General features: G+C 35.7%; 10 protein-coding genes and 1 long non-coding RNA gene across 23 annotated transcripts in view; 7 read left to right on the top strand and 4 right to left on the bottom strand.

Annotated features, from left to right (window-relative positions):
- LOC113054736 (cell division cycle and apoptosis regulator protein 1-like) overlaps window positions 1-117 on the top strand; it is a 10,071-nt gene extending 9,954 nt beyond the window's left edge. The window contains exon 14 of the mRNA XM_026220503.1: window positions 1-117. This exon is cut by the window's left edge and continues 337 nt beyond it. The gene's annotated coding sequence lies outside the window, so the exon portion shown is untranslated.
- Window positions 118-2,619: 2,502 nt separating this feature from the next.
- On the top strand, window positions 2,620-10,957 carry LOC113054872 (caspase-3-like). Its single transcript, XM_026220650.1, has 4 exons — window positions 2,620-2,837; window positions 3,329-3,492; window positions 10,263-10,395; window positions 10,493-10,957. The coding sequence occupies exons 1-4, from the start codon at window positions 2,657-2,659 to the stop codon at window positions 10,735-10,737; spliced, it is 723 nt and encodes a 240-aa protein (XP_026076435.1). The 5' UTR covers window positions 2,620-2,656; the 3' UTR covers window positions 10,738-10,957.
- Window positions 10,958-15,769: 4,812 nt separating this feature from the next.
- Window positions 15,770-23,419, bottom strand: LOC113054735 (occludin-like). The gene is made up of 9 exons (XM_026220502.1): window positions 23,336-23,419; window positions 22,968-23,038; window positions 21,478-22,093; window positions 21,221-21,388; window positions 19,336-19,463; window positions 17,853-18,023; window positions 17,597-17,768; window positions 16,499-16,540; window positions 15,770-16,413 (listed from the first exon to the last, which is right to left on the bottom strand). The coding sequence occupies exons 2-9, from the start codon at window positions 23,024-23,026 to the stop codon at window positions 16,315-16,317; spliced, it is 1,455 nt and encodes a 484-aa protein (XP_026076287.1). The 5' UTR covers window positions 23,027-23,038; window positions 23,336-23,419; the 3' UTR covers window positions 15,770-16,314.
- A 728-nt stretch (window positions 23,420-24,147) lies between these two features.
- On the bottom strand, window positions 24,148-31,186 carry LOC113054734 (MARVEL domain-containing protein 2-like). Of its 4 annotated transcripts, XM_026220497.1 has the most exons (10): window positions 31,138-31,186; window positions 30,703-30,826; window positions 30,024-30,072; window positions 29,813-29,929; window positions 27,236-28,368; window positions 27,073-27,108; window positions 25,919-26,064; window positions 25,642-25,813; window positions 25,079-25,129; window positions 24,148-24,839 (listed from the first exon to the last, which is right to left on the bottom strand). In XM_026220497.1, exons 5-10 carry the CDS (start codon window positions 28,319-28,321, stop codon window positions 24,720-24,722), a joined length of 1,611 nt encoding a protein of 536 aa, XP_026076282.1. In that variant the 5' UTR covers window positions 28,322-28,368; window positions 29,813-29,929; window positions 30,024-30,072; window positions 30,703-30,826; window positions 31,138-31,186; the 3' UTR covers window positions 24,148-24,719. The 4 variants fall into 4 exon arrangements, with proteins under 4 accessions (XP_026076282.1, XP_026076284.1, XP_026076286.1 ...); XM_026220499.1 differs by lacking the exon at window positions 29,813-29,929 and having other exon boundaries at window positions 29,993-30,072; XM_026220501.1 differs by lacking the exon at window positions 27,073-27,108.
- Window positions 31,187-39,160: 7,974 nt separating this feature from the next.
- LOC113054871 (uncharacterized) lies at window positions 39,161-40,904 on the top strand. Of its 2 annotated transcripts, none has more exons than XR_003277455.1 (3): window positions 39,161-39,482; window positions 39,983-40,135; window positions 40,751-40,904. It is a non-coding gene; the product is annotated as an uncharacterized LOC113054871 (long non-coding RNA). The 2 variants fall into 2 exon arrangements; XR_003277454.1 differs by having other exon boundaries at window positions 40,692-40,904.
- A 1,794-nt stretch (window positions 40,905-42,698) lies between these two features.
- LOC113054731 (zinc finger FYVE domain-containing protein 16-like) lies at window positions 42,699-72,877 on the top strand. Of its 4 annotated transcripts, XM_026220493.1 has the most exons (19): window positions 42,699-42,872; window positions 43,047-43,101; window positions 43,673-43,789; window positions 44,896-46,847; window positions 48,889-48,985; window positions 56,051-56,227; window positions 58,845-58,984; window positions 59,069-59,282; window positions 60,419-60,541; window positions 60,619-60,774; window positions 65,354-65,578; window positions 65,699-65,781; window positions 66,852-66,956; window positions 67,045-67,195; window positions 68,103-68,183; window positions 68,275-68,437; window positions 69,239-69,344; window positions 69,426-69,602; window positions 70,881-72,877. In XM_026220493.1, exons 3-19 carry the CDS (start codon window positions 43,720-43,722, stop codon window positions 71,037-71,039), a joined length of 4,179 nt encoding a protein of 1,392 aa, XP_026076278.1. In that variant the 5' UTR covers window positions 42,699-42,872; window positions 43,047-43,101; window positions 43,673-43,719; the 3' UTR covers window positions 71,040-72,877. The 4 variants fall into 4 exon arrangements, with proteins under 4 accessions (XP_026076278.1, XP_026076277.1, XP_026076280.1 ...); XM_026220492.1 differs by lacking the exon at window positions 43,047-43,101; XM_026220494.1 differs by lacking the exon at window positions 43,047-43,101 and having other exon boundaries at window positions 42,700-42,872; window positions 56,051-56,218.
- Window positions 72,228-77,516, bottom strand: ankrd34ba (ankyrin repeat domain 34Ba). Its single transcript, XM_026220496.1, has 2 exons — window positions 77,155-77,516; window positions 72,228-75,322 (listed from the first exon to the last, which is right to left on the bottom strand). Exon 2 carries the CDS (start codon window positions 75,259-75,261, stop codon window positions 73,618-73,620), a length of 1,644 nt encoding a protein of 547 aa, XP_026076281.1. The 5' UTR covers window positions 75,262-75,322; window positions 77,155-77,516; the 3' UTR covers window positions 72,228-73,617.
- Window positions 77,517-82,494: 4,978 nt separating this feature from the next.
- Window positions 82,495-114,143, top strand: rasgrf2a (Ras protein-specific guanine nucleotide-releasing factor 2a). 3 transcript variants are annotated; one of them, XM_026220489.1, is made up of 28 exons: window positions 82,495-83,151; window positions 89,231-89,337; window positions 90,802-90,949; window positions 91,826-91,915; window positions 92,041-92,294; window positions 92,940-93,019; window positions 93,263-93,456; window positions 93,568-93,677; window positions 94,523-94,641; window positions 95,840-96,000; window positions 96,980-97,046; window positions 97,158-97,294; window positions 97,946-98,028; window positions 98,959-99,207; window positions 100,151-100,243; window positions 100,855-101,258; window positions 102,095-102,220; window positions 103,145-103,234; window positions 103,375-103,481; window positions 106,431-106,543; window positions 107,470-107,530; window positions 107,618-107,721; window positions 107,825-107,909; window positions 109,233-109,430; window positions 111,227-111,306; window positions 111,392-111,509; window positions 111,612-111,680; window positions 112,631-114,143. In XM_026220489.1, exons 1-28 carry the CDS (start codon window positions 82,873-82,875, stop codon window positions 112,727-112,729), a joined length of 3,825 nt encoding a protein of 1,274 aa, XP_026076274.1. In that variant the 5' UTR covers window positions 82,495-82,872; the 3' UTR covers window positions 112,730-114,143. The 3 variants fall into 3 exon arrangements, with proteins under 3 accessions (XP_026076274.1, XP_026076276.1, XP_026076275.1); XM_026220491.1 differs by lacking the exon at window positions 100,151-100,243; XM_026220490.1 differs by lacking the exon at window positions 103,145-103,234.
- Window positions 114,144-114,758: 615 nt separating this feature from the next.
- On the top strand, window positions 114,759-119,816 carry LOC113054729 (creatine kinase U-type, mitochondrial). 2 transcript variants are annotated; one of them, XM_026220487.1, is made up of 10 exons: window positions 114,759-114,865; window positions 115,969-116,159; window positions 117,127-117,325; window positions 117,718-117,813; window positions 117,905-118,126; window positions 118,568-118,653; window positions 118,926-119,049; window positions 119,139-119,273; window positions 119,367-119,492; window positions 119,578-119,816. In XM_026220487.1, exons 2-10 carry the CDS (start codon window positions 116,011-116,013, stop codon window positions 119,692-119,694), a joined length of 1,254 nt encoding a protein of 417 aa, XP_026076272.1. In that variant the 5' UTR covers window positions 114,759-114,865; window positions 115,969-116,010; the 3' UTR covers window positions 119,695-119,816. The 2 variants fall into 2 exon arrangements, with proteins under 2 accessions (XP_026076272.1, XP_026076273.1); XM_026220488.1 differs by lacking the exon at window positions 118,568-118,653 and adding an exon at window positions 118,282-118,367.
- Window positions 119,817-121,465: 1,649 nt separating this feature from the next.
- Window positions 121,466-124,224, bottom strand: LOC113054728 (ubiquitin-conjugating enzyme E2 L3-like). Its single transcript, XM_026220485.1, has 4 exons — window positions 124,160-124,224; window positions 123,318-123,413; window positions 122,347-122,533; window positions 121,466-122,263 (listed from the first exon to the last, which is right to left on the bottom strand). The coding sequence occupies exons 1-4, from the start codon at window positions 124,184-124,186 to the stop codon at window positions 122,109-122,111; spliced, it is 465 nt and encodes a 154-aa protein (XP_026076270.1). The 5' UTR covers window positions 124,187-124,224; the 3' UTR covers window positions 121,466-122,108.
- Window positions 124,225-126,340: 2,116 nt separating this feature from the next.
- Window positions 126,341-136,732, top strand: LOC113054726 (hypermethylated in cancer 2 protein-like). 3 transcript variants are annotated; one of them, XM_026220482.1, is made up of 2 exons: window positions 126,341-126,496; window positions 131,969-136,732. In XM_026220482.1, exon 2 carries the CDS (start codon window positions 131,999-132,001, stop codon window positions 133,679-133,681), a length of 1,683 nt encoding a protein of 560 aa, XP_026076267.1. In that variant the 5' UTR covers window positions 126,341-126,496; window positions 131,969-131,998; the 3' UTR covers window positions 133,682-136,732. The 3 variants fall into 3 exon arrangements, with proteins under 3 accessions (XP_026076267.1, XP_026076268.1, XP_026076269.1); XM_026220483.1 differs by lacking the exon at window positions 126,341-126,496 and adding an exon at window positions 127,174-127,772; XM_026220484.1 differs by lacking the exon at window positions 126,341-126,496 and adding an exon at window positions 129,217-131,378.
- The last annotated feature ends 7,447 nt before the right edge of the window (window positions 136,733-144,179 follow it).

Raw genomic sequence — 144,179 nt, 5'->3', positions numbered from 1 at the left:
TTGGTTATTCAATTCTGGCAGCTAGAAAAAGTGATCCTTCCACACAACTGACAATTTCATAAACAGAGATGCAGATCTGCAAACCTGTTCATAGCCCGGTATAATGAAACTCTAATTCTTTTTTAATGTGAATTTGAAACAGAGTGTTTTAATTAAAAGACAGGTGTCTGGTCAGGTTTCAAAGGTTGGAAGTAAGCATGAAACCGGTTTTGTTTTTCTCTTTTTGACGAATTGGATTTGATTGAATTTCTGTTTTGCTCTTGTGTACTAAAGCATTTCCTTACTGTTAGCAACCGTCCACCGCCATAAATACTCTTACGTGTTGGTACGAGGATAGTCTAGTGTTTAGTCTAGACTAAAGTATAGTGAACGTTCAGTTATTTTGGAAATACTGGCTGAATTCTCCCTTTCAATTGCAAACAGTAAGATAACGACTTCTCAAAAATGTTTTTGTCTTTTTCTCAGGGACCATTAATATTTTCTAATAGCCTGTTTCTGAACCGTTGCATGTTTAACCGTCTTCCAAAAGAATTAAGTGACTGAGTAAAGTAGAAAACATTTCTCATGCAATATAGTTTTTCTTTTCTTTTGGTCAGTTTTTTTTTTTTTGAATCCACAAAACTACATTTTGTTCAGAGGTTTGGCCAGTGAATCTCCAATCATGTATGAAAATGTATTTGGCATTCGTTTTCTGAGGAGCAGTCCCAACAGAAATAAAACAGCTCAAAAAATATTCATAGTTCACTTTTTTTGTACATTAAAATGTGTAATTGTGTGTTTTGACGAATTTTCTCTTCATAAACAACAAATTGCAGATGTGTGTACGAATGTAAGTAAGATATTAATTTCAGAGTAAATTGCTTCAGTGATTTTAATGGGAGTTACATGACATATGACACCCATATCTGTAAAGAGGGTAATTTTGCATAGTTGATAGATTAAACTATTATGCTACTGCTACCCATCGCCCATTATAGATCAACTAACAATCTATAAAAGGTGCAAACTGCATTTACTTGTACATATTTGAGAATCAAGATTTTTTATGATATAGTTAACACGTCTGGGAATATTTTGAGTAAAAAGTGAAGAAGAAAAAAATAAAACATAAGGCTATTCCTGTTATACAGTGCTATTGTGGCTGCTGTGTGTCACATGACAAGCATTGACACAATACAAAATTATTTGTCAGTTAAACGAAACATGATGCAACATTCATTTGAGTTTAAATAGTTATATCTTACTTCTAGAGATTGCAGTGATAAATGATATGGTGAAAAATGACTGCATGAATAATACTGAAAGCAGGGCTGTAGTGCCGGACTCTCGGACTTGGTCATTAGAAATTGGATTTCTACCTGTTAGATAGTGTTTTATTAACGTCTGCATCTACATAGCAATAAAGAAATACTAATTAATGTTGTACAGTGTGACAAATTAGGCTGTTTTTATGTGTGCATGCCCAGTAGCGCCAAACAACCGCATGCATGCATCATATCCTGAGGTTTGCATGTGTGTGTGTGTGTGTGTGTGTGTGTGTGTGTGCAACCCGTTTTCTCCCACAGTTATTAAAAATGTATTGAATGTCTTCTCACCAAATAAATACAATCATGAATTTAAATTTGTACGGAGCCCCTAAAGGGTCTTAGTGGTGGAAAAAAATCTGAGTTGTCTTACTAAATTCAAAAATCAATCCGTGTGAAATCAGTGATGCAACAACATTTTAACTGAAACACCATTTCTGGGAAACACTTATGATAAACCAGTTCCTGTGCTGACCGAATGTGAAGCTAGTTACTGTGATGTATTCATTCTTTGCCCGTACTGTACTTGTTACTGTAAGCGCTCTGTACTTCTGCAAGTGCTCATATGATGTGAGTTGACAGCTAGTCCCGACATGCAGGATTTCAACATGGCCTGTTGGTCACAAACACTAATGCCTGGTTTCATTTAACTGTGAAGACTATTATTTCTGCTTATGAGATGTTTGGCATGTAACTACGTGGCTTAAATTAGTGTTTAGATTCTTTATACATTTATAATGACTGCAAAAGGAGTTTGAACATTTTGGCTCCCAATGATGAGACGTTTGAAGTCGTTTGAAAATATTACAGTAACCTGAACTGGTGAAAATAAGAATGCATAAAATAAAGTAGCATTGTAGTTATTAAAAATTGTAGTTATAACAAAGTTATTAAAGAGACCATAAAGTCATCTTCCACTCGGAGGCGCATGTGAGAAGTGAAGTTCTGGGAAATTTAATTTCTCTGCTTTTTGTCTTTTTTCAAATTTAAAAACTGAAAAGACGTGGTTGCTTACAAACAAGCGGAAAATCCACACTTTATAGAAATATTTCAAATTGCCAAATCCAGTCTAACACATATGTGACAACAACACCATGTTCTTCTTCAGGAGTGGTCTGAACAACAGTTTACACGTTAAAAACTAGCACTTAGAAACTAAAAAAGCTATTGATACAAAGTAAAGCGCACAAAATAAGAAAAGCATATAAGACATGTGATGAGGCTCATAAAAGCTGGACTCACCTGTTATATGACGCTCAGACAGACTCATAAAGTAAGCTCTCCTCATTCACACACAGATCATACTGCATTAGACCAGAGAGAGGTACATCTCCTTTCACAGCAACACGAGAATGAACAACAGAGCGTTGATCGTGTCCATGGAGAACTTCTACTCCGATGCGGATCTGAACAAGAGGAACGGGGTGAAGAGAGACACTAGAAGACTTCACAAAATCCTCACCAAGCTCGGCTTCTCGGTGCACATCAGAACGGACATCGACACAAATGAGATCTATGAAACATTTAAAGCAGGTAACAATGTTTAGTCTAATGATTATATACAAAAAATCTATTTCTTTCCAAGCAGAATGCTTTTTCTCTCTCTCTGGTTTCTTAGAAACACTTTACATGAGGTCATTAATCAGTGCCAAAGTCCTGCTTGTTAATAATGCTGTCATCATTCATTAGCAGCAAGCACAGATTAAACAGTTTACCTCTGGAAAAACACTTGAAAAACTATCTGATTTTAATATGCAAAGAAATTCATGTTGGGTTTTGAGAGGTTGATTTAGCTATCAATCAGAAAAAAAACGAATGAATCAAATAAGTGATTCATATGAGCAATAAAACTTCTTGTCAGTGACTAAAAGTCAGACAAACTGAACATATGATACTCAAAATGAATGGAAGAGATTGTGATCTCATGAACAATAGGAACAAATGAGCTCAAAGTGCAGAATCTGTCCATTATATTTAATTACACACCACCACTAACTTTTATTATTTGTGTGTTTCATCCTCAGAGAGTAAGAAGACGGTCAAAGAGTGTTTTGTGGGCGTCATATCCAGTCACGGTGAGGAGGGTGTTGTGTTTGGCGCTGACGGACGACCAGTGAAACTGGCCACGATCTACAGTTACTTCGGAAGCCCGTCAATGGCAGACAAGAGCAAACTCTTCCTCATCCAGGTGCATTTAGTGAAAACTTTCTCACAGACAAAATCCCTTTATCTTTTTACTTCTTGCACACACTCTCAGAAAAAAAAGGTACAAAAGCTGTGACTGGGGCAGTACTGTTCAAAGATACACTTATGTACGTTTTAGGTTCTAATATGTATCTTTAAGGTACCAATAATGTCTTTTTAGGTACTAAAGTGTACCTTTTAAAAAAGGGACCCTCCCCAGTGACAACTTTTGTACCTTTGTTCTGAGAGTGCACTCTTAGAAATAAGAGTTAAATGGGGATCTTTATAGAACCATAGGGTTCTTTACAACTCCAAAGAACCTTTTATGCTAAAAAGGTTCTATAATGACAAGAAAGAACCCTTTTGGCACAAAGGTTCTTTAGGCTACTATTCATTCATATATTACATTATTCTGCAACATTTTGTATTTGTAATTAATTTATTGTTTGTAGTAATAAATAGTTTTAATCATGCTGATTTTTTGAGAAAAACTGAAATGGCACTCTTCATGTTGATAAACTACATAAAATTATTTTCTAACCCCCATATCTTGAATTTTGTGATATTCACATGCATTCATAAATGCATTTGAATACACCGAATAATGCAGTGAAAGAACGCACTGAAAATGCATATGCGACATGAGCACTAGTATGACTTCATCATGTAACTTTACATTAGCCTAGATGCCTGCTCTTTTTAGGCATGATCTGTTTAGTTTTTGAATATACTTGATACTGTTAAAAGCCACACAAAGTTCACATATCACACATAAACACGCAAAACGTAATTAGATCTACTAAATTATTAATGCCATATACAGCTATGATTCCTGAACCCCGAACTGACTCAAATGATTCTCGATCCCCAAACTGACTCAAATGATTCGCAATCCCGCTCCGAACTCCCGACCTGGTTCAAATGATTCGCGATCCCTACACTGACTCAAATGATTCGCGAACCCGCTTTGAACTCCCAAACTGACGCAAATGATTCGCGATCTCGCTCCGATCACCCGAACTGACTCAAATGATTCGCGATCCCCAAACTGACTCGAATGATTCGCGATCCTGCATTGAACTCCCGAACTGATTCAAATGATTCGCGATCCCCAAACTGACTCAAATGATTCGCGATCCCGCTTTGAACTCCCGAACTGATCAAATGATTCGCGAACCCGCTACGAACTCCCAAACTGACTCAAATGATTCGCGAACCCGCTTTGAACTCCCGAACTGACGCAAATCATTCGCGACCCCGCTCCGAACTCCCGAACTGACTCAAATGATTCTCGATCCCCAAACTGACTCAAATGATTCGCAATCCCGCTCCGAACTCCTGACCTGGTTCAAATGATTCGCGATCCCTACACTGACTCAAATGATTCGCGAACCCGCTTTGAACTCCCAAACTGACGCAAATGATTCGCGATCTCGCTCCGATCACCCGAACTGACTCAAATGATTCGCGATCCCCAAACTGACTCGAATGATTCGCGATCCTGCATTGAACTCCCGAACTGATTCAAATGATTCGCGATCCCCAAACTGACTCAAATGATTCGCGATCCCCAAACTGACTCAAATGATTCGCGATCCCGCTTTGAACTCCCGAACTGATCAAATGATTTGCGAACCCGCTTTGAACTCCCAAACTGACTCAAATGATTCGCGATCCCCAAACTGACTCGAATGATTCGCGATCCTGCATTGAACTCCCAAACTGACTCAAATGATTCGCGAACCCGCTTTGAACTCCCAAACTGACTCAAATGATTCGCGATCCCCAAACTGACTCGAATGATTCGCGATCCTGCATTGAACTCCCGAACTGATTCAAATGATTCGCGATCCCCAAACTGACTCAAATGATTCGCGATCCCCAAACTGACTCAAATGATTCGCGATCCCGCTTTGAACTCCCGAACTGATCAAATGATTTGCGAACCCGCTACGAACTCCCAAACTGATTCAAATGATTCGCGATCCCGCTCCGAACTCCCGAACTGACTCAAATGATTCGCGAACCCGCTTTGAACTCCCGAACTGACGCAAATGATTTGCGATCCCGCTCCGAACTCCCGAACTGACTCAAATGATTCGCGATCCCCGAACTGACTCCCCGCTACGAACATAACCAGATGAGCAGATCACTCTCTCACTATTTGATTGCTCTAGTTTTTATCCACTCATCATCATCATCCACCAATCAGAACACACAGGAACTCTTTGACCACAGCTGCTGTGCTCCAAAAGCTCTTGCAGCAGCTCAACAGGTGGTCAGATCTCTGAGGTGGTCAGATCACATCAGATTGTGGTTAATCTTGCAGATCTTGACTTATATCTACTCTTCTTCTCCCTGCAGTTTGGTAATATAAAGATTCCTCCTTTGAACTCCCACCTCACCTGTGGGTTTTATTGTTCTGGGTCTGAATTTGTGCTCCTGGGGTCTCAAAAAAGAGACAATTTGAATCTCCAAGGTGAACGTTATGACAACACACTATTAGAAAAAAGGGTTAATTTTGGTTCTATATAGAACCATAGGGTTCTTTACTCAACTCCAAAAACTTTTTTTGCTAAAAAGGTTTTATAATGACAAGAAAGATTCCTTTTGGCACAAAGGTTCAGGCTATTTTTCATTCATATATTACATTATTCTGCAACATTTTGTATTTGTAATTAAATTATAGTTTGTAGTACCGCTAACTTAATATCACATTTTATGATTTTTGGAGAAAAAATTAAATGGCACTCTTCATGTGATATTGATTAACTGCATAAAATGATATAAATATAGATCAGACGCAAGCTAATGAAGTAATGCTGTACAGAAGCTATTTCTAAGGGTATTTTTTCAAAATCCTTTTGCACATTTTATTTATGTTCAGTTAGCTCTTTCTAGCTCAAGCAAATCCACAAACTAATAAAAGGATCTATTATTTTTTATAAGGTCGTCTGTTGACTACTGTACATAAAACCCCTTCAATATAGTTTTTGTTACCTCAGGGGATGAGGGGAGTCATCAAAAAATAAAATAAAAATAAAAAATAAACAATTTGTTTGCATTTGCGCGAGCATGTTCACGCAGCGTTGTCTCGCGAGTGCAGTGCACGTTTTTGAATTTCGACGGTCGAGAAGAGATTGATCCCCGTCTGCTGATTTAAATTGATGTTCTGACGGAAATATTGTTGTGGTAAGTCAGAGAAATAATTTTTTTAAAGTAATTTACTTTTTATAAGTTTTAAACCCATTAGTAATTAAGTTGTCAATGTTTCTACAGCGGATTTATACTGAAACGTGAAACATTGAATTGGCCTTTACCACTGTGGTAAAAAATGGTCAGTCACATCCCTAATTGTTTGGAATAAAGTATGCAAGATTCTAAGTTATTTCACAAACAATATGTTTTCCAACTTGCAGGAATCAGTAAAGCCAACTCTGGCTATAGTTTTTCATGAAGCTTCAAACCCCCTCCATGCAAAAAGAGCCAGCATCAATATGGAAGGTGTAAACATCATGAGTGCAGAAATGGATGTGATGGAGGCAATGGAGTGCCTCTGCTAGTTATTTCATGTTCAGTGTGGAATACCCCAAGCACATCACTAACATGATGAATTTTGTTGAGCAATACCTGTTTAAACTCTCCAGAAGCAAAAAAAAGAAAGAAAAGATAATTACAATTACAAGTAATTAAAATTCTTTATGAGTTATATTAATATGAATTTGTAGTTTTGAGGTACTTGATGTTGTTCTAACCCTGATGGGAATTTAGTTGAATCTGTATATTTGCATGATTTATTAGTGATAGATTAATGTAATTTTATAATGGACTTATTTTGTAATATGTAGATGTAGGTGAAACTCTATTTTCATTATTTATGAGATTTTTTAAATGGTTGCTGTTTTAATGCTGATTTGTGCATTTAAAGCCTTGAATATTATAATAAATGACTAGTTCTATGCACTTTGGCTGTGCTTTTTTCAGTATTCATGGGTGACTTTTATATGTGAATTTCATTTTTACATTTTAGGGTCTTGATGTTTGTCAATTATATGAAATATTTAATACAGAAAGGACAAAATAAATAATGAATGAACCCCTAAAAGGTTCCATATAGAACCTTTTTCCTGGTTTTTGAACCTAAAGGGTTCTTTTGATTGAACCCTTAAAAAGGGGTTTTATATAGAAGCTTTTAGGGGTTCCAAATACGTAGCGCCTGATGGAACCCTTTAAGGTTCTATATAGAACCTTTTCTTCGAAGAATATTGATGGCTGTGATTGATATTACATTCCACTTTAGAATTCATTTGAATCTCTTATTATTTTCATCAGAATGGTATGAAACTTGTTCACATTTGTGTTATGTGAACACCAGAGTTGGGTATAACGCGTTACAAAGTAAATAAAATTACGTTACTTGCGTTACAAATGTATTGGTAAGAAAAAATATTAAAGTAAATAAATTAAAATGCATTTCTAATCACGTTTTGGGGCGGCTGCGTCAGTTATTGAGCATGCGCTTTAATGAATTACCGGAGAACTCGTGCTGTTAAAATGGACGGAGATTTTTGTTCAAGATCGGGAGGGAAGGTAACTTCTGGACAGGTGAAGAGAGCTGTAGCAGCGTGTGTGGTGGAGGAAATGCTGCGCTTGTCGACTGTGGAATCGCAGTCATTTAGAGACTTGCTTACGATGATAGTGACTGACAGCTCTGTACCCTTGCAGGACCGAAAGACATTTGCAAGGTATCTAGATAAATGCTATGCGGATGGAGGGCTGTCACCTTTGTGTAAAAAGCTTTTTCGATTTTTAAGACATAAGTGTTCACTGAATTGATTGTAAAATCGATTTTCCATGTCTAAAAAAAAGACGTTTCCTTTTTTTTCAACGCCACATAGAGCGCTTGGAAACGCACAAGTCAGCAATATTTCTTATTTATTGGCATTAGAGCTTTAATCTGGCCTTAAAAGTTAGGCCCGACAGGACCCGAGCTCGACAGGTTTCGGCCCGAGCCCGAGAAGTACATTTTGATTGACAGCTTTTTAATAGCCCGAACCCGTGTGCAGCGCAGCCCGACATTCAGATGTGCGCATACACACAAAGCTCTTTTGCCTTTTGTCAACAATGAGTCATTTATACATGTTTTAACATAATTTATTCATAACTAACGTAGACTAGGCCACTTGGAAGTTGGAATAAAGAAATAAAATAAGTCCTCTGTGACATCGTAACATCTCAGCATTCAAGACATAGGCTCATTTAACCTATAAATAAAAAAAAACGCACCAATAAAAACGAGTCTTTTTTAACAGATTAAATTAAGATACATTTTTAATTAAGATGGGTATTTGGCAATAACGAAATTAAGATAAAGGCTCCGCCGGGTTTGCTTCTCCACATATCAGCTGACATTTAATAATAGAATAATGCCAACATTAGCGTAAATACTTAGTCCACATTATGCATTTAAGCCTTAATGAATATATAGTTATCATTTGAAAAACCTTTACTCACAGAGATTAGGCTAGGTCTACATGTTTTTGTGGAGGAAAATGAATGAATCCACTGTAGATGTCTTCAGCATGTTCCTGCGCTCACTGATGGTGTGTCATTTTTCACTCATTCTCATTATAAACATGGTCAAAACTTTTCCACACCTCAGAACTTTGCTTTAGTTTGCTGGTGCAACCAAAACGTATTTTCGCCAGAGGCAAGCCTCCGTTGCATCTACTCAGCATCCATTTCACATCTTTCTCGCGCTAATCGAAACACATCACATGACCGCTCGTTTACCTCGCAAACCGGAGCGGAAGCCCGAGCCAGCGTAACATGATATAAAAGTAAGCCATAACACAAGTTTTTTACATCTATATTTTTGTAATTGTTTAATTATTTTTAAATAAATAGATAATTATTTCAAAATCGATTCCCTATTTTCATTTTCGAAACTTTTTTTGGTTGGTCCGATCGATTGTGCAATCGATTTTCGAACGAAAAGTGACAGCCCTATGCGGATATGGAGTATGTTCTTTAAAAAAAACATTCGATCGTTTGGAATATGTCTCCACAACCGCAGACATCTGGACTTGTAATAATAGAAGCTTCCTTGGAATGACACCCATGTAGTTAAGACATAGGCCTACTGTAGATACATTTAAAAAGACTACAGTTTTCATTGTTAGGCAAGTTTATGTTAAGAATGTTAAGTTATAGAAATGCATTGCATTTTTTATTCAAGTTGCTGTTTTCATATTTCTCTAATATTTTTCAGTCAATATTAAATTACGGAAAGAACTGAGTTTCACTTTGTTTGTAGTTTTTTTCCTTTTATGCTTAATAGGTTTTCAAAGTAACTTGAAAGTAAAGTAATTAGTAATCTGATTACTTTTTACATGCAGTAATCAGTAATGTAATCAAATTACAATTTTAGAGCAGTAATTAGTAATTTGTAGTGGATTACTTTTTTTGAGTAACTTACCCAACACTGGTGAACACACAAAACAATTGTGCACATGACTTGTAAAGGCTAAAAATATATCACACTTTACACATGACTCCTATAGGAAATGAAAGCTATGAAAAATGAAAAATATACAGCTTTTTTTTTTTGGTTTCTCTCCACTTATTGCAAGGCGACTCGCCAAATAAATACATGCATGGATGCTAAACGTTGATATTATTTCATAATTTTACCTGTATATTGTTCTTAAAGCTTGAAACTCGTTGCAGATCATATCTGAATGTTTCTGATTAACACAAGTTTCTGGTGTTCAGGCTTGTCGAGGGCACGTGTTGGATGCAGGAGCGGAGGTGGAGACAGATTCTTCATTCTCAGAGGAAGAGGACGGCATGTCTGAGCTCTTCTCTATTCCTAGTGACACAGCAGTCATGTACGCCACATCTCCAGGTGTGACTTATTAACTGCAAAATACAGTTTGCATGGTTTGTGAAGTCACAGACACTTCAGTTCCTCACTCACGTATGTTCGTTCGCTGGTTTTCTAGGTTACGGTGCATTCATGCATCCTCTGGGCTCGGTGTTGATTCAGACCCTCTGTGATTTGCTAGAAGAGGAAGGAGGTCCAGATCTGGAGATCACTAGACTTCTGACTCGACTGAACTACCAGGTGGCCTACAACTTCGAATCCAGGGGGAAACTGTTGGGCGGCAAAAAGCAGATGCCGTGTTTTGTGAGCCGCTTTACCAGAGAGGTTTTCCCATTCATGAACATCCAGCAGCAGATGACCTGAGCTTGACCTCTGCAGCAGAACCCAAGAGCTCCGGCAGAACAGAGACTGACTGTGAAGAATACGTAGACAAACTGATTTATCTTAACTCTTCTATGACATCTCTCAAAGTATCTCACAGGAGACTGATAATGAATCACGTAAAGTTTGATGTCCAGCAGGAAGTGAGCAGCTGGGAAAGTTGCAGGATGTGATGTGCTCTTTTAGCATTCCACTGATGTTTTTTTTTGGCTAGAGGTACATTATTATGTATATATTCTACTTATGCTTTATATGCACTATTGTTCAAAAGTTTTAGGTCATTAAAATGTTTTATTGCTTTTGAAAGAAGTCTCTTTTGCTCACCAAGGCTGCATTTATTTGATCAAAAATACAATAAAACAGTAATAATATTATTAAACATAATTGCTATTTAAATAACTGATTTCAATCAAATGATTTTATTATATTATTATAACCATTCTAATAAACTGATTTGATGCTCAAAAGATATTCTTATTACTATCAATGTTGAAAACAGTTGTGCTGCTTAATAATTAATTAATTAATTAATTAATTTTTGGTGGTGTTGGTATAACATGATAATTTTTTCAGGATTCTTTTGATGAATAGAAAATTCAAAATAATTTTTAAAAATCTTTTGTAACATAATAAATGTCTTTGTCAATTCAATGTATCCTTGTTAAAAAAAGTATTAGTTTATTTTTAAACAATTTAAGTTTTTATTACAAAAGTTAGACATAAGGTTTTGATAGTCAAACATTCTTAGAATTCTTGAAAGAAGGTTAAAACAAAGTGCAATGACTCGCTGGACAACTGAAAGAGAGAAAGAAATCCAGCAACTGTTTAATGTCAAAAAGATCACATTTACCTGAGGTCTGATGCAACTGCAATTTTATTGATGATTCCAGAGAGAACTAATGTTATTAAAAAAAAAGATCACATGCTGTTTGAGTTTAAAATAAAAGTAAAAGAAAGGCTCAGCTGTCCATGACTCAGATAATCATACTTTGCCTCTGTATGTTTACTGTAATTGAAGGTGTTACTGTGTACACATGAGTGAGTGAATTAATGAATGAATGAATGTGAAGTGTCAGCAGATCAAGTCATGCAGGATTTCATCAGTGCACACAGCCTGATCAAGAGCTTGATCAAGGGTTTTTGCTCGGTTGAATAAACACAGATGACCAGTTTCTATGCTTCATAAGTTAATTGTGTTTTTAGTTATGATAATTGCAATATGATAATTGTATTCTGTCTTAAACTTCTCAGCAGAAATGGACACATACGGACCGCTGTAAAAGTCAAAATGTGTTCAGGTAATATTTTATATTAATATAAAATATAATTTTATATAATTTTATATTTCTTCTGGGGCGGAAACGGTGAAAACGTACTTGTACTTTTGTATTTGTCTATACAGAAACAAAAATTCACAGAACAAACAACTAGCCCCAGTTTCCTCGTTAATGAGAACAAGTGCGTTACAAAGGGATCTTAAGACAACATCGCCCCCTACTGGCAGAAAGCCTCTACCGCTACTGACCGACACTAGTGTGATATTCAATTCAGCCACTAGAGGGCGGTGTCGTACTACACCAATATTACTCACGATTTAAAAAGATCACTTTGTACATGTAATGTTTTTTTTTCTTGTTTTCCCGTAAAAGGAGTAGTTTACTTCCACAACAAAAAGTGACAGATAATATAGAAGAAGTGCATGGATATTAATTTTAATTTCGCACACGGTGTTCAAAGCTTCAGTTATAACTTAGGCTATATATTTCATAGTTTGATGATATTCTGGATATTCTTTAATTCATATTTTTACAGTTATTTTCGTTCATATCTGACACATTGCATTCTTATACCAGGTAACATAATTGTTACATTATATACATAATCCTGATCTTATATATTCTTATACGAAATAAATTACTAAAAGTCATTATAACACTTATTTTTCATTATGGTATGACCCAAGAACACATTAATATGCAAATTAGATGCCATGTATAGATGTAAATGGAAATTTCAATTTATAGACACATATTCCATAAAGTACAGTAGTATATAAAATAATTATGTTATATATTCTTATATTAAATTAATGATTTATACAACTGTATTTAATAACAACTTTTTTAAACATTATTTTTCAACATTAATAGGCCTATATTCTCATGTATATTTATTTGTAATATGTGAGAACTCTTAATATATAAGCACCATCAATCATTCATTCATTATGTGTACCTTGGGCATGTTGGATATGGAAATGTGTCTTGATTCTCTGCACACACAGATGGGACACAGTCTATGGTTTGATTAAGAAAAACTCCCCTCGCTGCCAAAAACAAAAGAAATCCAGCAAAACAAAACACAAGGACAAGCTGAGAGTGCATCTGCCGTTCTTTTATTCAGATAAATGCACGAATGCATAAATGTAAATGTAGTTGAGAATCTAACATTAAAATAATTTAAACAAATCTGTTCAAATTCTGTGCTGATGCCTTTAACAATGAAATAAGGAGATCATTTTCTACGCACTTTCCACAACACATCAGAGTATCAGAATTTTAAATGCATGTTTATTATCCTAAATGAGAAGTCACAAAATATGCATAAAAAACGCCTTGGTAACCAAACAAACATTCATATCAGTCATTACACCATCTGCAATTGGTATTTTCTCTGTATATATTCCTATACACAAGTGTAACCTAATGCTAGGTTATTTCTTCCAATAGCTGAGAACTGTAGAACTGGCTGACAGGCTTTATATCATATATTATATCATAAAACTGTAGTTAGTAGGTTACTCATTTTATTTAATCTAATTTGCCTACTTTTTAGATTACTTTAATCAAACTTGTTTTAAACTAAACAAACCATATTCATTTGAAAAAAAAAAGCATATACATATTACATTTTTTATATCAACATCATAAAATGCATTAAGCATTACATTACACCAGGGTTTGCCAAACTGGGTTTAATGTAAGAACTGCACTAGGAGTTGATAAAAAGCTAATAATTAACTAAATCTCAAAAAGTACAATACAAATAATAACAGTGTGACCATTAAACGACGTCAGCCTGACATTTAACACGTATGAAATATTAACTTCCTCAGAGATATTTCAGGTATATGTTTTCTTTTAAGGGGTTTGGGATGACATTAAACACCCAGAGTCTTTCTGGGTTGAAATGGTTTTGTCCAGACTCCCATTATGAATAATTTACTGCCATTGTATGAATAATATCTAATCATGTAATCCATAAAAAGTTACTGTTCTTGGATTATGAGCATGTGCTGTGTAGTAACTGATTGCATAATCACACACACACACACACACACATATATATAAATACATATGAACTTGAACTGTTTGCACATGCATCTTCTTTTTCTTGCTTTACGGCAGATCGCAGACTTGTAAGTGCATTACTGTCTCTCAAGTGGATCATTGACACTCCTAATTAAGATTGCACATAGACTGACAATGGTCCATTTGAGAGATAGGTGGTGTTAATGCACTTTTAAGTAAGTAAGAAAAAGAAAAAGATGCCTCAAGTGTTGGCTGACCGATTGTTTTGTGTCTTTACACATCAGTGTATCATCACGAGCCGCAGGGTTTAATATGGTTTTATTTGTGTATGTTTCATGATTCTCAAAGCCGTGATTGCCATCTACTTACATTATATGACTGAGAGACTGTAACGGTTTGAGTTAAAACCCCTATTTATTTGCATCAGATCAAGAGTTTTTAAACAGCAAAGAGTCAGGTAAAAACAAAAAGACTAAAATATAAAATACATGATAACTTATGCCATTCAAGAGTCAAAAAATTGAAAATGGTCTTCTGAATAATCCAGAGAGAATTTGCTGTTTCTTAATCTAGGTGTTTCTTAGTAAAAAAAAAAAAAAAAAAAAAGATCGTGATGTTTTTTGGTTGTTACTGTAGCTCTTTTGGATGTCATTTGCTGCTCTTTTGCATCACATATTTTTCTTTCCTTCAGCATTGAAAGAAAAATTAAAAATAACATTTTTCAATTGATTTTTCAATTTTTCCATTGATCAAGTCAAACCAATTGATTAGACATCCTTTTTATTATAAAAATTAATGAAACCATTAAAACAGAAATACAATTGGTGAAACATTTAATGCACTTTGGGAAAAAATATAATATATAGTGCTCTCAAATGATTAATTGCTATTAATCGCATCCAAAATAAAAGTTTGTGTTTACATAATATATGTGTAATGTGTATATTTATTATGTGTGTGTGTGTGTATATATATATATATATATATATATATATATATATATATATATATATTAATATATATATATATATATGCATGCATGCATGCATGCATGTAAATATGTCACAAATATTTGTATATATATTCATATAATTAAATAGAAATATTATAAATATTAATTAAATATAAATATATTTACAATATATACATGACTTACAGTATTTTTCTTAAATATATACATGCATGTCTGTGTATTTATATACACACAATAAATATACAAAGTACGCGTACATATATTATGTAAACATGACATTTTCATAGTTCACCCAAACCTGACATCGATGATGACGCATGAAACATTAAGGAAGGTCAAACTGTTTGGTATATTAATCAGCAAAGTCATTAAAAAGCAAAAGCATGATTCATTTCTCACCTTTTCAATCCTGCGTATCAGTAATAACTGCTCTATGATGCGTTTTGTTTCTCGTTCTGTCTAGGCTTTTGGAAAGAAGCATCGAAGGAGAGATAATAAAAACACATTATATGATCAGATACAGTCACTTTCTTACTTCATGGTGCTTGTGACAAATTAAAAGCATGTTAGATTGCTGAAATTCAGTGAATCACTAAAAGAAACCGAAACCTTTGTGACACCAGTCAATGTCTAAAATTAAAGAAACTGGTTTAATAGATTTTTCGTGGATTTTCTTGACATCCTTTCAGAAACCACAAACGCTTAATGCACTAATAAATGTATGGTCACATTTAGGCCTTAAAAATGATTTTATTAATAGTTGTAAAAAAACTAAAAAGAAAACACATGGTTTAAATTACACATTTACATAACAGCATGTAAAAAGTTTTTAAAATTGCATAAATACAGCTTAAAAACGATTGCATTTTTAGGCTATATATATATAACCTGTAACTGATCACAGCTTGATTTACACACACATGCAAGTTATCAAGAGTTCAAACCACCCACCTGCTCACAATTATCATAGAAATATTATAAAAACAAACAACATTATAAAACAAACACACTGTGCTGAAACACCAACAAGTTCATGTTAAATCTGTAACAGCTTACTGGACATCTGCAACAAAAAAAACAACGACAACTATAGATGCATCAGTAAAATCTTAAGGATTCTGGGAAAATACTGCACTGAGCAATACAAATGCTTTGAGTATTTACATGCATTATCTATCAAATGTCTAGAAAGCAACACAGCCCTGCTCTTGAATGGAAATGACATCAACACATGTGTGCGGTCACAACACTGCTTCCTCTCGAATGTGATGATCTTCAGGTCCTCCGGTCGTAATCGCTGACCATTCGTTTGATGTGACTGAGTTTGGCCTTCAGGTGCTTGCAGCGCTTCTTCTTCACCAGGTAATCACCGCTCTGCAGAGACGGAGGGAAATACATCAGATAACATCCTCCACTGTTGTTCTTTCTGTGAGAAATCTGGGATTCAGCTCATTCTTACCCTCTTTTTGTCTTTCAGCGCGTTGTACTTGTCCATGGCGTCCTGTTACGAGAGAATGACTGAAGTCAGCAACACGCAAAGTGACTAAAACGTTTTTCCCATGCTAACATTAATTATTCACAAGTAATTGCTTTCCATCGTCAGGCAAACAAGTCATGCACCAATGGGTGAATCTTACAAAACGCAAGTCATGTTTCAATGCAAAATTAAAAGAGAGAAAAAAAAGGGAAATAAATAATTGATTTGAATTCACATTTATATTTTTAATAATCAGTATAATAATTACAATTGGCATAATAAAACAAATAATATTAATGATAATTTAAATAAGTAATGATAAGTAAATAAGTTACGATTAAATTAATTTAATAGAAATAATAATAATAATCCAGTAGTTAATGAGGATTAATGATAATTATAATTGATTCTAGAAGACTTTTCATGCCAGAAATGGGATTTAATTTTAATCTTTTTTATTTTTATTTACACATCATAATATTTTTTTTGCACGGTTTTCTCATTTAATATTTATACTCATAATAATAATAATAATAACAACAACAATAATAATAATAATAAAAATAATACATATTTAATGTTATATAAATGAATAATAATAATAATAATAATAAATACTAATTTGATAATAATAAATAATTTAAATAAGTTATTTAAATAATAATTTTAAAAACTATTTAATAGTACCAATTATAATATAAAAATTGTATTTCAGTCTTTACTAATTCTCAGTAATAGAAATTTTAATATTTTTCTAATTATTCATCAATGCTATTTCTTGTACTAATGCTAATTTGAATAATAATAATAATAATAATAATAATAATAATAATAATAATAATTAGTAGTAGCCATATTTTTTGCTGTTAAATTTTAATTTATGTTTACACTTCATAATCATATTTCTTGAACTGTCTTTATGGTAATTTAATAATAATAATAATAATAATAATAATAATAATAATAATAATAATAATAATAATAATAATAATAATAATAATAATAATAATAAATAATGAGAATATTCCAGTACGTAATTCTCAGTGATGAGAATTCTCGAGAGTCTAAATCTTTTCATACCAGGAACTGAGGACTGCCCTCCTGCAGGTCATCCAGCTCCCGGTCCACTTCAGCCAGATGCTTGTTGATCTGGTCCATCTCTGCCTGGAGCTTCTTGTACTCCTGGTGGTCTTCGTCAAACAGCCGTTTGTAATGTTCTCTCTCTTCATTATCAATGATGGGAGGGAATTCACTGGAGAAACAAAACCAGATGCATCTCATCTCGAATGCCAGAGTGCCTTATAACCCCAGAGCTTGAACTCAGCAGGTAACTCACCTGGAGAAGTCGTCGTCGTCGTCCAGCTCATCTCCGGAGGAGGCGTAGTCGGTTTCAGCGGTTCGTGGGCGTCCAGCGCGCCGTTTCTTGGGCCGTCCTGCAGAGCTGCTCATCTCTGACCCACTGCTCATCGGGACTGAACTACGGACCTGCACACTGCGCTCAATCTCCCTAAACAACACAAACATGAGCAGACATTTGACCCAGAAATCATGCAAACTTTAAATGCACATAAAGACAAGCCATTTGCTCTTTCATAACCACAAAGCAGGGCAGATAACATCACGAGAGCTCGTTTTCATTCCTCCACAGTGTCGTCATTGTTTCTACGGTGTGCTGCACTACATGAGTCTACATATCTGAGGAACTGGTCACGCTGTCTGAACTGACACAATGTTCACGCTGAGTCTCCAGAAGGAATAGCATTTTCAGGAATTATTCAGATCCGAGAGGAACACCGAAACGAGGAAGCGAAAGAATGAGAAAACTCCCTTCGTCTCACATGACATCTGATGAGTCGTTATTCAGCGCTTCTGCACGACTGGTTCTGTGACTCTGTCCACTTTAATTTCCCTTTATGCAAATGACAGCATAATCAACTATCAAACAGTGATGAAGCACAGAGATCGAACTTGAAGTGTACTAAACTTAGAATCACATCAATCTTTTTTTCTGTTTTTTTTTTTTTTTACAGTGATGACAACTAATGTTTTTAGAAATATTTGGAAAAAAAAACACTTCAAAATAATTATAATTCAAACTTGTTTTTGAAATTTCATATTAACATCTTAACATATCATATTAACATTAACATAATTTCTTATACTGTCTTTATGCTAATTTTAATAAGCTGTAGAACAATACAGTGCAACAAATGTATGTAGATAGCTTTGGGAAAAAAAAAAGTTTTGTAAACAACATTTTATTACAAATGTTTTAATTTTATTATTATTATTATTTATTTTTTTATTTTTTTGAATAATTTATATATTTAAAAAACTAAATAAATAAATAATAATAATAATAATAATAATAATAATAATAATAATAATAATAATAATAATAAAAAAATGTACCACAATACAGAAGAATAAATTAATGCAAATAGATTTGAAAAAATATATATTTTTTAATAAATTTCTAACTTACTAAGTTTCTAAATAAAATCGTATAACTTTATATTTTTTTATTTTATTTTAATTTTTTTTATTTAAGTGTACACATCATAATCATATTTCTTCTACTGTCATTATCGTATTTTCTAGTAATAATAATAATAATAATAATAATAATAGTATTCCAGTATGTAGATACACAGAGTATACCGTCTGAATACACAGACCTGATTTCAACACTTTCAAAACATCAGTATCAGTCCCAAAATCAGATTTTTAAAAACGGATCAGAATCAGGAGCGTTGTGTTCAAAGCCGGACTCAGTCTCATGCAGAAAAACGCAGCGATGAGATGAGGGCCATACTCACACAGGACTTTCACTGTAAGGAGGTTTGTCATAATTGGTGCTGTTGTCATCTAGATCATTTCTAGACCCTCCAAACTTCACCGGATAGTCAGCCAACAGCGGTTCAGGGACTCCATTCACATCATTCACCTGTGAGAAAATTAGAGATTAAAAGTGTCATATTATTTATTTATGCATAATTTAAACTCAGTACAGCAAATACTGCCATGACAGGTGTACGTGCAACTGCATATTACAAATTGCATTGTTTTGTCCCCATTACAGCAATAAGAACAAGACATAATTAATATAATCAGAGGGACTGCTAAAGAATTAAGAAGCGTCACGTGAAGTTAACATTTCTGGACGGTTTCACTCAAATGGTGCTGTCAGTTTCCAGTGCTTTGGGTGGATTCTTTGGGGAAAACATGTTTCAACATGTCTATCCTGACTGAGGGAGTCAACAGATACTATAGAAAAGCTTTAAAGGAGCTTTCCACATCTTTTCTAGCTGTGTGTTTTATAGAAGCGCAGTCTGATTGAACACAAACAGCAGTAACAAAAACATGTTCCCTTTTCCTGCACATAGATTCGAGTTTCTGGTTGAACCAGTTTGCCTTGAGCATTAAACGAATTATCTATGTTTGCATGGAAACCCAAATATCTTGATGTTCTATTCAGATCCGGTATTAATCTTTCAGATTTACAACATATATGCCCTTAAAAAACTGTTTATTTACATTGATCCACTGAATGGCTTTCTAAATGCCCCGAAAACCAACTCACATTAAGATTTTACAAAGAAAATGAGGTCTCTGTGAAGCACCATTAACATGTCTAGCACATATATGTGAGGGAAACGCTGTCAACAAACCACACCCAGAAACCAACGGCACGCTCTTCTCTTCCTCAACCACCATCACACACACACACACACACACACACAAGCAAACAGGTCTTTCCACATACAGCGCGTTAAAAGATATAGACAACGACACAGACAATTCCCCCGAGAGATAAACGGGTTTATGCTACGTGGAGACTGAAGGAAACCAAATAACTCTTTGTTTGGTGACAGAAATGAGCACAGGTGTACAATCTAAGCTGATCTTAACTTCGTCATGAGTAGAATAGACCTTCTGTATAGAAAACACCAAATTATAGTCCTTCAAGTCACGGTAGACCATTACAAGTTCCAGGACAAAGGCTCACAGCGGAGTGATCACTTAAAGTCATAAATGATCTTTAACATAGTAATTGGTATTTCTACACCATTAAATGGGCAGCAAAGGAGATCTCAGTTTCTCAGGAGTTCTGCACCTTTGGTGAAATTTGGTGTCAGATTTTATTGGAAACAATTGGATTTTCACTCAGTAACTGCTGAATTTCACATATAAGTAAATAAATAAAAAAATGTAAAGTAATACATTGAATTAAAAATGAAATTTTGAAGTAGTAGGACTGTAATGGTATTTTCTAATATAATGCACTTCATTTCTTTTTTTATAGTGCATTTGTTTCAGATAACTTTTGACATGTTTTTATGGAGATTCAACTCCAGTCGACTTACATTGCAATGATTTGTATTTTTTTTATTATATATAATCGGTTTACTGATTTATTTTAATTAAATTTCTACGACTTTTCCAGGGCTGGAGATCGACATATCCCAAAAAAAAAGATTATCAATGTATGTTTTAGAAGAAACTAAATTTCGGTCTTTCTACATCAAAATGTAAATGTTTGATACAATGTGTTGTCATTTCCTCCTAACTATTTCTACTCCTACTCGATGTTAACTAATGACTAGTTTGAGACATTTTCTCCCTAAAGGAATTGTAGGAGAATCATTTGAGAACAGATGAAACTTCAACTAACAATGCAAAGAACAATAATATCATGCTCACCCAATCCTCGACATCCCGTGGTGAGTTTTGATCGCCAGTTTCTTTCACACGGCGCCATAGTATGTTGTCCTTCCCGTGATAATTGATCCTTTGACGGGTTTTAATGGCAAAAACCATGATGATGATGAGGGCCGCGGTGACAATGAAGCCCAAAACCAGAGCGATTGCCTGGATGAGAAACAGAAAGAGGTCACTGTAAACCCTTCTAGAGCACAACTCTAATTGTGATTTACACGATTTATATGATTCGTGCTCACCTCCTGAGGATCCACCACGCAGTAGTGATACAGATACTGGTTCATGAGTGCACCCATCATCTGAGGCTGCTGGTAAGGGGCGCACAAGGCATAAACCTGATTGAACTGCATCGTTCCGGACGACTGGGCCATTGGATAAACCGTCACCAGATAGACTATGGTGGCAACTAACATGAGGAAAGCCATGATGGCGCTGATGATGATGACGGCTAGGTAGAACTTCCTTCCCTGAGCGACTTTCTGGTGTGAGATGATCATGATGAAGATGACGAGCAGAATGATGAAGGTGATGATGGCCATAGCGATCATGAAACCCTTGCCCTGTCTGGGGTCGTTCTGAGAGCCGAGGATCCCATAGCCGTATCCTCCACCCATTGAGCCTCCGTATGAGCCACTATAAGAACCTCCATAAGAGCCTCCATATGTGTTGAATCCAGCCGCTCCTGCATTCGTGTCCCAGGCCAGAGTCGAGGCCACGCACACAAAGATGCCCACGCAGAAGATGATCGACATGACGCCCATGATCTTTATGATGCCCGGTGGAGATGTCCAGCGGTAGAAATGCTGGAACTCATCATCAGGATAATACGAGTATGCAGGCTGCGAGGGAGCATTACTAGAGAGAAAATGGGGAAAACTGTTTAAGGACACAATACATTCGGACTAACAAATCAAACTAAAGCCTAAATCTTTGAATGAGGGATGCAAGACATTAGTGAATATATCAGTGCCATATTCATTTTTTTTTTTTTTTTTGCTTTTAAGAGATAAATTGTTTAAGACAGCTATATATTCTGACTTGGTGATATTCACACAAATGCAAGATATCAGTATTGTTCTGTATTCTTTTTCTACATTTATGCATTCAGCAGACGCTTTTATCCAAAGCGACTTACGGTGCATTCAGGCTAACATTTTTTTACCTAACATGTGCTCTCTGGGAATCGAACCCACAACCTTGCGCCGCTAACACAATGCTCTAGAAAAGATTTAGCTACAGGAACACTTTTCTTTCAAACAATGTAATTTTTCCTACACCAAGCATGTTCAATATTCTATTGTATAATTTCATTTGGAGTGTTAAAGTGTGCTAGTGTGAGTTTTATATTGTTAGGCAAAACATATAATAGTTGATAGTATATTTATCAAATAAAAAGTTTTCAGCCACAACATATAATAGCCTAATCACTGATCAGTATCAGTGAATTGCCAGTTCTCCTGAAACTTGTAACAGGGACATAAAATAAAATAAGAAAAAATCTTAATTTTATGAAATTACAAATATCGGTCGCTACCGATATTGGTCACATAAATATGGAAACACGCACCACCCAATAGACATTCATATCCCTATATTTATTTAATTTGTACAGTTCATTCTGGCTGTGCTGTTCAATTAATCTCTATAAAAAACAAAGGCAAAAGAGGTAAAAAAAAACAAAAAACATAACACATTCCAGAGAAAGACTGAGGTGAAACTCAACACTTACTATCCATCCTCTGTGTGATAATCATAGGGTGGAGGACTCTCGTGAGGCCTCGAAGACATTCTGAAAATAAACTAAAACATGAAGATCATTAAATACACGGAGTATAAAATTAGCATCATACGCACTTTAGCCTACCTAATTTCAATATGATCAACATCATTACGACTGAACAGAAATCAAGCAAGAAGACAATTAGTGGGTAAAACTCCGCGAACACGGTGTACAAATGTAACATTTTAATAGTTGTTTCTGAAATAAATCTCAGTGATCGTCGGCATCAATTACGTTATAATTAAAGCAGATATAAAACCCTAATATACTAGAATTTTGGTTACATAATAAATTATATGTAGTAGTTTCAGCCTCACCTGTTTACGGAGTTGTTCTCGCGCAGTGATGTTCACTGTGCGTCACTGTTCAGGTGAAACAAACAACCTGCCCTTAAGATGATTAAACCACGCCCACAGAGAGAGAGAGAGGGAGCGCGCGCGAGAGAGAGAGGGAGAGAGAGAGAGAGAGAGAGGGAGCGAGAGAGAGAGAGAGAGAGAGAGGTTCAAACCCAAACGAGTTCCCTAACTAGACAGCTTCATGTGCTTCAAACTGATATGTTTACCATTCTCTACCTAATGCCTCAAAATATTGTTATAGATGCTTATGGTGTGTAAAAAATGCTGCCTAGATAGACAACATCCTAGATTTTGAAACATCCATAAAGCAATCATGTTTGTTTATGATACAGATATCTTCGAGATAAAAGAATCAAAAGAGTCTGCCATCAGAAACATGCACAGACGTGTGGTGAGATTTGTTACAGAGATTATCTTATTTTAAGATGTACTTAGAAAAAAAGAAAAAAAAATCTAAATATCTTAAAATCTAAAATCTTTAAACAGTTCCCCAGATGGTGAGAGCACGCCATAGGTTTGTGCAGAGAGATAAAGTGTAAAATGTCACAAGTTTTATAATTGCATTATTTTTATTTTTTTATTCCAATTTAATTGCACTTTTAAACGGCTTCTGCAGTTTGTGCCAGAAATGGGGAGTTGATAGAGATGGACAACTAAATGTTTTCTATAAAATAGAAGTAGTGAAAGTGTCTAGGGAATAAGGAAATTCTTAAGCTTTTTATGTCTATGCTGCAAATCAGCCATAGAGGGGAAAGAAAGATAATCATGCTCCGTTGTGTCTGAAGTGTTTCGGACTTTTTATTCAACGATTATTTCAGCTACAACAAATCTGCATGAAATGCTTCACCTTTTCACTCTTTACATTATTTGCATATAAATCACCTATTCAACACATCAAAATGCATGTACAACACTGAATATATAAGGACAAGGCTGTTGTTCAGATCAAATAGAACTTCAACACAGAAAAACTAATGAATGAACTGATTAAAAAAACAGCAGTTCTGTATTCATGCACAAACTGTGCACAGAGTATCTCTTTAAACATTCATGCACTTTTAGTCAGCATTGTGAAATACAATATGAAAAAGAAAATATTTTCTTAAACATTCATGCACTTTTAGTCAGCATTGTGAAATACAATATGAAAAAGAAAATATTTTCAGTCAAGAGCGTGCACATTAAGAGCATGCAAGTTATCGATCCCTCATTGGATTACTGTTAGTAACATAAATCCAGACTAGCATGGCTCTGCAGATACAGTGGTCACATGTTCAGTGTAATATGATGTCCCAGCTAAAAATTAAGGACCGTCACGGCATGACTGAATCTAGTGCTGCCTGTTTCAGCCGTAACCATCGTTCCAGCCCATGACTTTGTCGAACTCGTGAATCCTTTGTTTGATGTGCGCAAGTTTGTTCTTCAGGTACTCGCATCTTTCCTTCTTCTCCAGAAATGAAGGGTCCTAGGGACAAAACACCGTCATAGACATAAATAAGACCACGAAGAGTGAGAACTAAATCTCCTCTCAATGGCCACAAACATGGGTTATACTGCATTTTATAACCAAACAGAACAACTAGTTTTTAAAGGGATAGTTCATCCAAAAACGACTATTTCCTCATCTTTCCACTAATATTTAAAAAATGTCATAAGGATTTTTTAAAAATGATTAAATAAAGGCAGTGTATGCCAATAACTCACCATCTTCTTCCTCTGATATTCCTGCCGGATTTTGTTGATGTGATCACGCTCCTATGTTCAAAAATGAGAGATTTTTTTTTTAGTAGACTAGAATTCTTCTTCTGAAATTCATGATTCACATTTATGCATTTAGCAGACACTTTTATCCAAAGCAGCTTTAAAAGAGAAACAAAAGCATTGTTTAAAAGAGCCAACAATATTCATAATATGCAATGCCGGGTTTATTAGACAACTATATATCGGAATTAAATTTTTTTTATTACATAACAAAAATAAAGGGTAAAATCCTTTGCTTAAAAAAACGTAGTACAAAGTACAAATAAAACGGATCAAGACCTGTGGAATTGCAGTATCTTATAAAACAGCAAATTCATAATTTATAAAGCTGAAGCCTAAAAACATTTGTTAAATGTTGTTCTAACATCCAACAGGGAAAAAAATAATAAAATAAAAAATCAGATTTTCAAATAAAAACACACACATAGACTTCTTCTTGATTTGTGCTTGATATTTGTTTTATAGATGAGCATTCACATGCACATGTAAAGTAATTTTCAACTGACTGTGTGGCTGGTGGGGTTTTGTGGTAATTTCTGCATCATCACATCCATTTCATCAAACTTCTTCAGTATCGCTTGAACTTCTGCATGCAGCTCTTTATACTCAGAATACTGGTCATTAAACACGGCTTTATACTGATCCCGCTGCTCATCCGTTCGGATGGCTGGATATTTACTGCAGGGAAACACAAAACACAAGGAAGAGCTTAAATCACAGAGCAAAAGCATTTCAAGGTTATAAAACACTCTCTTGTGAGTTCTGTTTTAAGTGAATACTCACGCGATGTAGTCCGGCATGATCACAGGTTTTGGAGCGTGTCCAGCTGGAATATGGCCTTTCACAACTCTGGGCTTGGTGACGGCTGGGGTGGCAGTGTGCTGTACCAATGCTGAGACTGGCATCGGCTCCCTTGAACCATCAACAACCTATTACAGCAAAGAAGATGATGCAAAATTGCCAGGAATATCCTCTGACTTAATCACAGACTGACCCTTTGCTAAGCCCCGCCCACCTAGTTATGGTTATTAACAGAGTGCTGCACGGATAGTGAATTTTTACGGGCGGAAACCCATAAATTAGTTGCATTTTAGCACTTCTGGTTCCATCATCTTGAAGTCACTGGCTTTTTGGTTGAATGTCTGGATTTAAGTCTGCGGTTAACAACATATTTTCACATTTTATAAAAATAAAAAAAAACATCAGTAATACCCCTTGCGATTTGTTTTACTAGTCTTGAGAAAGGCGGTTGCTAACAAGTGTCTAAAAGGTGGTCTTGATATTAAACAGCTACAAGCTAAACAGGTAAACTCATCTACTCACTAGTTTGATTTTACAGATATAATTACACTTTTGCAAGCTATTGAAACTCAAACTTTCAGAGAAAATGTTTTTAAATAAAGACTAAAAGTCAATTTGATTGTGTTTGAATTTATTTTAAGCCCGTTTAGCTGTTTACTTCTGGCGATTGTATTTAGGCTTTAAAATTCTTGTTGTGTTCATTTGTGAGTCTCTGGGGTATATTTGTAGCAATTGCCAAAAATAATTAGTATATTAAGTAAAGATCATGTTCCATGAAGATATTTTGTAAATTTCCTACCATAAATATATCAAAACTTCATTTTTGATCTGTAATATGCATCGCTAAGGAATTAATTTGGACAAGTTTAAAAGGCGATTTTCACAATACAATACAATTTTTTTTTTGCACCCTCAAATAGTTGTATCTCGGGCAAATATTGTCCTATCCTAACAAACCATACATCAATGGAAAACTTATTTATTCAGATTTAATTGCATTAAATTAATTATATTTTGTTATATTAGCAAAATCGGTTTCCAGTATGCTGTGAAAGACTACATGCAACACATCATAAAGCAGATGGCAATGCATCCTGGGTAAACATGAGAACAGACAGAAAATAGTAAATTCTTGCCAAATGATTAGCAACAGGAGAATCTTTTGGCTGCATCTATAACACAAAAGTGGAGGTAAATCAATTATTGTTTTATTAATATAACAAAAAACTATTATAGCATACTGATACTAAAATAACACTGGTTTAGAATATAGTATGCAACAGAAATAGACAATCTCACCTCCTGTCCGTTTTGTTCTCGAAGTCGCCGAGCCACCTCGTGACGCCACAATTTCAGACACACAATGGCTCCGACCAAGTACACGATCATGATGAAGAACAGGAAAATGATAGCAGCGGTCTGCCCAGCATCAGTGCGACAGAAAGCACCATTGATGCCGTTATTGAAGGCCTGATAGGAGCAGAGTCCACCTCGAGTAGTGTCATTCACGTACACACAACCCGCTGCCAAAAACAGGACTGCAAGAGTCAGGTTTATGAAGAACTCCGTTAAAGGCCACCAACTTGAGTCTAGAAGGATAGTTCGATAGTACATGGTCATTCCCAGGACAAGAATGATTATGGTCACTATCCACGCCAATCCTGCCACCACTAGGATGAACGGCGTCTTGGGTCCGGTGTAGTTGGCATTACCGTAAGCGCCTCCTCCGTAAGAGCCGCTGTAACCTCCACTGTAAAACCCACCAGGCTGCGAGTATCCGAAAATGTTATACCACTCATTGTCTTTATGAATGTAAGCACAAACGCATGCAAAAATCGCTGCTCCAAGAAGCAGCTCGACGCAACCAAGAATACGTAAAAGTCCAGCCCAAGACTTCATGTAGGCGTAGCGCTGGTTGTATTCCTCAACTTTTTCACTGTATGTCAAAGCTGTGTGCACAGTATGCCCATCAATGGACTCCAACAGCATTGCCTCGCGTTCTTTACGGGAGTTATAACTGCCTCCGGATCCGCCGTACTGGTCGCGGTAGGAACCGGGAACAGATGGTGATGGCGGCGGAGAACAAGGAACGCCGTCAGTGGTCGTGTTCTTGCTGCTCGAGCCCAACATTGACTTCAGCTTGCTGCTTCCGCTGCTGGACCTGAAGAAGTTCTTCCATGTGTCTGGGAAGAAACGGTGGACGGGTTTGATGTCGAGGGCAGAGTCCCCGTTGTCCTTGCTTCCGATGGGGTCATTCTCTGGGTCTATCGGTGGTAGGTCCGGAAGGGCAGGTGGTTCGGAGCATAAAGAGTCAGATGTCCTGTGATCGGTCAATTCGTGAAGACTCGGAAGCGAGTCTGTGCGTACATCGTTGTAGTGGGGCATGTTTGGACACGAAGAATGGAGTCTCCTCTAGAATATATAAATTATCCCTAGAGGAACATGAAGTGAAAAGGCTTCAGAGAAGATCTTGAAAACTGGGTTTAGTTCTTGTAGATTAGTGGTTTTCAACTGGTGGTTCGTGACCCAAAATTCCAGATTCCCATAATAACTTTTGTTGTTGATGTCAAAGGAAGTGTAAACACAGTTTAATATTTAATACATTTTTGCTTACTTCTATACAAATGATGGTGCAGTTTTGGTTTAGTATTGGTCCTGAAGCAAAACCAGTTGAAAACTACTATTATAGACAATGACGAAGTGTTTACTCCAGAATATGCAATTATCGCTAAAGGAACATGAAGAAAAATGGCTTAGTAAACTGGCTTTAGTTCTTGTAGAGTAGTTCTCAACTGGTAGTTTGTGAAGCACAAATCGTTCATATGTCTGTTCTGAACAATGCAAATGACTATAAATAAGCATAGATTGCAGAGTGAGCAATGCACTTTACTTCTAAAGTTTGAGATTTGTTTTATTATCTGCATGTGTTTTTTGTCAAACCTCCTCAACAGTTATTTTAGTCTGTTTTGAAAAGTTAAGAAAACAAATAAGTAGTTTTATCAACTTTTAAATAGGAGAAGTTTTCTGATTCCCAAAACCTTTGTTGTTGACGTCAAAGGAAGTCAGTGCATCCTGTCAAGCATTGTTTGATATTAAATACATTTTTACGTACTTGTATATCAACTATTGCACAGTTTTGCACAGTTCATCAGTTAACATGCAATGTAGAATCTATGCCCTGAAGAAAACCAGTTGAGAACTGCTATTGTAGAGCAGATATTGTGTGCTAGAACACGTAGATATGATAGAAACTATAGCACAGTACGCAAAATTGTCTGCTAGTATATTATTTTTCACTAAAATAAATCTTGATGATTTCATCCACTTATGGAGCTGGAAACACCTGTATACAAGTGAAAAGAGTGCAAGAATAAGCTAAAGAATGAAGAAATTAAGCAAAAAACCCTTTTCCAAAGCAGACAAGAGGCTATCAACACAATCACCATTAAAGATACCAGGAAGAGGTACAAGAAACCAACCGCTTGGAAGCAACAGTGTCTTAAATGATGAATAAATGAACTTGCTAAATGGAATTATATATAGAGTATGTGTAAACAATATTTAAGTAATAAAGTAGATTCAGAAACTAGAAATAGAACTACTTTGTGGGACAATTTATTTAAAAATATATTCTACCACTTAATACTACGATTAAACAAGTATTATAAAGATGTGTGATACATGTCTATATTGATCTATGTAGAATATAAGTTCCTGGACACAGGTGCTTCTGAGGTCAAGCAGTTCAACTTTAACCGTACCCCGACATCCACTAGCAAGAGTGTTAACTCTAAACCCACAGCACATACGACTGCAACCCATACATTTACAAAGCAAGCAGGATCAAGACAACCACAGAGACAGAAATAAACATGCCTGTTCAAGAACTAGACGCCTGATTGGGTAATCACAGACTACTAACGCTGTGTCAACAGCATCAAATAAAGAAAAACAACATTCTCCATGTTACGTTCTTCCTTAAGCATGGTTTCCCTAATGAAACAACAAGAGAAAAGCATTACAAATGAGAAAGAACAAGACATTTTTAAGGAATACCTTTCACATGCAGACACTGTTCAAGACTTACATTGAGTTCAGTCTGTAAAACCTCGAATGATACATGTGAAAACAAAGGCCTGAAAGACAATAACAAAAATGTTAAAGTTATATATTAATAAAGGAATTCAACACATTCACGAAAAGCCAAAAATGTCTGTATCTATGAGTATCTACGTTTTAAAATGTGCTAAAAGGTACCAAAGTTATACCATGCTTCTTGACCATGGTATGAGATATAAATACCATAGTACATGCTAATGTTTTTTTTTTTTTGAGTGTTGCTGGCAGCAATTCAACAATGTAAGTAATTACCAGTAAAGAATAATATAAAACGTTCTCGTCATTTAAATCGATACATTCCATGCTAAACTGAAACAATGTTGCACCGCGTGAACGCGCGCTTAAGAAAAACACTGCGGAATCAACAGGTCAACGAAGTTTAAATGATTGACATTTATCCTAAATAGTGCGTAGATCTACATCCAAAACTAAGATATCTGCTTTATCTAAGGCTTGTTTAAAATATAAAACATAAGAACGCTTAGTAAACTGCAACTAAACGACATGACAACAACAGCACTGACAGACAGATGTCTTTCTAATAAAACAACAGCTATCACATCCTTGAAAATGCGGCTTGGTTTTACTATATAATGGTATTATACATACAAATTATATAATATACTTTAAGGATGATTTCGTCTTACCTTTTCCAGCTTTTTGTTTCTCCGCATTTAGTTTTTTTTCGGAAAACACACCGGTTTGGAAAGTTGTACCACGTGACGCAGCCTATCCCTGCGTGTGACGTCAGCAGAGACTTGAAGACTTTACCTGAAGAGGGAGATAAAACAATAATAATAAAAAAGAGGGAGATAAACAGGTTGTCAAACGTTGTTAAATCTGTGGTCATAATTCACGAGAAACTTCTTTCATCTTCTGGTGACGAATGTGCGCAGACTCCCAGGTGACATCATTTCCATGATCTTTATCATGGACAGGTATATTTTTAAGAATAATACATTGGTGTACATAATATAATAATATTAATACTTAAACACTGAAGTTATTCTTAAAGTAAAGTAATAATAATGCCAACTGGGAATAAGGACGATATTAAATAAGATATATTTGGAATAACTCACAGATGTGAATCACTTCAGGAAGAGTTTGTGGTTCCTCTCCATAATGAAGTTGTCATTTATAATCAAACCAGAGGGTGGATATGGGGAGTGTCATGTTGTGGGTGGTGTTCATCATGCCAGCTTCAATCTGCCATAAAGGTTTATATATAATATGGGAAAAATAAAAGGCTGTGTTTTCTGAGTAAACAAGAGTTTTCTCTTCATGTGCTGTCAGTGTTATTCATTTCCAAACATCTTTTGATAAAACTTGAAATTCAAAGAGACAATGAGTTTCAGTTGACTCACGGAAAGCAGTTTTTATTCAGAAAGTTGAGAAACTAATGTAGCATATAGCGGATGAATATGTTGTTTAAAACCAGGATGTAGTATTATTCAGGTGAAAACAAAACTATTTCCTGAGCTGAAATTGAAGAAGGTTAGTTTGAAAAGTATTAGTTACTTGTACTTCATATGATCAGTAATAATGTTACTACACCCTTCGTTTGCTGTGTCATTCTGTTAAGCACACACTTTTTTTTAAACACACTTTTATGGTCCGCCTCACCTTCTCATGGCAATAATTAACTATGAATAGAAACTCTTTCACTAACAGAATAATCTTAAGGTCTTAATCTAAAAAATTGTAATATTATCCCAGCTATATTTTTTGGCTAATTGTATGGATATTATGAGCAAATGTTTTTTCTAGGTAACATTAATAAAATGTTCGTATGAAGATTTAAATGTTTTTAATAATCTTCTCAAAATGTTAGCACAAAAACATTTATAAAAAGAGCATTTCTTTTTATAAAAAAAAAATATATATATATATATATATATATATACATATATTAATGTTACCTGTTTCAGGATGTATAGAGAACATTCAAAAGTAACACTCTTACAATGTTTGCAGAATGATGAAAAGAAATGTTGGCTTAATATTCACATAACAAAGAAACACAATGGCTTTAAAACAATTTAAAAACCAGATATTTCAGAAACCATCCAGAGTTAATGTTTTCCTAAAGGGAACATTATTAGCTGGAATTCCCTTTTAATATTTTTTGAACCATTCACAAAAACAATTTATGTTCTAACCATAAAATATATTTTTTCAGTTAAGTTATTATTACATGAAATAGCTTCAGTCATACAAATACAAACAAAAAAAGGATGTTTGGCATGGTACTTAGGGAAGCAGTTTTCTTTTTTATTAAAATGCACATTTCTTTTAGAAATTGATGGATTTATATACTCTGAATTCATGCAAACAGAAAATAAGTAGATCCCTATCATTTAACCTTCACTGAAGGCAAACTCATGCTCGCTCTCATCACATGGCAGAGCTAACTTTCTATTGGCCTTTCCATAAAATATTGCTGTTTTCATCTTCTGAAAAGAAGAAATAAACAGTGTTGGGGTAACACATGACAAGTAACTTGAGTTACATAATCAGATTACTTTTTTTCAAGTAACTAATAAAGTAACACATTACTTTTTAATTTACAAGAAAGTATCTGAGTTACTTTTTCAAATAAGTAACACCAGTGTTTCCCCATTTATTGATTGACAGCTCTTCTGTCCCCATGTTCAGGAGTTAGATGTCGCTGTAGTTCTTGAATAAAAGTGAACGTTAATCTCACTCAAAAAAAAAATAGTTCAACTATTCCTTAAAATGAATAAAAATAGCAAAATGTAACTCAGAATGTGATGCAGTTATTAAATGTTAAATAAAACAAATATCCTTTATGTATTCAATCCCACTTTATTAAAAACGTCTTTATCCCTTACGAAAATTAACCATGGTTTTACTACAAATAAAACAAAAAAACCATGGTTACTGTAGTTAAACCATGGTAACCACAAACTAACCATGGTTTTGCTATATTAACCATAGTTTAACCACGGTATTTGTAGTAAATCTGTGGTTTTACAAATGGCAGTCAATACGCCAAAAAACCATGGGTTACTACAGTTTTACTATAATAAAACCATGGTTATTTTTTTGTAAGGGTAGTGCTGACCTTAAATGATAAATTTCAACCATATTTATATAAGGAACAATTACTCTAGATAAACATTTGTGCTTCTTTTTTATTTGCTGAATTGTGTTGAACTTTTTCTTTTGTTTTATATATTGTGCAGATGTAAATTTACTTTGTCTTCAGTCTGAGACTTATTCATTTAGTTTTTAGTGTGAAAGGAATTTTATGTTTACCAAAAAATATTACTTTTTTATATAAAAAAAAACAAGCAAGCCCTGCCAAGATGAAAAAGTTATGCAAAAGTAACATAGCGCATTACTTTACATAAAAATTAACTTAGTTAAATAATCAGTTACTTCTTTATTGAGTAAAGCAATATTTTAACGAGTTTTGGACTGACATTCAAATGTCATGTGAATTAAAAACAGCACATCACTGTCTACCTTAAGGCCTTTTTTTATTCCCATAGTGAAATATATTACATTTTTTAAAGAATAATAAGCATATAAGTAGAAATTAACTCTGTACCATAAAGGGTTAAAAATTTGATGTTTTGAACGTTCTGTCAACACTCAGAATGCTTTTATAACTTAAGTTAATTTTTAACTTAAGACCTTTTTCCTCAGGTTAGACGCCACATTGAATTTAACGAGGATAAAGGAGGCTGTGAAGGAATGTTTTATGGTTTTTTACAATGGCACGCACTGTATAAAGCCCCTAGATCCTTTATATCTTCATTTGAGCTAAAACTCACAACTTTCAAAACTGGTTGTATGCAGTTTCTTGTCTTCTGAACGGTTTTTACTTCTTCCTCTCTGAAAAGACACATTTGTGAAACAACAATACAGTCCATTGAACACACTGTACATCAGTCACTCACAGACTCATTTTTATTATTTGTGTCAAAAATAGACATACATATAGGCTATATATAGACAGATAAATACATTGGCCACTCGACGGCACGTCAACGTCGCCGCCATATTGGAGCGGGCAACTCTCATAACTCTCACATCAGGACAGAAGAAAACGTACCTGACTCATCATCGACAAATTGGACACCTACAAACCGTCTCACGATAAAAAAAAAACAGATCTCGGGGTGTTATCTTTCACAGGTAAGACTCAGCTGTTCTTTATCGATGTTTTTTGGTCATTTTTAACATTATGTTGACAGCTTAATTAACCACCAGTGTCAGACTATTAATAAATAGCTAGCGATATCGCTTACGTAGTTAGCAGTGAAAGCTGAGACTTTATAAGAATAAATGAATTCTTATTACGTTTTTACTTATATTGCCATTTATATAATAAACTAAATGGTGTTATGAGCACAATATACAGAGTGAGCACGTTGACTGTCTAGATTAATGATGGAGCTCAAGCTTCTATCTTTAATTTCACTACCGTTACTTATTTACAAAGATTAAGTGGTTACACTTTAGAATACTAGTCCTTTAGTTAATATTAGTTAATTAATTAACGAACATGAACAAACTGTGAACTTATTCTATGTATTCTTTTTTCTTCCCTTTTAGCCATTTGCAAACAGGACAAGGACAGCCTTAAGGAAAGCTGAGGAAAGCTGTTCTCTGCATTTCCAAGAGACAAGACTATACCTCCCTATAGACTAATGTTGTGTTTGTACTAAACCCAGAGCAGCCCTGAATGAATCGACAGAATGACCCAGCTCATATTCTAAAGCGATTAATCGTTTGAAAGCATTATTTATACCAGAAAACAAGACAGAAATACTAAGGAAGAAAATCTCTGCATTAATCATTTAATCGTTTGATTCTGATTCATTCAGACATTTCTAATAATGTTGATACAAATGCTAATACTGCACTCATGTTTATAATAAAAGATGACATAATCATTCATAAAAAAAACCCAGCAAAGAAATAATGGATGTTGCATTAAGTAATTTATTTTCTCATTACATACAGTCAAGTATATTACAGATCTCTTCATACTTGATATAAAATTAGATTCATTGGAGTATATTTTCAGATTTGAGAGGTTAAGGGCAGAGAGCATGATCACTATACAGCGGATTCCTCACTGCTTCACATCAGCAATAATCTGGGGAAGAAAAAATTATTACACTCTGTATTCCAGTGCTAATATATGAACATCGTGAAACCAAGACATTTGCAGGAGATGCATAATGACCTCAGATATTAATTATTATTATCTACTCAATATATTCATTTTTAGATTTTTATTGGTTAATTCTTAAAACGGGGAAAAAAAATACTGCCAAAGGTGAAAACTATTGTTTTTCTTAGCCGCTGACAGATATTTGTTCTTGTTTTAAATATTAACTCATTTATATTTCAGTAAATGCTTCTCGATTTAAGGATGTTCAGATATTTGAGCTGGAAAACAAGAGCAAGAGCATCATTCTCTGCGGTGAAGAAGAACACCATGACGCCACCGTTCGACTCGGACACAAATTAAAATCTCTCGTGTTTGTGTCTGAGTCTAGCGTTGGTGGGTAAAAGAAAAGAGTAAAAAATAAACCCTGGACAATCTTCCTAAAACATACGTCTTCAGGAGCCTCGATGATTATACATATGCTTTATCTTTATCACAGTATTATTTCATCAAGCCTTGTGTTCAACTCCATATTTATACTGAAAATAAAAGTAGCTGTGATCTTATTGTAGTTAGCGGCTCTGAAATCGAGTGACAGCTGATTGGTTGATTCACAAATGTCTTCACACACAAAAAGTGCTTCATATTCAAACACAGTTTAGATTAACACTCATATAACTGTATTGTCTGTGTGAGAGGAATCAAACAATCAAATCCTGCGATCGTTTACTCTTCCTCAGCCTGAACAAGTGTGTTTTTTTCTGCTGAACACTAAAGAAGATGTTTTTTTGAGTGCGAACAGTTGACTGCACCCATTGACTTCTATAATAGAGGAAAAATACTATGGAAGTGAATGGGTACCATCAACAGTTTGGTGTTTAAAGCATAATCTTTTTAGCATTCAGCAGAAGACAGAAACTCGTACAAAAAATATATAATTTTTTACATTTTATTTAAAAAAATAAATATGTAAAATAAGCACAGTTAAACTTTTATTCCTAACTAGTAATTCCCAAAGCAACCAACTATGTGTCATTGTTGTTAACTAAGACTGAAACTACTAAAAACTGTAATTGAGTTTTCTGTAATTGAAATAAAGCTAAAGTAAAATGATATAGATAAATCGTGTAAGGTACTACTAAATATTGTAACTTAATCTTCTTTAAAGTTGCTTTGCAATGATTTGTAAAGTAAAAAGCACTATAAATTAAATTTAAACAGTACTAAAATTAAAGTAGTAACTTTTTACAAAAAAGTTGAAATGCTAAAATTATTAAAACTGACATAAACATAAAGGCTAAAAAAATAAATAATAATAAAACTAATTCCTGAACCTCAAACTGCAACCATGAGGCTAAAAGCTATGCTATGTGTCACTCTGAGTAAGTGCTGTAACAGTTTATAAAGACCTTGATGTTGTTTGGACGCCAGAACCGTGTGTGTGTGTGTGTGTGTGTGTGTGTGTGTGTGTCCACCTGGATGTTCCCGTGTTTGGCTCCTGGCATGATCTGAATCCTCTCAAAGTCCCTCCCCAGGATGATGATGTCACAGCCAGAGTAGTACGCCTGTCCCACGAGCCCCGGACAAAACAACACACACAGTCTGACACTGATAATCACTTCTACATATGTAGAGTTCTACATATGTAATGTAATGTTTTGTTACATTTTTATTTATTTTTTAAAATCGAGGAATCAAAGTTTTAAATGTTTTCATTTACGGTTAATAATCTCTGCTGATGCTGTTACACTCACAGTCACGAACAGTTTGAATCATCTGGACTTTTTGAGTCAAATATTTTGGCAACATTTTTTAGCATTTTTATTTTATATTATTTCTTAACATATCAGACAATATCTGCCTTCATTTTGCATGCATCTTGTTTATTTTCGCTTATAAACTTTTTGTTGCTCTTTTTGTTGTGTTGTTTTTTTATCCTCATTTGTAAGTCGCTTTGGATAAAAGCGTTTGCTAAATGAATAAATGTAAACGTATCAAATTATGGCTTCGTTTCCTTACATGAATATCGAAATATTCAACTCAAATAAACACTTGCATGATGCAGTATTAGAATTAGAATTTAATTGGGGGTCCTGAAATACCCTGAACACTGCACAGAGGTTAAGATGACCATTGCTACAAAAATAAAATAAAAATTTAAACTCATCCTATTTTGTATTAATTTTCCCGTACTAATACAGTTACTGATGCTTTGGACTGTGGGATTACTGACAGGCTATTAACAAATATCTGTCTCTAAACCTCTTTTCTCTTTATTAAAAGTTGATCTAGACAAGTACATGTTAGAAACCAAATCCGCTCCAAAGGCCTTGATCTCAAATGATTCGCGAAATGCGCTTCGGAGTCCCGATCTGAATCAAATGTTGGGGAACTCCGAAGCCCCATTCAAATGATTCGTGAAACGCGATTCGGAGTCCCGATCTGAATCAAATGTTGGGGAACTCCGAAGCCCCATTCAAATAATTCGTGAAACGCGATTCGGAGTCCCGATCTGAATCAAATGTTTTGGAAACTCCGAAGCCCCGATCAAATGATTCGCGAAACGCGATTCGGAGTCCCGATCTGAATCAAATGTTGGGGAACTCCGAAGCCCCAGTCAAATGATTCGCGAAACGCGCTTCGGAGTCCCGATCTGAATCAAATGTTGGGGAACTCCGAAGCCCCAGTCAAATGATTCGTGAAACGCGATTCGGAGTCCCGATCTGAATCAAATGTTTTGGAAACTCCGAAGCCCCGATCAAATGATTTGCGAAACGCGATTCGGAGTCCCGATCTGAATCAAATGTTTGGCGAACTCCGAAGCCCCGATCAAATGATTCGTGAAACGCGATTCGGAGTCCCGATCTGAATCAAATGTTTTGGAAACTCCGAAGCCCCGATCAAATGATTTGCGAAACGCGATTCGGAGTCCCGATCTGAATCAAATGTTTTGGAAACTCCGAAGCCCCGATCAAATGATTTGCGAAACGCGATTCGGAGTCCCGATCTGAATCAAATGTTTTGGAAACTCCGAAGCCCCGATCAAATGATTCGTGAAACGCGATTCGGAGTCCCGATCTGAATCAAATGTTTGGCGAACTCCGAAGCCCCGATCAAATGATTCGTGAAACGCGATTCGGAGTCCCGATCTGAATCAAATGTTTTGCAAACTCCGATGTCCCGATCAAATGTTTCGCGAAACGCGATTCGGAGTCCCGATCTGAATCAAATGTTTGGCGAACTCCGAAGCCCTGATCAAATGATTCGTGAAACGCGATTCGGAGTCCCGATCTGAATCAAACTTGGCGAACTCCGAGGCCCCAATCAAATGATTTGCGTAACGCGCTTCGGAGTCCTAATCTGAATCAAATGTTTGGAACTCCGAAGCCCCGATCAAATGATTCGCGAAACGCGCTAGGAGTCCCGATCTGAATCAAATGTTTTGTGCCTTCCAGGTTAGCGGAGACGTTAAATCATGCGTCAAAACGGGATGTTTGTGGTGCAGAGCAGTAAATGTCGAGATGGTGACTTAAATAAAAACAATAACTTATATTAAAAGCTTATCGGCAACTATAGACATTAATCAAATATAGTATGTTTTATTTGTATTGTTAGATGTATCAAATGTTATACATTAACGTAGCACATGGTAGCAGTTATGCTAACAGTCCATCAGGTTAGTGAAGCAGTGTTTTAACCATTTCTTTTAACTCCCTTTTATTCTGCTCTCTTTCTGGCTTAAGTAACACAAAATTAACAAAGACATTTAAACTCATCCTATTTTGTTTCTAAAATTTGTCTCTAAACCTCTTTTCTCTTTATTAAAACTTGATTTAGTAGCCTACATGATAGAATCAAATGCTTTGCAAATCCACTCGAAATACCTGATCTGAATCAAATGTTTTGCGCTCCGAATCCCAGAAGTTATTTTCCAGTGAAAGCGCTATAGCGTTCATTCGCTTGCCGAAAAATGGCGGAGACCAAAAGTATTCAGATGTGTATAGTGTGCCTTTGTGTTATAAAAAAAGCGTTGAAATTTGGCTAGAGGATGAGGCTACAATGACTGTGAGGAAAGGTAGTTTAGTGTGTGCTAAGCACTTCACGGAGGATGAGGTCCGTGTCCAACCGGAGTACAGTCGATCTCGCACCGTGGGCTCCAAGTTTGCGTGGAAAAGTTGTGGAGACGTTAAATCACGCGTCAAAACGGGATGTTTGTGGTGCAGAGCAATACATGTGGAGATGGTGCAGGAGCACGAATACACAGCCGCCCAGTCCCAGGTGAGTAATGTGTTAACTAAAACAATATTAAAAGCTTATCGGCAACTATAGTCACTAATATAGTATAATATATATATAATATGTTTTATTTGTATTGTTAGATGTAACGTTATACATTTAATGTAGCACATGGTAGCAGTTATGCTAACAGTCGAGCAGGTTAGTGAAGCGGTGTTTTTATACTTTTGCCATCTCCCTTTTATACTGCTCTCTTTCTGTCTTAAGTCACACAGAATTAAAAAAGACATTTAAAGTTATCAATAAAATCCACAACAATGTAGGAAATACGAGCAGCTGAACAAACATCTGTTGCACAAGCAGAATTCAAATTATTTTATAATGGTTTGTAGGTTATTTAACTTTGAATTGATGTTCTTAGTAACTGGTATATTATTGCATAAATGTGATAGTAACTTTCCAAATAATGAGTTGTTTTTATTAAAGTGTTATGTCTAACACAAAATAATACATGTATTGTTGTTTGCTTTATGTTAATTAAGTGCTCTTGCTGAGGCATGGGAAAAATAAAGGAGCTGGAAAAAACACCTGCTAGTGACATCAGCATCATCGACACACCTGCCAGTGACACCATGCTTTTCTTCACCTGCTAGTAACTTGTCTGCTTTGTGATAAGCAAATTTAGCTATCTTCCAGTAAGTTTAAGCTTTTGTTACCTTCTCAGCCAGGGTTTTAACCAACATTATACATATAATCTTTCACATACTTCTCAGTGTGCTTTTTTTTTGCTGAATTTAATGCTTCGGTTTTAGGGGGAAAATTTAAGTCAGAAATGTTTTATAAAAATGTAACTCTTTACTTTTACTTATGATCTGCAATACTTTCCAGTTTGGGGTAGGTATGTTGCAACAATATAACATAAATAACAATAAAATATAATTAATTGAAGCATGACTTATTGGGGTAACTGTTTCTTCTTGTAATAGAACACTATAGAACTACATTCACTATAGAACAGGAACATCATTTGTTGGTAAATTCTTCATGCCTATTTTCTTCCTAGCAAAAAATTAATGTATATTCCAAAGTAGAATTCAACAACTTTTGCCGTGATCTCTGTGATCAGCTCATCTCTCCATACCCTCTCCACATGGAAGTCACCTCTTGTACTTGTCACAAGATCACACCAGGTTAACTAAGCCAGTAACCATCAGCTGACCGTGGAATGCCAATTGTGTGTTTCTTTCTCAGTTTTGCATGGTCCCCAATAAACTCAACGTGGAATGCCTCTCCGATTTCTTTCACACCAGGGCACTTAACCTCTACCAGGCCACAGGGAGGTTCTTCATTTGGGTCCACCACTTTGCCATCTGCACCAAGGTGTGGAGCATCAGGGTGGATGATGAGACCAGATGGAAGAACGTTAACGTCAAAGGTCTCCTCATAGCGGTGAAGAACCTCTGGCTCAAGTTTTAATCCTCTACACATCGCTCTCTACAGACCCCGACAGATGTTTACACACACACTGTTTAATGCAAGATATAAATGCATTTAACCTGCAATTACAAATGCATAATGTTTTGATGTTTTAATCCCAAAATGTTGAATACTGATATTTGCAATGACAAAAGAAAGTGCTTTAAGAGGTGAAATTAAAAACACCAATATCTAGACAATCATGAATTGTAACCTCACTTCCTTTAATGTTTTTACTATACAATTAATATGGAATTTGTTTAAATGTTAAAATTGTAAAAAAAAAAAAGTATTACATGTTTATATTAAATGCTTATAGAAAACAAATATGTTGTTAAAACTTTATATCTACATCTCTTGCTTTCATACATGGTCATATGAAAAATTTGCCATACTTAAGTGGTAGATTTCTGCCATTTACTGGAAACCATTTAAAATTACAATTTTAAACAAAAGCATTATATGAACATTCTGAGTGATTTTATTACACTAATACAATCAGACGTACCAATTTCTGTTTTGGTAAAGTCATTAAGTGTCATGTCATTTAGATGAATTAGAATTTAATGTAGGGTCCTGAAATACCCTGAACACTGCACAGAGGTGAAGATGACCATTGCTACATAAATAAAATAAAAATTTAAACTTTTTTGTTTGAATTTTCCCTTACTAATACAGTTACTGATGCTATTGACTGTGGGATTACTAACAGGCTATCAACAAAAATTTGTCTCTAAACCTCTTCTCTTTATTAAAACTTGATCTAGTAGCCTACATGATAGAATCAAATGCTTTGCAAATCCGCTCCGAAGCCCCCGATCAAATGATTCGCGAATCGCGCTTCGGAGTCCCAATCTGAATCAAATGTTTTGTGAACTCCGAAGCCCCGATCAAATGATTCGCGATACGCGATTCAGAGTCGCGATCTGAATCAAATGTTTTGTGAACTCCGAAGCCCCGATCAAATGATTCGCGATACGCGATTCGAGTCGCGATCTGAATCAAATGTCTTGCGAACTCGCTCCGAAGCCCAGATCAAATGATTCGTGAAACGTGCTTCTGAGTCCCGATCTGAATCAAATGTTTTTTGAACTCCGAAGCCCCGATCAAATGATTCGCGATACGCGATTCGGAGTCGCGATCTGAATCAAATGTCTTGCGAACTCGCTCCGAAGTCCAGATCAAATGATTCGTGAAACGCGATTTGGAGTCCCAATCTGAATCAAATGTTTTGCGAACTCGCTCCGATGCCTCAGATTGTGGTTAATCTTGCAGATCATGACTTATATCTACTCTTCCTCTCCCTGCAGTTTGGTAATATAAAGATTCCTCTTTTGAACTCCTCTTCTGTGGGTTTTATTGTTCTGGGTCTGAATTTGGGCTCCTGGGGTCTCAAAAAAGAAACATTTTCAATCTCCAAGGTACATTTAAATTACATTACATGAATATGTTACAGTTATACAGATTTGTAAACCGAAAAAATCAACGAAATCAACAAGTCAGACAAATGTGAGCTTTCAATTAATAATTTTCCAAACCTAACTAAATAACTGGAGGCAAACATTTTTTTAACTGCACGTAGATCACAAACCTCTGAAATCGGTTGATAAATGTGAACGTTATAGTGTTTTTATTCAATAAAAACCGCAGCTCCCCCGTTTACCTTCATTTGTTTAAGACAGTCTTGCCCTCACTGACATGGCGGACGCGTTGACGTATCGCTGCAACGGCTCAAAGCGGCCAATGAGGCGTCTAGTTATTTATATGTCTATGGGTAAAGCAGTATAGTGCGCGTCCCCTTTAAACAGCGCCGGGTGGAAACGGTCGCTCGCGCACAAGACTGGAATTTACTAAGGAAAAACAAAACATCAGCTAACTGCTAACAGTGTAATACACTAACATTTCATCTGGATACCGCCAAGAAACGACGGCGACTAAACAATGAAACTTATTAAGGTAGATATTGAAGCGGAATGATATCATCAAATTTTATATTACACTTACATGACTTTGTATTTATGTTTTCGTGTTGTAGCTTAGAAGCTAACGTTAGTTAGCAAATCGCTCATGAAAACTAAATAGCTAATATAACTGAAAATAAAAGTTACTGTTTATTTTTTATATTTACAGGTTGATGTAAGAAAGCTTTTAGTTTGAATGGAGTGCTTTATTAGTTTATGAACAGGTAAATGACTTGAATATATTGCTAATGAAATTATAGACCAAAGAGCAAAATTATGGTGTTATTATTAATATAATGGAAAAATAAGATTAATAAACACTTAGTGTTTACTTAGATGAACAATTAACATCCCTTTCGAAACAAAAGTTGATATCATAGCTCAAAACAGAAATCATAGACAGGTACCATATGAGTGTATTAATTAATTATATATCTTTATAATATATTGTTGTTTACAATGACGTGTTCTTTTCAAATCTATGATTATGGACCTAGTGGAATCACACTTCCACTTTTCACTTCACAGTAAATCACCGCAAACTACACATATGAACAAGTTACTGTGAATTCAGATGTTGAAAATATTCAAGCTTGCAATTATACAAATATTAAATAATAGCCATACGTATTTGCATTATTTAAGCATTGAGAATAGCTTGTCTATTTGTTTCTTATTGTCTATCACTGTCAGTAACTACTAAGTCAGATTTCCTGCTTATATGCCTAAGAAAGATAAGTTTTAGTCCTATATTTGGAAAAAATGTCATTTTTAACTTTGTCCCATCTGCCCCAGTTTCTGTGCAGGGGTAAGTGAGGTGTATCGTACCCCGTCCTATTAGGATGGACAGTTATTTTAAGGCTGCTGTGTGCGACCTGGACAAGCTTTTGGATGACTTTGAGCTCAACGCAGGTTTGAGACTTTTTGCTTTACTGCTATTATAGTTACAAATATTAAATTTGCCACTTCTTAATTTAGGGTGAGTTGATGTAAATTTGGCTGATTTTGCCATTCAAATAATTGATCATACATTCTAATATGTATCCTATAGTTTATGTCACAGGATTTATGATTTATGATGGACCACAAAACCAGGCACAAGAGTAAATGTTTTTAAATCTGAAAGCTGATTAAATAAACTTTCCATTGATGTAGGATTGGACGATATTTGGACGAGATACTACTATTAGAAAATCTGGAATCTGAGTGTGCAAAAAAATCTAAATATTGAGAAATTGCCTTTAAAGTTGTCCAAATGAATTCCTTAGCAATGCATATCACTAGTCAAAAATTAAGCTTTAATATATTTATAGTGAGAAATTTACAAAATTCCTTCGTGGAACATTGTCTTTAGTTATAATTATTGAAAAAAAAATCAATAATTTTGACCCATATAATGCATACAAATATACCCCAGCAACTTAAGACTGCTTTTGTGCTCCAGGGTCACACATTTAGTGTGTGCACTATATACAACGTTTGTTTTTTTAACTTTTTTTTAATCTGAATATATATATATATATATATATATATATATATATATATATATATATATATATATATATATATATATATATATATATATATATATATATATAAAAAATGTATTGCATCATTGATCCAGTCTTGAATCACACATGATGGTTCAGAAATATGCTGATTTGCTGCAAAATTATTATTCGTTTTTATTGGTTCTCAAGTATTAATAATTGTTCTTATTATCAACAATGTTTAAAACTGTTTTCGCTACTTCATATTTTCTTGGAAACGCTGAGACATTTTTTTTATTCTTTGAATATATATATAACACATATATGACATAGGTTATATATAATATATTTTATATGTGCAACATTATATATCATATATATATATATATATATATATATATATATATATATACAGTATGTTGTCTGATTTTATACTTTGTCAGTTTTATGATATTCTATTTATTTTGCATGTCTTATGGTTGATGTCAATATTATACATGAATATGATGTTTCACTTTTTATTTTCAGAGGAGCTTGAGAACAAGCCTACCACTTTTACAAGCCCTCCTTCTCTGGACTCCACAATCGTTCCTGGTCACCATTTGGACCTTCAGAGCTGCACACCAGAGCAACACACAGTCACACAAACTCTCCCAGATGTCAATACCCTGCACTATGGACTTACATCACAAAGCATTACCTTAAACCAGATAGATTCTTATTCAAATGAACGGCCGCTCACAGGTGTGGACCTCCTGTCCTCCGTCGATAGCATAGGCATCAAAAGTTCAGCTCCCCCTTGTCCGGACCGCTCACTGAAGCCGGTGTGTGATCTGGTGAATGATACGGGTTCTGCAAACCTCCAGCAGGCTGACAGTCAGGAGGACTTTAAAGAGCTGGAACAAACTAATGAGGAGCTGCTAGTGGACTTCGAGAGCGCTGTGGTATCTAGACCAGAAGATGCTTCTAACCCCGGTCTATTACCAAAACTGGACTCTGAGGTTAACTATAACTCATTCAGCCTGCTGGATGTCATATTACCAGCCATTGGTGACCCTTGTGGTTCAAGTAGCATCACTCCTTTGGAGTGCAATCAGATTGAAAGTTCTTGTCCTGAAGACTCAAACTCCAGTGATCAGAACAATTCTCAATGCAAAGTCTCCGTGAACGAGGACGATGTTAGTAATTCAGATCCTCATGCTACAGATGAAGCTATTTCAGCAACCAAAGAAGAGCATGCTGTATCACTGCAGCCAGACTCAACAGATACCCAACTATCTGAAGATCTCAGTATTAAAACTCCAGAGGATCCAGCTGGAAGTCCCTCCTTGGAGAAGGAAACTTCTCTGTCTTGCTTGCCGATGGCCGTATCTATGTGTGGATCCCTTGTGGCATCTTTAGACCCACAGGCAGCAGTGATTGAAACCAAAGATGAGGCTGATCTGGAAAAAAATTCAGCGATTCAAGAGGCTGAAGAGTTAATTCTTCCGTTAGAAGAACCCTCAACACCGTTCTCCTCCAATAGACCTGATTCCTCACCTGAAGATGAACCTGAGCTTGTCCAAATCATGTCGAACACCGAAAGAGCGACTGCTGTCTCGGGCCATTACCCTGAAAGAAACTTTAAATGCAGCTTATCACCATCAGATAAAGAGGTTTGCGAAATCAACCCATCTCCAACCTATTCAGAAAGCCCTAATTATTCCTACGAGTTCAGTATCGCCAACGAATACCTTCCTGAAAGTGACGAGACCGTTATGATGGTTACAGACGAGGAGCTGGACGCCTTTCTGATGGGTCAGGATGTGAAAATGAACTCCGACGCAGGCGCAGAAAAATTCACAGATGACGGCTTTTCAGAATTTAATGGAAATGTGGAAGGCTTTTTAGACGAGGAGCTGCAGAGCTGTAAAGTCGGGACGTTTGCTTCTCCTGAAAGTGATGGTTCACTTCAATATCTGGAGGAGAGCGAAGGTTCGAATGTTTCTTCCTCATCTCAGGACAGCAGCCCGATGAGGACAGACTCCACACAAACGATTACCCAAGAAAATGCAACCAGCCCTGTTGAGATTCAGTCAGTTAGTGCCCCCAACCAAGAGTCAAATTATGGCGGAGCGAGACCAAAGCAGTTATCCAACCAAACCGCACGGCCTCCATCAGAAAGACAAAGGACTGGTCATGCCGAACCCAATGTAGCAAGCCTTTCTGAAGAGCATGGCTCGCAAATTTCTCCCAAACAAGAGGAAAATAACTGTGAACCCCCTTCTTATCAGCAATATGATGCCAGTTATGGCCATGATGAGCTTTCAGAGCCTCCACCGTATCCAGGAGAGAGTCCTGATCCACCAGGACACGAGGCCGAGGATCTGGGGTCAAAGCAGCCTCCTTGGGTCCCGGACTCTGAAGCTCCTAACTGCATGAACTGTGAGCAAAAGTTTACCTTTACCAAGAGGAGACACCATTGCAGAGCATGTGGGAAGGTGAGTTTGATGCCTCTCAGTGTCAGTACCCACAATTATTTGGAAAATATTAAAGCAAAAAGAGTTTGGCGTCAGTACGATTCATTTTTAAAGAAATTGATACTTTAATTCTGCAAGGATGCATTCATTCAGTTCAGATTTATTTGTATAGCACTTTTCACAATGCACATTGTTTCATAGAAAATGCATGTGTCTACAGTACAAAGCTGCAGTGAATGTGTACAAGTGATGTCTATTTCAAGAAAACAATTAGTTTAGCTGCTGTTCATAAAGTTTCAAGCAAAAACTTTTAACACATCAAACTGGGAACAAGTGTGAGATTGAGATTAACTATGTGAATGTTTGGCTGAAGAGATGTGTCTTTAATCTAGATTTAAAGAGAGCGAGTGTGTTAGGAGCCAGATGTGAAAATGATCTTTCTTCTTTAATGGACTTAGTTATTTTAGGTAAAACTAAAAGTCCAGAGTTTTGTGACCTTAAAGAGCGTGATGGCATTAAATTGATCAAAAGTGACCATAAAGTTACAAAAGTTTTGTTTCAAATACATGCTGTTTTTCTTCTATTCATCGAAGAATCTTGAAAAATAAAAAATTAAATGCACGTGTTTTCAACAATGATAATAAATATTTCTTTAGCAGCAAATCAGAATATTAGTATGATTTCTGAAGGATCATGTGACTTGGAAGACTGGAGTAATGATGCAGAAAATACAGCTTTGATAACAGCAATGAATTACAGTGAACAAATATTCAAATTTATTTTTGAAATTTGAAAAGGTATTTTAAATTGTAGTAATATTTCATAATATTACAGTTTTTACTGTATTTTATTTTGATCAGATAAATGCCGCCTTTATGAGCAGAAGAATCTTCTTTTAAAAACATAAAAAAAACTTTCTGACCTCTTCCAAAAAAAAATAATTATATATATATATATATATATATATATATATATATATATATATATATATATATATATATATATATATATATATATATATATATATATATATGATGTAATACATTAATAATAAAAGTAATTAACTTCAGTAGTACTATGATGTATTTTACTGCACAGTACGGCTGGTTTGATGTAAACATGGATGTATGTAAACATCCGGTAAGAAACAAAACAAAAAAAAGATTATTATTACTATACTGGCCATTTATATCTGTCTCAAATTCATCTAATTAGTCCATGTATATTTTGAACCAAACTTGTGGCCACAGAAGAATAAATATATTATGGATTAATTTATAGATCTCACTGACCCCAAACTTTTATCTGATTAGATTTTTAATTAAATTGTATAATTGACCATTGTCAGGCAATTTACTTAGTAGTTTAACCTCTGATCAATATTTCATGTCCATTTATTATTTATGAGTAAAGGATCCTCAAAAAAGCAAGGTATGAACAATCAGATGGTAATTATTTCAATATAAACCCATTTAGATTTGGATCCTGATCACCCTGTGATGCTGTATTTTGCATAAATGAACTTAGAGTCTTTCAAGTATTTGCTTCAGTTCTGAAAGCGACTTTGGAATAACTTTGTATTAGATGAGTGTGCCCTGACGTTTGGAGGTGAAAGGCAAATAACCGCAGTGTGAATCAATGAATTAACATGCAGTCAGCTGCGTTGATTTCGAGCAAAGGTCTGTAACACAATCCTGCCATTGTGTTCTCATTTATTTATAACCACAGGAAATCCTTAAACCTGTAGTCCACTGCCTTAGACAGAAAATGTTCTCATTTTATCTATGAGTGCGACGTCTTTTGTTTTCATTACGTCAGATTGAGGTTTATTCTGCTCGGGAGGTGATAAATATAGATGCAGATTTGCCGGGTCAGCAGAATGTATTTTTAGTGCTGATATGGTTTCCCGCTTGAATTGCTGCACTGAGTTGCTGTTTCCAAGACATATTGGGCCAGTAAATTAAATGGGCTAAAGGACACCAGAGAGTTTTCTCCAGGTTTATGTCTGATGAAGTACTGTGTTTATCCAGTGTTTAAGTGAATAATGTTGTCTGCTTTGCAGGTGTACTGTGCTAGCTGCTGCAACCGCAAATGCAGACTGAAATATCTGGACAAAGATGCAAGGGTTTGTGTCGTCTGCCATGTAACAATACAGAGAGGTGAGTGCTTAACCACTTTAATATACTCCCCAGCTGGCTTGATAAAAACTCATTCAATATATTCAAGTGGATGTAATCTACTACACGCTAAAGGGATACTTCACCTAAAAATTAAAGTTAGCTGAAAATGTCCGCACTCTCAGGCCATCCAAAAAGTATATGAGTTTGTTTCTTCATCAGATTTGGAGAAATGTATCATCGCTTCACTTGCTCACCAATGGATGCTCTGCAGTGAATGGGTGCCGTCGGATTAAGAGTCCAAACAGCTGATAAAAACATCACAATAATCCACAAGTAATCCACAGCACTCCAGTCCATCAGTTAACATTTCGAGAAGCCAAAAGCTGTGTGTTTGCAAGAAACAAGTCCGTTTTAAATTGTCCAGCTAATATATGACTTATCTCTCCATTATTTTGCTTCCTCCATTGAAAAGGTTATCTTATCTGAATCAGCAGAGAACTATTCTGATTAAAAAAAAAGTGTCTAAAACAAATATATTGGTGGATTTTGATGTGAGAGGACAACAGGAGATGGACTTTTACACTCCAGGCAGCTTTATTATGGATTATGGATTCGTATTTTAGTGGTTTAACGTTAAAAACCTCTTTGAGATGGATTTGTTTCTTACAAACATGCAGCTTTTGGTTTCACAAGACATAAATTGATGGAGTGGAGTGGATTGCTTGTGGATTATTGTGATGTTTTTATCAGCTGTTTGGACTCTGACTGAGGGTGAGCACATTATCAGCAAATTTACATTTTTGGGTGAACTATTCCTTTAAATGCCCAATCTGTGGCAGCAGATCATGTCAGTGTAGAAATGGCTCATATGAACCATGGTTTATTTTTATATATGATGAACTACTCAAAAACACAAATTTCATCAGTATCGTGATATCAATTCATTAAAAGAGATGTGTTTGATGCACTTAGTATGTCGTATTTATGTCTGTTAAATAATTAGTTCTTAAGGCCCATTCACTCCTAAAATAACTACACTGAACAAAATTATAAATGCAACACTTTTGTTTTTGCCCCATTTTTCATGAGCTGAACTCAAAGATATAAGACTTTTTCTATTTACACAAAAGGCCTATTTCTCTCAAATATTGTTCACAAATCTGTCTAAATCTGTGTTCGTGAGCACTTCTCCTTTGCCGAGATCACCCATCCACCTCACAGGTGTGGCATATCAAGAGGTTGATTAGACATCATGATTATTGCACAGGTGTGTCTTAGGCTGGCCTCAATAAAAGTTAGCAGTTTTATCACACAGCACAATGCCACAGATGTTGCAAGTTGGCATGCTGACTGCAGGAAGGTCCAGCAGAGCTGTTGCCCGTTCATTGAATGTTAATTTCTCTACCAATAAGCCGTCTCCAAAGACGTTTCAGAGAATTTGGCAGTATATCCATCCAGCTTAACAACTTCCCACGTGTACCCACACCAGCCCAGGACCTTCACCTCCAAGATCATCTGAGACCAGCCGTCCGGACAGCTGCTGCAACAATCGGTTTGCATTACCAAAGATTTCCTGCACAAACTGTTAGAAACCGTCTCAGGGAAGCTCTGCATGCTCGTTGTCCTCATCAGGGTTTCGACCTGACTGCAGTTCGCCATCGTAACTGACTTGAGTGGGCAAATGCTCACATTCGATGGTGTCTGGCACTTTGGAGAGGTGCTGTCTTCACGGATGTTTTCACTGTACAGGGCAGATGGCAGACAGCGTGTATGGCATTAGTGGGTGAGGAGTTTGCTGATGTCAACGTTGTGGAACGAATGGCTAATGGTGGAGTTGGGGTTATGGTATGGGCAGGTGTATGTTATGGACAACAAACACAAGTTCATTTTATTGATGGCATTTTGAATGCACAGAGATACCGTGATGAGATCCTGAGGCCCATTGTTGTGCCCTTCATCCACGACGATCACCTCATGTTGCAGCATGATAATGCACAGCCCCATAATGCAAGGATCTGTACACAATTCCCGGAAGCGGAAAACATCCCAGTTCTTGCATGGCCAGCTTACTCAACGGACATCACCAGTTGAGCATGTTTGGGATGCTCTGGATCGCCGTTTATGAAAGCGTGTTAAAGTTCCTGCCAATATCCTGCAACTTCACACAGCCATTGAAGAAGAGTGGACCAACATCCCACAGGCCACAATCACCAACCTGATCAACTCTTGATTTCGTGTCGAATGAGAGACCCAACGTTACTTTCAGTTTCATTTTAGCCTACATGAATTTGTTTTGGCTTGTAGTTTATATTACTATAGCTTCTTATATTTTTAATTCTTGTTATTTTCTAAATACTGTTAATTTAAATGATTTGTTGTGGAGTGAGGGGAATTAAAAAAGCCTAGCTATGGTTACGGTGTTTATTATATTGTTCGTAAACATTTCGTGTCAGCATTAGGCCTATTTCTGAATGAAATAAAAAAGTGACTTATATGTGACTTTTCCCTCTCTCTAAAAAACTTTTTTTTATACACATCGTTAATTATGCAGCAAACCTTTTAAAATATTTGTATTGTCTTTATAAAATAACTTTAATTCTAACAAATAAGTTCTTGGTAAAAACCAACCAAAATGAAAACAGTTTTGCTTATTTCTGCACAGGAGATACTTGGTGTTGTTTCCAAACAAAAGGAAATATATCAGTATCTGCATCGGCTATCAGCCAAAATGAATTGAAAAATATCGGCAAAAATCGAATATCGTGCATCCCTACTTTTAATGTGTTTTTATTTCAGTCTGAATTTAGTCTATGTGATCCTGGACCAATAGCCAAAAAACATTTTATGATTTAAAATTATGATTTTTCTTTTATGCCAAAAATCATTAGGATATTAAGTAAAGATCATATTCCATAAAGATATTTTGTGAATGTCCTACCATAAATATATCAAAGCTTAATTTTTTATTATTAATATGCATTGCTAAAACTTTAAATATGATTTTCTCAATATTTAGATTAGTTTTGCACCCTCAGATTTCAGATTTTCAAATAGTTGTATCTCGGCCATATATCGTGCGATCTTAAGAAACCATACATCAATGGAAAGATTTTTTTTTCAGCTTTCAGATGATGTATACATCTCAATTTAGGAAAATTTACCTTTAAGACTTGTTTTGTGGTCAAGGCTCACATATGTATCTTATTTAATTTCAGCTTTACTGCTTTTTTAGTTTCAGTTAGCAATAAAAACACTGGCTCACTTGCATCCCTTTTTAAAGGAGCAGATCCCCTACCCTTTTAATTTGTTTCCAACTTTTTTTGTGGACCAAACATCAGAAGCTCTTTTATTTTTTAAGGGCTGATTTAATGGAGAAGAACAAGGCTTTATTTATTTATTTTGTCCTGGACCGTCTATAAAAAGAGGCTGGCACACAGTGTGTGGCCGAGCGTGTGGTCCATTTGCACATTAAAAAGCACATTCATCACAGAGCGTCAGTGCTGCAAGTCGCCAGCCAGCTCTCGCAGGGTTTGGTGCAGGGCTGGGTGGAGCCAGGGCACTGGTGCATGTCCTTGAGTGTGTGTTTGTGTGTGTGTGTGTGTGTGTGGTATAGGACCCACCTGGTGCAGTATTCGTGACACACTCTCTCTCTCATTCACTCTCCAGGTTGAGGAATAGAGTTAGAGACACACATAAACACGCACACACACACCCCTCGTCTTCAGATGGGGAGGGTTTGTCACTATTCTCAGCCCAGGGCAGCCATTTAATACGACCTCTGTGTGTGTGTACATGATGGACTGAGCTTGCACTCGCAGTCAGAGACGTTTGCCTGTCCCAGGACAGACGAGAACTCAGCGTGAGCTTGCGGAAGTGAGCTGCGCCCTGTCCGGGATGAGAGAGGCTCAAGGATGCGCCCTCAATCTCATTCATTTGCGGACTCTCTCTCACTTAACAGCAAGGGAAATACTTCCTCTTTTGCTCTGCGCTCACTAACACCATCCTGGGAGACTAACATGCAACCCGTGATTAACCTGGAAGAGAGTTAATTTAGGATGAGGTAAGCTTGGGATATATCTGAATTAAATCAAAGTCAAGCCCTCTTGAGGCTTGAGGTGTAATTGATCATTTTGTTTGGTTAAGTTTGTAACTTTTTTGCATCTTTAGTGAATTTCCACATGCTGAAGGACGTTCCGTCCTGCTGGTTTTTGGCTTCATTATTCCCATCTGTCTTGTGGTCGTAGCCGTTTTCACCATGAGCCAGCATATTTCAGCTCTTGTGCTTCTAGCTGACATGTTTGTGGGTGTCACAGGCAGTGCCAGTGTAATCAGGTCGATGAGCATCTATGAGCCTTAATCAACGTAATGCACAGCTGACTCATGGCTGGAGGAGGTGTCAGCACACTGGGCTGTGGCTGCACTGGACGTCCTGTTTCTTGAGTTCGGTTTGGTGGCTCGTTGCCCATCATTTTAATAACAAAAGTGCTATGATTGACTCAATGCTCTTGCTTGTAAAAGCTTGATGTGTTTGATTTATCCGAATGTGACTCAGTTAAATGAGGTTTGTTTTGTTAGTAGTGTTGTCACGATACTGGAATTTCAAACTTTGATATGATACCTTGGAAAATATCGATTTTCGATACCACAGAGAAAAAACTGCCAGAATTTTAAGGGGTATTTTTTTATTTAAAGAAATATAACAAGTCTACGGAGACCTTGGCAATTCAATCGCCATTGGCTGGTACATTTTTTTTGTTTACTCACCAGACTGATATACTAATATTAATATAGTGTGTGTGTGTGTGTGTGTGTATATATGTAATATACTGTATATGTTTTTAAAATTATTAAAACATGTATTAACTTTTTAAATAACTGAAAGTAGACTCTTAACATCAGTTAGTCAAGCATTATAATATGAAATCTGGATAATCAAGTATTATTTAATGATAGAACTTTAGTAATTATAGTTAAAACTTGGTAACCATGTATGAATGCATAGACATTTTAACTGAATTTAGGGCTGATGGTGGTGCTTTGTTGATCATTCAGTGTTTCTGAGGAAAAATAACAATAATACTGATAAGATGATGATGATAATAATAATACTACGAATTCTACTAATTAGAACAGTAATGGATTCATGAATATTAATCAGGTTGTCTGCGTTCGGTCAAACTGATTTGCTAAGTAGGTGAGCACCAGCCAATCAGATTCTGTTTGTGTATTAGTTCCACGCACTACTAAAGAACTGTTATTTTAACAAGAAAATGCGACAAACAATATTCTTTAGTGTGTACATGTAGCGCATCAATTCTGCATGTATATAAGACTCTCTTGCTCGCTCTATCTTTCTCTCTCTCTCACTTTGCGCGTGTGAGAGAAACGACGGCGAGTTACTGCGCGTCAATTGAGATGAACTGAGAAATATCACAGATCGCTTGAGTAGAAAGAACTCTGAAGCACTCAGTCAGAAAAGCAACTCAGTGTTCGGAAAGAGTGAAAATATATGTGCGCTAAACTTAAACTCGCCATCTTTCTATTCACTTTAGCTGTTTAACCAGAGCGAATGAGACGAGACGGGCACTGCGGTCATGTGTGGTGTTTGTCAATGCGCCTTTGGAAAGAAGTGAACGTGACAGCTCGGCTAGTACCGGTGTATCAGTACTTAAGAGAAATTAGTATTGGTACCGCGAGTATTTCGATAAATATCGATACTAAAATATCTGAACGGTACCAATACTAATTTAAATTTTTGAAAACACTAGTTGTAAGTCATCATTTGATTTACCACGCATGAACACCTTGACAACAATAGATATTATAGTGTACATTATATACACTACCGTACAAAAGTTTGGAGTCCGTAAATTTTTTTTTAATGCAAGAAGTTTTTGCAAGAAGTCTCTTCTGCTTATCAAGGCTGCATTTATTTTTAATCAGAAATAGTAAAAACTGTAAAATTGTGAAATATTATTTACATTTTAAATAGGTGTTTTCCATGTTAAAATATAATGATCAAAGCTGAATTGTCAGCATTATTACCCCAGTCTTCAGTGTCACATTATCTTTCAGAAATCATTCTAATATGCAGATTTGCTGCTCAAAAAATATTTATTATCATCGGTGTTGGAAACGCTTGTGCTGTCGAATATTTTTGTGGAAACTGTGATACATTTTATTTTTCAGGATTCTTTAAATAATTGAAAGTTCAAATGAACAGCATTTATTTGAAATAGATTTTTTTTGTGACATATTAAATGTCTTAGTTGTCACTTTTAATCAATTTAATGCATCGTTGTTGAATAAAACTATTTATTACTAAAAAAAAAAAAAAAACTTACCCCAAACTTTTGAATGGAAGTGTATTTAAATATATTCGACATTTGAACAGCTCCTTCACTGCATTTAAAATTAAAATGGTCAACAACATCATTTTTTCCAAAACCATTACTTTTTTTTTTATGGAATACAAAAAGCAAAACATTGTCACTTTTACATGAAATTAAAGCATATCAACCAGAGGTTGTCATTCTCCGAAAAAGTACGATAAAAGTAGTTCATACTTGTCAATGTCCTATACTGAACATCATACTAAAGTTATTTGTGTGAGGAACAGATTGAAATGTATTCACTTGGCTGCAGTGAAGATTTTGAAGAGAAGATTTTCAATAAATATCGACCGTTCCTCACACAGAGACATGGATTGCACCACGCACGTCTACTTATAACTACTTTTATGGTACTTTTTGTGCTTAATTTCTCCTTTTGTGTTCAACAGAAGAAAGAAACGTCAAGTAAAGTCAGATATTGAGTAAGTTATTAATGCAAAATTAACAAGATGATAAATTTTTTCTGTAGTATACACTGATGAATCGTTCACGAAACCCGGAGTTTTTATTAAGAGCATCATTTGCATTGCTTCTAATTTTTGGTGGCTGTTAATTAAAGTTGTTCAGAGCCTTTAATGTAAAACCTCATACATTCCTACAACATTTACCCAATGTACCTTTCTCTCTCTCATTCTCTCTCCCAGCATGACCTTTCATTCAATAGACTGAAAAGACTGATTTGGGAATGGCTGATTTTGTTTGTTGTATGCAGCTCAAGCCCATGAGAGAATGATGAGCCCTACTGGGCCCAGTCCCAATCCCAACATCCCATCAGAGTACTGCTCCACCATACCGCCCATGCAGCAGGCCCGCGCCGCCGGCACCCTCAACTCTCCCCCACCCACCGTCATGGTCCCCGTGTCCGTCCTCAAACACCCCGGTAATGATGGTACGCACTGCACTCTGAGCCAGAGTTCTAGCTCTCATGGCTATAAAACACTGTGACTTCCATTTAATATAGCTACTTCATGAAAGAAAGAGTGACTGCGTCCCAATTTGCTTGCACTTTATATCATATATTGAGCTACACTAGGTTAGCTTCAGTATACACTGTTATGTAAAGGTTTGGGGTCAGTATGATTTTTAATTAATATTTTTATCCAGCACATTAACATTTTTTTTTTATCAGATTTGTTAATATTTGTATGCATGGATGCATTAAATATTTTAAAAGTGACACTAAAGACATTTCAAAAATTGCTGTTCTTTTAAACTTTCTATTCATCAAATAATTCTAAAAATATAAAACGTATCATGGTTTCCACAAAAATATTGGGCATCACAACTGTGTTCAACATTGATGAAATGTTTTTTGAACAGCAAATCAGCATGTTAGAATGATTCCTGAAGGATCATGTTACACTGAAGACTGGAGGAATAATGCTGGAAATACTTTAATTAAAATAAATACATTTTTAAATAGAAAATAGCTATTTTAAATTGTAATAATATGTCACAGTTTCTGTTTCTATAATATAAATAAATGGTGAGCAGAATAGACTTTCAAAAACATTATAAAACAAAAAGGGTAGTCTAGTAATAGAAAAATATTTTTTTCCTCTTAATCACAACAAACTTTAAACAAACTCTATTTTGTACACTGCTTTAAGTCCATTCTTTTAGATAAATGTATATATCATAGTAGTTTTTATTGAATATTTTTGAATTGCTTTTTTATTTTCTGTTTTCATTCAAATTGTATTTATTTATTTATTTTTGATCATTTTATAAGCAATTTGTAGGGATGCATCAATACTGATACTTGTATCAATATTGGGCCTGATACTGCTCTCCTGTACTCGTACACATTAAAAAGAGCAGTGCTGTGTTCAGACAAAGAAACACTAACAACAGAACAACATAGAGCAGAATGGAGTTATTAGATATTAAGAATGTCGATGAAGTTCATGTATGTAATTTATGTAATGTAAAATTCAGTATTTACGCCTGTATAGTGGATGAGCATAAGGTGATAGGCAAAGCATGCTGAGTTTATTGAGCCTGTGCCTGCATAGATGTGTGAGCTTGACAAAGAAATATCTCTGTCTCACAGACATCACTGGAAACTTTGTAGTTCAGTCGGATATATGTCTAAAGCAAGTAAATAAAACAATGCACAAATTTCTAAACTTACTTGATGGTTAGAAGAGAGAGAGAGAGAGAGAGAGAGAGAGACACTTCTGTTGCCTGATCTTCATTGCTGTTTGCTCCGTTAGCACATGCATCATTTGAATTTAAACTAAATCGTATATATAAAATAAACTAAAAATGATTGGTGCATTCACTACAATATTTAAACATCAAGCATAATTTAGTGTTTGAATATTAATAGTCGACGAGAAGAATAAAAAATGTATTAGTCGCAGAAAGAAAGAAAAAATCCACAGCAAGTGGCAAAGTCTCAGAGAGATCATCATCAGCTAGTCTATGTGGTAATTACAGTACATCAGACATCCAAACGTTCGTTTCGTTCACCGACCTCAAATGTGTCTACTGAAACATGTTAGTTGTAGCATCATTGCATGACCACTCGCTTAAGCGTTAACTTAGAAGCGTGTGTGCAATTGAAGTGTTTAAGCAGAATGTGCAAGCTGAATAGTCGTGCGCTTACTTCATGACAGTTCACTTAAAGGAACCAGTGCAATAATTTGCACTTACCGTATTTTTCAGACTATAAGTAGCATCTGAGTATAAGTCGCATCAGTCATAAAATACGTCATGATGAGGAAAAAAACATATATATGTCGCACTGGACTAGTCGCATTTATATAGAACCAAGAACCAAGAGAAAACATTACCGTCTCCAGCCGCGAGAGGGCGCTCTATGTTTTCAGTGTAGACTACAGGAGAACTGAGCAGCATAGAGCGCCCTCTCGTGGCTGGAGATGGTAATGTTTTCTATTAGTTCATTTCTCTGGTTCATTTCTCTCAGTTCATGTCAAATTAATTTTGATAAATAAGTCGCACCTGACTATAAGTCGCAGGACCAGCCAAACTATGAAAAAAAGTGTGACTTATAGTCCGGAAAATACGGTAACTTTAAATACTAGTAACTTTTTGCTTCTACAGAGTAATACATCTATGTAAAGTTTTTACTTTTATGTGTGTGCACTCACAATAACAACATAATGTTGTGCTTTTGTAAAATAATGAAAGAAAACTTTTCTATACCTAATATTTAAAAATGTATATATAAATGCAGTGAAAATACCGGTATCAGTATCGCATGTACCAAAAAATTTAATTATCGGTGGATCCCTCATTATAGGTCTATATAGTTATTGTACATTATTTCACTTTTAATTTTTGTTACTATAGTACCTCAAGTTAAAAAGAATAATAATATGGCAACTAACTGAAATATCTGTAACATTTTTATATATTTTATTTCAGTTAACATTTATTTTATTTCAAGTAACAAACATTTTTGTATGGTTTTATATATTTTAGTTTACTTAACAACAACAACAACCCTTCTGTTTGTGTTTCTGCATTTTTTCTCGAAGGGTTTCCACGTGAGCAGAAGCATGTGTGGTTTGCTGATGGTATCCTGCCGAACGGTGAGGTCGCAGACACCACCAAACTCTGTGTACAGACCCGGAGATCCTCTCAGGAGTCGAGTCCTGTAACACCAGACCCGCCGGCGGTGAGACGGCTAAATCCTCTTAACTGATGCTGGAGAGAACTGATAATGACAACTGAAGTCATTAATTGATTCACTGCCTTTCAGCCCAATGGTGCATTTCCTGGCGAGTGTGATGAGAGCACAGGAGGAAGTTCTGACAGCGCTGCCGAGGCGAGCCGCCCGCCCATCAGAGGCCCATGGGACTACGGTCTGCTCTGTGCGCTGGGCAGCTGTGTGCAGAGAGCAGTCAGTCTGGTGCCGGAGGACGATGACGGTCTGCCTCCACTGCTCATTACTACAGGAGAGGAGGAATATGGGGGTGAGGACCATCATTTTGACAGCTTCTTCTAGTCTAAATGGTAGGACTAGGCAATCGACATCAATGTTAATCAAAAAAACAAATCCACAAAATCAAAAGTAAACTTTTGAGCAGGGCCGCTGCTGGCCAAATGGTGCCCTAAGCAGGATTGTATTGTTAGGCTCCCCTTTCTTAAATATGAGGATACAAAAAACTACTATAGAGGTAAAAATATGCATTGGTGTTGGTGAAAATATTTTCAACATTAAAACTCGTTATTAACGTCAACCGTCCAAAAAAAAAAAAAAACATTTCCCGGAATTTGCCTGAAAGTGATGCACATGATACCCAATTTTTACCTACATGATTGATAATTTATTTTCATATATATTTAAAAATGTATAAGGTGTGGATTGTAGTTGACACCTAAATGAACACATTACAGTTATTTTTATGACTTTAAGTCATTCTTCTCAAATGCTATTGAGCTTCAAATTTGCATTTGTAAATCATATGTAAATTAGGCTACTTTTTCACAACCGAATGAGCTCAGTTTATTTGATCAAAAATGTAAAAGGTGTACATTATAGTTGACACCTGGATGAAGACGTTGTCATTCTCCTCAAATGCTATTGACGTTAGGAAAGTGTTTACCAATATTTAAAATTATACAGTTTACAATTCCTGCAGCACTTGTTAAAGTTTTATGAATTCACTTCATTAGACAACTTTTTTGATAATAATTTTGTATTGAATCATAAAACACAGAATGCAGAAAAAATGTAACCAAAATATTTTGGAGGAAAAATGAATGGGGGCCTAAATTAAAAGGTAGTTGTTGTTTTTTTACAGTATCGTCCAGCGCCACTAAACAGGTGAATCTTAACCAGAATCTTGCTGCTTCCACAACACGCTGGAGATACTGTAATTACTAGATGAGAACTTTTGAGAAATTCATGCCCTCTGTTGCAACACTTATAATATTATAATCTCTCTAAATAAATCCATGCTCTGTTGATGAATGCAAAATACTATTTACGTTGATATACTAGTCAGTTGATATCCTAATTGCTGGTGCCAATTTGGTAGTTATTTTGTGACTGATTCTTCATGGTGTGATTTCTGTAATGTGTAATTTCATTTTCATTTCGTTACAGATTTATTAGTTGAGGAACGTCCTGCTGCTTGCCAAATATTGCTGCTGTTGGAAGAGGGAGGCCCACAACCTCTGACCTTCGTGCTCAACGCCAATTTACTGGTGAACGTCAAGATTGTCACATGTATGTTACCTTGTCTCAATCTGAATGAAACATCTGATCCTGTCCAGCTTGTTCAACTCTCTCTGTCTGTGTTGTAGATGGTGGGAAGAGGTGCTGGTGTCTGAGCTCTAATGGTCTTCAGGGAGTGGGCCAGAAGGAGCTGGTGTTTATAATCGAGTGTCTCGTAAAGGAGAACAGCCTTCCTAAAGACCTATTCAACCTGTATGTTAGTATCTATGAGGATGCACAGAAAGGTACGTCACACAAAACACTTCACACTCCGGGCAAAAACATTGTGTTTTTATGCACTGGTCAGTTTTGGGATGTGTTGTTTAAGTGTAGTGAAAAGAAGACATCCAAAATAACTTCTAAGTGTTTGTTTGATCTATTTGTGTCTGTACATTTTAATTATAATACATATTTTTAAAGGCCGTTTTCTCAAAATAGGTATTTGCTCCAATTCAACAGCAGTTGCTTACACCAAACTTTACAGTTTTTATACAGCATTTTATAGCTAAATCCATGGTGATTTTTTTTTTTTTCTGGCAGTTGACATTTTTTTCTAGAATAAATGTACTTTTATAGTAAAAAATAATATTAATAATAACAATAATGCAGCTTATTAGATATTACTTGTAAATATTATTATTAGTAGTAGAAGTATTATATTATTATTATTATTATTATTGTTAAGGAATATCTTACAACACTGATATATTTCATCCATGTTTGAATTATTACAGAATACAATTTCTGTACTGCAGAACTTAAAAAAAAAGTGGATAGGTTGGAAATTATATTTTTATATTTATTTATAACTATTTAAAAATCGGAGGATGCAAAAAAAAAATCTAAATATTGAGAAAATCACATTTAAAGCTGTCCAAATTTATTTTTAGCAATGCATATTACCAATCAAAAATTGTGTTTTTATATATTTACGGTAGAAAGTTTACTAAATATCTTTTTGGAACATGATCTTAACTTAATATCCTTTATGATTTTTGGCATAAAAGAAAAATCTTAAATTTTGACCCAGTGATACAATGTGTTTTGGCTACTACAAAAAATATTCTCCAGTTACTGAAGTTTTGTGGTCCAGGGTCACATATATATATGTGTGTGTGTGTGTGTGTATGTGTGTATACACACACACACACATATATTTAAATGTGTATATATTTATGTATTTTTGTATGGACTAAATTGTAAAAATCGGCTTAAACAACATTTTTGCTAATAAAAATCAAAAATCCACAACCTGTTCTGAAATGTCAGTTTCTATAAAATGCATGCAAATTAGTGTCTATTTCATTAGTTAATGCACCATTTGCGTATTTAAACATGTCATACAAAAGCACATTTGCAATTATTATTAAAGTACTGTAATCAGTCAGCTGGAGATGTATAATGATATCGGTTCGTAAAATGTTTACCCTATTCTCCTCGTCGTAATTTACTTTTTCATCACTACATTCTTAGAAGTAAACCGTTATTAAGTTGGCTTGAAAAAGCCAACTTACTGATCTACTATTTAATCTTATTATTATTATTATTATTATTATTATTATTCTTCTGAGCCAAATTTTAAACACTATCTCCTCCTAGAGCTTTCAAGCTAGAACCACCAAACTCGGGTCAGACCTTCAGACTGGTCTGACTCGGGTTGCTATATCTTTTCTAACTGATTCGGCTTATGGTTTTCGTAAACCAGACTACCAAAACCACCTTAAATCCCATAGACTTTCATTACGGGGGTACAAACTTTTGAAAAATAAGGCTTATAATATATTTAAGCTGTCTACTACCAGGGCAAACCTTAAAAACTCTCTACTGAGAATACAGCTAAAACCAGCCTAAGCTGATCAGTTGTTTTGGCTAGTCTCCCAAACTGGTTTTTAAGTGGTTTTGACCACTCTCACGCTGGTCTTAGCTGGGTTTTAGCTGGTTTTTACTGAATCCACTGTTTTTAGCTGGTTTTTGCCAGATTCGCATAGAAACATGCTAACAACATGCTAGTTACTCACTAATCAGACTAGAAACATACTTCTAACAAGTTTTAAAGTGGTTTTGGCCACTGTCACGCTGGCCTTAGCTGGTCTTAGCTGGTTTTAGGTGGTTTTCTTTACTGAATCAACTGGTTTTAGCTAGATTATCATATAAACATGTTAATACCATGTTAGTAACTTGCTAATCAGACTAGAAACATACTTCTAACATGGTTTAAAGTGGTTTTGGCCACTGTCAAGCTGGCTTTAGCTGGTCTTAGCTGGTTTAAGGTGGTTTTCTTTAATGAATCAACTGGTTTTAGCTAGATTATCATAAAAACATATTAACAACATGTTAGTAATTTGCTAATCAGTCTAGAAACATACTTCTAACATGGTTTAAAGTGGTTTTGGCCACTGTCAAGCTGGCTTTAGCTGGTCTTAGCTGGTTTTAGGTGGTTTTCTTTACTGAATCAACTGGTTTTAGCTAGATTATCATAGAAACATGTTAACAACATGTTAGTAACTTGATAATCAGACTAGAAACATACTTCTAACATGGTTTAAAGTGGTTTTGGCCACTGTCAAGCTGGCTTTAGCTGGTCTTAGCTGGTTTTAGGTGGTTTTCTTTACTGAATCAACTGGTTTTAACTAGATTATCATAGAAACATGTTAATAACATGCAAGTAACTTGCTAATCAGACTAGAAACATACTTCTAACATGGTTTAAAGTGGTTTTGGCCACTGTCAAGCTGGTCTTAGCTGGTTTCTAACTGAATCAACTGGTTTTAGCTCGATTATCATAGAAACATGTTAACAACATGTTAGTAACTTGATAATCATGTCAAAAACATGCTTTTAACATGGTTTTAAAGTAGTTTTGGCCACTGTCACGCTGGTCTTAGCTGGTTTCTAACTGAATCAACTGGTTTTACCTGGATTAGCATAGAAACATGTTAGTCACTTGCTAGCCATGCTAGCCACATGCTAGTCACATGTTAATCATGCTAGCAACATGCTAGTTGTATACTAATCATGCTACAAACATGCTAACGACATGCTAGTCACTTGCTAATCATGTTAATAAAATGCTAGCAACATGAAAATCATGCTAGAGACATGCTAGCCACATGCTAATCATGCTACTAAAATGTTAACAACATGCTAATCATGCTACAAACATGCTACAAACATGCTAATCATGCTAGCAAAATGTTAGCGACATGCTAGCAACATGCTAATCATGCTACAAACATGCTAACAACATGCTAGAGACATGCTAGCCACATGCTAATCATGCTAGAAACATGTTAGCAGCATGCTAATCATGCTACAAACTTGCTAGCAACATGCTAATCATGCTAGCAAAATGTTAGCGACATGCTAGCAACATGCTAATCATGCTAGAAACATGCTAACAACATGCTAGAGACATGCTAGCCACATGCTAATCATACTAGAAACATGTTAGAAACATGCTAATCATGCTACAAACATGCTAGCAACAAGCTAATTATGCTAGCAAAATGTTAGCGACATGCTAGCAACATGCTAATCATGCTAGAAACATGCTAACAACATGCTAGCAACATGCTAATCATGCTAGAAAAATGCTAACAACATGCTAGAGACATGCTAGCCACATGCTAATCATGCTAGAAACATGTTAGCAACATGCTAATCATGCTAGCAACATGCTAGCAACATGCTAATCATGCTAGCAAAATGTTAGCGACATGCTAGCAACATGCTAATCATGCTAGAAACATGCTAGAGACATGCTAGCCACATGCTAATCATGCTAGAAACATGCTAACAACATGCTAATCATGCTAGAAACATGCTAGCAACATGCTAATCATGCTACAAACATGCTAGCAACATGCTAATCATGCTAGCAAAATGTTAGCGACATGCTAGCAACATGCTAATCATGCTAGAAACATGCTAACAACATGCTAGAGACATGCTAGCCACATGCTAATCATGCTAGAAACATGCTAGCAACATGCTAATCATGCGAGCAAAATGTTAGTTACATGCTAACAACATGCTAATCATGCTACAAAAATGATAGCAACATGCTAGCAACATGCTAATCATGCTAGCAAAATGTTAGTTACATGCTAACAACATGCTAATCATGCTACAAAAATGCTAGCAACATGCTAGCAACATGCTAATCATACTAGTAACATGTTAGCAAAATGCTAATAATGCTACAAACATGCTAGCAACATGCTAGCAACATGCTAATCATGCTACAAACATATTAGTAACATGCTAATCATGCTAACAAAATGCTACCGAAATGTTAACAACGTGCTAATCATTCTACAAACATGCTAGTGGAATGCTAGCAACATGCTAATCATGCTAGAAACATGCTAGTCACATGCTAGAAACATGCTAGCAAAATGCTAATCATGCTAAAATCATGCTCTCAACATGCTAGAAACATGTTAAAAACTTTGCTAATCATGCTAACGACATGGTAGTCACTTGCTTATAATGCTAGTAATATGTTAATCACTTTCTTTTTTAAACTTCTTAACTTTTCAAACTTTTACATTTTTAAAACTTTTTAAGCTTTTCAAACTTTCTACATTTTTCTAACTTTCTGGCCAGGCTTTTTCAAGCCAACTTAAAGTTTGAAAACAAACTTTACTATCTAGTTAGTTTTTACTACTGCACTGATAAATTAATAGCCAAATAGATTTATACCAGCAACATTGTTGTTGAATGATATTTGATCTGTTTCACAAAAACACAATCTATTCAGGATGTAAATGAGTTATGTTTATATGGCTCATATAGTGTTTTTCTTATTTTTCCCCACCAAAGGGAAATTCATCGAGCACCTTGGAAATCTTACGTTCACTGACAGTTTCCTGGGCAGTAAAGATCACGGCGGCGTCCTGTTCTTCACTCCAACCTTTCAGCCACTGGATGGTCTTGCTCTGCCGCCAGTCTCGTTCCTCTGCGGTGTTTTGATCCAGAAACTAGAGGTTCCCTGGGCTAAAGTATTTCCCCTCCGACTGCTGCTCGCTCTGGGGGCACAATACAGCGGTGAGCCCTCACTGAAACATCCGCTAGTATAAAAGAGAAGACCGTGTTATTATAATATTGCTATTAAAATATACAAAGGACCACCTCCTTCCATTCAAGATGTGTTGTTTATTTTTACAGTGTATCCCTGGCCTTTGGTGAGCGTGCGTTTCCGTGACTCAGTTTTCAAAGAGACGGGCCACACCATCATGAATCTGCTCACAGTATGTGTTCACATTTAACCCTAAAATACTAGGGATGCACGATAAATATCGGCACGATATTAATGCACATCTCGTCAGTAAAGCCGGTTCTGTAATCAGTGGTAAATCTATCATTATATACAATATCTAAACTTTAGGTTTATTGTGGTTTCAGTTAAATTTATAATATGTGATTTGCCCTGAAAGATTTTAAATGAATTCCAAAGATGGTAGTTCGGTTGAGCTGTTTTTCCACTTTTCTAACTAGAGTCTCGGGTTCATCTAATGAAGGAGATTAGAAAGCAATCAAGACTCAAACCCGAGCTCTGAGCCACTTTCTGAGAGTTAAAGAGCTTCTTATGGCCAGTTTTCTGGATGCAGAAATGGAAAAATGTGGTGCATCTCTGCAAATTAGGTTTATTTTGCATCTAAATTGGCTTATTACCAGTCATTCTACTTTGCAGATGCATTTTAGTATGAAGGTAAATGTACACACGTTATCAAGTTTTAACTTTTGGCTTTCTAACCCCAATTCCTTTGTTTATTTATGGCTTAAGATTTTTTATTTTTCAAGCTGTTTAACCTACATTCAAAATACATTTAAGTATATTCGCAATGCTACAATACACAAAACAATCTAGGCATGTTTTTCCTCTGTTTTAATTGATTTAACAAAAAGGATTTTAACAATGTTTTAGTTACATGCACCAAAACATTACATAATACACATAACACACACGCATTAAAGGAATAGTTCACCTACAAATGACAATTTGCTGAATATTGTTTTTTCATCAGATTTGGAGAAATGTAGCACATGCTCATCAATGGGTGCTCTGCAGTGAATGGGTGCCGTCAGAATGAGAGTCTAAACAGCTGATAAAAACATCACAATAATCCACAAGGATCCTTTGAAGAGCAAGCAATGCTACATTTCTCCATATCTGTTCTCTTGAAAAAAAAAAAAAACTCATCTAGATCTTGGATGGCCTGAGCAAATTTTGGGTGAACTATTCCTTTAGCGTTAGGCCTTGTATCCCCTACTCCTTGGTATCCACCTTCATTCTTGTGTTTCTTTGATTCTGACACAGGATCTGAGGAACTACCAGTACAGTTTGCCGGTGGTGGAAAGTCTGCGAGTGCACATGGAGTTGGGCAACATCTACATCGACATTCCCAAGTCCAGGTTTAATGAGGTCAGAGTTATAATCGAATCGTGCGGCAGTCAGGCTTCACTGTTAATGTGTTGTTATTGAATGTGTTGTGTTGTTCTGGCTGTTGTAGATGCTGAAGGTGGTGAACTCCTCTAATGAACACGTGATCAGTTTCGGCGCCTGTTTCAGCACCGAGGCCGATTCTCACCTGGTTTGCGTGCAGAACGAGGACGGAAGCTACCAGACACAAGCCAACAGTAAACCAGGAAAAGCCAGGAGAGGTTTGATTGTCACTGCTAATAGAGCTACAAAGCTTTAATAACTGTGTTTTCTCTTGAATGTCTTAAAACTATTTTATTTTTCAATCAGAGGGACCAACATTTAAATCATTTCAAGGCATTGTAGTCAAGTAGATTCAAATGATTTAATGCAAAATCGAAAAATCATGTGAGAAAGTAATCAAGGCATGTTCTTCCTATTGATTTTGATTGAAGTTACAGAAAGAAAAGTGGTTTAATAATTTTTTTGCACCAAAATAACATTAGATAAAATGGATTATTTCAATTACATATATTTTTGTAAAATAATCTTACTGTTTTTCTTACCGTTTTTGACTGAATTTACACAGGAATTATTTTTTTTTTTTAGATATACACAAAAATAATAATATATCATAATACACATTATTTTACCTACATATACTCATGTTTTCTTATGATTTTTGACTAAATTTACACAAAGAAAATTTTTTATTCAATCGTTTTTATTTATATACACAAAAATTATATTACATAATGCACATTATTTTAACTACATATATTCGTGAAAAATAATCAAGGCATGTTTTCTTACTGTTTTTCACTGAATTAACACAGAAAAAAAGATCTTTAATCGTTTTAATTTATATGCATACTAATATTTAATTGATTATTTAAACTTACCAGTAATAAATACATTTTTATCTGAGGTGATATTAAAACATGTTTGTATTTACGCTGTGATACTTGCATGTTGCAAAACAAGGAACGATCACAAAACTAGTTTAATTTGATCAAAATCTTTAGGACAAACCAAACTTTTAAATGTACAATAAGTTTTATTGTGAAATCACTTAATTTGTTTGATATGTATAATACTTATGTAATATAATAAGAGGATGTCTCAGCGAACCCTATCTTTCTTTTGCAGTGACTGGAGCTAGTTTTGTGGTTTTTAACGGTGCTCTGAAAGCCTCGTCAGGATTCATAGCCAAATCCAGCATCGTGGAGGGTAACGCTGTCACACTAATCATTTTCAAACACTTCCTCAGGTCATTATGCTCAAAAAGTTTTATCGTCAGACTGTCCGTCTTCATCTTTAGACGGGTTAATGGTGCAAATCCCTCCGGAGACCATGGAAGGTTTGCGACAGGCCCTCAGGGACCAAACCGACTTTCAGATCCCGTGTGGAAAAGCAGATTCGGATGAGACACGGGAAAATGTGAATGTACGCTGGGTGGACTGGACAGCACCGGTCAACACTGGGTACACACAATTTATCATCTACATTAACACTACCAAAAGATTTTCTTACTGCTTTTGAAAAAAAAAACTTATCTGCTTGCTTAAGGATGCATGTATTTGATCAAAATACAGTATAAACAGTAATATTTTTACAATTTTAAAATACAATATGCAGCCTTTGTGAGCTAAAGACACTTAAAAAAATCTTAAATATTCCAAACTTAGTGGCTAATAGTAGGGATGCACGATAATATCGGCACAATATCGGTATCGGCCGATAAAAGCTTAAAATGACCATTATCGGTATCGGCCGATATGAATATTTCTGCCGATGAGCCAAACCGATATTCTCCAAGTGAAATAATTGACCTGTTTTTCAGATGTGAATGTCTGTCTACATTTGTAAAATAATAAATTTATGGTAGAATATACATGATACATGGATTTCTCTTCAGTAAAATTAAAGTTTAAATATATCAGTATATATTTGTATATATATCGATATCGGTATCGGCATCGGCCAAAATTATTTTGAAAATATCGGCATATCGAATATCGGCCAAAATCCAATATCGTGCATCCCTAGCTAATAGTGTACGTTCTCATCAGATGCAGGTTTGGCATGCCAGTACTGTACTGAATAACCACTTTACTGAATGATAAAGCACTATTGATCTATCTGGCCAATAATGCAAGTGACCTTGAATGTTAGATGCATTAATTAAGCACTGTTTAATATTCATTCTTTCAGCTTGCTTTGACTGTTAAGATGCTGTGTCAGGTCAAAAGTAATTCCTCTAAGACAGTGTAACATGTTTGCAGAGTCATCAGTCCGGTGGATGGCCGGTCTCTAGAGGGAGTGTCGAGCGTCAAGATTCAACAGGACTCAGAGTTTGAGATGGACGGTCAAACCATCAGGTGTACTGAGGTGTGTAGGCATGATGCCTGCAAAAGGAGGAGGTTTAGTGATGTCTTCTCTGCTTGAATCATGTGTGATCTCTCTCATCAGGTCTTCTATCTGCTGAAGTCTTCAGACGTCTCTCTGTCTGCCGTCTTCACGTCATCGGCGCAGTTTCAGAGAGAGATCGCCACGGCCAGCTGCGCTGCTCTCTGTCCTCACCTGTCTGTGCTCATGGCCAATGGATTCAACTCTCTCGCCCTCCGGGTCTCCACCGACTCAGACATGGTCAATTATTAAATCATTTTCCAATTTGAGATCAAAATTGCATGGTTGTTCACAACAAAAAAAAGATTTAAGAGCTTTTGTGGTTTTCCGGTAAGATAAACATTCAAACTACTTTTGAAAATTGGTAAATTAGCACTAGGAATAAATATTAGTATTGCAATTTTAATATACACTACACTACCATTCAAAAGTTTGGGATCAGTAAATAAAATAAGAAAAAATAATTATTCTGCTTATCAAGGCTGCATTTATTTAATCAAAACTACAGAAAAATATAGGTAATATTGTAAAATATTATTACAATTTAAAATAAGAGTTTTCTATTTTAATATACTTTTAAATGTAATTTATTGCAGTGATCAAAGCTGTATTTTCAGCATCATTACTCCAGTCTTCAGTGATCCTTCAGAAATCTTTCTAATATTCAGTAATAATATATATATATATTTATACTATAGATATTTGTTTTTTATATATATATATATATATATATATATATATATATATATATATATATATATATATATATATATTTATATATTTATTTATTTATTATTATTATTAATATCTTTTTCAGAATTATTTAAATATTATTATTTTCTTTTTAAGAAATTAATATTTTTATTCAGCATGGATGTGTTAAAATGCTAAAATGTGATTGTAAAAAAAGTATCTTAGGTTGCAAAAAAATTAATGAAATATTAAGCAGCAAAGATAGGTCTTTATAAAAAAATATTGCTGATCTTACTAATATTAAGTACTGTAAAAATACAAAATAATTTACATTACTATTGTAAAATTGCGTGTGTGTAATATTAGAATTGTAAATTGTTTTTTAAATGTTATATTTGTTCTTAAATACTTTTATTTTGTACTGAAATATTTCAGTAGTATTTCTTATTTTGTTTAGTTTTAAGAAATAATAACACACAAAATAATTGATGTTGAATCAAATTGATGTTACAGTCATATTCATATATAATCACAAAACGTTGGTTCAGATTACGTTGCCCTTTAAACAAGCACAGCAAACCTGAAGCCTTTTTTCAATCACATTTACATTCACAATCACAATATTCATCAGAAAAATCTAGAAAGCACTTGAATCACACAGTTGTGAGTTTGCGTCTGTGACATAAAACGATTTACACTGCTGCTTTTTGGGAAGCAATATTCACAGGCATCACTTTTTCTTTTATTAGCAACTCCCAAGTCACCATAAAGTAGATTAAATGCATAAAATGCATTTGTAAGCGTCTGATTGTTGGGTTTTTGTAGGTTGAGTACCAGGCTGGCTCCGGTGGCCACCTCCTGCCTCAGAAGTATATGAATGATCTGGACGGGGCTCTCATTCCTGTCATCCACGGAGGAAGCTCCTGTGTCCCACATCAGGCCATGGACATGGAGTTTTTCTTCTACATCTCTCTGAGCATTTGAAAGCTTACAAACTTTGCAGCCATTGGGATCTTCACGATTGGTGCCAATGAATCACAGACTTATCTGACAAGGTATGGAGAGTTTGATGCATTTTCAAGGAACTTCACTGAAGTGGAACTATATTAGCGACCCTTTAGAATAAAGCAGAGGTCAGCAACATAAATAAAAACCTTGCTGTGCTTCTTCCTGTTTCAGTGGATGCCGGTTGATGAATGTTGGTTTGAATGCGAACAGAATTGTTTATGTATGACTATGATGTATGATATACTGATAATTATAATCGTTACTTGATTGCACACACGTAGCGACCGAGCATATGAAGTGCTGCATTTCTTTATCTCTGTTTTTCTGAGCTGGAATCTGCAATGTTTTTTTGCCATCCGTCATAATTTACTGTTACCTTGTGAAGTAGCTTCATGTGGATCCATATGAAGGTTTTATGTACTGATTATTGTACTTTCTAAGTACTGCATCTTATGGTTAGCCATTGTTCTCAGTTTGTAAATACACCTCTGTTTGATCGCATATAGACTGCTTATTCGATTATGCTTAAATACTATTTTTGGAACAGACAGTTCATGTGTTGATTAAAGGCGATATTTTTGATAGGGCATTGAAATTACACATCAAAACTCATTCTGCAATTATAATCCCAGAAAAAGCTCATGAAATGCATTTTCACATCACATATATATAAAAAAGAAGAATTTAGAGTAAAGAAAAAGGATGATGGGATCGCTATGAAAAGATTTGCTTGAACATTTATGTAATTATTTTCACACTACTGCATTAATTAAAGAAAAGGTCATTTATGGAGATCTTTAAATGGCTTTCTTTTACTATTAGTTCATTTTTACTGGACAAACTGAAAAAGCCCTGTCTGTTAACACTACACATGTGTTGTTGGTGTGTCCAGCCAGGAACTGAAAATATCAACACATCTAAACACGTTTTTATTTATTTTTTATTATTATTTGGTAATCCCACCGTGATAAAATTTATAAGGCTGCCAAAGGTCCTTAATGTACTACAGATATTAAATATCTGTAATTTTTAATGGATTTGACAGATTGAATCTCTGTTCTTATAAAATATGCTGGATGGTGTTTCTGAATTAAGTAGCCATTTTATAAATGCAATAACCTTTAATTCTTTCACTAGACTGTGATACTTCATTTTTACATTCAGCTTAAAATGTACTTTAACCTGCAAAACAAAGCTTTTCCCCCCTCAAATGAATTCTGATTAAACTGACACCATTAAACCATTAATTCTTAAATTATGCATCTTAAATTCATTAATTTGCAAAATGCACTTTTACTGTCATCAATGAAATTAAATACAGGACGAGTGATTGTTTCTTTTTTTATTATTATTTTTTTCTTCATAGTGATAAAATACAACATAAACAGTGTTGAATCAGTTTATTTGATATATTGACTGGTATTTTTAAATAATCTGATGGCCTCTATAATTCTGTCATAAGCCAAATACAAATGTTAAGATGAAATAAAGATGATTGTTGTGGAAGGATTGAGATTAAATGTCTGTGAAGTTAATTAAGCATTTTATAGACATCTCAGATCTTCTCCCATAGATTTAGGCTTTGTGGAATATTTTGGGAGTTTAATTATTTTCTCACCGTTTCTGATTAAGTCATCACAATTAAAGTATTTTTAAGCTGTAAAGATGTATCAGTTTGCATAATGTATATCTATTTATTCTTGAAAAAACAGATTTATTTGATGATTTGTCTGGAATGGGACCTAAGGATGTTCTTCAAAACAACATTCATTTCTAATATGTATCTCATGTAGAATAAAATTTTGATAAATATACAAATTCATTGTCTCACGCTCATTCATAACATGTTTCTAAGAGAAGTGTTATATGAAGTGAGGTTTTCTAAATGGGTGATTTGCTGCAAATTTACTGCTCACATTATAGTTGTTGTAATTTATTATTTTTTAAGACATTGTGAACATCAAACACACAACCAAAGGTACAGTATGTTCCATACACAATGACTCAAATGTATTACGAATGAATCTGAATGTCTATGCCAGAAATGCCAGCAGTTGAATGTTGTATTTTGAGTCATTTTAATGTTTTTGTGTCCTGTTTTCTTAGCTATTGAAGCTCTAGCCACATTTAATTGTTTTTGTTAAGTCGTATTTGACTGTTAAGGTGCCGTCACATCAGTGAAATTTCACATGCAAAAAAATAATAAAAGACCATTGTCAGCAGTGCAGAGATGTATAAAGCACTGCTTTCACAGAAGTCACTTTCATACCAAGCAGATTTACGTAAACTTCTAGAACATGTGAAATCTGTATAAAGTAAATATCTACGTGAAACTCACATGCCGATTCCTATAGGAATGACTGGATTTTGTCCATGAAATTTCTAAAAGCAGTAGTTAATGTGATCTCACCTTAAGGATTCTTGTTTAAAATTGTTTTGGATTAGATTTAAGAGTATAGATGTTATTTGTTTCCATTTCAGTGACCAGCAATCATTTGGTGTCGGTGCGAATTGATGCCTTTGTTATGGTCAGAATGTTTATAATGGCAACCATTCAGTGTCCAAAAATTTCGGTGAAGTCACCGTGTCGCTTGAGCTGCTCCGTTTGCATGGAGTGTCTTCTCATCAACATCCTCCTGGTCTTGGGATCCTTTGGAAAACCCGCAGGAGCCGAGGGAATGTAGGGCTTTGTCCCTGCCGCTACGCCACATACCGCTTTGTTGCCGGTGTGGATGCTGCTTGGATTGCCACTTCCAATGATATTTGGGATTGGTGCATGCTGGTTCAGCGGAGGGAGGAAACCAGCTCGTGGATGGGAGATGGGATCCAAAAGCACCCCCGAGCCCCAACGCTCGTAGCCGATGGGATTCCTCCTTTGCGACTGCGTCAATGAAGCACTCTCAAGAGATTCCCTGGACCCCACCAAGGTAGGAGAACGCGAGTTAGCAAGTTTTCTCTTCTCAAGCTGTCCTTTGCGGTCTTCTCGAGAGTTGGCGAGGCTCACCGATAGTTGGGAATCAGAGCTGTAGTGGTCCATTCCTAGATTCCTTCTCTGGATGATGTTGCGCAGACTGGACACTGCCAAATTTGGCAGGGATTTGTCTGGGAACTTCTCAGCCGGTAAAGCTTCCGCGCTGCTTTTGCAATGAAGATTGGGATGGGATAAAGAGTGCAGGGATGATAAGCTGTCAAAAGACATGTTTCGGCACAGTGCTCCTTCCAGTCTTAAACCTTCACCATTTCTTCCTTGTCGTCGAGTTTGACTCAAAGAGTTGGTTTCTTTCAAATCAACACTGCAATGCCGTGATAGTGGCGTGTTACCAAAAGCCAATCTGTTCATCGTGAAAGTCATTTCCTCTTCAGGCGTGATGTCCGGGAGTACCTCTGTAGCGGAGGTGCTGTTGGCATTCTGTTGGGCCAAGAAAGACTGTGGGATCTTCAGCCAAGGCTCTGAGTGTAATCTTTGGAGATTGCCATGGATTTTGCTCAACCGACTGTTTACCAGGGAAACCTGGTGGGATGGAGAAGTTGGCTGGGAATTAGTCATGCTTCGGAGGTCCTGGAAGGAAAACATGTGCTCTGTTAAACTAGAAGAAAGAGTGCCCTGTGGAGATGTAGTGAGGAGAATGTCAGATGGAGAAGCACAGGGAACAATTGTAGGACTCCATTGTTCCACCATTGCAAGCGGAGGAATAGGTAAGTGCTGTTTCGCCATTTGCCTTCCGCATGCCAGTTTGTCAGGGGTGATGATGATGACCTCTTTTCCTCTGGCTTTGCAGGCATCCATCAAGATTTTCAGAGTTTCTTCATTGCTGGCATTGATGGCGTAAATCAGAGCCGAAGAACCGGTGTGGTCCTCAAGACACGGATCCGCCCCGCTACCCAAGAGCAGCGCCACCACCTCAGGACTGGCTTGCTCCAAACAGGCGTGCATTAGAGCCGTCTTCCCACTCTTGTCTTGGATGTTCGGATCAGCACCACTTTCAAGCAGGTACCTAACCATCTTCGGCTTTGAAACACTTTGGTGGTCCACATGCCTTGTCTTGCAGGCGACCATCAAGGGAGTTTCGCCGCACTCATTACTCTCATTAATATAAGCGCCTCCTTCCAGGAGTAGCCGTGTTAGACGGAGACGACTTAGATAGACAGCCTTAAGCAAGGAGTTGCCATCAGTGTTGACAACTTGTGGACCTTCCATCTTCACCTTTTTCACTGTGACTCGCACCTGATGGGGATCACGAATGCTGCCATGACAAAGCCTGTGAAGAGGGGAACAAGGTTAGATATTGCATGGTCTCTGTCACAATGGATGTATGGAAGACAGTCCATTTGAAAAAACTCTTCTTATAGAAAATTACACTCATTGCACCTGCAGAATGGAAGTCTTGAGTAGCTTTGAATTATCTTATTGTGTTCGCCTCGTTATTAGATGCTTGATTCGTTGCAAAATAATGAAATTAAACCAAATGCACTTTCCCAATCTGTTTCTTTACGCAGTCCTGCTCAGCAACAAGCTCCATTTTTGTAAACTGAAGCAGAGACCTTGGCTTTATTGTTTGCCGTTACTGCCAGACAACATTCTTTGCGCCGCCTGTCCTTTTCAGCTCGAGCGCAAAGCTTGGCCTTACTCGCACTTTCTTTAGGAACGGCATCTTTCTAAAGGCCATTGTGTTTGCCGTCCTTGGTGTTACTTTATATTAGAGCGCTGACACGCGCCTGCAGAACATCATGCCTCTGATTAGGGTTTATAAAGTGTTTTTGAATACATTTTTAGTCAACTGGAGAGATGGTAGGCGCTTATATAAAGAAGGTATAGATACTGTATTCAATCCCGTACTTTTGAGAGATGTATTATAAAGAATGATTCCATGGTTCTCAACAGTGAATTAATTTTATCATAATTTTCAAATTTGCATGTGTTACAGTCAGAATAAACACATGCACACATTTTGATGTATCGACGCACATATTTAGTGTTATTGTGTACAATGCATGCTGAAAGAAAAAAAACTGCTGGTTAATTTCACAATTGGTTGCAAAAAAAATACCATGCAAGACATAAAAAAAAGTAAAATTTTGAAGTATAAAATCTGAAATAGTGTTTTCTTGGAAAACATTCTCCAGTAATCTTAAGACTATTGAAAATATTTTTTTACAGTGTTAACACACATTCCTGGTGTTATTGTGTACAGTTAATTAGTACTGAGATAATTTCAGTTTTTTTGCAATCTTTCACCAAAATGCAATGCTTTTCAGCTGATGCTCATGTGCTGCACTCATTTTCTCGTTGAATGTCAAGTTTCACTCAGAAATGTCAGGTTACAGAAGGAAAATGCTTGCAAATGGATTTTAATCACGTTGCATGCTGCAGGTGTTGAAATCAAAACCCCAGCTCTCTCTCAATTAATCAATATCAATACTGACTGACTGTCCAAGTAACAATTGCATTTCCTCGATGTGACAACAAGGGTTTGAGCAAGTTGTCATGAGCAGCTTGCACGCTGTTACCATGGAGGAAATGATGATTGGTTTTGAGTAGCTGTGACTTGTACCCTGTCAGCGATGTTCTGCTGAGCTGCTCAACTCTACTGGGAGCAGGTACAGAAGCGCCACCTTTGCACTTTAATTAGTCTTTGGAAATCCTTTCCAGTTGTTGTACTTCGTGTGAATTAAGAGAGAAAAATCTGAAAACCACTGCATGCCATTTGCTACAATTCTTCAAGCTTTTGTAATGTACATGGAAAGCGTACGAAACCGCATATTCAGTATGCACTTGAGATTTTGAAGAGGTCGCAAAGTGTTTCTATTCTAAACAAGGTACAGTGGTTCAAAGCGCTCTCTGCTTCGTGCCAACTTAACCGATGAAACACGATAAAATAGATCTGACAATGCTTTAAGCGAAACTCGTTCAGTCAACTTTGTGACATGGGAATACAATTTTGTTATGCCTTCAGTCTGCATGTTATAAAAATGGTGGTATGATTATCATAAGCTGCTCATTTAATCATTAAATGTAAACAAACTACACAGTTGTGGTGGTGTTAATGCAAAAGTAAACAGATAAAGAAGAGAAAAAATTAATTGTTCTTACCGTGTTATCAGAAATTTCGACCGATCTGGATGGAGGCTGGAGTCAGTGATCACAGCTGCTCGTCTGTCTGTGCTGTAAATGTGTTTGACTGTGCTTGCATTGCAGGCTGACGCTGATCAGATCTAAGCGACAATGAGAAGTGCATGATTCACATGCTGAGAGAGAAACAGAGAGAGAGAGAGAGAGAGAGAAGCAGGAAAACATCAGGACTCAAAATAACCCTGATTCTCGAGAACCTCAGATACACATTTGGACCCTTTCAGAGTTTCAGAGAATTGATTTAGAAACTATTTAATCTCAAGCAATCTGAGGAGGCACAGAGGCAATTCGTTCAATGTTTTCTGTCTAAGGAGGCTCTGCCATGAAAGTGAATTAATTGAAACACATCCAGAAACGGTTTTATTTCATATTTTATTGTGTGTGTGTGTGTGTGTGTATAGAAACTGGGTATAGAAACTTTAAAATAATCACATTTTATTGCTTTGCTGTCTGAAATGAAGACTGACACAGATTTTAGTTTTATCCAGCTGTATTAAGTCAAAATTTGTAAAAGAGGGGTGATTCTTTACTATGCCCACTGTACATAAACACACACACACTTATATACAGTTATATAGATATTTAATATATATAGATATAAATAGGATTTTAATTGTGTATGTGTATATATTTTGTGTGCATATATATATGTATATGTGAGTGTGCGTGTGTGTGTGTGTGTGTGTGTGTACACGTACATAAATAAAAAAATAAACTTTTTTTGTTTTTATTTATATAAACATTTTTTATGCATTTAAGCACATTTACCAGATTCTCATTACTGTCTTTGTTTTATTTTGTTTTTACTTTTAGATAGCTACAATATTTTGATACAACAATGCAACCGTGCTTAATTTTCTTCATGCAAATCCAATGCAAACCTGTTATTATTAATCCATTAATTAATTTTGCTGCTTGTAATGCATCATTAATGTCTGTTTTACTTCACTGTAGAGATCTTGAGTTTCACAGGGACCCTGCACCAAACTCCATCATCTGTGGTTTGTACATCTTGTGTTGCATGTGTGATGTCTCAGAACTCGAGTATGACCTGCAGATGACAGCACATTAAAATGTTTTTCAATGCTTTTACGAAACAGGAAGCGACTCCCGAAGAAAAAAAAGAAAAAACACCTTGTATAAGGACAGCTGTATTTCCTGTCTCTTTTTTTTTTTTTTCATCATGCCTTTGAATAATGGTGTTTATATGGTGCGGTGGGTCTGAAATAGTAGCGTCTTTGATATGTGAAAGAACTGTCGTCAGGTTGATTGGAAGGTGAGATGGCGTAGTTTCAGTCCACTTGAGCAATGCCATCTCCATGGAAACCAGTGGAATAAAACGCTGCGTATGAGTCTCACACAGGTTTGACTAAACTCACTGTGAACTTCCAGAGACCGAGTGCTTCTGATCACAGCTGATTACTGCAGCAACTAACTGAGCCGCTTACCACCACAGTAATGCAGATATAAAGAAGGGATAATAAACGAGTTCTTTAGTGTGGTTACCTTTGGTTGGGATGATTTTGGGTGTTCTGGTGTCTGAGATTTCTCTGTCATGAAATGTTTCAATGCTAGAACATAAATATTTTAAATATGCAACACCTGGAAGCGAAGGTCATTTATTAGCTTAATGAAGCTCAACTGTGTCCAGTGTTTGAATCAAACTCATGACCAAGTTACTCGTTCTGTGGTGCAGTTTATTTAATCATTTCTCTGAAAGGTTCTGCTTGATGGATTGAATGGGATACTAGAAATTATATACATTTTTGATTTCACTTAATTTTTTTATATTTCGTTTTATTTTATTCTAATTTGTTTATTAATTTGCAATTTTATTTTGACTCTGCTCGATTTCATTTCTTTAATTAAATTTTGTTTAATTTTATTCTAAGTTATTTATTCTTTTTTATTTAATGACATTTTTATATTTTAATCTGTTTTATTCTATTCTGTTTTTCATTTTTTTATTTATTTTTTTGGGGTTTGATTTGATTCTATTCTATTTTGAATTTAATTATTTTATTATTTTTTTTTTATTATTTATTCTATTAAGAGGTTTAATTTAAAAAAAATATTATTTATTTATTTTTTTTATGTTAAATTTTTACTCCATTAAATTTGTTCTTTAATTTCTTGTTTCCTTTTCTTCTGTACACTGCACATGTGTCTGCTGTTAAAAGAAACCATGAACCTGCTTCACACTGGACAGTCTAATTGTTTAGCCATCGTCATGGCAACTATTCAAGAACATCAGGTGCAACTTTTCCCAGTAAACTGAGTGACATTAATGATGCTTTTCCTCTATTAGCAGTCGGCAATGTCCTTTCAGATTGATTTTCATTTCAGTAAAAGAACATGTTATATCCGTCCGTATTCAGAGCAAGAAAACATGAATGCTGCTTTCCTCCTGACTCAATGCTACAGTGTTGTGGGTGGCTGCTAAGGGTTTGCTATGCACTTACAAGGGTTTTTTCTGTGGCATTGCTACGTTGTTGATAAAGTCCGAATGGTTGACAAAACCTTGTTAAGTAGTTGATTAGTGATGCTTGGCTTATCAAACACCACTAAAAATGACCTATTCATTCTGGACGTGCCACAAGATGGCACTCTATCAGCAGTTTTTAAGAGTTTCATTTGTGTGGTAAAATCATACTAATATCATAAGATCATGATTAGAACCCAGCTGCTGACAGAATCTGTGTGTGTTTGGTATAGGGCAATAGAAACCGTTTTATAGGAACACCACTAAAACCAGCACAGCTAAATGTATTGGTACTGTTCATTTATTGATGATTGTGACCCTTTCGCTGAAGTTTTAGTTTGTTGTTGAGCATAAAGATGATGTTTGTTCCCAGTATCTGAACATCTGGCCTGGTAATACCCTTTACCAAATCCATAAATCTTGAATCTTCATTCCATTTGGGTTTGTTTAGAAACAGAGCATCTACAAACAGATTGCCACACTATTCCCATTTTTGAGATTTATGAGTATGATGTTATTTTTGGGATTGACAGACAAACCAGTAATCCCCCATAATCCCACAGGGTTGCCCTTGACTGAAACACTTGCCATGCATTTTGGAAGTAATATTTTCAGTTTTAAATATTTCATTTTTACACTTTCTTATATATATATATATATATATTTAAAAAAATTAAAAACATTTCTTAAAAGCCCCCCCCCCCCCATTTTTGATATTGTAATAATGCCTTCATATTTTAAAATATCAGAGAGGAAAAATATGCGCTGTAATTTTACCTCTTTGTGGTATTTTTAGATTAATACATATATATATATATATATATATATATATATATATGTTTTTGTTTTAAATCACAATGTTTTTTTTTTTTTTTAGATTTTTACATTGCTTTAATATTTACTTTTTTATCGTTTATTATTTTTCTGATCCAATTTTTCTCCTTTTCCTCAGAGAAAACCCCTCAAGCTGTTCTTAAAGGATATGAATGTCAAATCATGAGTTTGAGGACCTCAGCTGACCCCATACTGTCCTAGTTCTGAATTTACCACATTATCCTCATTTTACGGTAGCATTTTGCAGGCTTTTTAGATGTTTCATGCATGCTCATATACTTTGAGATTGAGTTTTGGCTGCAAGGATATTCAATAGTATACTGCATGTTCCCAAAGAAGTCTCAAAGCATGCTGGGTAAGCTCTTAATGTGGTTTCCTGCTCTGTTCCAAATCGGCCCTGCAGAGGTTGTGTTGAAGTGGGCGTCTGGTTTCGTGGGCTCTTCCTCTGTAAGACACAAGTTCATCTCTTTGTAGGAGTGAAGTCAGCTTTAAAGCCAGAAGCAGGAGATGAAATTAGAACCGGTGTGAGTTTCCACAAGCTTTATGATGCTTTATTCTCGACTGAAAACAAGTTTAATGTCAGTTTCTAATCACAGACATCACATGAAACATTGCCTCTATTCCCAGTTAGATGCCTAGAGAGGTGAGTTTTTTTTTTTAAAGGAATTGTGACTTATTCTAGGCAGCAGCATAAATGCATCCTTTCCAGTGAAGGAAATCCCAGAATGCATCTTGAGCTCAGAATTCATAATATTCATGCATAATACATGCACCACATGCCATCATATATAATCTCATTATTATATATAGTATACTGTGTTTTTCTGCTATGATCTGCTATCAAGAAGTGATGAATGTCTGTGCAATAATAGCATCGTTTTTACTAGTGACGTCATACAGTCACCACCAGGGGGCGTACATGTCAATATTTATGAAGTTCAGACTTCATCAAACTCTTGTTAAAATGAAATAAACTAAATTTTGGCTTGGACTTGCAAATTCACTACAAGTGTTTTAATGTGGAAAGTCCTAATTTTCGAAGTTCAATTTGGCCTTAGTTTAGACCACCTAGTTTTACACACAAAATACTAAAAAGAGTGACAGAAAATGTTGTTAGAGTGAAGAACGACAGTATTTAAATATGTTTAATAAAACCAAGACTCAAATGCGCCCAGCGAACCAAATAAGTAAACCGAATCCAAACGCTATATGTAAATTTGTAAATTATTATTTGTTGTTGTGATATGTATTATTGTTGTGGAAACAGCTGAATTTCTGATGGACATTTAGACAAAACGCGACTGCTAAAATTATAAGAGATGATCATTTATTTAAATAAACAACCTTTTTCTTTCGCATCGAATCAAATGAATTGGTGAATCGTTTTTGAACGAACGAACGGATTCAGTACATTCAATCCAACTTTTAAACGGTACTCGATCGTAGATTATAATTATTATTTGTTGCTATTATCATTATTGTTGTGGAAAATATGTATTGTTTACCTCGGCTGACGCAGAAAATACAACAACAGTGAAGTATGATGGACATTAACACTAAAATGCAACTCATAACTTTTCAAAACATTCTAATTTATATAAAGAACTACAGTATTTAAATAGTTTTATACAAATGAGTCAATACACACATCGAACTAAATAACTTGGTGAATCATTTTCGAACGAACCGTTTTCGAACGAACCGATTCAATACGATGATTTCGACCTATACGCTAATTTAGAAATATTGTATTAAGTTGTTTGTTCTTATTATTAGCCTATTATTAGTAGCGTTTTATAGTAGTGGCTTGTCATTGAAAACAGCTCGTTGTGTAAACTACACTTATAAAAAATAGTAAAGAGATAAAGCTTCAGTCATGTTCCTGAAAATGGACTTAGATTAGTTCTAGCATATGCACTTTCCTAGAAAAGCGCGATACTCATTTCAGAAAGAGAGTATTCTCTGTGGACAGTGATGTAAATAGAGACCATCGGGTAAACAGAGACTGGAGGGGTAAATAGTTCTGTCTCTTTAAATCGATGTCAAAGCCGATTAGCGCTGATCTCGGTCGTGATTCTGTTGTACCGTCTGTTCACTGCATCTATTTTTGTTTTACGTAGCTGTGCGCAGTTCAGAAACATTATGTATTAATATATGTTAACCTTATCACTTTCTGAAGTGTACTTTCGCTTGTTTTGTTACTCGCGCACTCCTTTAGGATATCGCTGTGCGTAATTACGCGTCTGGAATCTCCTTTACGCACAGCATCAGCGCGTTCGGCTGGACTATAGATCATCATCTCTGGCTGATGTGTGTTTGGAGGAGGAGGATGATGGGTTCAGTGTGACAGTCAGAGCTGTAAGATGCAGAAGAGCGTGCGTTATAATGAAGGACACGCGCTTTTTCTGTCCATGGTCGCGCGTAAAGAGGGAATCAAACGCGGGTTCTTGAGTAAAAAAGCCGCAGAAAACAACCGCTGGACCGAAAAGTACTTCGCGCTGTACCAGAATGTTCTGTTTTACTTTGAGAACGAGCAGAGCACCAGACCATCAGGGATTTATTTGCTGGAGGGATGCACCTGCGAGAGGATCCCGGCTCCCAAAGTGTCCACCGTTGGGAAAGAGAGTTCAGATAAACAGCAGGTAACTTATGATCTGACCTCGGTTTCACTCCACATTTCATCCGTGGTTTAATAATTACTAGCTGTCTATACCAAAGCCACATTTCAGGTGCAAGTGTGCCAATTTTGGAGGAAGTTGGTTTCTAAACAAAGCACATGTTGGTGTCTGTTGTGAGTTTGAGAGGGTCATATTGAACAATGTGCACAGGGGTCTACATTTGTTTTTATATTACATAGATTGAATTTAAAATTTGAGTTTGAAGCAGTGTTATTTTGTTTCTGTTCTTATTTTTCTATTTTGGTTTAATATTTTTGCCATTTGTGTTTGTCATTTTTATTAGTTGCTGTTTTTTACATTTTTATTCTAATACATTTAGTGTAATATTTTTGCTTTATTTTGACAATTTGCAGAAATAAAATAAGTTTCTGCTTTTTCATTGTCATGAAAGTTGAGGATCCAAGTGCAGTGTTTTTTGATTGGTATCCAGAAATAGACAGAAGGTCAGATACAAGGGTGATCAGTCCAAACAATAACAACAGGGCAAAGAGTATCCAAAAGACAAGCAGGTAAATAAAACCAGCAACCAAGACACAGGACAACCATGAAACAAGGCTTGGAATTGGAGTACATACAAGACTAAGCAATGAACGGCAATAAGAACCAGACTTTTATTGTGTGAGCTAACAAGGCACAGGTGCAAACAATAAGTGCTGATGAATGTGTGCAAAGAATTATGGGAAATGCAGTACAGGATAGTGCACTGTGATGATTGCTGCATGGTGATTGTGACATTTATGTTTTATTTTTAATATAGAATATTAAAAAAGCATAATTAAACTTTTTGTTAACATTTTTTTCCATGTAACATTTTTAATGGTTTTAGTTTGTGAAATATAGTAACCTTAGTTTCAAGTACAAAATTAATTAAACGTCCTAATAAAAAAAAAAAAATACAGATTTATGAAACCAACATAATAAACCACTGCTCTAGTTCCTCTAATTAGCCTTATGACAACTTCCTATGTTCCTTGTTTCCTATGTGTTAGTGTAAAGATGTTAAAACCAGCAATAGCAGCCCATATATTGCAATCAAACATGAAGGCTTTTAAATGAGCGTATATAAGTGAGTAAATGCCTGTGTGCTGATATTGTGGCTTCAAATGAGAGTTTTGAGGTTTTCATCAGCAAACCGAATACAAATGAGTTCTGAAATAAAATATTGTCAGTGTGCAGACTTAAAAAGTTCTATTGCGTATATACATTTTAGTAGTTATGCTCAGCTCCGAATTATTTAATGGGTTAGACACTTGTAGGTGGAATCTTTATTAGTCACAGAGGGCTTTATCAAGCAAAATTATTAATTCACTGATATTTGGCTATTTTGAAATGTATCATCAGCCTGAAAATTTTTATGGCATTTTAACAGAAGTTTCTTCCCGCTTGTTTTAGTTTCTGTTATTAAATTATATTTTATACTATATTATACATACTATATGTTAATAATTATATTGGACAGCCACCCAGCTTTTTCAGTAGTCACAGAAAGGTCATGGGAATTCTCTGGTCAAGAGGTTTGGGAATCAGTATTTTTACATCCCTGGAAGCAAGCCTGCATTTAAACAGACATGTGCTGCGGTCACTGCTCATGTTAAGCAGCATCTTGCAGATTAAACACTCATCTTCTGCATATGAAGCAGATATATTCTGATCCCCGGCCATTTACTGGGACCACACGAGACACGTTTTGTTGTCGCCTGTTGTCCGTTCATTGGCCTTAACCTGAGTTTCTTAACATTCTGATGATCTTCTTTTTAAATAATGCTCAAATTATGTGATTTAAAAATGTGTTTAAATTCTTTAACAAAGCACTAAAGCATTCAAACATCTTATGGAGATGCAAGTTATGGAGAAAGAACTGCAGTGGAAAATCGTAAAAATAAATGTGTTTATTAAAATGAGTGTGCGGTCATATATTTTTATTCATAAAATGTGATTATCATCAAAATAAAGTTTGATATTTAAGTTAAATTACTGTAGGGATGAATTATTTTTATTTATCTACATTTTAAAGCATTTATTTATTTAGAATTTTAATAATAAAAAAACTTAATTCTATTAGTTTAAATAAACACTTTTGACAGTTACAAATAAACAGAAAACTAAAATGTCTTTACAATCTAATAAAAAATATAACAATACATATGTGGTAAAAAAGGATGAGCTGTCCTCATCATTATCATCATTTATTTATTTATTTTAGGCTGAATTATGAATTAGAATTACCATAGCTTAACCATAAAACAGAAAGTTTGTCATTTTGTAAATAAATCTGTATTTATGTACAGTTTCTAACTTAAGCTACCCCCTTAAGAGAGGTTTTGTCAGATTTAGCTAAGTAAAATCTCTTCTGTTATGTTATAGCAGATGTTGCTGCCCCCTCCACACACACACACACACACACACACACTTCTCTGAGATTATCAGATTTCTAATCTGAAACACGTTCTACACACGGATCGTGTGTGTGTGGACGCAAACTGTGAGACCTTATTCATTTTGTTTTATTTTACGTTTTGTACGTTTAGTGTAGTTTTTTTCTTTTACAATTGCCTATGTTTTTACTAACATAATTAAAAAATACATTTACTTTATGTTTTTGAAAGAAGTCTCTTCTGCTCATGGAAGCTATATTTATTGGATTAAAAATATAGTAGAAATTGCGAAATATTATTACAATTTAAAATATCTGTTTTCTATGTGAGTATCTGTTAAAATGTAATTTATTTCTGTGATGTGCAGCATATATTATATTAATATATGTTTTTCAAACATTTACCAGTAGTGTTTGATTTTTTACACCCACTTACATAATTATTTTCAATTCTTTATCATTGCACATGAATTTGGTATTACTGGAAAAAAAATTATATTGGTATATGTTAAAGTCAAGCGTGTTTGGATTTGCTTTTACTCAATGTGGACGCGTTAAACATCAAAGGGCTTCAAAGTACTTCAACATAATTAAAAAGCAAATGCTGTTTGCGCTTTGATTTCTGGGCCAACTCAATTAAATAAGCTTTTGTGATGTGCAAACTAACCTGTGTATTTATAAAACAGTCGTTTATTGATGGGAAAAAAAGAAAATCTTCTGCATGAAATGCCTGCTTTTAGTTTGGAATTAAATTATCATTAATTATGGTAATGTTTTTAATGTGATGGTTTGGCGGTTTTTGATATAAGCCAATCCAGTTTGAGCTATTGTGATATAAAGTGCTCATAACTGTATTATCTGATTGGTGGATATTTCCTGGCTGTGTAGCTTTAGGTTCATCTTCCTCTTTGAACTTACATGATAAAGATTCGGATGCGAAGGAAATGTGCTTGACACAACCATCAGCGTGCCACTGACTTGTGTTACGATGAAAATCATGACTGAAGTTATGTTGAAGTGCCACTGTATGCTTGCAGCTCTTACACATCACCAGCTTTTTAAGTGGAGTTCTGTTCACTTTAAAGTCAGCATAAAAGTCACCTAATTTACTTTTTAGATCACTCACTATCATAAAACATTGCAAATGATGTGATAAAGTAAGTCTGCTTGCCTTCTGAGACTTTATATAAATAATATATATATATATAATTGTACTGTTAAAAAATGTGGGGTTGATAAAATTCCACAAATGCTCAACAAGGCAGCATTTATTTGAAACCATAAAAACAGTATTTTTTTAAATATTATCAACTGTTCTCCATGTGAATGCATTTTAAAATGTAATTTATTCCTTTGATCAAAACTCCAGTCTTCAGTGTCACATGATCCTTGACCCTGCTGCTCAAGAAACATTTATTATTATTAATGTTGAAAACAGTTATTTTAGATATACTTTTTTTTTCCAAACCGTAATGTTTTTTTTTTCATATTCTTTGCATACAAAAACAAAAAAAGCATTTTGAATTGAAAATATAAGTATTTTCTTATGTTATAAATATATTGACTTTGACTGTTGATCCATTTTCTGCATCATTGCTGAATAAAAATATTTATTTGTTAAAATAAAATAAAAGTTTTCAGCTTTAAATCTTTAACTTTAATCTTTGGAGCATTAGTGGATATCAGAAAGTTTTAAATATTTTAAGTAATATGTTTAAAATATATTTTAAGCTGTTGTTAATCACTGTAACTAGTTTTATTTAGTATGTTTTATATTTGTGTCAGTTGTTTAATGTTCTGATTTGATCATATTTATTGCAATAAGAAGAAAATGAAATCCTTATGTATAAAAGACTGGAAAAATAGAAGCTGTAACTATTAATTCCTAATGCATAAAATCTTTTCCAGACCACTTTTAAAAATAAAATGAATTTTAAATGTAAAATGTATATATATATATATATATATATATATATATATATATATATATATATATATATATATATATATATATATATATATATATATATATATATATATAATTTTTTTTTTTTTGTATGATTATTAAATGTTAAAATGCATTAGAATGCCATTGCATGTTGATTTTGTTATATTTCCAGGCTTCTCACAGATGTAGTTTCCCAGGATTCTTGCCGTTTCATGAGCTCTGCTGACCGTAAACACATGTGCAACACAGAGCATGGTTCCCGTCTAAGAATAGCAGCCCTTCTGGCATCGTGTTTCTCTCAGACACAGTTATCTGAATAAAAAAGTCTGCAGTGCATGACTTCGAAAGGACAATCTGTGTGCATTTACATGTGCGTGACCCAAGAAAGCATGCATTTAGGGCTTCTAGCAAAAATTATGCAAACGAGTCCGATACGAATGTGAATTCTGACACGTCAGTGAGCTTTGTTATTGTAATCGGATGCATACAGCTGATTTTAATGCCATTCAGTGGGAGATGATAGTTCTGTGGGTCGCTGAAAGTGAAACAGAATCCGATGTATTTGTGGGATGGCCGTGTCTATTGTTATCTTTCGGTTTAAACAAGGCCTGAGGCTGAGGACAACGCATTAAAGACAGAGGAGAAGCTCTACCGCTTACATAACCACACACACACACACACACACACACACACACACACCAGCCGTGCATCATGAGAACACAAACGAGCCCTTAAGCCTACGTCCTATAAAACACACTTTGCTCCGTCTCTTATTTGAGGGTGAAACTATCCAGGTCATATTTCTATCCATGAACAAATGAAAATAAACTCTGTAGTGAAAATCATTTTCCTTATTCAAAAATGATTCAGTTTGCACAGGTTTTGGAATTGATTGACCATAGGCCTCTTTGATCTGCAGCTCAGATTTATTAATGAAAAAAGACTGAATTATTGGGTAATATTGGCAATATTCATTCAAAAACTGAGAGCTGCATTAGACAAGATCAAAGTGGTCTATGATCAATCAGTTGCAAAAATAAATACAAAACCTGCACTAATTGAAAGTGTACAAGTCGACCGAAAGATTTGGTAACAATTGTTTTTAATTTTTAATTTTACTCACAAACCTATTTCAGTTCTTACATTAACCCCAGTTTGACAAACCCTGGTTTAATGTAGTGTTTAATGCATTTTATGATGTTGATTACATTTTTTATGCTTTCATTGTCTTTGTTTTTTTTTATATGAATATGGTATTTTCTTCTGTAAAAGTTTGATTAAAGTATTCTAAAAAGTAGTCGAATTACATTAGCTGAAATGAGTACGTACTACAGTTTTTCGTCATGTAATAATCTGTAATCAGTAACAGCTGTAATCAGCATTTTTGGGAAAAATGACTTGAACACAGAATGAGAGTTTTCCCTTCCAGACATGATCTATTCATATTTTTCCACTGTGCTTTGGCGATGCGCTTGGTGTTTTATTATATTACCTTCTTTTGATCGGCTGTTTCACATGCAGCTTCATGATTCAAGGTGAAATTCCTCAGCAGCACATCTACAGTTATATCCATTTAATGAGTGCATGCAAGTTAATGCTGGAAGCATCTCTATTTAGGTCAGAACTGTTTTAATGCTGCTCACAATGAGTCAAATTCAATATGAATGCTGAATGCTGATTTGTGGCCTGCACGCTGATGTTTCATTTCTCATCTTTTTCAGTATTACTTCCTGGTGATTTTCGGCCACGATGGGCAGAAACCTCTGGAGCTGCGGACAGAAGAGGATGGAGATTGTAATGAGTGGGTGGAGGCCATTCATCAGGCCAGGTACAATAGAAGACAAAACACTCGACGTCTTTGCAGAACATTATGTGATTCTGCTGAGTCTTGTTATAGCTGTTAGCAATTGCGAATGGAGACTTTTGCTGAAGTCTCAGATATTTCTCCTAAGAAAAAATACCTCACCAGTCCCACACCAGGATTATTATAATTTACTAAAAATAAAACTGTTTAAAAAAATTCTACTTTTTATATGGAATAACTGTTAACTCTAGCTCTAATGTGTGTGTGTGTATATATATATATATATATATATATATATATATATATATATTTTTTTTTTTTTTTTTATTACATTTTTTTGTTTTTGTTTTTTAGTTAAACTTGAAGTACTAAAATAAAAATAAAAATTTATATTATATTAAATTAGTTATATTAAATTACTAAAATAAAAAATAAAAATTTACATTACTTGAAATAATCCTTAACTGAAATAATGAAATATAAAAATTTATAATAATTTAAAATGATAATTTCTCTGTTTTACTTAGTTTTCTTTCAAGTACTTCAATAACTTTAGATCGGATTAGATTACATTAGATTCAACTTTATTAACTTTATTAAAGTTTTTATTATACTGTATAACTTTATTATTACCTTTATTATAACTTAATTATTCTGAATGAAGAGGTTGCAATGAATGAACTAACTAAATCTTAAAAAGCTTTAGAAAATAAAGCTGAAACAAAAAAAAAATGCAAATTAAACGTAAAAAAATAAGAAAAAATGACAAAAACACAAAAAAAAACAGCCAAACCTTTTAACAAAAATTAAAGTGAAAAAATAAGGAAATTATATATGAAAATCTATTATTTATCTATATTTATATTATATTATATATGAAATCTAATTCAAAATATTAACAAAGTCTTGATCTTTATATTAAACAATTAACCAAATTATTTAATATTTAAATTGAAGATAACTTAAGAACTTGATTGTTTTTTTCTGGATTGGGTTTCAAACCAAGAACATTCAAGCTAATAGATATTAGAGAAATGATGCATCCCATTGCATATACATTGATATGAGCTAGAAAAGCATGCAAAATGATTTCTGTTAGTGTCTCACATTTCACACATTTCTACATCACTGATGAGTTTCAGGGCCTTTATGATGGAGGAGAAAATAATGCAGAATGCAAATGATAAAATGCAACTCACAATATACTGTAAGCATGCATAGTGAGGATAGTGAGGTTTATTTGACATTTTAAGTGAAGAAAACACGTCCTGTAGGTTTTTTAGTGCATTGCATTCAGACACAGTATTTCACTGCATGTTCATCTCACACTTGATCACATTAGACAGATGCAACATCTTCAAAGGCCATAAACAAAACTACATAAGGTAAAATTCAATTCAAAACAGACCAGATTAAATAAGACTTTTGAGTGGCTCATTGATGCATTCAGCACTCAAGAGTTTTTCTTTGTAAATGTTTCACTGACAGTTATTCAGACCTCATCATCGAGCGGGAAGTTCTCATGCAGAAATACATCCATCTGGTGCAGATCATGGAGACGGAAAAGGTGGCGGCAAATCAGCTGCGGACACAACTGGAAGACCAGGATACAGAGATCGAGAGACTGAAGGCAGAGGTCTGTTCATCTTCATCGGTTCTATTCAGGGTTGCCAGATCCCAGAACAAATTTAAACTACAAATCCCACCCATAAGGAATTACAACTTTTTTTCCATCATCCAATCACAGTCGATAGACATTTCATTTACCGTATTGTTTTGTTACTTAAAATGTTTTAAAGCACTTTGCATGATAAATTGCATAAAATGTGAAGTATAGATTTTAATAACACATTTTAACATTACATCATGTGATATACTGACATAGCTATCCATAAAACTTTAAAAATTTTCTCAGAATTGTGAGATATAAACTTGAAATTGCAAAAAAAAAAAAAAAAAAAGGCATTTGCTTTTTTATATATACTTTTTTTTTATTCTAAGAAAAGAATCCAACCCAGAAGCAACTGAAAATGAATGAAAACTAGCCTAGTTTTTAAGCGTCCAATCACAGTTGACAGCTGCTGGATACCCATAAAGGGACTTAAAATACATTTTTATAATTTTTTTTTTAGTTAATTTATTTTACATTTCTTATGTATATATACATGTTAGGATTGCCTGAATGCACTGTAAGTCGCTTTGGATAAAAGCATCTGCTAAATGCATGAATTAAATTTGATTTAATACATATATATATATCCATGCAACCTTTACTTTGTCACATGAGAGCAAATGCATGTCAAGGTTCAATACACGTTAGTAAAATGATCCATCTTCATATTATTTGTTTACAATTAAACCTGTTTGGTGCTCACGATGCATGATAAAATTAGAAGAAAAAAAAAACATCATTTTAATGTCAAAGCATTCTCAAAATTGTTCAAAAGTCCAATTGTGCAGGAAAACCCTGGCAGCCTTGCCTTGTGTGCATTCACTGTTATCTGTGTTTCAGATTCTTGTTCTGAATAAAACGAAAGAGCGAATGTTGCCCTTTCAGTCCAATCTAGAGGAAGAAGATCCAGATATCAAGAAAATCAAGAAGGTAAAAGATCGTCTACATACATTTGTTCACACTTCTATATCCTCTTCATTCACACAATAATCTTTGCTATTGTTTTTAGCATAAGTGCAGTCATTGGGGCGTCTCCGTTGCGTGTTTTCTCCCAGGTGCAAAGCTTCATGCGTGGTTGGCTGTGCAGAAGGAAGTGGAAGATCATCGTGCAGGACTACATCTGCTCACCTCACGCCGAGAGCATGAGAAAGAGAAACCAGATCGTCTTTAACATGGTGGAGGCCGAGACGGAGTACGTGCTCCAGCTCTCCATCCTGGTCAACTGCTTCCTGCGGCCGCTCAGGATGGCGGCCAGCTCCAAAAAACCCCCCATTAGTCACGACGACGTCAGCAGCATCTTCCTCAATAGGTATATTTAATGTTCTGATGGACAACTTTAATTAATCGAGCGCCTGCTGGAAAAATGTGGAAGCTTGTTTCCACCTCAAAAAAAAAAAAAAAAAGTAACTGCGATTATTTATCTCACTATTCAGACTTTTTTTTTCTTGCAATTAATATCTTACTATTCAGATTTTTTGTTTCCACCACAAAATAAATAATTTATATTGCATGATAAATATCTCACAGTTCTGACTTTTTTTTCTCAGAATTACAACTTTACATCTTTTGTTTAGTTTCCAACACATAATTAAAAAATGAAAACAGTATTTGCAATAGTTTTTTTTTTTTCATTGTTAAAATGTTAAAAAAATCTAAACAGTCTGCACATAAATCATTATAATACACTACATTATTACTATTAATATTATTATCATTATATATATATATATATACCAACAAATTCCTTGGTGAAAGAAGCTGATTCTGATTCTGATTACACAGTATTTTAGATTGTTTACTTTTTTGCAAGCTGTTGACAAACACAAATAAATGTTTAATATATGCAACTATCATATGATTAAAATATGCAATTATATGCAATTTTTTTTTGAAAGCGTAATATGTTTTTTAGTAATGAATGCACCACGCATTTCTCTTTTTTGCTGTTTTTAAGTGAGACGATAATGTTTCTCCATGAGATATTCCATCAAGGCTTGAAGGCTCGGATAGCCAACTGGCCAACATTAGTTTTAGGTGAGTTTGTTTAAGCTGCATTTTATATTTAATTCAGATTAAATTATTAGATTTTTTCGCACATTCATTCATAATATAAAGTGCAGTGCAATGTTTTTGGAGTCTCCACATATAGAACAAAAATGAACATAAGAATAATTCTCTCATCTAATAATTCACACAAGTCAGAATAGAGACAAATGAAATCTGTTATTTGACTTCACTTCAGTGCTCACATGTCACACATCTTATGTCACGTTTCAGCGGATCTCTTCGACATCTTGCTGCCGATGCTGAACATTTATCAGGAGTTTGTGCGAAACCATCAGTACAGTCTGCAGGTTCTGGCCAACTGTAAACAGAACCGGGACTTTGACAAGCTTCTGAAGCAGTACGAAGCAAACGCCGCCTGTGAGGGCCGGATGCTGGAAACCTTCCTCACATACCCTATGTTTCAGGTGAACCGCTGACCTCTGACCTTTTGAGCAAGGAGCGTGAGAACAAACAGTAGTGACACTAGCAACACTACGCATTGCATTTCATTTAAACATTTCCATTATTATTATTAGATTCCACGATACATCATCACCCTTCATGAGCTCCTCGCACACACGCCTCATGAACACGTGGAGCGCAAGAGTCTGGAATTTGCCAAATCCAAACTTGAGGAACTGTCCAAGTGAGTAAAAGCTAAAAAAAAAAAACTTAATAATAAAAAATTAAAAATTAAATGTATGATATACATTTTGTTATCTTAAAAAACACCTCACATTAAAATAATATAGAATATATTATAAAAATCGAATTATTTAGTTTGTTTTAAAATCTGTATTTAAAATGTATATGTATTATTTAAAATTCCTATAATCGCTCTTAATTACCGTATTTTCCGGACTATAAGTCACACTTTTTTTCATAGTTTGGCTGGTCCTGCGACTTATAGTCAGGTGCGACTTATTTATCAAAATTAATTTGACATGAACCGAGAGAAATGAACTAAGAGAAAACATTACCATCTCCAGCCGCTAGAGGGCGCTCTATGCTGCTCAGTGCTGCTGTAGTCTACACTGAAGACATAGAGCGCCCTCTCGTGGCTGGAGACGGTAATGTTTTCTCTTGGTTCTAAATAAATGCCACTTATAGTCCAGTGCGACTTGTATATGTTTTTTTCCTCGTCATGATGTATTTTTGGACTGATGCGACTTATACTCAGGTGCGACTTATAGTCCGAAAAATACGGTAATTCTTTACCGGCTTTTAAAATCATACTTATTAAAGCAGTAAGATGCTGTGAAATGATATCAGATGTCAACCACTAAACCTGTGGTTATTCTATTAAAAAAAAAATTATGCTTTTAAATGCAAACAAGGCTTTTGAATTGTATTTTTAATATTCACGTGACCACGGCTTTCTCTCAAGCCTAGAATGTGTCATGATTCTGTAGCCTTTTTGATTTGAAATACACTTAAAATCAATTGAATGTGTACATGAGATGATGCAGCTGTTTTTGTGTTTATTCTCAGAATGATGCACGATGAAGTGAGTGACACAGAAAACATCCGTAAGAATCTGGCGATCGAGCGAATGATCGTGGAGGGCTGTGATATCCTGCTGGACACCAGCCAGACGTTTGTACGGCAGGGTGAGACACGCTTCACCGCAGTCATTCATTTGTGTTTGACTGCTGGACGTCCTCGTCACATGACCTTCTACCCCAATACTTCATCTAGTGATTTCCTTCCTGTTTGTTTCTCTGTTTTGCAACATTACTAGTGCCATTCTCTACCAACGGATCCACAGTAACTGTTTTTATTTATTTGCTTTGTTTTTATTTATTATTAATTACTGATTACTATTTAACATGTAATGGAAAAGAATACCATTTTTATGGGTTACATGTTCACTTTTTAAAATGTACCTAAAATATGCATCTGTTCAGTTTTAAATGTTAAACATATACATTTATAAAAAAAAAAATTATTTATAATTTATTTAAAATTTATTTAAAAAAAAAAGTATTATGTATTTTAAATGTAATGTAAATATTAAAATGTAATATTTTCAATTTCAAATTATATATATTATTTTATATATATTCATTTCTATTTCAGTTTCAAGTAATTTTGTTATATGCTGTTATGTTTGTTAATGTAGTTGTTTTAAATATAATTCTGTTTAGCTTTTTATTTATTTTATTTTGGATTTGGTAATTTTAGTGTTTCAACTTAATTTATTTAATTTCTAATTTTCTTTATTTTTATTTAAATTCAGATTTATTATTTTATAAAAACACACATATTTGTTATAAAAAAACATTTTATATATATGGTGTTTATTTGAAATATAAAGAATAAATATAATAATAAAACATAAATAATAAATAATCAAAATAAATAAAATAATAAATAAAAAAAATTCTTTATTCTGAAAAGTAACATATATAAAAACATACTTATAAAATAAAATATATAAAATATTTCTGTTAAAATAAAAATGTAATTGTTTAAAATGCATTGTTTATTGTATTTCATTATTGTTTGCTATTTAAAACTAAAGTTGCGCATCTTAAGTGGAGTCAGTCAGTAGTTGTGTGTGATTGTTTCAGCTCTACACAAACACTGATCTCATTCAGCTCTGCTCCACACTGACAGCAAGGTGTGAAATGTGCTCTAATGAGATCTAATGTGCCATTTTAATGCATCTTGTCTCATAGAGGAGCGTCTCTGGGTGAGACAGCGCTGCCCTCTCTCCCTGAAACACTGTCTTTAATGTTCTCCTTCCTCTGGGTACTGAGCTGATGTGTGTGTGTGTGTGTGTGTGTGTGTGTGTGTGTCCTGTAGGCTCTCTGATTCAGCTGCCCTCCGTGGAGAAGGGTAAACTGAGTAAGGTGCGTCTGGGTTCACTGTCGCTCAGGAAAGAAGGCGAACGCCAGTGTTTTCTGTTCACCAAACACTTCCTCATCTGCACACGCACCTCCGGCGGCAAACTGCACCTGCTCAAAGTGAGTCGAGTCCTTCTGAAGATAATAACAGCTCAGCAAGTGAAAAAATCAAAGTGATGCTTTGAGTTTCTCAAAGGAATAGTTCATCCAAAAAACGATATATATATATATATATGTGTGTGTGTGTATATGTATGTATGTATGTATATATATATATGTGTATGTATGTAAATATTACATTTAAATATTATTCAAATGTAGCTTTATTGTTAAATATTTTTTTAAATAAACATGCATTATTTAAAACATGAAATATAAATATTATTAAATAAAATATTATTAAATTAAATAAAATTATTTACTATAGACCTGTATTATTTATTTCAAATCAATAATATTTCTTTATTTAATATTATTAAAACATTTAAATAAATACTTGTTTAAAATTTACTTTATAATAAAAAGTATATTTAAATATGCATATTTATTTTAAATTATTATTTTAAATTATATTATTCATTATATTAACTGTATGTTCCTGTGTGTGTGTGTGTGTATATATAAAATAATTAAAACATATTTTTATCATATATAGTGACATTGTACACATATATATTTATATATATATATATATATATATATATATATATATATATATATATTATAAAAATATGTTTTAATTATTTTAGAAAATATATATTTTATAAATATGTATTCTTTTAAATTAATATCATTTCTTTATTTAAATAAATAAAAAATAAAAAATATGCTCCTGCTCAAAGTGATTCGAGTCACCCTGAAAATAACTACAGCTCAGCAATTAAAGGAATCAAAGTGATTTTAACTTCTTAAAGAATTTGTTCACCCTAAAATATTCTCATAATTTAATCACCATCATGTTGTCCCTACCCCACTTTTTTTTCTTTCTTTTTTAATTTACAGTATTGATCACCGTTCACCTTCATTGAGAAGCTCAGTTCATTACTTTAACCGTTTCAAAGCATAAAATAACTTAAAGTATCTTTCCTCAAAACCACAGCAAGGAGGCACGCTGTCTCTGATAGAGTGCACGCTCATCGAGGAGCTGGACGCCAGTGATGAAGACTGTGAGTGGGACTTCAGACAGCTTTATTAATACCATCAATCCTAGTCCTACCAACATGAAGCTAACTATCAATGAAGTCGATGTAGTGAGGTTTGATTCTCCATCTCCTCAGATAATGCTGCTGGTCAGGGGCTCAGTCACCTGGAGTTTAAAATAGTGGTGGAACCTGCTGATGGTCCGTCATTTTCAGTGGTTCTGCTCGCGCCGTCTCGACAGGAGAAAGCAGCCTGGACCAGCGACATGAGCCAGGTACAATCTGCACAATACGTGCAACACAGTGTGTGCATGTGTAGAACAAACCGCAGACAGCTTTTCTACGAATATCACAACTCATACGAAGCAAAAATGCACGAGAAATGAAGTTTATTCAAAAGCAGAGATTCAGTCAAACATGAAAGAGCAGAAGTTCATGTTTTGTAGCTAGAAATCAACATGCATGAAATGCACAAGAGCGAGAAGTTTCCATCATATTTGCATTGTCATAAATAGATTCACTGACTTTACGGTAAAGTTTTTGCATACTATTTTTAGTATGAACAGTCTTTTATACACTCTGCACTTTGGATGAACCGGTATGCAAATTGGGGTTAATACTGGTAGCTGTTTTGGTCTTTTTGTTTCTCTATGTATCTATACTGTTACACCCTTCAGATGAACTCTTTCATTTAATTTTATAGAAACAATCTGAATAGGAAAAATAAGACCTGATGTTATATGCTTCCAGTCTCGGCCTAATCAGACAAAAACTGATCATTCACAATAATGATAATGATTGTTAACTCGTATATTGTGCGCTCTCCTAGTTTGATCATTTTGATGAAATATTATTGCATTTGCTTCTGTGTGAGAGTGAAGTCACTGCATTCTGTTTTTCTTTTCACACATTTTTATGTCATTTAGTGCATCGACAACATTCGCTGCAATGGCTTGATGACCAGCGTGTTTGAGGACAACTCCAAAGTCACTGTGCCACACATGATCAAGTAAAACACTCACTCCAGTGTTATTTTATATATATATATATATATATATATATATATATATATATATATATATATATATATATATATATATATATATATATATATATATATATATATATATATATATATATTTTTTTTTTTTTTTTTTTTTTTTTTTTATATACATCTACATTTTCAGTCATTTTGTTATCTGCTTTAGTCAATTTTTTAGGGTTTTAGCTTTTTTATTTTTAGTTTAGTTTTAGTAACTTTCATGTTTCAATTTAATTTTTAATTTTCTTTATTTTTATTTGAATTCTGATTTATTTATTAATAGAAATACATATATTTGTTATAAAAACATGTTATTTTATTTAAACATGCATGTACTTAACAAAAATATTTTCATTTTAAATTCATATTTATTTACACTTATAAACACACACACACACACACACACACACACACACACACACACACACATATATATATATATATATATATATATATATGAAAAAATTAACAAACTAGTTAAAATGTTATTTTAATTATTTAAAATAAAGATATTTGTAAATACAGTAAAAACATAGTTATTTTAAAATGAATCATATTTTTATTAAAAATGTGACAAATATAAAAACAAAATGTATATTAAAAATATAAAAAAATATTTTATTTGCTTAAAATAGAAATCTATTTAAAAACACACACATATATATGTATACATTTTTTTTTCTTAGCTGCCAAGACATCATTCTTAATTTTCATTATAATTTAAGCTTTTTATCTAATATTCATATTTTATTTCATTTCAGCATAATTCCAATTTACAAAAAAAAAAATAATAATAATTTGTTTAAATTTTAGTTTACAGTAACAGCACAGAAATCGCATAGATGAATTCAACATAAATAGTAAACAGTTAAATAATCTGCTCGTTCATATCTGCAGGTCTGACGCCCGACTGCACAAGGACGATGTGGACATCTGCTTCAGTAAGACACTGAACTCCTGCAAGGTGCCACAGATCCGTTACGCCAGCGTGGACAGACTCCTGGAACGACTGACCGACCTGCGCTTCCTGTCCATCGACTTCCTCAACACCTTCCTCCACACCTACCGCATCTTCACCACCGCTGCTGTCGTGATGGACAAACTGGCCGACATCTACAAGAAACCCTTCACGTCGATACCTGTCAGGTTAGAGAACCACACACTCTAGCAGCCTTTAGGGTTTTTTCTCATTCAGTGCAAAGGAATTGCAAAAAGTATTTATTTAATCGTTGTTTTTCTTTGAATTGTTTTGTTTGACTGTCACACATTCAAAACATGTTCTTCATCCTTTTTTTGAATGCCAGTCATCACTCTTCATTTGAAGCTCATTTTGAGTTTGTAAGCTGCCAGGTTTGGAATCACTAGGATTTTTTTTTTTTTACTCTGCAAGAATTTATTAAACTGACCAGAAATGAATCAATAATAATAATAATAATTATTATTGTTTTTTTTCAAACTGGAGTAATACCTGCTAAAAAAACAAAAAAACAAAAAAAAAACTAATAAAGAAATTCAGGTATTTGTGATGTTTTCCATTAATAATAATAATAATCAAATAATTAATATTAGAATAGATAGAGCATTGTCATGAGAGACAATAAAACACAATGTATCATATGTTATAATGGTTTTTTATTTATTATTAATATTTAATATTTATTATTAATATTTATTCTGAAAATATAAAATCTTACTGACCACAAATTATTGAATGGTAATTAATTAATGTAATATTAGGTGTGCGACTAAGAATCATTTCTGATATTCAGTTAATATTTGAATTATTTCTTGATCAGTTTTCAATTGTATGCAAACACAAACGAGATTTTCTGCATTTTACTGAAAAACCATGTTATTCAATGTTACGCCCAATTTAAAACATGCAAACTGACGGCATAAAAAAAAAATGTAATCCTGCAGAATATGTGCAAGAAAGGTTAAAATATATAAAACATAAACACATAAACTTATTTTCTTTCATTATGGATGAGACAAAACCATAATTTCTTCAGCTGCACATAAATGTTATACTTTGGCTCCATCTGTGTGAGTGTGAATCCTCCTGTTCCTCCCTCACTGTCACTCGCAGGGTTCAGTATCATTCGTCCGACCGTTTGTCCATCACCTCCATCTGTCCAGACTACAGCCTGAAGATCACAAGGCTAGCGCTGGACCAGTCCAAGTAACTCATCACCCGTCTCTCCCTCTGTCCCCTTTGGTTTTTCATGGGGACTTTTCCCTCGTGTCCTTTTCAGACTTTATTTTCCTTCATATTCATTCTTATTAGCAGTAAATCAGCTTTGTTGTCATAATGTAGTTTTTCGTGCTTGTTTTCCACCCTCTTTCTGATCCTTAAGAGGTATGCAGGTTGTATGTGCTACTGTACCTTTAAAGACTTATATACAGTCATGTGAAAAAGAAAAGACACTCTTGGTTTTCCCTTCCCAAATTAATAGCAGCAACAATTGCTCCTCTAAGATCATTACTGACGTCTTTCCTCTTTGGCGTTGAGTTAACAAACACCTGAAGGTTGCAAAACTTAAAGGTGATCAATGAATCATGATAAATAATGACACGTTGTGATATATCATGTGTTGTTGTTCATATTAAATATTGAGACGTGCCAAGGACCAGATGATTTTTTTTTATCATGTCCTGATACTGAAACACCAACCTTTGTTTTTCACATGACTGTGTGTAAATGAGCTCTGTTGGGATGATAGATGAATAATAGATGGATCTGGTTGTGCACTGCATTTATTTACTCGTTTCCATCTTACGCTGATGGATCAGGTCCCTTGAGCTTTTCTTCGCCACCAACCAAGGCACCTGGAGTGGAGAGCACTTGAACAACAAATCCCCTCGGCTCTCTCGCAAGTTCTCCTCTCCTCCGCCCGTCTCCATCCCCTCGCGCACCTCTTCCCCCATCCACTCCCGCAAGCTGTCGCTCAGCTCTCCTGTGAGCTCTAAGGGAGGAGCGTTGGATCTGTCGACGGCATCTTTCTCTGCGGCCGGCAGCCCGACGTCTCCCTACAACCCCGTCATCACCTCCCCTCCACCCACCTGCACCAAAGCCCCTCTGGACCTCAGTCGGGGCCCCAGCTCTCCAGAGCTCAGCCCCTCCACCCCAGAGGAGAGCGGGGAGCTGCCTCGTATAGACGCCTTCTGTGGGAAGCTGCGACGGAGTATTCGACGAGGTGAGTGTTGTGGGTGCGCTAATGGATAGAAAATCAGATGTGTGACCCTGGAGCACTAAAGCGGTCTTGAGTCGCTGGGGTATATTTGTATGCACTGTATGCGTCAAAATGATCGATTTTTCTTTTATGCCAAAAATCATTAGGATATCAGGTAAAGATCGAGTTCCATGAAGATATTTAGTAAGTTTTTCACCATAAATATATTAAAGCGTAATTTTTGTTTAGTAATATGCATTGCTAAGAACTTCATTTGGACAACTTTTAAGGCGATGTTTAGATTTCTTTGCTACCTCAGATTCCAAATTTTCAAATAGTTGTATCTCGGCCAATCATAACAAAACATGCATCTATGGAAAGATGATTTATTCATCTTTATGGACCTTGCTTTGTGCACCGGGGCACAGTCATGCTGGGCCTTTTTTCAAACAGTTCCCACAAAGTTGGAAGCAAAACATTATCCAAAATGTCTTGATATGCTGCACATTAAGATTTCCCTTTACTGGAATTAAGGGGCCTAGCCCAATCTCTGAAAAAACACCCCATACCTTTATTCCTCCTCCTCTAAATACCTGACAATTGGCACGGTGCATTCAGACAGGTAATGTTTTCCTGGCATCCGCCAAACCCAGACTTATCATGACTTATTGCAACGACCCATGTTTTCACAAGTGTTTGAAAAAAGAAGACTGCATGGCTAGGTGCTTGATTTTATACACCAGTGGCAATGAGTCAGATTTAAACACCTTAATTTCAGTTATTAAGAGGTGTATCCCAATATTTTTTGTCCATATAGTCAAGATAGATGCATGGCTGATGTTGTATGATGTTCCTGACAGCTGTACTGGAGTCAGTATCAATGGATAAGTTCATTCCTGAGACGCCCACGTCCAGTGATTCTGGAGACATGTCTCCATGCCTTTCACCGTCCACCCCCCGACACCTCCGCTACAGACCACCTACAGGTACTGCTCTCTCACTCTTAGATTTTCATGGATAGTTTTAGTGCACTGTAAGAATTAGGTTATGACATATACATATTGTACACTTCAGTAGCATTTTTTTTTTTTCCCCATTAAGTTCATTTGTTAGTTGACGTTTCCTAAACCAAATACATCATTTAGTTTAAGATTTTTAAACCAAATTGAATGGGATGTTTTAAAACATCTACTCTTAACAGTCAAAGTTGGAACACAACTGACTGAATGTTTTTTTTATTTGCATTACATTTTTTATTTCATTCATTAATTTTTGTAAATGGATGAGTTGAACTTCGTAGTGCAGGAAAAGCATTAAAATCTAAATCCAGCAAATTAACTTCTTCTGTACTGTTTAAAAAGCATCCCAAAATGCACCTGATGAAGTTGGATTAGTTTAATTACAATAAACAGTCTGCATGGATTGGGAAAAAGGATTTAAATGTTTGCATTAAATCAGATTAAAATTAATTTATGCATTTAGCAGATGCTTTTATCAAGAGTGACTTACAGTGCATTCAGGCTAATATTTTTTTACCTAACATGTGTTCCCTGGGAATCGAACCCATAACCTTTGTACAAACATATTTTAAAGGAACATTCCATTTTGTCATTTTGCAAACATTGTAGGAACGTTACTTTTAAACATTCCCTGAACATTCTAAGATGTAACATTTAAAAAAATATGTTAGACAAACATCCAACAGAAGAAAAACGTTCCATGAAGGATGTATAAATAATGTTTCTTTGCAAATGTTTTGAGAACATTTGGACAAACATTCTATTAATGTTACTGGAAGATCGTTTGCCAGAATGTTTGCAAAAGTTTAGCGAACGTCCCCAGGTTGCCTGGATTCATCTCATATTTCAAAACAAGAAAATCAAATTTTCCATGATATGGTGACTTCATAGGTCAGTCTCCCGATGGCTCCCGTTGTGCCGTGTCCCCCGCGTCCGCCTTCGCCATCGCCACCGCCGCAGCTGGACACAGCAGCCCGCAAGGTTAGATGACACTGATGGGGTCGGACAGCTGCCCTCGCCGCTGAAACACATCTCCCATCGGGTCTTTGAGGAGTCATGACACGGCTCTGGTTAAGCTTTCATATCCTCATCTAACATCTATTCTACTGTCTCTCATTCAGGATTTACCAACCCGGAGAAATCGTACGATAAGGAGTTCCTCATCCGCAGGGCCGCCACCAACAGGGTGCTCAATGTCCTGCGCCACTGGGTTTCCAAACACTCGCAGGTTTGTTGACTTGAATCATTTCCAAGCTGACAGTTTGTTCCCAATGCCCTGCCCTTGAGTGATTTATCAGTCATAACAGAGACACATATCTTGCAAGGAGGATATAATGCCTTAAAGGTAACCTATTATGCTGTTTTTACAAGATGTATAATAAGTGTGTATGTGAATTTTTAGCTCAAATACCCCACATATAATTTTTTACAGCTTGTTGAAACTGGCACTTTTAATGTACAGTATGAGCCAAAATGTGCCGTTTTGTATTTGTCTCTTTAAATGCAAATGAGCAAGGGGTTCCCGCCTCCCTTTGCAGAAGTAGGCGGAGCTTCAACATCTCATGCTCCGGAAAAACAGTACAGTCTCATGTAATCTGACTGTACTGTGCAGTTAATGCGTGTTTATGAATAACATAGACGGGGAGCATGGCACGAATAAAAATAAGGAAAATCTCATGGTGCCTTCGCGTGCCATCACATTATGAGTTTGACAAATGCAAGCAGATTACTTCACATTGCTTTCACATGCAATTTTAACTACCACATTCCTATTTACGATCATTCTGGTAGCATGTGAAAACAGCATCAGTGAAAACAGGCAGAGATAATGGTAGATTTAGCAACATTAGCCTTCTAATCTTTTGCAAAGCAAATTATGACACGTTTGTCTGGAGATGACGTTCGCACAAGAAGCATTGGTATCGATCGCTCTTTCAGAAGTAACCTTTGCACAGCTCCAGCGCTGGACTGACCCTCATTTGTAAGGCAGTCCGGCGTAAAATGATTAGCACAAACATATAGGACTTCTCCATTTTTTTCTCTAGACAGTTCCTTCGAAAATTTTATTGATCCACCGCGTCCTCAGTGTTGTATTGAGATCTATGGACTGTTTATGATTTATTGGGATTATTAATAAATTATTGGAAGGATTTTTACATTTTTAGCATACTTCCCCAGTTGATTAATCAATTATTTTGTATTACACTATTTGCATACATCTCCAGAATATAAATCGAAACATTGGATAGAGTGAGGTTTAAAATTCCTGTTTAATTTTGTTGATATATTAAAGGTTTTTACAGAAGGGATTTTTAATTCCTCAACAGCCATATAAATCATCCTAACGATATATGAACAAACCCCTTCAGAATATAGATATGAATAAAACTGTAATGTTTGGTGTATGTAAATGCTCCTGAAATGGGGTGGGGGGGGGGTAATAAAAACTATTAGCTACCTAATAAAATAAACATTTAAATCTATACTTTGGATGTTTTAGTCTGAAGGAAATTTGTTTCTGCCACAGAATAGAAAAAAATAAAGAAAAATATAATTGCGATTATTATTATTATTTTTTTATCTCACAATTATTACTGTTTTTCTCACAATTTTGAGAACTGTTAATTGTGAAATATAAAGAAAAGGCTTAATTGTGCGATAAAGTTGCAATAAATAATAAATAGAATATTGTTGGAAAAAAAGTCAAAATTGCAAAATAAGATGTAAACTAGAGATTCTGAGAGAAGTCAGAATTGTGAGATGTAAACTTGCAATTTCAAGAAAAAATAGACACAATCTTAAGATAAAAAGTATCAATTACTATTTTATTTTTTTATTCCATGGTGGAAACAAGACAGGCACTGGAAGCAAATTAGTCAAAAATATAAAAAGTGGCTTATTTAAAAATGTTTGTGTTTCATCTCTAAATTTATTCCACCATTTACTCTAAATCTTTGTTTTCGGTTGTTCTCAGCTGGTTTTGTAACAGGAGAATATTGATTTGTGATCTAACAAGATTTTTTTTATGGTATCAAAGCACACAAAACAACCTTAAACTCATTCTCATGCTCAAACTTTTCCACTTACGCATGATTATATGATTTATTAGCGGCATTTTTGATTTGCATTTATTATGTGACCCGGACAGACCTGCGGCCCACCAGTTTCAAACAGCTGCTGTGACGTGTCTCACACCTCATGAACGTATCTTTGTCAGACCTGCTTTGGCCTTCAGTCTTTCATCGTGTGCAGTAGTGACTGCTCTGAAATGTCAGCGGGCCCCCGAGGGCCCCGTGCTGTTAACTCATGTCAGGGACAGAGCAGCATATCACTTTGCACTACAACTACATGCATCCAGAAGACACTAAGGGATTATTTAAATTGCTATATATTAACATATATATAGGCACTATATAAATAAAATTGTGTTTCATGTTTACTTTACATATTTACTCAAAATTCTCTAATATGGAATATTAAAATGTATTATTTAAATCCACTATCATTCCAAAGTTTGATGTGAGTATGATTTAACTTAATTAATACTTTAATTCATCAAGGATGCATAAGATTGGTCAAAAGTGACAGTAAAGACATTTGTAATATGAAAATAATTACATTTTAAATAGTTTAAATACTACTTTACATAAATGCTTTTCATCTGAACTTATTCAAAAATCACATTTTCTGTGACAAAATATGAAGCAGCACCACTGTATTTTAAACATTGATAAAATAATTTTTTGAGCAGCAAATGATTTCTGAAGATCATGTGACACTGAAGACTGGAGTAATGATGCTGAAAATACAGCTTTGGTCACACGCATAAAATACATTTTAAAATATAATATAGTTGAAACAATAGAAATTATAATGATATTTCAAAACAGTACTGTTTCACTGTATATTTGATCAAATAAATGCAGGCTTGGTGAGCAAGAGAGACTTCTTTCAAAAACATAAAAAATAATAATCTTACTCGCCCCAAACTTCTGAACAGCAGTTACAATAAATTAATTTAACCTGTGCATGCACACAAACACCATTTGTGGTGTCTACTCACACTGACCAATGTTCATGTCCGTTCTTCTGCAGTAATGGTTGGGTCACGTTTACATACACGGAGTGCATAAATTACAGGAGCATCTTCCCTGAAACGCTGTGTTTGTCTTTGTAGGACTTTGAGATGAACGCAGAGCTGACGACGGCTGTGATCGCTCTGCTGGAGGAAGTGCTGCGAGATCCAGATCTTCTGCCGCAGGAGAGGAAGGCCACAGCTAATATACTGAGGTGACACACCAGCAAACTGAAATCAGAATGAATTTGTGTGCTTAAGATGCACGAGTGATAAATCTGTACAAATCTGGGAGAATTTGTTTGACGTCTCACTGGAAGGGGAAATAGATCACAGAGAATGTTTTATTGTCTACTCACCCTTGTATTAGTTAAAACACCTCCACTAGCATTAAAAAGTTTGAGTTTGGTAAAATACAGTAATACTGTGTAATATCATTGCAATTTCAAATAACTATTTTCTATGTGAATGTTGTTATGCATTGGTTGGAATCACATATAAGGAATCACACGACGAAGGAGTATACTCTTGAATAGACTTAAATGATAAATACTTTTAGACCATAGAGAAACACATCCAAACTAAGCGTAAGCTAAGATAGACAAAGACTAATGCATGGATGAAACAATGGGGCAATGAGATAATTAGTTAACACCAGGTGAATGAAATGACTAATGAAAATGATCTGAAGGAACCAAAAAGACACTAGGTCAAAATATAAGACAGATAAATGTCTGTTACAAATGTATCCTAAAATGTAGTTTATTCCTGTGATCGAAGCTGTATTTTCAGCAGCATTCCTCCAGTCTTCAGTATCACATGACCTTTAGAAAACAGAATAATAATCTGATTTAATTATTATCAGTGTTGAAAACAGTCACTATTTTAGTGAAACCCGTGAAACATCCCTTATAACATTTATAAATGTCACTTTTGATCAATTTATTGCAACTTTGCTGAAAGTATTAATTTCTTTCAAAGGAAAGGAAAAATATTCAAAACTTTTGAAAGACAAGATTTGGGGCAAATTCAAATGGAATTTAGATGATAAAATATGCACTTAATCATTTACTCGTATGTGTGGAATAAATAATTAAATGACAGAGTTTTAATTCCATTAATAATGTTCATCTTTCCCCAGTGCACTTTCTCAAGAAGAACAAGATGATTCACAGTTGAAGATTGAGGATATTGTGCTCATGGTTAGTGTGACCGCAGCACTGAGGTCTTCCTGAATTGTGTGCATAGATGCATTTCATTCATTCGGTGTCGTTTTATGTGTTCTCTAGTCCGACTCTCCGAGAGCCGAATGCTTTGAGTCGCTGTCGGCGATGGAACTAGCAGAACAAATCACTCTACTGGACCATATTGTGTTCCGGAACATTCCATATGAGTGAGTGCATCACCAGAACAACAATAAATACTTCAGAGCGCTTACGACTGAAGCTGATGGTGATATACTGCTGAATGTTTGATGAAGGTGTTTGAATTTCCAGGGAGTTTCTTGGTCAAGGCTGGATGAAAATGGACAAAAATGAAAGGACTCCATACATTATGAAGACCAGTCAGCACTTCAATGATGTGGGCAAAAATTATAAACCATAAACATACACTACCAGTCAAAAGTTTGGACATGCCTAATCATATTTTAAAATAAGTGACTAACACGTGTCTACAAAACGAATTACAGTAATTTAAACAGACGCTTTTGGTATAAAAGATGTTGAAAATCATAAGAAACAAAACTTAATATTTAAAATATTTACTTAAAGACTCTTGAGATTAAGTCATTTAAATAAATGCATGTTCGCGGTTTTCTGATGTTGATTAGCAGTATGTTATATTATCATAATATTTAGTAGTAGTAGTAGTGTTATAACTCATTTTAAAATAAAGACAGAAATATATTACAATTGCAAGTTATAGTTGTACTTAAAAACATGAAGCACATCAGACTATACAATTATTTAAATAACTTGCAGACATGGATTTAATAATTGCATTAAGCTATATCCATTATTATCATGCAGCATGAACAATGAATGAGCAATGAACAAAAATTATTTTCAGCATTTGTTAATTTACTAACATTTTTTAAATCAAACATGAACTGACATGAACAAAGAATGAAAAATTGTACTTTGATTAACTAACGTTATCAAAGATTAATAAATGCTGAGAAGAATATAATGTTAAATGTCAGTTCATTTTAGCTAATGCATTAACTAATGTTAACATATAGGACCTTATTGTTTTTTTTGATAAGCAAATATATTGTACTAACAAGAGTACATATAATTAAACATGTCAGGAGTAGATATATATGTAAATATAAATACATATGCACAAATACAAGTTAGTACATAAATAATGCAAGTTAGTAAGTAAATACACATTTACATATTACACAATTACATATTAAAACAGTTGCAAAATTCTTATTGTGTTCAAGTTTTTACTTTTGCATATTGTCTCCAAATATATTATGATATAAATTAATCAAATAAGAATGTTTTTTATATATTAATTCATTTTATGAATATAAAGTTTTATTATAATTGTAATTAAATCAAATAAAAATACAAACTTCATGACCACAAAATAAAAACATTTTAGCATGACATCAGCTTCTACAAAATTAACAAGAATTGTAGCTTTTCTTTGTAAAAAAAAAAAAAAAAAAAAAAAACGAATTTTATTGTAGGTTCTCTCTCACAAAAAAAAAACATTATTTGTAAATAATAAAATGAATAGTTGCTTTACATCAATTCACGAACTCCTGCTGTTCCTCCAGCACTTTCTCACATCTTTAAACCTGAAAAAGACAACATTAAATATGCATGCATTGAAATGTAAATGTGGTGTGAGTGAGTCAGTATAACTTCTTCTCAATTTTTTGATCAGATGAGTAATCTGGTAGCGTCTCAGATCATGGCTCATGCAGACGTGAGCTCCAGAGCAGCAACCATTGAGAAGTGGCTGGCCGTGGCTGATATATGCCGCTGTCTCAACAACTACAACGGCGTCTTAGAGATCACATCCGCTCTGAACCGCAGCGCCATCTACAGGTTAAAGAAGACTTGGGTCAAGGTTTGCAAACAGGTGAGTCGAGAAAGCCACCCAGATTCCAAAGGATTGTAAACTAGTGTGAGCATGTGTTCTCTGTTCCCCAGACATGTCCTGGCCCGGGATTTCTAAACTGCTAAAATGTCTGGGTTTTGCCTTGTTTTCCTTTTAAAATGCTATCTACAGTCCTCCCGCTACGAACTCCCGAACTGATTCAAATGATTCGCGATCCCCAAACTGACTCAAATGATTCGCAAACTCAATTTGAACTCCCGAACTGACTCAAATGATTCGCGAACCCGCTCTGAACTCCCGGACTAATTCAAATGATTTGCGATCCCCAAACTAACTCAATTGATTCGCGATCCCACTCCAGGCTCCCGAAAAGACTCAAATGATTCGCGAACCCGCTACGAACTCCCGAACTGATTCAAATGATTCGCGATACCCAAACTGACTCACTGATTTCAAAACCCGCTTTGAACTCCCGAACTGACTCAAATTATTCACGAACCCACTACGAACTCCCGAACTGACTCAAATGATTCACGAACCCACTACGAACTCCCGAACTGACTCAAATGATTTGCGAACCCGCTACGAACTCCCAAACTGATTCAAATGATTTGCAAACCCGCTTTGAACTCCCGAACTGAATCATATGATTCGCGAACCCACTACGAACTCTCGAACTGATTCAAATGATTCGCGATCCCCAAACTGACTCAAATGATTCGCGAACCTGCTACGAACTCCCGAACTGACTCAAATGATTCGCGAACCCGCTACGAACTCCCGAACTGATTCAAATGGTTCGCGATCCCCAAACTGACTCAAATGATTCGCGGACCTGCTACGAACTCCCGAACTGACTCAAATGATTCGCGAACCCGCTACGAACTCCCGAACTGATTCAAATGGTTCGCGATCCCCAAACTGACTCAAATGATTCGCGAACCTGCTACGAACTCCCGAACTGACTCAAATGATTCGCGAACCCGCTACGAACTCCCAAATTGATTCAAATGATTTGCGATCCCCAAACTGACTCAAATGATTCGCGAACCCACTACGAACTCCCGAACTGACTCAAATGATTCGCGAACCCGCTACGAACTCCCGAACTGATTCAAATGGTTCGCGATCCCCAAACTGACTCAAATGATTCGCGAACCCACTACGAACACCCGAACTGACTCAAATGATTCGCGAACCCGCTCCGAACTCTCGAACTGATTCAAATGATCATAGATCTCTTCCAGTTGTTGTATGAAAGATTATTTTTCATTAAAGTTACAAAAGCTTTTCAATCAAGAGCAGTGAGTGATTTCTTTGTTGTTGCTGTTTGATTAATATAAAGAAAATATATATGCACTAATGCACTCGTATAACACTTTCATTTGAGCAGAATATCTCAATAGAAACTCCTACTTACATATTTGCTGATGTTTTCAGATTACAAGGACTTTTTCCATAATGCAGAAGGAGCGCGTGTTTATGGCTGCCAGGTTGTGAAGATAAAGTAAACAACTGGGAAAAAAATGTTTCAGCTCATGACAAAAGCTTTGATTGGGGGATTCACACTCTTGAAATCTAGCAAATACAAGCTTAATAAATCAATAGAAGCAGAAATCCTGATCACGATTAAAATACGATACATTGTGCACAAATATTTTCAGTCATTACCTTCAGCAAGTAAGGAAAGGAAAGAAAAGAAATCCTGGCCAGGACAGGAAAAATGAGGAATGATCACCTAATGTAAACAAACACGGTTTTTGAGATTTTGGTGCATGTCATTAAATTTAACCATGTGGGATTTTGCTTATTTTCAGACCAAGGCGCTTATGGACAGACTCCAGAAGATAGTTTCATCTGAAGGGAGGTTTAAGAACCTGAGGGAGACTCTGAAAAAGTAAGTTTGAGTTTGTTAGATTTGCACATGATATATACAGTATATACTCTGTGATTTTACACTAAGAGAGATATTTGTTCTTCAGCTGTAACCCTCCGTGTGTGCCCTATCTGGGCATGTACCTGACGGATTTGGCGTTTATCGAGGAGGGAACGCCCAACTTCACAGAGGAGGGTCTCGTCAACTTCTCTAAAATGAGGATGGTATTTACACAGTCCTCCAATTTACATGGAAATGATTTGTAGGATGTCACATCTCAGGATCTGTAAACCTGTCTTCAAATGTCTTTTTGCTGTTTTTCACAGATCTCACACATTATACGAGAGATCCGACAGTTTCAGCAGGCGCCCTACAGGATAGATCTGCAACCCAAGGTACTGTCTGAACGTTTAGGGGTCTTATGGAAGAAGTAGATACAGAACTGCTTCAGGCAAAGTGCACACTTCAAGACAGAAGCTCGTTGCTCATGCACTTTAACCCTGTAAAATCTGACATGTGAAATAATAGGCAAAAAAATATGTATTTTTTTAGACTGAAACATTTTTTATGTTTTGATACATCAGTCATTTATGGCTCATATAGTGTGATATAGTGATAATATGGAGGAAAAAACAATTGAATTTTATTCAGTCACAAACTATAAAATATGCAGTTTGGTGCAGATTCTGATATTTATGTGGCCAGAAAGTAAGATGAAATTCTGATGCTTGTAATGTAAATCAATTAGATCTATATAACAGGATAGCAGATATTCACATAAAATTATATAAATATCAGTCGTCTGCACTCTATATCTCCAATAATGTGTCTTAGTATGATGAGATTGAAATGATCAAAACATAATGCAATGCAATCCAGTGATTATTGATGTGGAAAAGGCTCCTCAAAAGATATTGAGGAGGCTTGTGAAGATCATTCCTCAGTGAAAGTAAAGCTTCTGGAAACAAATGCTCCTCAAAAGATCCTGAGGATCATATTTGAGACTCTAAAACATGATTGATGGAGAATCAGGTAAAGCTGAGCTGCTTCAGTCCAGAAAGAGTTGATCTGGAGATATTACTGCAGTTATTCTGACATTCACTTGATAAAATCAGTCAAGATTTGACAGCAGAAAGACACGTGAAGCCTGAGCTAAAGGTGGAGGTTTGTACAATTAAATTAAAGGTCAGACAGAAGACATGGAGTAGACTGAGTGTGCAACAGGTTTAACAGCAAAGTTTTGATCATTTAGAAACCTTCAAAATTTGCATATCAAATACGGTAAAGTAGCTTTATAGCTTTAAGACTCTCAATTTATGTTACATATCGCTGTTTCTTTTCTCAGGTAACACAGTTCCTCCTCGATAAGACTCTTGTAATGGACGAGGACACACTTTATGAATTATCTCTGAAGATTGAGCCAAGACTCCCTCCTGCAAACTAAACCTGATGTTAATGTTTACACCAGACTCCGATATCAAGTAAGAAACAGTTTACGGGATTCTTAACTTACATCTCAACTGAAGTCTGTCCACTATAGAAATGACAACCTATCCATATATTTACTTCATTCCATGTCATTTGTTTGTGTCATAATTATTCTTTTTTTTTTTTTTGCTGTAAACTCAGGTTTAAATGTGCCTTTTTGTATATTATATAAATATTATGTACAGTTATAATATTTCATAGAGCTTGTTTCTAGCATGATGCATTTTAATAACAAATTTGATAATCTTTCTTTTTACCTGAATGCAAAATATCAGTTCCATTTTTAAAATCTGATCATTCCCTTACTATAATCAGAATCATATTTGTATGCTTGCAAAATCTGTTCGTATGTCAAGAAATGAATTGTTGATGTTCATTGGTCCAATTTTGACATGCAAGTTTCTCAATCACTCCTCCATAATAATCTGCCCGCATGTATGAGACTCATGTCAATACTTTGATCCACTGGAGTTTGCAAGTGCAACCAAGCATGTTTACTGTTTAGCATAAGAATTATGTTTTTAAGTTTTTGTCATTTGTTAATATTACTCTAGGTATCATCCGTTTACACAGCAGGTCAGCTGCATTTTGCCATGTTTTAGCATTTGCTCATTTAGCATGTTTTTGTTTGAAGAAATATTTGGTATTTTTAGCATGTGTTTGCATGAATCTCTACTTAATCATATTCTTAATTTATATATTTTTAGCCATTTCTTTTGTTTGAAGCATTTGATACATATATTCTGCACTTAATGGCTCCCTTCAAAGAATCTGATGGTACAATGATGGTAATGCCAAGGTAATTTTGTCTTGATTTATTACCATATCCATGTACTATGGTATTTACATGACACTCCACACTGTGGTAACATACCATGTCAAGAAAAGATACTTTCTGCTTAATGCAGAAGAAGTGGTTCATTGTTGGCATGAAATCATTCACCAGTTTAGTTTTTGGTTGTTTTCTTAAAGTTTTCTCCTCCCAGCTGTATCGTGACAGTATTACATTTTACACAGTGTTTCAGAGTTTCTATGTGTGCATTTAAGCCAGTTTTGTACAAAGAGAAATAGAGTATTGTTTAATTCAAACATAGGTTCAGCAGACTATGTGCAGTACCCTTTTTATTTATTCTGGTATATATATTATTTTAACTTGTACCTGGAAAAGGTAGTTATTGTAAACATTAGGCAGCCCTGCTTTTTTTATTCTTTGTTTTTTCAAATAATGCTGTCAACTCATGATACTTCCTAAAGGAGTGTCTTTACCTCTTTTCATAAATGAATTCACATCTTTTTTCAGTCATTGACATAAATGTGCTGTACATCTATCCATGATGTAGCTGTAACTAATAAAATAAACCTTTTTTTGTCTCATCTTCTTTATGCTTGTTTTCCATTATGCATTTAAAAGATGAATAACCCCTTATGAAACAAAAATATGTTGCAGTATATTGGAAAATATCATGTAATGTATTAGGCATATATTCTTATACATATTTATTTTTTCCAATATATTGCAATATATTGAAAGTGGCAATCATTTGTATATTTTGCAATATATTTTATAATATTTGTATCATCAATATATGATTAAATATATTCAAATATATAATATTTTAGAAAATAAAAAGGGAAAATAATATATTACAATATATTTTAAGAAATATATTGGTAAATATATTTTCCTTTCGTAAGGGACAGCAAACAATCGTTTAGATAATCAGACTATGTTTTTTCATTCTAGCCAGCAACCTTGCTGCCTGTCTGTGCATCAAAAAGTTACTTGATAAAGGGATAAAAATGTGATTAAAGAAGTATTGTAGATGTCCACTTGTCCTGGTAAGACTAAGACGTTTTAAAGAGCTGGTAGTGGTTCTATTTAAGAGACTGCATATGGTGCAAAATGCTGGACTATGGCGGCAGGTCTCAAGGACAAGTCGGACGACAAACATGGGTTATGACCTGGCATTTACGTGGAAGAGGATTGGCCATCAGGTCCGCTTCTAATCCCATATCCTGGGAGGAGCGCCAGCTTTCCTCACAGACTGTGTGTTTCCTGACACAGCCTACTGTAACAGAGGAGACTCTACAGGTAAAACTCTCTTCTCTTATATTACTAGCTCACAAAAATCACTTTAATGTCAATATGTATCCGGAGAAACTTTATTTAAATTGCAAATATTGAAAATGCTGGATGCAAAGTGGCAACGATCAACTGTTTTATTTGCTTTGATATTTACTTATCATTTAATAACAAAGTGCGCTGTAGTGTATATATGGTATATCTTTTTAATTATTTTTCTAATTTGGTATTTTGTATTGAATGACTGTAAAATAGATTGCAGATACCTATATAGGACAGGTTACTATTTCAATTGGAATCATCTGTTTGAATCACTGTGCCATCTTTAACTACATTAAACAGTAGTTTGTCTTATTTAGTAGTACATTCTGGACTAATCCTTGATTTAGAATCCTAATAATCCCCAACACTTCCACTGAGAGATAGACATTAAACCACAGTCAAGTGATGACAGGCCACCTGAAGTAGAAGTATCGCAGTGTTCATGGTTTTGCTGTATAATGTAGATCTGAGTTCAAGCTGAGAGATTCTGGTTGGGACTTGTGTCTGCTTGTGTGACCGGATCAGAATGTCACGTCAGAGCACGAGGACTCGGGGTGGACTGGTGCCAGCTGGGGCTCGGTTCCAAACACTTCATGTAGTCTGCTAGTCTATTAATAAGACTAGCACTTTTAGAGTCCAGCTGCAGTGTCAAAAGGACTTTGTCAAGGATGTCACCAAATGTTAGAGTTTAAGAATCTGCTGTGGAAAAACCAATATTGATTGGACTTCCAAATTTTAGAAGTGTATTTGAAATGGATTTGATGTGTTCCTTTGACAAAATATTACAAAATTATGCTTGGATTGACTACTTAACTATGCCTTACATTTAGAACAATTCTCAGAAACATTCCTCCATAACTATCCTTTAGAAACTGGTTTAGGACAATTAGTGGAAGGAATTAATCAACCAGTCAGAAACAAGTAAGCTGCCATTCTTAAATCAGTTGACACTTGTCAGCTTAGGACACCATCAACTAACACAAAGATTGTTTGATAATGTAGCTACAGTCTTTAAAATAAGTATTTACTGCTATGATTATTGTGAAGAACTTGCCACCTTGTTTTACCAGTGCTGATCCCATCAGAACTTTTTGACAAGAAACGTTTTGAAGATGGCAAGCTCTTTCGCCAAGGTGATGTCGAGCCGCACCACTGGCTTGATCATGGCAAGTCTTGGAGCTGGTGCAGTGGCAACCGGTTACTTGATGAGTGATAATGCTACCGTCTCTGCAGATCAGAGGAGGAAACTCTACCCTCCCAGGTAGGCACTCAATGCAATATTGATAATATTGCATAACAAATAGCTAGTCTGTGTTTAATAAATATCTAGATTTGATTTATGATTACCACTGGTCACTTAACACACTGCTAAAATGCATGAGAAGCTGATAAGATTTTAACATTCAACAAATGCACCCATGAAGAGTGAGGTCCTTTCTTTTCCGTTAGCTTACTTGCACCTGTTCTGTAATGGAAAAAAATATGATCAGATGGTCATAATGTACTGTAGTATGATGAAGTATCAGATGTTAACTGAGTGAAAGGTAAATGGGTGGGAACATGACACTTAAGAAGCTTATGTCCTGTCCCTCACGCCACCTTATTTGCACTACTCTAATAGATGCCAAAGATCAAATCAGATCAGCAGTCCAGGATTTAAGTTTCTTAAAGGGACCAACTTTGAGGAGAGTTTATCTTTTAGAGTGATCAAAAACCAACAACCCATACCTAAATGCATACTTGAACCATCTATCAAGAAACCACAGTAACTGTTTCTGATCAGTCAGTCTCCTGTTGCATTCCTATAGATTTTGGATTAAGGCCTGGTTCACAGGAAGTTCATCTGCCTCAAAAATGCCTCTCTCGTTCTTTGCAATCCTTTAAATCCATGCTGACTTAATCCTGGATAGATAATCAGTTAGTAGTCCACTAAAAATTCCTCACTAGTGTAGTCTCATAATTTGACTAAAACACTTAAACAAGTGTGCCATTTGAGCCAGGGCCAATTCTGAATGCAACTACTGAATGAATAGACAGAAATGACTTTCTGTAGTGCTCCCTGTTGCGTTACTCTACTGCTGAACAGACTTCATTCCAACAAGAATGCCATGGGGCATGATAGCCAACAATTTGGACATTATTTTCCTCTCGGTCAATACTTCCACAGGCTCTAGGTCTAACCCAAAGACAAAACATGACTAAAGATGTGACTTTGTGCTCCTCAACAGTGCTGACTTCCCTGACCTTCGCAAACACAATAACTGCATGGCCAGTGCGCTGACCCCAGCCATCTATGCCAAACTGAGGGACAAGATCACCCCGAACAACTGGACTCTTGACCAGTGCATTCAGACTGGTGTGGACAACCCTGGTCATCCCTTCATCAAGACAGTTGGGATGGTCGCTGGTGACGAGGAGAGCTATGAGGTACAGCAATACATTCAAACTACTTCATTGGTTTTTATGTGACATCCAATTTGTCTTCCCAAGGTTGTTTTGTTCAAACCTTTATGAAAAGACCAGCTGGTCAACAGCATGCATTTTGTTTGGGATGCATGCTTTTTAACCAGATTAACCAGCAAGACTTCCTTGACCATCCTGCTTCATCAGAATGACCAAGTTTTGCTGGTTAAGGGTACAACTATGTTGGTCTGCTAACTATACCACCACTAAACTAAATAAACCATCTTGGCCAAATCTAATTTATTATTATATAAGCTGAATTTTTCTGGCTCTGCCTCTCCTGTGTTTTCAAGGTAATGTTGTGCAAACTAATGTAGAGACAACACCCTTGACTCCTCATCTGAATGATGTTGCAGGTGTTTGCCGAAATCTTTGATCCTGTAATCAAGGACAGGCACAATGGCTATGACCCAAAGACCATGAAGCATCCCACTGACCTGGATGCCTCCAAGGTGCACGTCTTTCTTCATGCAAAATGAGTTTCTCAGATTTCCATTTAATTGTATTTTCTATCAACATTTCCTTATTGTCTTTATCTTCCAGATCCATTCAGGTGTGTTTGATGAACACTACGTCCTATCCTCCCGTGTGCGCACAGGCCGCAGTATCCGTGGCCTCAGCCTTCCCCCTGCCTGCAGCCGCTCTGAGCGACGTGAAGTCGAAAGGGTCACGGTCCAGGCCTTGGCTGGCCTGAAGGGAGACCTCTCTGGTCGTTATTACAGCCTGACTGAAATGACTGAAGAAGAGCAGCAGAGACTTATCGATGTGAGTTTCTCCCATAAAGCACTTTCAATAATGGGATACTTTGGTTCCGACAGGGTTCTAGGTAAAGTGTTTGGTTGATAATGTGATTGGGTTTAACTGAGTTGCTTCCACAAATCATGATACTGAACTATTCCTTTCATGCTGGCATGGCTTAGGAGCATTTCCTTTTTGACAAGCCTGTGTCTCCTTTGCTCACTGCATCTGGGATGGCCAGGGACTGGCCAGATGCTCGTGGTATATGGTAAGACTAGAGGGAGAGAAAACAAGCCATGGTAGTACAACCCCAAACAGTCCCCACTCTTTAGTTCTAGACCCTTCTTCCTATCTTCCATGTTTTTTGTAGGTTGCATTTGACTCAAGAAGTGTTCCAAGTGTCTGGTCTTCCTCTTATTCTGTGATCCTCCTCCAGTTCCACCTTGTCTTCCTTTCATCCTTCTGTAGGACCACTTCCTGTTTGACAAACCTGTTTCCCCCTTGTTGACTTGTGCCTTTATGGCCCGAGACTGGCCAGATGCAAGAGGCATCTGGTATGGCTTTAGGAAGTTCTTGGCATGATTTGGAACACCTTTTGCATAACTAACAATTATATCACAATATAAATATTCTCACATTTGCCTGCAAGTAAATGACTGCATTCAGATAAAACATATTCATATGTTGCTTCAATGTTAAATTGAATGCATGACACAGGATACTTATGTAAAATACTCTTCATTCATAAAACAAAAAGGACTTGCTGGCATGACTGACGGTAGAGTAGAGCTCCTTTTTGTCTCTTAAACATCCAATCATTTGCAAGGCATAACAATGAGAAGACATTCTTAATATGGATCAATGAGGAAGACCACACTCGTGTCATCTCAATGGAAAAGGGTGGCAACATGAAAAGGGTGTTTGAGAGGTTCTGCAGAGGACTCAAACAGGTAAAAACACACCTCCTTCATACTTTTAACTATTAACCAACTTATATGGAATTGTCCTATGAGGTTAATGTCTTCCATCTTTTGGACAGGTAGAACACCTGATTCAGGAGAGAGGCTGGGAGTTTATGTGGAATGAACGTCTTGGCTACATCCTGACCTGCCCATCCAACCTGGGTACTGGCCTCAGGGCTGGAGTACACGTCCGCTTGCCAAAGCTCAGCAAGGTAACATTAATTACCTTGATCTTATAGTGAGAGCTTTTGGATATAAGGTATATCCAGTGTTGAAACCTGTCTAATGCAAACAATTGATTGTAGGACGCTCGCTTTGGCAAGATCCTGGAAAACTTGCGGCTGCAGAAGCGTGGCACTGGAGGTGTGGACACAGCTGCAGTGGGTGATACTTTCGACATCTCAAACCTTGACCGCCTGGGCAAATCCGAGGTAGGTCATTCATAACCAGTGGGTTAACTACATTGAGTTTTACATGCATAAGATTTTCAAACTCTGGCGTGCTTTTCTTTACCAGGTGGAACTGGTGCAGCTAGTCGTCGATGGTGTCAACTACCTTATTGAGTGTGAAAAGAGGCTGGAAAAGGGCCAGGATATAAAGATCCCCGCCCCCATCCAACAGTCTAGGAAGTGAGCACTGCTCTTTAAATGAAGGATGGACCCAGCAAAAGAAACATGGACACTCCTTCCACTAATCCCAAAACCGAAGGTCTTATATGTATAGAAAGCTCAATAAAATGTACCCTAAACTACAAATGCTTTCTGATTTCTTCTGATATTTGTGCACACAGTTAGCAACTGGTAGAATGCTGCAATTACAATCAACAAAAATTATTTGCTTGGTAGCAGTGTAAAGAGCTTCTTTTGTTATAACAGAAATGTTCTAGTTTTGTAACGTCGCCTGAAGTGTACTGTATACATCTTATGTTGCTACCAGAAGCTTTTTACTCTAAAGTATTTAGCAGCAGGATGTTAATAACAAAGCCACACACAGTTGCTCTGCTGTCATAGACACTGAGTTTATCAGATCAACATTTAGCTAAAGTTCTAAGAACCCAGTAAATGGACACATGGCCCAAGTACTACACTATCAACCAAAGACTGTTTTTTTTTTTCTCTGTCTCAGACTTCTTGATAAGTCTGAGGTCTGTCTCAATGTCACCTACTCAGTATAGGCTATTTGATCATCTGGGGAGTTGACTGAGTAAAAACATATTTATACTCTATGCAAGCACAGTTTTTGTCTGTACATTATAAAGTGCAGATAGGCCCAACCTCCTTAACACAATGGTTTAAACTAATTAATTTAACTCCAGACACTGGCCTCCCATCGTTAGACAGACTAATCCATTGGGGCTAATTTCTCCATTTAGAGCTGCTTAGTGCCTTGTCTAATAATGCTAATCTTGGTTCTATACTTAAGCGAGAAACAGGTTAGGGGTAGGGGTTAATATGTGTGCGCTTCAACTAAATGGGTTCACTTTGTTGGCTGTAGAAGTCATGATAAAGGTAGGTATTTTAAGGGGGTCAAAACTTAAATTTAGCCAATGACTATGATGTTTAAACAATTTACCATCTGATAAAATCACTGTACCTTGGAACAGAGGAATGCTGAACTATATATAAAAACAAATCAATATAATAAAATTGCACTAATCGAGCCATTTACCTTTAATGTCCTTAATCCAGTATTGTAATCAGCTCTTCTTCCATGATTTGGCGGTTCATGCAGTCCACGGTTTCCTGGATCAGAAGCATCAAACGCCCCCTAATGGCCAAGTGCTTCAACGTTAAACATATGTTTTGTATGATTGGATTATTTATTTTACAAGTAATAAAATCAATACATAAATTTAAATATTAATTGCATAACTCCTAATCTGATAATAAAAATGCATCCTATAACCTTGACAAAACAGCACTATTGCTGTTACTTGGTGCAGTGATTGTGTCACCGTACTTATGTGTAAATTTCCACCAAATCCAGGAATTAACTAGTGAAGAGATATTACTATTCCGTTGTGACTGTATTTCTCACATGCAGTTGAAAGGGGATGTTTAAGTTTAAGAATTTGGTAAAACTTTAGATTAGGTTACTGTTTACTATTAACCATTTGCTTATTAGCATGCATATTATTAGAAATATTAGCTGTTTATTAGTACTTTTAAAACATATATTAATGCATGATTATATTCTAAGACCCTTAACCCTACCCAATACCTAAACATTACTACTACAACATCCAATTTACTATCAATAAGAAGGAAATCAGTATTTTATTAAGGGAAAACTCATAGTTAATAGCAAATATGTATTTTTTAATCTAAATATTACATTAAAAAATGTATGCGTGTCCCAGAAATGTCTCGAGATACATGATGTTCAATCAGACACAAAGCCAAAACAAGTTTTGCGGTCCTTTTTATGACATCATAAACATTATATTTGTGACAGTGACTAGTTTGTGTTACAAACTGAGATTATGAAGAACATGAAACCTTATTCCACAGAAAACAGTGCAACCTAAGCAAAAGAATAAAATAAAAAAACAATTACAGAGATGAGAGGAATATAAAAGAAACATTTGCCACACACCTTTGACGTATTATGTTTCCAGTAAACAAACTATTGGATTGGATTTCTTCAATATCATAAATGTGAAAGTGAAACGACTTAACATTATACTCTGGTTCACCGTAGTATTCTGCTATGAAAACAGTCGAGATTCATCACACAGCAGATTACATGACCTGAACACATCTCTGTGCAATTTAAGAACAAATTAAAAAGGAACAACCTCTTCGCCCCCGTCCTTCCCCACCCCCAAATCTCACCACCATTATCAAGTTCTCATTCGCACGCTCCCCTCATCACAATTTCAGCTCACTTCGACACCCAGAGGCTGAGAAGTCACGGGTCTTTCTGTCGAAGGTGAAATGCAGCTGGGATGCTTCACTGGGGACCGAGAGTGAGGGCGGACTGGCAGGGAGAAACGGTTTTTGGAGGAGAGGGCAAAGGAGAAACAAGGGAAATGCGCCCATGTGATATCAGTCCACCGGCCGCTTCTCGCCGTGTTTCCTTGTAAACTCTTCCGCATTCTTAAAGAATTTTTTACGATCTTTTGAATATTCCTCCGCTAGGTCGGCCCTCAGTGGGTGTTCTGGTTGGGGGTCATTGACGAGGGCGATGAGAGACTGGATTACTGGTTAAAGAGGGGGAAACCATATTTAATACCAATATTTTAAGAGTGTGAGGCTGATAAAATGGTTTAGAGATGTGCCGTACCTTGGTCAGTTTTGGTAGCAGGTTTCCAGTTCTCAGCACTTATGACCGGCAGACACACCTGACCTTTCTCATCGATATTTGGGTGGTAGATCTTGGTTTTAAATGTGATCTTCGGTGGCTTAAATGGGTATTCGGCAGGGAATGTGATCTCAATCCGGAATGCACCTTTATCGTATGGAGGGTTGTCCTGAAAAATAAATCGGGTTGCGTGCAAAAAAACTCAAATCGAGATAAGATGGTGATGTTTTTTTAATGCATGCAATTAAAGGGTAAGTTCACCCAAAAATGAAAATTATGTAATTATTAACTCCCCCTCATGTCGTTCCAAACCTGTAAGACCTCCGTTTATCTTCGGGACACAGTTTAAGATATTTTAGATTTAGTCCGAGAGCTCTCAGTCCCTCCATTGAAACTTTGTGTACGGTATACTGTCCACGTCCAGAAAGGTAAGAAAAACATCATCAAAGTAGTCCATGTGACATCAGAGGGTCAGTTTGAATTTGTTGAAGCATCGAAAATACATTTTGGTCCAAAAATAACGACTTCATTCAGCATTGTCTTCTCTTCCGTGACTGTTGTGAGTTCGACTGCTGTGACAGTTGACGTATGATGCTGCTGACGTGTTATCTTTGTTATTGGGCACACCAGAAAACAATTTGGACCAAAATGTTTTTTCGATGCTTCAACAAATTCAAACTGACCCTCTGATGTCACATGGACTACTTTGAAGATGTTTTTCTTACCTTTCTGGACATGGACAGTATACCATACATACATCTTAAATGGAGGGACTGAGAGCTCTCGGACTAAATCTAAAATATCTTAAACTGTGCTCTGAAGATGAACGGAGGTCTTACGGGTTTGGAACAACATGAGGGTGAGTCATTAATGACATCATTTAGATTTTTGGGTGAACTAACCCTTTAATGCAGAAAACACATTCACATTCAATAAAATGCGTTCAAACTTACAGGAACAATGAGCCCTTGCCAGGTCAGAATGTTTGACTCATCCACCAGAATGTTACGGAAATTTTTCATTCCAGATTTCCGGATTTCATCGAGCTCCTGTTAACACACAGTACACGCTGGTACAAAGAAACCTGATACTTCTCGAAATGTTGAGAGATTTGAGAAACCACGAAGAGAGAAAAAAAAACTTTCGCTTTCACTGTGGTCATGTGAACAACTCTCCTCTGTCATTAAATATCTACAGTTATATTTACAATGTAAAAACTCGTTTTCATTTAAATATGTTCAAATGGCACAAATTCATGGAAAACACTGAGAATTTTATTTGTCTTTGATGTTGTCTTTGAGGATTTTACAGGATGCAAAACACATGGGTTATGAACTATAATCATTTTAAACTAAAACAATTATGTATATTTTAATATAATAATATCAAATATTTATCAAAACATCGTTCATCTTAAACAGATTTGATCAATTCCGAACGATTTAAAAGGAAGAAAACACATACTTCCTGTTTCTGTTTCTCATTGTCTCATAAAGACCGCGCGAAAAACTTAATCTCTTATCTTAAACAAGTTATTATTCAATTTATATATTAATCCCATCGCTATTTTTGATTTAATCTTACTTTATAAACTTATAGATCCGCTAGTTTCTGTCTCATGGCTAAGATCGTTAGCTTCTTCCTCATCATCCTCGTCACATTTCACACTAGAGCGCTCTAAAGTTCATCTTTCCGATTAAAAGTGATTTAAGTCCTGAATACTCCTATTTACGTATGTAAATCGAGTAAAATCTGTATTTAGTGTGAATAAAACCAGATTTTTAGGAATATTTACCTTATGCAGTCGCCTACTCGCCGCCATCTTGGATCTGCTTTTGCCCACAATGCAAAGCGCTTTGAATTCACTTCATTCAGATCAAATAAATTAATAAAATTAATAAAAGCACATTTGTGCATCAGGTGTGACAAATGCAGTGTTATTTTAGCATAATTTGAAATGCTATAATCGTTTTTATCCATGTTTATTTCGTTTTTATTTGTATATTTTTTCGCGTTAATCTTTTGCAGTCTTTTTCAAGGTTTTAGTAATTTTGTTGTGTTGTGTGTTTATATTATTATTATTATTATTATTATTATTATTAGTCTATGTAGTTTTTATTCATTATAATTACAGTTTGAGTTATTTTAGTTAAAAATATTAAATAATAAATAATATACATAATACAAATATTATTTTATTTAAACTGCATATTATTTACGATACTATATAACTATAATAACCCTGTACAAATGTATTGTTTTTCTGGAATAAATAAATAATTAAATAAATATTAATATTAAATATTAGGTAATATAAATATTTATTCAGTCATCACCAATATGTGCTGCTGCTTCCTCAATTGTGGTTACAATGTAATTCGTTTCATAAGCTTTTCTGACATGTACAATATGAATAATATACACAATTAAAAAAAACTATATGTTAACAGAATGAACAACTTAAAAAAATGAACTTTGAGATGACAACCATTCTAATATATATATATATATATATATATATATATATATATATATATATATATATATATATATATATATATATATATATATATATAAATATATATATATATATATATAAATATATGTGTGTGTGTGTGTGTGTGTATGTGTGTATATATATATATATATATATATATATATATATATATATATATATATATATATATATATATATATATAGATATAGATATATATATATATATAGATATAGATATAGATATAGATAGATAGATAGATAGATAGAGAGAGAGAGAGAGATTATTTACATAAAAAAGTAAAAAAAAAATCTTCTTCATTATAAGACAGTAAATCAAATCGAGACCACTAGGGTGTGTAAGAGCACTTTAATAGTGCAGCACTTCTGACCCAAACACAGTCTACATGTGACAGAGCAATAATCACTCAACTGCGGATCTGTTATTTTAGGTCACACGTGTCTGATTATTGTAGTATATGTCATGAAACAATTAAATATGTCCAAAACTTAAAGGAAATAAAAAGAAGAAAGGGGAATTTTGGTCTTGCCACTAAAAAAAATACATCTACCATAAGTCCTTTTCTATACGTTTATCCTTCCCTTTTCTATACTTTCTATTGTTCGTAATGTTTAACATATTTTCACTTCTACATCAGAGAACATGTTAACGAACTGTCAACAGAAACTTTACAAACCTGCTGTTCTAGTTGGTCTCTCACAACTCCAGGGGGTGAAAACCAGAAGTATCCAGCATACAAAACAACAAAACAGTCTGGACTGAAGTTATAATATTAACATAAAGTTTGACTTACTCACGATGAAGTAATGTGCACAACTGAATATAGCTTTTTAGTTTTTAAATTTTAAATTATGTGCAATTATCTCATCTATGTGTTTTCAATTTATCTTCAATTTTATTTAAAGTCTAGCTTCAGTTTATATAACTGTATATGGCAAAATAAGCACTTAAAAAGATAATTAATATATTCCAAAAATAAAATAAAATATTGATCTAACTTTACTGACACATCAGATGAGATCGAACTTATTTGAACTTATTTTGGAGTATGATTTAAAAGAACATTTTTACATTTTCCTACTCCTAAATTCAATCTGTTTGTGATATATATACTACCCTGAAAGACATGATGACATCTGCAAGATGCATTTTTGACAGAGTTTGCTCATCTGCAGTACATCTATAGGACGTTTCCAGTCTTTAAAGTGTCTTTAAGGTGTTTGTACACATTTTCCATGTATAGTTTAATATAAAAGCATGTATAAATCACTTTACTAAAATTAGAAATGATAGCAACCCCTGCACAAGCTGAAGTTGCACTGAGTCTCTCACACACAGCAGGTTTTAGATTGCAAATGTGGCAGCAGCAGTGGCAGGTCATGGCATGTTACTCATCTCAGCAGCAGCCCAGGGCTGTTTAGGCAAATGAGAGTGTGTGGCTGGCAGAGGCAGGGCATTTACCCTCTCTCCCCCTCTCTTTACTGCCTCTTATTCAAATTTGGGTCAGGGGTGAGGATTTCTCACGTCACACAAGCTTGCAGGCAAGATGGCGCTCGGAAAGCTGTGAGATGTGAGATCAGAATGACTGTTTGAAGAGCTCCTGTCGATGCACTAAGGTACAGATACTTTGTTCATTCACGCGCGTTTGGGGTTTTATTGTGAAGAGTACCCACGTGCGATTTAACGAGGGTTTATGTGGGGTTTCTGCTCTTGTTGTGAGTGTGTGTGTGTTTTTTAAGAAACACTGATTCCTTTAACAGACTGCTCTTATCGCGTGCCCACTGGGCTTTTAATGCACGCACTGCGCGAGCGCAGCCTGGCAAGGAGCAGATATGCGTGTTTTATCAAAATCAATGTATTTGTTTCAGCGTGGCTTATTGTCGCAGTAATCAGACGCAGTGTTTAAGACACGAAAGACCTGCATACTGCATCTTTATACTAGTAAAAATGATAAGTCGCCACTTTGATGGCAAAAAACCCCGATCAGTGGCTCTTTATGTGGCCAGCATTCCTGTCTCACCCCTCCCTCGGTGTGTTTTACCTTTAACACGTAAAATGCTCATTTTGAATATCTGTGCATGGTTTTGCATTATCAATGCATAAATTAAATTAGACATTTATACTGCTAGAATATAATATGCATGCATTGTTTAATCAATGCATTAGATGTCACAAAGAAGAATTTGGTTTATCTGTGTCTGTTCCGTTAAATATACGAAGGCAAGCCGCAATTTATGAGTGAAAAGCTGATTTACTGTGGTAACCTATCTGTCGAGTCTTGAGTGCTGTACATTTGGATCATCATGACTAGGTTGTATTATGAAGCAACGCCAAATTTTGTTTCTTTTGCAATAATGAGGCATATGAGCCATACAAACATAAAGATGAGTAACTTTTTTTGTTGTTGTTGTGACAGCTCACCTATGCTTCTGTCACTTTAGTTTGGCATGCAGTTAGATATTGCAATGGGTTGTTATTGTTTGTTTCTCATAATGCATGTACATCGATCCCTCTTTTTGAGGAAAAGGTGCTTTTAGGTGCTTTGTTGTTGCATTATGAAGTGCATTTGAGGCTCTTTTTGTGGTTGTAGTCATCGAACTTATTGATATTTATATGATGCAGAAATGTTATATTAAATTATTTTCTATATCTTGAGGAGATCTTGAAGGAGCCCTTTTAATCTCATCCATTTTAATGGGCTGGGGGAGGGGGCTTGTTTTACAGTGGTAGGTGGGTTTACATCAGTGCCACACCATTAAAGAAACTCCCTTTCTGGATGACAGTTTGCTTGAATGAGACATATAAGTACTTTTAACCAAAGATATGGCCATTTTTGTATAACGGAAGCCTGTTATGAGTCTTGTGCATGCTGTCGTGATGAATGTTTTAAAGGTAAGCAAACCTTCAGAATAGATGCATGCTTTGCTGTCCTTTGCCGCTGATGTTTAGGTCCATGGTCCAATGAGGTTTATCTTCAAAATGCTTCTCGACGAGCTCGGGCAGGCCTTGTCATAATTGTTTTGTTGTCCTCTTCAAAGGTCAGAGTAAATGAGAATAAAAGATGTGTTTAACAGACATAGTGGCATTCATTTTACTATCTAATCAATACTCTTATGAAAGGCAGCTCGCAGTTTCTGCTTTGAATAATGCAGATGATCAGATCTATTGAATGGATGGGGCGGGAACGGCGCTTGAAGACAGTTTATTAAGAGCCATTAGCATTGAGAGATCATTATGAATTGTGTTGTGGGTTTGTGTTTTGATTGAAATCTTATTTCTCACCCAGCTGAGTATTTAGTTTTGCTTTTAGAGGAGCGCAGTCTTTTCCTCCTGTTCTTCATAAATGTATGTTTTTGACAGCTTTGTCCGTTCATCTAGTCATGCCACCTCTGTTCTAGTCTAGTCTGGTTGGGTAATGATGATGGTTTGACTTATATTTCAAATTCCCCACGTGTTTTTTTAACAGGAAGAAGGCTATAAACCTTGTTTAAAATGATTTAACTTGGGTATTTTTCTGTTCTTCTCCAGAATATAGGTTAACCTGTATCTAATTCTTTAGTTGAACCATTTTATAGACCAGTTTAGATATTCATGCGTACATGTCCTAATTCATGCATTGTGTGGATGTTACTTTAAGGCATCAACCCATGTCTGAAATCTTGTCTAACATGTGTGGCATGTTTATTGACTGGAAACTTTTAACCACTTCTTGGGCAAAACAGCCATTACAGGATTGCGTAGGGATGTTCACGAATACGTTGATTTATCTGTTGAGGGTTATTCCAGGGTTGCCCAATCTGGTTGAGTGGTTGTTTTTGTGCCAGACTCCTTATTTCTTGATTTCCATCAGAAAAATAGATTAAATGTAAGCATTTTTGGGTATCTTTTTTGGTGTCAGCGATATAAGTATAAGTTTGACATGCATAGAAGTGCATTTGAAACAGGTTTGTGAGAATGTGGTTGTTTGATGTCTGTCTGTCTAGATGTCCGTGAGTCTAGTTTGTCAGGTATTCTGCAACATCTAGCCCAGCCCACATAGGACATGCATGTGAACTTAGATTCATTTTCGGTTTATCCACAAAATACAGCAACGCGTGCCTGGACAAATGCAAGAAATGTTCCTGCTGGTGTCAAACAGTGTGACTTCATCTAAAACGATCTATAGTGTGACTTGACTTTTTGTCAGAATTGATTTAATGCATGATTATGTTCTTATTGTGCATGAATCATTGCTTCATGTTATTCCACATAAATATCTTAGTCAGCATACACTGTACAATTAATACAATAAAAAATATAATATATTTTTAACATTTAATTTTCTGATGTGTCAGATGACAAACTTAATGGCTGAATACAGATAGAAGCTAGTCTGGTTTGTACAGTTGTTTTATCATCATCCTTAAGAAGATTTTATGCCTGTTTTTGGCTGAAACTAAAATCCATCCTTCTTTTAGCACAAATAGGGCATCACATTAAATGAAAAGCGCTTGGGCAGTGGACAAAGGTCTTGAGTTCTCTTTAGATAAGTGATACTGTTATCTCTTAGTTGAGGTCGTTTGTCAGATAATTTAGATCAGGTTTGCTTGGCTTCCAGTTTGGTTCAGATCTCTTGAGGCTGGTGGTTACAGTAAGCACTTACAACTTAATTTCTCTAGGCACAATCTATGGAAGTGTCTTTTATCAAGTTAACTCACCTAATGCTATTAAAACTCAACTTGCATCAGTGTTTTTGGATATTTTAGTCACCTTGAATCTTCACTGAAACATTCAGGCACTTAAAAATGTATAATGTTTATGGTTGTGTGTTTCCTTTCTTGATTTGCTGTAGGGTAGATATTATACATTGATGCATCCCATGAATAATGTTTTGTTTCACCAGTGGCCTTTTTCATAAGAACAAAAGTGCTCTCTGTGTTTGTATGGCATTAAGACAATAAAATCAGGGCCCTAGGGGTCCGTGCTACTGGATAAGCTTGTTCATGAGGTTAAGTGCAGTCGTTGCCAGACTTGTTTACCCGTGTTTTTACTGGCCGCTTTTGCACTTTGACTTTTCACAACGACAATCTCTCTGGTTAGAGATTCATCTCTTGGACTGGACTGCTGGTTCTTGAGGAAAGGTCAGAATGTTGGCAAAGCAATTGAAAGACCGGCAACATCTTATCAAGACCTTGTATGCAACTTCTAGATAAATGCATTTCTCAAACGTCTTTTGTTGTTTTGTGCCGTTGGTTTTGGGTGCTATCAATGTTTGCCCAAACATTTGTGCTTTTTGGTAATGTATGCAGTTCTTTGACTACTCCTGTGCTTGAGGCCTATAAATACCCTGAGAGATGGTATCACGTCATAGGATTTTAGGGAAGGGCATACTGGATTTTAAGAGACAAGTAAACGGAGACTGTTGTTTTGAAGATATCAGTGTTCAGACTTGTACAGATTGTAAACATTAATGTTCTTAAAATAATCAGCCTTTTTCTCTTTATAATGAAGTATGAAATGGCTAAATATTAAACTATTTCTTGTTTATTTTTATGCATCAGGTATTCTTTATTTTTTGCCACACAAACTTTTTAATGTGCCACATTGGTGAGACCTGCATATCTAGTGATATTTATTTTATCACAACTTCCGGAGTCATCATTAGTCTGCTTTTGAGCTGAAAATTATGCTGACTGATTGGTTTCCTGCCCCCATTATTGGTTTTGGCTCAGTTGCAGGTTGCCCTCATGAATTAGCTATAAATAGTTAATCTGAGGTAGACTGACTTCACTGAAACAACTGATAATTATTCAACATGGTACAGATCTGTAGGTACTCTTTAATTCAGTTTTTGTAGGCTTATTTTAATAGGCTTGGTATTATTATGGATTTTGTGGACTCTAATAAATATCTAAGGATAAGCTTTTACAATAATCCAGTACAATTTTTTTTTTTTAATTTGGTGTTCCACAGGGACATGTACTCCACCCGTGCAAATTAGTTTTGTTAATTGTTCATAAACAAGGCATTGAATAATCCCAGTGCTGACAATGTGAAAATGTGTTTGGGCATTGTGCAAAGCTTATTCCCTGTTTTTCCCATTGAGACACCAGTCTCGGCTGGTCTGGGTGGCAGAAACCTTGTTTGCCGCATTACAAAGATTCAGCTGCATGCTGGGGCCTGTTCATCCTGTGGAAAGAGTGCTGGTTTACCTGTTTCCCACCACACCCTTGGTGATCTCCCATCTCAGGTTTCAAGCTGTCTGTCACACAAGCCAATCGGTGACGTCCACTAGCCTTTTTCCCCCAACCCCCATATGACAACAAAGGGACTGGACCTGGAGGCTGGCATTAATGACTGCTGGCAGGAACATTAAGCCTTAGTGGACGCCCTCAGAAGAAAAGAAATTGTTACTGTTCAAGCTTTTTTTTTTTTTATCCCTTCTCTGCTTTTAGCTAAAAGTTGAGAATTTGTACACACTTGAAGAATAAGATGCCAGCTTATGCATACTATCAGAAGGTCTATTTCCCACAAGCATGTTCTTGACAGTTGCTGTAGTCTTTGATTTGTGCTTGAAAGTTTGAATTCAAGAATATAATCTCTTGAGAGTTTATTTTAGACCTTGTGAGCCTTGTTCTGGTTAAATATATTATCTGATGATGTGGATTGACTTGATCATAAGAGTTTTGTAGTTTTCAGTTCATGCCTATTAGCTTTGAGCTCATCTATGCATTGGTGTTCCAAAACATTGACATTTCTCTTTTAGCAGCGTTGCACATTTAATGTTTACAGTAATTCTTTGTCAGTAAAATTAACCAAAATATTTGTGACTGATGTAGCATTTCATAGGTTTTTGTCTAATCAGATGCACTTTAGAACAGGAATGCCTCTCCCCTTGTGATTGTGAATGGCTGTGACATAACTATTGGCTGTTTAATGGAGTGTTTCAATATACACACCCAATTTTAAATACAAAACCAGAATACTAGCAAAAGTGTCAGAAAAAGAAAGGTCACTTGGTGATTTCTTGTGAGAGTTTGCTGTAGGACATAAAACTATATGGATTTTTTTACATGACAATGACTAACAGAGTTTTTTTTCTCTTTTAGTTTTCATAGGTGAAGAAAAAGAAGTTGGAAATGGAATTGCCAAATCATGCCAAACAATTGCTGCTGCAGCTAAACCAACAAAGAGCCAAAGGTTATCTGTGTGATGTGATCATCGTAGTAGAGAATGCCCTTTTTCGGGCCCACAAGAATATCCTGGCAGCCAGCAGTATATATTTCAAATCCCTTATCCTTCATGACAACTTGATTAACCTCGACACAGACATGGTCAACCCGTCGGTTTTCCGGCAGATTCTAGACTTCATTTACACCGGCAAGCTTTTGTCGTCCGATCAGTTCAGTGATCACAATTTCAATGCCCTTCTAACGGCAGCAAGCTACCTCCAGCTTCACGACCTGGCTGCTCTCTGCAGGAAGAAACTAAAGCGTAATGGGAGATCCCTCCTTAATAAACCAACCACCTCTACCAATGGAAGAATGTCTAGAAACCAAAGGCTGTCCTCTACAACTGTAACTCCAAGCCAAATGTCAGGGTTAAAGGACAGTAATAAAACAAAGAGGCACGAAGAGCTACTCAAAGACGACTTGTCAGAGGATGAGATGTTTGTGAGAAACGCCCACTGTGCAGCCTCAGCAAATTCGCTCAGTCCCTCAATGAGTAAGAATGGAAGCAACAGCAGTTGTGGCATGCAGGAACTTGGCCTAGACCTTTCCAAGAAAAGCCCCTCGGGGAGCACAGCCACTGAAGAAGTAAGTCCTAGCAGTATCCCACAAGAATCACCTCAATCTGCCTCAGAATCCACAGCCAACAGTGCCTCATTTGATGAGAACACCAACACGCAGAACCTCACCCCTGGAGAGCCCATGGAGCTTGGCGGAGGAGAATGTGAAGAGAGCCAACCACCTCCGGCCGTCGACCAGCATAAAAGTTCCCGGCAGGTTGCCCGTCAGAGGCAGCAACCCAAGAGTGAAGGCGGCAAAGGTGACGATGCAGAACGAGGAACTTTACCCAACGGAGTTGCAAAAAGATTGAAAGTGGTTGGGGAGAGGCTCCCTGGAGGAAATGCCAACTCTGAAGTATCCTTCCAGTGTAAAGATGATGAGGAAGGTTTAGAGAATGGACAGGAGCAAAGTGAAGAGAGTGGACAGAGCGAGAGCGATGGTGGGCGGAATAGCACCAATTACGTCTACCGTCAGGAAGGCTTTGAGCCTGCCCTCGGTGACAACCTTTACGTTTGCATCCCCTGTGGTAAAGGCTTCCCAAGTTCAGAGGAGCTGAACGCCCACGTGGAGACCCACACGGAGGAAGAGTTGTACATCAAAGAGGAGGAGGATGATTCATATCCAAAGGAAGATGAAGTTGAAGCAGAAGACTTGTCTTCACAAATATCCCATGTCCACAGCACTGAGTCGCGTCGCTTCAGCTGCTCGGTCTGCAACAAGAGCTACAAAGATCCGGCCACTCTACGGCAACACGAGAAGACCCACTGGCTCACCCGTCCCTTCCCCTGCAACATCTGCGGCAAGATGTTCACTCAGCGTGGCACTATGACCCGCCACATGCGCAGCCACCTGGGGCTGAAACCATTCGCCTGCGACGAGTGCGGCATGCGCTTTACCCGCCAGTACCGGCTCACGGAGCACATGCGGGTTCACTCAGGTGAGAAGCCCTACGAATGTCAGCTATGTGGGGGCAAATTTACCCAGCAGCGTAACCTCATTAGCCACTTACGAATGCATACCTCCCCGTCATAAGCCAAAGACACCTTGAACAGGAGACCCTCAGCAAAAAGAGTCAATGCACACTTCTTCCTTTTGAAGTAGACCGCAAGGAGCCAATAACCCAAAGGAGGATTATCTTCTGCTATAAATGACAGGAGGAGCCTTTCAAACACTGAGCCCCAAAAATGGAAAGAATAACCAAGTCGGTATGAGTTTATGGGCTTCTGATTTTCTTTTTCCTTTTTGAAATTTGCTGTGAATGTAAAACTGGGGTACTAATGCTGTTGTATGATTCCCTGGGATATTGTGACCACTCTCAACCACTGCAATCCATGCGTTTCTTTTACGATATGTCTTGAGTCCATGTGGTCTGTTTGGTACATTTTTTGGTAACCCAGAAATATTACTTCTTTCCATTCTTGGTCCTTGATGTAGTACCACTCTCGAGAGTTCTGGTGGTATATTTTATGTAGAACTCTCAGCAAGGTTTGGGCTTGTACTGACCAAGTTCTTCTATACACAAAGGTTATAATTCTTTGAAGTGTCTCCTAAGATAGTGTTGTTAGACATGCCAGATGGCTTGTCTGACATCATTTAAGTAGTGTTTCATAAAAGCTTTGTGCATCCAACCAAACATTTCCCAGTATACCTACTCTGCACGTAACATCCATTGGCTTTATTCTAGGTGTAGCTGGAAAACAGGGTCTTTGATAAGTTTTGTATTGGGGTTGATGATATGGTTATCAGATTTTGCATGGTTATAACCTAATGTGCCCTGCTCCTACATCTGGATGCAAGCCAATGGCAAAGTGGTGATGAGAGGCAATGGGGATTTACTCACATAGTATATAGGGGTTTACTCTCAAAGAAAAGCCAAACTTAAAGGTACTTTTTAGATTTCTTTAGATAACTTATTAATATGCTTCTGTGAATGTTTCCTTTCTTTCTTTTGGGAAAAGAGAAGGTTGAGTTTGTTTGGGTGATGGGTTGGGCATGGTTCATTAAATTCTGTCAGTACTGTTATTTTTTTAAGTTTTTGATTTACGTTTTTCCCTTCATTGAACAAGGCGAGTCCGTACGGTCTTGTCTCATTGCTACCTCTTAATTAAGAACAATACCTTAATTGGAACTATGGAGGTCTCTGAATATAGATGTATAAAGTTTGCGGAGGCTTTCCAAGTAGTAGTAACCTGCCCATCAAAAATGTTTTAAGTTTTAAAAGCATTAATGTAGAGAATAGCTTCTTTGGGCGCATGTATTTAAGGTATTGAGAGTTTTATGTCAGAGATATCCAAAGAAAAATTTAATATTGGGGAGAATGGCTTACCAACAGACGGTTTCCTATAGAATATCCCTACCAAAGTTTTTAGACTGCATTGCGGGAGGTAAGGATGTACTTTTGTCTTTTAGTTCTTGATGAAGAGCAATGTAGTGGGATGTTAGTTTGTACTTGACATTTTACTAAAAACCAATGAACTTTTTCTCGTGGTTGGTGGGCCACTGGCTTTCCTTTTTTTTTTTTTTTTTTTTTTTTTAGTTTACAGTAGTTTCTCAAGAGAGTCTTTTGGATTCTTTCTTTTTCTGCAGAGAGACTTTGAAGAACTTCAGAAGGACTCATTTATTTTAGTTCAGACCAAGAAAAAACATATAGTGAGTGTTGAAAGGTTCTCGTGTGAAATGTCGACCATACTTGGAAAGCGTACTGAATGAGGAGGAATTGATGCACTGGATTGCTAATTAGCCATCAGCCCAAAATAAAACCTTGTTCTAAAACCATGCTAAGTTACATGACGGCAAGTTAAAACCATCATCATTTATTAATTCAAGGTATTATGTAAAATATGCATGTTGAAAATAATTTTAGGTTATTCAAAATGCTGATAATTGTGTCGGGTGAATGTTACATGATCAGTGTTGGGTAAACGCTGATGGATGTATTTATAGTTCAGTGCTGAATTCTTCGCTGCCATCTTCATTTCATAAGTCGTTTGCAGATTAATTATTGATCCAATCCCAGTGTATCACATTCCATGAGTAATTCTTAGCTTTCTTAATGTAAAAAAGTCTTAATGGCATTCCTTTTTGGGATATTTTTTTTTTGTGTGTGTTTTGGGCTTGCTAATGATGAACTTTGGGGTTCAGCTGTAGTCATGTTAAAGGAGCATTGTTTACAGACATCTTTTTCCTGGAATCCTTTTGGTCTTGAATTTGCCTACTCAATTTGTTTTTAAGTTGAAAGTTGTCTCCATTAGTTATTCAGAGTCAACACTTTGGAGACATGTGCAACGTTAATAATTTTAACTTCCATTTACGTTCAGTGTTCATGTGATTTCAGCACAACACCAAAGCTAGTCACCAAAATATCTTATTTTCTAAGTTGTGCATGTCTTAGGTGTTAGGTTTTGTTTTGTTACAGTATAAGTGCGCTCTGGCGTTGATACACACCTCAACTCAGGGAGATTTGTTAAATATTTTTTGTTGTCAAATGTACTGAACAGGATTCCAGGAAAAAGTTCCCAATGATATCTTGCTAATTTATGAGCACTAAATTTGAATACCATCAATAAACGATGTCTTGGGGTGCTACGAGGCTCTGTTGTTGATTCCAGCGTTTGAGACTACAGCTTAGAGAACTGGGAGAGCGGAAAAAAGGATGACAAAAAGTTTCAAACTGTGACAATAATGTTTCTACTTCGAAGCTTCAGGGATAGTTCTGCATATTTTGAAATGCAGAGCTTTCGACTACATTTGTAAGACTGTGTCAATACTGTGTCAATTTCTGTATTTTATTGATGAAAAGCAAAACACTAGTTTCCTACAAAATAGATTTTACGAGTTTGTTCCCATTTCAAAACGCCTTCAAAAAAAAAAAAAACAAAGCCAGAGATGTACGTAGAAGAGTTTTACTCGTAAGTTCCAGAGTGTTTCTGAGCAAAAATAAACGCAAGCATTCTAGGAAGCGCAAAATGTATAAATAAGATGAAAGCTCATACCCAAATTTTCAGACTATTTTCTAAACCAAAGCACATTTTGAATGATTGATTGACTGACAGCTTGTCTGACATTAAAGATACTTGTGTATAATATCTCATTGTTTACATAAACTCTTTACAGTCATAGACCTCAGGTGAGGAGAGGCCAGTTTGGACCTGCTTCTGTGTAGGTCACTGTCTTTAAACGAATCGTAACCTTGTGTCTTACCCTGTGAACGTAGCCGCATGCTTTTGATTTTAATTTTATTGATCTGCGACTGGCCCTGCGATTGTGCTGAGACATCCCTTCTGAAAATCATATTGTCGACTGCATCATTTTTGTATGAACCTGCTGCTTTTTCTGTTTTTTTTTTTTTTTTTTATGTAAATACGCATGAATAAAACAACATACACATTTACCTCAAAGTAACTTTTTTTAGAACTTGCTGCATATATATATATATATATATAAATATACATATAAATAATATATTTAATTTTTTATTTTTTGAGTCATATCTTATTATTTGTAAGTGATATGTATTCTGAGCTGCCTGTTTTTTTTTTTTTGTTTTTTTTTTCTTGGTTCACAGAAGAAGCAACTTAAAAGCCGACTGGCCTCTCCTCCATCTACATTGGTGCAAACACTTACTGACAGTGTTCACTTTTTTTTATCAAATGTCTATTGTCAGTGATGAATGTATTTATTTGTTTGATCCTGTTTTCACTCTTTAAGCGTTCACTTTGGGTGAGACGACGTGTCTTCAGGGTCTGCATTTATTCTGTTGTAGTAAGTTTTTTTTTTTTTTTTTTAGTAGTAAAAAAATGACAAGACCGATCATTTTCAAACCTGTGAAGACGTAGACATGAGGAATGTATTTCTCCATGAAGTGTCCATCATAAAGGATGTATCCCATATTGTTTTTGCATTCTTATATCACTCGATGCATGCATGTGCTCTGGATCATGTGTTTCCTGTCACAGACTCTTGAAGGCTGTTTGTCGATTTTAAATGTTCTCTGTGTGTACGCCTCTGCCTGCCGATAGGAAGGGACCTTTTAGAATTCTGTCAAAGGCTTTGAAGGTTGTGTTTTCTGTACTGAAAGCTGCCGTGTTGTTGCACGCTGTGATTCAAGGCTGCCGATCAGTTCTGTTTTTTTTTTCTTGCATATGCCCAACAGAGCCAAAGGTTTTTCCTAAGAAACACTCACTCATGTCCTCATCACTGCAAGATCGCATCTTTTTAAGCTTTATAAAATGCACTTTCTAAGTTCTCATTGAGGTCCTTAACGCAGGCGATTAGCTACATCTTATCGGTTCTTTACAGATTGCAAAGTTGTGAAGCTTTAAGTAAATGCGAAGATTTAGAATCTCACTTGTTTGCTGCTAAAGTGTAGTTCCGATCCTACATATCCCAGATAGTATTATATGTTGTTTTTGTCAACATAACTGGTAAGTGTTAGGGACCTCAAGTTACCAAACCAACCCAAAACTAACTAAACCAAAGCCAGATTTACAAGCACGTGGACATGGCTTAAACGCCATATTGCATTGCTGGTCTGTCCACCATACACGTTCTACTTAAGCATTCCAATACCTTTTATATGTTGATTATATTTATTTTCAGTTTGAATGAGAGTGGTTCATCAGATTAGAGGGGAATGTAGAAGAAAAAAGACATTTTCACCAGAAGGAGCATTAGTTTGTGGCATGAAGACAAGTCGTCCTTGACGATTATTAGTGTTTGTGTGTGTTTTCGGTCAGCCTTGAACACGGCTCGCGGACAACACGGTGGTTTTACGTTCCTCAGACAACTTGTATTCAGGTCAGAGCTACATGCAGCTCGAATTCAGTTTCATGTGAATAAACAAGTGTACAGAGCTCATCTCACGTTCACAGTCTTAATGTACAGTTATATGAGAAGTCATTTCTTTTCATTAAAATCTTGATCCAAAAATGCTGGGTTCTCTGTGTCCTTATGTGTTTGAGTTCCTTCATGTTCTCTTGCTCTTATGACTTACAGTGGAAGTAAATGGGTTCATGCAAGTTTTTTCCTTTAAGATTGCTGTGAAATAAATATTTTTGACCTTGTCTGTGCAAAGTTACCCTCCAATATTTTAACTGTCCTTACCATGCAAAGCCAGAACATTGTATCTTCAGCAAGGTCCATGCAATGATGCTGGAAAATGACTGATTGGTCACAAGTGCTTTAACAAATATGTGGTACACCATCTTTTTGTGCCCTCAAATTTACCTCTATTGGTTTGCTTTATATATGTATGCGTTTACTTAAATTGTAAGTTTGCTTTAATGCCTCGTTTTGCCTTTTAAAATTGGAGCAACATTTTTTGATTTATGTGCTATAATCACTTTTTGACCACAACTGTCTTGACCATGCAAAACCAGAAATCTTTAACTTTAGCAAGAAGAACCATTCAATGGTGAAGGACTTTTTACAAAGAGGAAAATCTAAACACCGTAATTACACAGGTGATGAACATCCAGAAGTTAATCTGCCTAAAACCGTAGTCTTGACAATTTGAACACTATAGTTCAATTTTCTTTAGGAACAATTCATGCAAGTGCTTTTAAAAAATATGTGGTACCTCATCTTTTCGTGCCCTCAAAGTGCCCCATTTACTTCAACTGTAAGTTCAATTTAATGCATTGTTTCTCTTTATGTACTTTAGTTCAAAACATAAAACTTGGGTAATAACATTGCTTTTTGACCTTATTTATAAAAAAAAGGTGTAATCCAGTATTTCAACTGTTTTGACCATGTAAATCCAGAAAACACTAACGCTTTATCATGATCTATGCAGTGATGCATGAAAATGACTCCGCTTGGATTCTTCCATACAAACATTAAATGTGCAAGTGCCTAAAACAGCAGTGTGGAATGATGATTTGGACAACTTGTATATAGTAAGAATCAATGTAAGTTTGCTTTAATGCCAAGTTTTGTTTAATGTATAAAATTGATTTCACCTTGTCTGTGTGGTTATGAGCTAACATTTCAACAATCTTGATCATGCAAAGCCAGAAAACTCAGTAACTTTGGCATTGCAATGATTAAAAAAAATCAAAGCACTAATTACACAGGTTATTCAAAACTAGAAGTTCGTCTGCTTAAAAAAGTTAAAGAATCTGTTTAAGTCCTTAAGTAAAAATGTGTAGTACCTCATCTTTTTGTTCCTTCAAAGTACCTTATTTACATCCAGTGTAAGTTTGCTGTAATGCATTTTTTTTGCACATAACACACTTTTAAACTTAGTGCAAAAATGACACTTGTGTCAAAAGAATCACTTTTTGACCTTGTTTATGCAGTGTTGTTACTGAATATTTTAATTGTCTTGACTATGCAAAGCCTGGTTCAAATAAAAAACACCTAACTTTAGCATGATCCATGCAATGATGCAGGAAAATAGCTTTACACAGGGGGAAACTGCATAGTTTTTTTTAAATAATAACTAATTTATTTATTTATTTATTTTTACATTTATTTTAAATGTTTTAAGGAAGATTCCATGTAAATGCTTTAATAATAAATATGTGGCACCCTGCCTTTGTGCACCATTATTGCACGTTTAATGCATTGCATAATGTATTCATTTATATGCATCGTTCATTGAGCTGAAATGATTTTCTGTTGATTATAGTTCCAAGTTCAGCCCTCATTCACATTTAAAGCAACTGCACTCGAGTTTCTGCATCATCCAGAGGCGAATGTTGCAGGATGTGTTGCGTCGTTGAGACCTGGGGTCACCGATGATTAATGACGAGAGGGTGAGAGAGAATCGGGGCCCCTCCCCCCAGCCGGGCTCTAACAGCTATGGCACAAGGGGTCCGTCTGCCATCTGTGAACCCCTCTCAGAGCTTCACCAATCAGAGCCGCAGCTCGCTACTTCACCAGTCCTTTTCTTTCCCCTCTGCCTGGCCCTCTGCTCGGCATTTTCGGGGCCTTTTAGACCGGCCCTCCTTTTGTTCCTCCTCCAGGCTTGCCAGTGTATGTCAAGAGGCCAGCGTGTACCTCCCTACCCCGGGGGAAAAGAGGGTTGGCATTTTTATGCTCCTTGTGTGGCTGATTCTACGGGGCCATTAAGCCCCGCCTCAAGTGGTGTCACATGCCAAATGACCCTGAATGGGGTCAGTTTCAGGCACAATGAGTTGCATGTTGATGCCGCCTCCCCCCGCTCGGCCCGTCTGCTAAGTATAGATTAACTATAGACCCATCTGCAAGGAGGCAAAATCACATGCAGATCTTGCAGGAAGCCCTTAAATGCATGAAAGGCCTTTCAGCGTCTAATGCCCATGATCGCGGCATCTGCCGCCCGATGCTAATTTGAATTCAAAAACTGGTTAGGGTGAGCAGGACTGTTGCTATTGGTCGTAGTTCAGGTTGGTGATTTGAACGAACCCCTACAACGTGGTATCACAGCTAATAAGGCCTATCTAGAGACATGGGTCAGTAAGAAACCACATACATGTTAAAAGCTACTCGGAACAACTTGGCAACCATATACCAATGCCTTTTGGCATCATTTGGCAGTCACCAAAAGCAAAAGAAACAAAATCTTTCATATAGAGGGCTTGTTGTTTAATTTTATTTTTGTCACACTTGTTCTTTGATTCTGTTTGATGTGCTTGTTTAATGTTATTTATTTGAATGTTAGGTGTAGAGCGTTTGCGTCACATCGTGCATTTGTTCTCGTTTTATTTATTTGGATGTTGGTTGAAGAGCATTGTGTAGCGTTTGTTTCTGGTTTAGTTGTTTACTTGAAAGTTTGGCGAAGAGCGTTGCGTTCAGCGTTTGATTTCGGCGGTTTGCACCAGGTGTCTGTTCAGCAGTACAGCAGCTGCCCCTCCAACCCTGGATTAATGCAGAACGGAGAGGGGGGATACACCCGAGCCCGTCCCGTACAGCAGAATCCAGTCTATTCTTCTCTTTCTTTCTTTCATTATTTCATTCTTTCTTTCACTGGGCTGAATGTAATGGCACAGACTGCCAGGCTGACAGAGCAACGGCCCAAAAGAAACGGCCCTACAGGTGGTGGGCACTGCGCGAGTTTAGCATATTGATCCTTTCACATGGACTCGTACAGCAGCCTCTCCGAGAGAGAAAGACATTCTATTTACACTGTGCCATGGCGCTTTACAAAACAGGCTTTAGGGAAACACATAATGGGCTCCTTTGCCTGAGCTTGAAGGGCCACAAAGGACAGGGAGAAGAAAAAAAGGTTTAATGTGAAATTCTGATGCCTTTTTTCTTTTTCTTTATTCTTCGTCACACATGATGATGCTAGACTGAGTAATTCAAAGGTACAGTGACTATTTGAAAGATGCAGGATGCTGAAATTGGTGCCATGACCTGTAAGAAAATGTTTTTTTGAATCATGAAGATGTATAAATGCCTAGTGTAAGGTTTGCATATTTAAAAACTATATATTTTTTAATTTTTTATTTTCTTAATCTTCTTAAATGTTTTTGTTATATTGGTTTGGGAATCCAGTTCATTTATTATTATTATTCTTTTATTTCTTTACCTTATTTGTATTTTGGTAAAGGTAAAATAAATATGTGCTATATATATATATTAGTAGATTTATGATTTTTTTTTCTTTCCCCAGACTGGATTGTTACAATGCTCTCTTGGCAGGTCTTTCAGCCAGTTCTATCAAATCTCTACAGCTAATCCAGAATGCAGCTGCAAAATTGGTCTTTAATGAGTTGCAAAGTATGGACAGGAATTTACACTGACTACCAATAGATGAGAAAATTCAAGGCATTGATGTTTGCCTAGAAAACCATAACTGGCTCTGCACCCTTTTACCTGAATTCATTACTTCAGACTTGTGCCCTATAGAAGTTTGCATTCTGCAAGTGAACAGTTCATTGAAGTGCCAGCCCAAAGAAGCACACAATCACTTTCACAGACTATTACATTAATTGTTCCCTCCTGGTGGAATGACCTGACCAACTCAATCCCTGCAGCTCTTCAATCCCACCCAGTTCTTAGCCTTAACCATCACATTCCAGTATGTTTATGTGAAGCTTCTGCTTGGCTGGTTGGTGGAAAGATATTAGGGCCTTTTGCACCACAGGAACCTTTTCATAGTACCACTACTAATTGTGGAACTACCCACTTTTGTGTGTTTCTGTACAATTAGGTACGATTTTGGTACTGGAATGGCTTTTTTGAGAACCAAATTAGCTCCTACTCCAGAGCAGGATCTAACCAGCAAACTGGTACTATTATGTGATATAAGTATACACTGATTGACCAGATGTGTTCGAAAATGCCCTCACCCGCCATGATTTAAAATACTCTGTAACATACTGTAAACATTTTATCAATGTATTTCACAAGTATGATGAACAGCGATAAATATGCGGACACTGAAGTGCAGGCACTTAGCAAATGTAGCACTGCCAGTTGTCGTTGGAGATTCTTAATCTTCTTTTCCGTTCTTTCAATTGCTTTACGTTTAAATTGACATTTCATGTCCATTGCCCTGAAACACAACAAAAACACAGCTCCGATCACAGCGTGCTCCATCCTCCTGTTGTTAAAGTTATTTTTCTTTGTTAATGTTGTTGAACGTCGCGCACAAATGACATCGCTGTCGACTGTCTTACTTCATGTCCTAGTACACACGGTCAGTGTGAATGCAACCCTTTAAATGGTACTTGGAATAAGTTTGCGCAAAATCGTCACAGTACTTTAGTACTGTACATTTTTTTTCTGGAACTAAAGCGGTGCAAAAGGCCCTATTGTTTCTGGTTCCTGTCTGCCATGTGGCTTGCAATTGTACCTTCTTGTCTTTTTGTTGGAATCTATATCTTACTATCACTCTCCATTGTTTAAACCGCTAAAATATGACTTAATTCTCACCATATTTCTGATATCATCTATCAAACTAATTTGACATTTTTTCACTTTTTAATCTAAACTGCTAGTGCAGAGCATTAGCATTCCATTAGCCTTTTAGCTTGTCATTCATGCCTACCATTTCTTTGATCTCTTGCTCCGTCAGAATCATTCAGCAATCACAGTGAGTAATGGCTTCTTCTCCTGTTATTGCACTTCTTGCCACATGTATAGTGTATCTTACTCTAACAGCGGCGAGGGATTCACACGTGATAAACGCAGGGAAATGGTCAGGCTCACAGAAATGAAATCATAAAAAAATCAAAATGAAAATCATATTGTTCTGACCGTCATCAGTGTGTAGCAGTTAATGAAGAACTATCATATTCACAAACGCAGTATGGAGTACCACAAGGCTCAGTACTACTACCATTGCTTTTCATGCTTAACGTGCTAATCATCAAGAAACATGGTGTTAGCTTTCACTGTTATGTTAATGATATTCAGCTCTATATTTCTTTGTGGCCTGGCGAAATATACCAATTCGCAAAACTAACAGAATGCATAGATGATTTAAAAAACTGGATGAGTAGCATTTTCCTACTGTTAAATAAATGTAAAAAAAAAAAAAAAAACATTCTGAAGAATCCTCTGCATGTAATCTAGAAAACTTTCTAACACGTTCTTACTA

This window comes from Carassius auratus, chromosome 35 (genome assembly GCF_003368295.1).
Source record: "Carassius auratus strain Wakin chromosome 35, ASM336829v1, whole genome shotgun sequence".
In the NCBI taxonomy this organism is placed as follows: Eukaryota; Metazoa; Chordata; class Actinopteri; order Cypriniformes; family Cyprinidae; genus Carassius; species Carassius auratus.
Note: the sequence above shows the minus strand (reverse complement) of the source record. Positions and strands in the feature narration are given on the sequence as shown.

Excerpts from the sequence above, each read along its gene's own strand:
- LOC113054872 (XM_026220650.1), top strand. The coding sequence starts at position 2,657 with ATGAACAACAGAGCGTTGATCGTGTCCATGGAGAACTTCTACTCCGAT. Across the intron at positions 2,838-3,328 it reads CTATGAAACATTTAAAGCAG|AGAGTAAGAAGACGGTCAAA; the intron begins GTAACAATGTTT and ends TTTCATCCTCAG. Across the intron at positions 3,493-10,262 it reads GCAAACTCTTCCTCATCCAG|GCTTGTCGAGGGCACGTGTT; the intron begins GTGCATTTAGTG and ends TCTGGTGTTCAG.
- LOC113054735 (XM_026220502.1), bottom strand. The coding sequence starts at position 23,026 with ATGTCTTCGAGGCCTCACGAGAGTCCTCCACCCTATGATTATCACACA. Across the intron at positions 19,464-21,220 it reads CACGGGATGTCGAGGATTGG|GTGAATGATGTGAATGGAGT; the intron begins GTGAGCATGATA and ends ATTTTCTCACAG. Across the intron at positions 16,541-17,596 it reads AGGGCAGTCCTCAGTTCCTG|GACGCCATGGACAAGTACAA; the intron begins GTATGAAAAGAT and ends CTCTCGTAACAG.
- LOC113054734 (XM_026220499.1), bottom strand. The coding sequence starts at position 28,321 with ATGCCCCACTACAACGATGTACGCACAGACTCGCTTCCGAGTCTTCAC. Across the intron at positions 25,814-25,918 it reads ATCATGCCGGACTACATCGC|TAAATATCCAGCCATCCGAA; the intron begins GTGAGTATTCAC and ends GTTTCCCTGCAG. Across the intron at positions 25,130-25,641 it reads AAAACCCCACCAGCCACACA|GAGCGTGATCACATCAACAA; the intron begins GTCAGTTGAAAA and ends TTTTGAACATAG.
- LOC113054731 (XM_026220492.1), top strand. The coding sequence starts at position 43,720 with ATGGACAGTTATTTTAAGGCTGCTGTGTGCGACCTGGACAAGCTTTTG. Across the intron at positions 65,782-66,851 it reads CCATCATGAATCTGCTCACA|GATCTGAGGAACTACCAGTA; the intron begins GTATGTGTTCAC and ends ATTCTGACACAG. Across the intron at positions 68,184-68,274 it reads CAAATCCAGCATCGTGGAGG|ACGGGTTAATGGTGCAAATC; the intron begins GTAACGCTGTCA and ends CTTCATCTTTAG.
- ankrd34ba (XM_026220496.1), bottom strand. The coding sequence starts at position 75,261 with ATGGAAGGTCCACAAGTTGTCAACACTGATGGCAACTCCTTGCTTAAG.
- rasgrf2a (XM_026220489.1), top strand. The coding sequence starts at position 82,873 with ATGCAGAAGAGCGTGCGTTATAATGAAGGACACGCGCTTTTTCTGTCC. Across the intron at positions 107,531-107,617 it reads TTGAGGATATTGTGCTCATG|TCCGACTCTCCGAGAGCCGA; the intron begins GTTAGTGTGACC and ends TGTGTTCTCTAG. Across the intron at positions 109,431-111,226 it reads GGGTCAAGGTTTGCAAACAG|ACCAAGGCGCTTATGGACAG; the intron begins GTGAGTCGAGAA and ends GCTTATTTTCAG.
- LOC113054729 (XM_026220487.1), top strand. The coding sequence starts at position 116,011 with ATGGCAAGCTCTTTCGCCAAGGTGATGTCGAGCCGCACCACTGGCTTG. Across the intron at positions 117,326-117,717 it reads GTGACGAGGAGAGCTATGAG|GTGTTTGCCGAAATCTTTGA; the intron begins GTACAGCAATAC and ends ATGATGTTGCAG. Across the intron at positions 119,493-119,577 it reads ACCGCCTGGGCAAATCCGAG|GTGGAACTGGTGCAGCTAGT; the intron begins GTAGGTCATTCA and ends TTTCTTTACCAG.
- LOC113054728 (XM_026220485.1), bottom strand. The coding sequence starts at position 124,186 with ATGGCGGCGAGTAGGCGACTGCATAAG. Across the intron at positions 122,534-123,317 it reads GGCAAGGGCTCATTGTTCCT|GACAACCCTCCATACGATAA; the intron begins GTAAGTTTGAAC and ends TTTATTTTTCAG. Across the intron at positions 122,264-122,346 it reads TGCTACCAAAACTGACCAAG|TAATCCAGTCTCTCATCGCC; the intron begins GTACGGCACATC and ends CTCTTTAACCAG.
- LOC113054726 (XM_026220482.1), top strand. The coding sequence starts at position 131,999 with ATGGAATTGCCAAATCATGCCAAACAATTGCTGCTGCAGCTAAACCAA.